This window comes from Salmo trutta, chromosome 12, assembly GCF_901001165.1.
Source record: "Salmo trutta chromosome 12, fSalTru1.1, whole genome shotgun sequence".
NCBI lineage: Eukaryota > Metazoa > Chordata > Actinopteri > Salmoniformes > Salmonidae > Salmo > Salmo trutta.
The window spans coordinates 60603879-60748057 of record NC_042968.1 but is presented as its reverse complement, the minus strand read 5'-3'; the positions used below and the strand labels follow the sequence as shown (position 1 = coordinate 60748057).

General features: G+C 43.3%; 3 protein-coding genes, 1 long non-coding RNA gene and 1 pseudogene across 6 annotated transcripts; 1 reads left to right on the top strand and 4 right to left on the bottom strand.

Moving 5' to 3' along the window:
• Positions 1-16161: 16161 nt before the first annotated feature.
• On the bottom strand, positions 16162-16699 carry LOC115202738 (uncharacterized). The gene is made up of 3 exons (XR_003880038.1): positions 16584-16699; positions 16368-16475; positions 16162-16257 (listed from the first exon to the last, which is right to left on the bottom strand). It is a non-coding gene; the product is annotated as an uncharacterized LOC115202738 (long non-coding RNA).
• A 54384-nt stretch (positions 16700-71083) lies between these two features.
• Positions 71084-89121, bottom strand: atp6v1b2 (ATPase H+ transporting V1 subunit B2). The gene is made up of 14 exons (XM_029769010.1): positions 88941-89121; positions 88566-88621; positions 88345-88443; positions 88136-88229; positions 82235-82312; positions 81990-82129; positions 81513-81614; positions 78705-78802; positions 75899-76022; positions 75599-75749; positions 72796-72878; positions 72531-72635; positions 72309-72438; positions 71084-72177 (listed from the first exon to the last, which is right to left on the bottom strand). The coding sequence occupies exons 1-14, from the start codon at positions 89077-89079 to the stop codon at positions 72047-72049; spliced, it is 1530 nt and encodes a 509-aa protein (XP_029624870.1). The 5' UTR covers positions 89080-89121; the 3' UTR covers positions 71084-72046.
• Positions 89122-92872: 3751 nt separating this feature from the next.
• dusp11 (dual specificity phosphatase 11 (RNA/RNP complex 1-interacting)) lies at positions 92873-102923 on the bottom strand. Of its 2 annotated transcripts, none has more exons than XM_029769008.1 (10): positions 102558-102923; positions 102251-102301; positions 102053-102128; positions 101271-101402; positions 100883-101006; positions 100683-100743; positions 100530-100576; positions 100377-100452; positions 100165-100293; positions 92873-93981 (listed from the first exon to the last, which is right to left on the bottom strand). In XM_029769008.1, the coding sequence occupies exons 1-10, from the start codon at positions 102683-102685 to the stop codon at positions 93588-93590; spliced, it is 1218 nt and encodes a 405-aa protein (XP_029624868.1). In that variant the 5' UTR covers positions 102686-102923; the 3' UTR covers positions 92873-93587. The 2 variants fall into 2 exon arrangements, with proteins under 2 accessions (XP_029624868.1, XP_029624869.1); XM_029769009.1 differs by having other exon boundaries at positions 102251-102343; positions 102558-102921.
• A 4168-nt stretch (positions 102924-107091) lies between these two features.
• LOC115203918 (caspase-7-like) lies at positions 107092-118284 on the top strand (annotated as a pseudogene).
• Positions 118285-119700: 1416 nt separating this feature from the next.
• On the bottom strand, positions 119701-143005 carry tcf7l1a (transcription factor 7 like 1a). 2 transcript variants are annotated; one of them, XM_029769006.1, is made up of 12 exons: positions 142035-143005; positions 141819-141900; positions 141306-141469; positions 130342-130425; positions 127499-127616; positions 124484-124577; positions 124261-124347; positions 121897-122013; positions 121651-121816; positions 121405-121512; positions 121207-121294; positions 119701-121086 (listed from the first exon to the last, which is right to left on the bottom strand). In XM_029769006.1, exons 1-12 carry the CDS (start codon positions 142218-142220, stop codon positions 120500-120502), a joined length of 1881 nt encoding a protein of 626 aa, XP_029624866.1. In that variant the 5' UTR covers positions 142221-143005; the 3' UTR covers positions 119701-120499. The 2 variants fall into 2 exon arrangements, with proteins under 2 accessions (XP_029624866.1, XP_029624867.1); XM_029769007.1 differs by having other exon boundaries at positions 141819-141897.
• Positions 143006-144179: the final 1174 nt, after the last annotated feature.

The window sequence follows — 144179 nt, the reverse complement described above, 5'->3', positions numbered from 1 at the left end:
ATACCTCTGTTTGTGGTTAGAAGGGTCCAGTTTATGCGCTATGGTTTCCAGCAGTGGTGGAAAAAGTATCCAATTGTCATACTGGAGTAAAAGTAAAGATACTGTACCTTAATAGCAGCACAGAAAGAAAAAAAATGTATGAAATGAATGAAATTGTATGAAATGTATGCATTCACTACTGTAAGTCGCTCTGGATAAGAGCGTCTGCTAAATGACTAAAATGTAAATGTAAAATGTAATAGAAAATTACTCAAGTAAAAGGAAAAGTCACCCACTAAAATACTACTTGAGTAAAAGTCTAAAAGTATTTGCTTTTAAATATACTTAAGTATCAAAGTAAATGTAATTGCTAAAATATACTTAGGTATCAAAAGTAAAAGTATAAATCATTTTTAATTCCTTATATAAAGAAAACCAGACGGCACCGTTTTCTTATAAAAAATAAATAAATTACGGATAGCCAGGGTCACGCTCCAACACTCAGGCATCACATACAAACAAAACATGTCTTTAGTGAGTCTGCTAGATCAGAGGCAGTAGAGATGACCAGGGCTGTTCTCTTGATAAATGTGTGAATTAGGCAATTGTCCTGTTCTGCTCAGCATTATTTTGGGTGTTAGGGAAAATGTATGGAGAAAAAAGTACATAATTTTCTTTAGGAATGTAGTGAAGTAAACTATTAAAAAAAAAATATAAACAAAAAAAATATGAACAATAAAATAAATTACAGATACCAAAAAAACTACTTAAGTAATACTTTCAAGTGTTTTTATTTATGTACTTTACACCACTGGTTTCCAGCTCAAACAGAAAACCAACAACCAGTGGTGTAAAGTACTTAAGTAAAAATACTTTATTGTACTACTTAAGTAGTTTTTTGGGGCATATGAACTTTACTTTCCTATTTATATTGTTGACCACTTTTAATTTGACTTCACTACATTCCTAAAGAAAAGAATGTGCTATGATCTACCAAATGTGGGGTCCTGGTTCCGAAATGTCTCTCACACACACACAGCAGCACTAGCATTTCCCCTCGCTTTCACACACATACACACACACACCCGCTGGGAGAAGAAGCCCTTTGTCATCTCAATACCATAATAAGACAGCAGAAAGGGTTTATCTATCAGGCTGATACGGTTGTTAACTCACATACACACACAAACGCACGCACGCACGCACACACACACACACACACACACAGACACGAACACGCACACAAACACCCACACCACACACACACACACACACACACACACACACACACACACACACACACACACACACACACACACACACACACACACACACACTGGAAGAGAGGGCTTATACGGATTTGAACAGTCAGAATAATAGCTGCAGGGAGGAGGCTGGAATAGCTGTGTGTGTGTGTGTGTGTGTGTGTGTGTGTGTGTGTGTGTGTGTGTGTGTGTGTGTGTGTGTGTGTGTGTGTGTGTGTGTGTGTGTGTGTGTGTGCGCGTGTGTGCGTGCGCGCGTGTGTGTGCGCGCGTGTGTGTGCGCGCGCGTCCGTCCATGTGTTATAAAACAAGGTATCTGAGACCCCCTTGTGTGACAATTTGAATCCCAATCAATTACACTCACAATCCCCAAAAGTAAACAAAACATAAACAATCAAGCAATATTCTCAGGTGCATTCAGTGATACTTTCCCATAATTCTTGAATTCTAAGACATGCCTGCGGTGCTCTAGAAATTACATTACAAAAGAGCAGAACGTCCTGACTAACAGCGTTTACAAAACCGATCCAGAAACTTGAGAAAAATTGATGGTCATCCCAGCTCTATAACGCTGGTTATTGCTGTGAGCGATATGTTTCTAAATACACGGCTTCCTCTACTCTGTTGGAACGACAAGCAAGAGTAAACAAGACCGAAACAAATAAGGAAACCAGAAAGGATTTACCCTCCACTACACATCCACTCCCACACATCTCTCTGCACTGTGTGATAACCTAGTACCTAACAATACACCCAATGTCATTCCACAGATCCATCATTACAGAGAGAGCAATTTGATCATTTTGTTGATATGGGTTTGAACACGCATTGTCTGGGCACAAAAATACATTGTTAGCCAGCTGAGCTAAAGCCTAGGTATCAGGTCTCAGGGAATCTTACTCACCATCGTACAGTCCACCAATCCACCTGCACTACACATACGGTAGCATTGCTAATGTGGTGACAAAGTAATATTAAAACGTGTGTGATCATATCAAATTCAACCTATAATGTCTTGTTTCTTTGTGATGCGTGTGTTTGGAGTTAGGGGGTGAGGTGCGGACTACTAAAACCTCTGTTAGCTACCTGGGATGCATCCTTGATGGAAGCTTGGGAGGTGTGAGCATGGCCACTAAAGTGCTAGGGAAGGTTAATGCCAGGACTAAGTTTTTGGCTAGAAAGTCCAAGCTGCTTGATAAGGACTCCATGAAAGTGCTAGCCACTGCCCTCATTCAATGCTATTTTGACTATGCTAGTGCTTCCTGGTTTGGGGGCTTATCTAAGCTTATGAAGGGGAAGCTCCAGATAGCCCAGAATAAGCTGATCAGGGTAGTATTGAAGGTGAGTCCACACACTCACATAGGCAGGAGCTGCTTTCAGGAACTCAACTGGCTGCCTGTTGAGGCTAGGGTGTCCCAGATTAGACTGGATTTGGTTTACATGGTTTTATGGTCCTGCGCCTACATATCTAACTGATTACTTTCCCCATGTTAGGGATGCACACAATCACAGCACCAGATCAGGTGTTGCTGATGTGTGCTCATACAGGTTCAGGAGTAATGCTGGGAAAGGTACTTTCTTGTATACTGGAGCTCTCAGAGTGGAATGAGTTGCCTCTGCCCATAAAAACAACGTCCTCTCTGGGCAGCTTTCAAAATAAAGTTAAAAAATGTTTGATGTCGTCTGTGCCCGTATGAATGACCCCTATGATGTAACTGCAATGATGAGATAGATGTTCTTCTTCTATGTTTTTTTGTTTTGTTATCTCGCTGTCATACCATGTTCAACGTGTTGGATCTTGCCTAGCCATTTTGTTTCAAGAGGACCACAATGAAAATAAGTCCCAGACTTTATTGTGTGTTATCCTCCATGATTTAACAACGGAAATAAGTCCCAGACTTTATTGTGTGTTATCCTCCATGATGTAACAATGGAAATAAGTCCCAGACTTTATTGTGTGTTATCCTCCATGATTCTACTCATGTGCATGTATGGCTTTTTCAAGTTTTATGTGTGCTTGTTTTTTTTTTTTTTTTAATGGTCGAATTAATAAACTAAATTAACTAAACTTGTCTGGTAGTAAAATGTGCTGTTTTATTTATGAATTTGTCCTTTTAAGAGTTAATCACATCAACCAACGCTTCTCCACAAATATTCATGACCCAGTTCGTAACACACTATGACACACACACACTTTGCAAGAGTTAACGGCTCCTTGGTTTAGTCTCAGGAGCAGTATCCCACCCCCTGTGTCTACACACAAAAAAATGACGGTTTCTCAAGGGTTCTTTGGGAAGGGTGATGGTTCTATGTGGAACCGTAATGACTCAAAGAACCCTTTCAGCTCTTCCATGCTTCTTTACAGTTCACAAAACGGTTCTTTGCTCTTTTAGTGATAATTAAAATGTGGCATGATTTTGTTGGTTTGGGCACAGCTCTATTGTTCAACCGTGGGTGAGTGTGGCCAGTGACGGTGTGTTGTGAAAGACTCATGTATTGCCTTGATTCAATTGAGAACAGTTGACTAAATCAATCAGTGGTTCTCAATACTTCCCAGATGTTCCAGATTCAACTTGTCAATGAACACAATAATAACACTGATGGAATTTTTTACAATATTATATAGCTGATCACAACTAAAAAATGTGGTTCTTTAAAAGGATCTAAAAAGAACATTTTAGATTGAGAAAGGTTCTTTATACAACAATTCTACATAAAGGTTCTATAAAGAGCCATAAGAAAGTGTTCTTGGGGATGTAACCATAGCGGAACCCTTTTTTGGTGCTATATGGAGTCTTTTTTATGGTTCTTTATATAACCATACAGGTTCCATTTACAAACTTATGAGCATGGTTCTTTATTGAACCTTCAGCTCAGTCTGATGTCGATTACGCCTATAGCTCCTATATCCCATATCTGTCCTCTCAGGATTTCCCCTATGCTGCTTCTGTCTCAGGCAGGCTGCTGGGTAGGACGTGGAGGCAGGAAGGTCCAGGGGGAGAAGCAGAGAGGAGAACCAGGGCTGACTACTCTTTGGAGTGTTGTATAAACCTGGTGACCGAGGAGAGAGAGACACACACACACACACCTTATGAATTATTCCCCTGCTTGAGACTTCTTAAGAGCACATTATTGCTTTTTCCCACTGCATCTGACATTAGCAGCATACACACACACACTTTCTGGGCTAAGAGGGAAATGTGATGAAGCTGAAAGACTTCCCAGCAAGCCAAAATTGGTTCTGTGAAAGTTCCCAGAACAATTGTTAGGTTACGGCAAATGTTCTCATAACACAAAAACTGTCCAGTCATGCTGATGATTTGTGTAAAACATTTGCCTGATGTTGCAAGAACATTCCCAGAACACATTTTGTTTGTTCTTTAAAGGTTTTCAGAGTGTTTCAATAGGTTGTGGGAACAATCTAGTGGGAACATTGTAGGGACATCCCAAAATATAAACTGTCCAGTTGTACGGATGATTATACAATGTCTCTTTAAGGGTGCAATAACATTTCCAAGAATGTTCCCAGAACACATTTTTATGTTCTTTATAAGTTCATAAAACATTTATTGATCATTGTGGGGATATGACAACATATAGGTTCCCAAAATAGTAAAACTGTCCAGTTATGCTGACTTTCAGATAATGTTTGTATCAGGTTGCACAAAACATTCCATTGATGTTGCAGGAATGTAGACAAAAAAAGCCTTTCTGGGTTCTTTAAAGTTTCCAAGAAAATGTCATTAGGTTGTGGGAACAGTGTGGGTAGATTACAAGTGATAGGCTCCCAAAGCACAACATATGCTCAGTTGTGATGACATCCATACAATGTTTAAATTAGGTTGCACAGGACATTCCCTTAAAGGTCCATTGCATCCATTTTTATCTCAATGTCAAATCATTTCTGTGTAACATTTAAGTACCTTACCATGATTGTGTTCAAATAAAATGGTAAAAAAAAGACAAAAATAACTTCTTAGCAATATCTCACCAGGCAGGCCAAAACCTCATCCCGCCAAAACAGTCTGGACTTCACAGGGGTCTTTTCAAACAGCTCTTTCTTTTTTTATATTACCCCCAATTTCACAGTGGGGTAATATAAAACACATGAAAATCACTGGGCCTTTTAATGTTGTAAAAACGTTGACATAACACCTGTTCTAAGTTCTTTGAAGGTTCCCAGAACATTTCATATGGTCATTGTCTGGAAAGAGTATTCTTGCAACATCCCAGACAACACCCATAACTTAAGTAAATGTTCTGGGAACCTTTAAAGAAGGTTAAAGTGTTCTGTCAACATTCTTACAACATTAAGGGAATTTGCTGTGCAACCTAACTTAAACATTGTATGAATATCATTACAACTGACAATATTTTTTTGCATAGGGAACCTATCTCTTGCAATGTACCCACACTGTTCCCACAACCTAATTAAATGTTCTGGAAACCTTTAAAGAACTTGGAAAGGCTGTTCTGTCAACAGATGGGAGTGTTCTTGCAAATTCAAGTGAATGTTTTATACATTTGTAACGGCTGTCGTAACATGTTGAGGGCTCATGATGAAATTTATTTTAACTCAAAAACACTAAAGACAAAATAACAAAGAGAAAAACGAAAGCGCACAGTTCTGTCAGGTACATAGACTAAACAGAATACAACTACCCACAAACACAGGTGGAAAAAAACCCTACTTAAGTATGATCTCCAATTAGAGACAACGAGGACCAGCTGCCTCTAATTGGAGATCATCCCAAAAAACAACAACATAGAAATAGAAAACTAGAACTAAACATAGATATAGAAAACATAGAAAAACACAAAACACCCCCTGTCACGCCCTGACCTACTCTACCATAGAAAGACATCGTACTAAGACATCGTACATTTGCTGCAACCTAATGAATGTTCTGGGAACTTTCACAGAACCAATTTTGTTTTTCTGGGAACATTTTTGTGAATATTAGAGAACATTCCAAGGATAATACATTAAAAAAAAATATATATATATATATTTACGTTTTTGGGACATTAGATAAAACCATAACTAGAACTTAATTAGAATCTCAGCAAATGTTCTGGGAATATTCCCGGTTTCCTGTGTGGCTCAGTTGGAGGTCATGGAGCTTGCAATGCCAGGGTTGTGGGTTTAATTCCCACAGGGAACCAGTAGAAAAAAACGATGAGAATGCATGCACTCACTACTGTAAGTAGCTCTGGATGAGAGTGTCTGCTAAATGACTCAAATGCATTTTTTAAATGTATGTCTCTTTTCTCTTTTCGACCTTTTACATGTTACAAAGTGTAACAGAATCTACATAAACATTATGCTCTATTCTGTCCCATGTGTGCTCTATCATATATGCACATAAATGGACACACACAACCTCCCTGGTGCTGTTTAAAATGAAAACAAGTATTCTAGTATATCACCCCTGTGAATCCTATGTTATTAAACCATATTCCATTCAGGTATGCCATGCACAGACTAATTCACACATACAAACACACACTCATACACACACCACTCATATACACACACACACAACCTCCTGTCAATTCTATCTTATTAAACCATATTACCTGAACAATTCCTCTCTCCCTAAACTAATTCAAATCAGCTCTGCATAGAATTCCTGTTCTGCTGAACCTGATACATTTACACAAGCACACACACGCACATACACCTCCCTCTCCTCTTTCTCCCTCCCTGCCTCCGTACTTCTCCCCCTCCCTCAGGTGGATAGAGTAATAGCTGTAGTTTTACTGGTGCTGTGTTTGATCTCTCTCTTATCCTCACCAGTCTCTCGCTCATCAAAGAGATGTCAGGGAATCACTCGGTGCTCTTTCCCTCTGTGTGTGTGTGTGTCTGTGTGTGTGTGTGTGTGTGTGTGTGTGAGAGAGAGAGAGAGAGAGAGAGAGAGACAGAGAGAGAGAGAGAGAGAGAGAGAGAGCGAGAGAGAGAGAGACTGCTTGGCCTGGTTTATGTAATTGAATCCCAGCAGTAGCAGTGTTACTGGAGGCTAAAACACAAAAATCACCTCCATCTGAAGCCAAGTCCTCCTGTTTAACCAGAATATATTACACTTACAAAGGAATATTACATTATATTACATAGAAGCTACAGTTTTACATTATACACACACACCATTTCCTGCCCCACCTCTTGTGGAATAGGAGCGGAATATTCATGGGAGTGGTATAGTGGTATAGACATACAGACAAATATGTATACAAGTTTAGATGTATAGACAAATGGAGGTGCTTATACAACAGGTGGGTCTAATCTTAAATGCTGATTGGTTAAAACCGCATTCCAGACGGTGTCTATTCCACAACTTACCACCGGCTAAATGTATGAAGTTAAAATGGCGATTTACCCTGTTTCATCTGACTGCGCAATCCACTGTCTCATCAGCCCAGCCAGAGAATTTATAAACTTGATCTCCACTTTAAAAAGCATCTACTGTAGACATTAGGTCACATTTCTTTTAGACTAACATTTTGTTTTCAACAGCGGAGATTTGTATAAACCTTGCTGTCAGTCTCTCTGACATTTGCAACATTGTTTCAATATTCAAATTCAATCTCCAGCTGTCCCATACTATAGTAATGAACGTGTCAGGAGTCTGGACGAGACAGACAGGCAGGCAGTGTTTCTCAGCCAGTCAAAATCATGAATCAGCTGGCATCATTTTTATGGATATATACAAAGAAATGTCAATTGAAAAAAGGTAAAACGAAACGAAGTGCAGCTAGTTTACAGTCTTTCCAGCTTCAGTTTGAAGTGATTGTGTTAGCTGTGTTGTTGGCTAGCTCCTCTGAACAACAGTGTCCTAACGAGAAAGCACATTTTCCATGCCATGAGAAATTGAGCCTCATTTACCTCATTGTTATGGATGTATCCAAATAAATGTCACTAGAGAACAGCTTAAACAAATGCAAATGCAGCTGCTGTTGTTATTCTTTTGAAGTTTGATGTGACTGTAAGTTAGTCGTAGTTGGCTAGCTAGCAAGCAAGGGATAAGAATGTTGCCAGCCAGTATAGCAATGGAACATTCAGAACAAACGTCTGGGTCACGTCCATAGATACCAAACAAAAAGACTGAATGACTGGGTCGCGCCTCTGGCAACCGAACTGATAGAACGAACGACCAGCCAGCTTGGGTAGAAACCCTAAATTAATTAGAATGACGTTTTTAATAAAAATATGTCAATTACGATTTACTTCGTCTCAGGCCTAACAACACCCGTGCCAATATATCCTCCAAACACCGGCTACGAGGGCATTATCACTTAAAAAGACACTGAGTGTACAAAGCATTAAGGACACCTTCTCTTTCCATGACATAGACTGACCAGGTGAATTCAGGTGAAACCTATGATCCCTTATTGATGACACTTGTTAAATCCACTTCAATCAGTGTAGATGAAGGGGAGGAGACCGGTTAAAGAAGGATTTTTAAGCCTTGAGACAATTGAGGGTGAATGGGCAAGACACAAGATTTAAGTGCCTTTGAACGGGGTATAGTAGTAGGTGACAGGAGCACTGGTTTGTGTCAAGAACTGCAAGAACATGCTCAACAGTTCCCCGTGTGTGTCAAGAATGGTCCACCACCCAAGGGACATCCAGCCAACTTGACACAACTGTGGGAAGCATTGGAGTCAACATGGACCTGCATCTCTTTGCAACGCTTTTGACACCTTGTAGAGTCCATGCCCCATGCAACTCAATAGTGGGAAGGTGTACTTAATGTTTTGTACACTCAGTTTATATATAGACATGGATAATAGAGTGCTTTCACATGGATTCAGTTGGAACTGAAGTAGACATTATCTGTCCAATAAACAGAAATGTAACAATAACATTGCACATTGACAAGAGGATACTTAGTACAAAACCATTTTGTGAAGAAGTGAGCTGAGTACTCACTGTAACCCACACACATTCTCTCTCTCTCTCTCTCTCTCTCTCTCTCTCTCTCTCTCTCTCTCTCTCTCTCTCTCTCTCTCTCTCTCTCTCTCTCTCAGACTGCACTGAGAGAGAGAGTAGCTTCAGTAGAAAGGGGATAATCCATAGCAGATCTGTGTCAGACTGAAGAGAACAACAGAAAGAGAGTAAGATGAGGCTTCCTGTATTTCTTCTTAACAGAGAGTAGAGACAGACGTGACAGAGTAGAGAGAGACGTGACAGAAGGTAGAGTGAGACGTGACAGAGGGTAGAGTGAGTAGAGAGACGTGGCAGAGAGTAGAGAGATGTGAGAGAGAGTAGACAGAGATGTGAGAGAGAGTAGAGAGAGACGTGACAGAGAGGTATTATAGTGCAGATGACGCGGAGACTGGTTTGATCAGGTGATGAGGGTGAGAGATTAGTCTGGGTGAATCCTCTCTGAATCTAATGGAAAGAAAGGAGAAGAGGGGAAGAGAGGAAGAGAGGAGAGGAGAGCTGATATCCTGCTGAGGAGCTTTAAAGCTAAAGATAAGAGAGGCAGGTATACGAGGGAGAGGGAGAGAAAGAGAGAGGGAGAAAGTCTGTTGTTGAATCCTAGGTAGAGGTTTTCCCCTGATTTAAAAATTCTACTAGATCATACACACTCTCGCACACACACAACAGACGACTTTGTTATCACGCTCTCCGTAGCCGATGTGAGTAAGCCCTCTAAACAGGCCAACATTCACAAGGCCGCAGGGCTGACATTCACTGACATTTTCAACCTCTCCCTGACAGAGTCTGTAATACCTACATGTTTTAAGCAGACCACCATAGTCCCTGTGCCCAAGAACGCCAAGGTAACCTGCCACGTCTTTAGCCATGAAGTGCTTTGAAAGGCTGGTCATGGCTCACATCAACACCATCATCCCAGAAACCCAACACCCACTACAATTCGTATACCGCCCCAACTGATCCACAGATGACGCAATCTCTATTGCAGTCCACACTGCCCTTTCCCACCTGGACAAAAGGAAGACCTACATGAGAATGCTATTCGTTGACTACAGCTCAGCGATCATAGTGCCCTCAAAGCTTATCACTAAGCTAAGGACCATGGGACCAAACTCATCCTTCTGCAAATGGATCCTTCCACACTGATCCTCAACACAGGGGCCCCTCAGGGGTGCGTGCTTAGTCCCCTTCTGTACTCCCTGTTCACCCACGACTGCGTGGTCACCCACGACTCCAACACCATCATTAAGTTTGCTGACCACACAATGGTAGTAGGTCTGATCACCGACAACAATAAGACAGCCTAAAGGGAGGAGGTCAGAGACCTTGGCATGGGTCTGTCATGGCAAATAATGTCCCCCGGCAAAATAGTGTCCCCCACCGCGTCACAATGGGATTCGATAAACTATTAGCATCTGTTACTATATCAACGGTGAGATTACCTAATGATTTGAATTTTGGAGATCATTACAGCCTAAATTACGTTCTTGTCATCATCTCTATGCAAACAAGACTGATTTCCGCAACAATTTCACTATTTAAACAAGTTCTGTTTAGCTAATAAAATGAAAACATTAATTCGAACTACTTTTGGGTACCTTGTTAACCTGTCTGGGCTAGGGGGCAGTATTTTCATGACCGGAAAAAAAAGTACCCGATTTAAACTGGTTACTACTCTTTCCCAGAAACGAGAATATGCATATTATTAGTAGATTTGGATAGAAAACACTCTGAAGTTTCTAAAACTGTTTGAATGGTGTCTATGAGTATAACAGAACTCATATGGCAGGCAAAAACCTGAGAAAATTCCAAGCAGGAAGTGGCCTGTCTGAGAATTTGTAGTTCTTCTTTCTATTCCCTTTCGAAACTACAGTATCTCTGGGGATACGTTGCGCTTTCTAAGGCTTCCATTGGCTCTCTAAGGCCTTCAGAAAGTGGATTGAGGGTTCTCCTGTCTCTGGACCGAGTATACTAGCCCAGTTTGTCAGTGGTCTGCCTAGTGACAAAGAGATTGGAGATGCGCGGTCCCGGTACCATGCTGTTTTTTCTTTTTCTCTTTGAATGAATACACTATTGTCCGGTTGGAATATTATCGCTATTTTACGAGAAAAATACCATAAAAATTAATTAAGTACGATAAAGGAACATTTAGAATTTTTTTATCTCGAAATGCACTCGCGCGTTACCCTTTGGATAATGACCTGAACGCACGAACAAAACGGAGGTATTTGGACATAACTATGGATTATTTGGAACAAAAACAACATTTCTTGTGGAAGTAGCAGTCCTGGGAGTGCATTCTGATGAAGATCAGCAAAGGTAATACAATTTTTCTAATAGTAATTCTGAGTTTAGTGAGCCCCGAAGTTGGCGGGTGTCAAAATAGCTAGCCATGATGGCTGAGCTATGTACTCAGAATATTGCAAAATGTGCTTTCGCCGAAAAGCTATTTTAAAATCTGACATAGCGATTGCATAAAGGAGTTCTGTATCTATAATTCTTAAAATAATTGTTATGCATTTTGTCAACGTTTATGGTGAGTAATTTAGTAAATTCACCGGAAGTTTTGGGTGGGAATGCATGTTCTGAACATCACATGCCAATGTAAAAAGCTGTTTTTGGATATAAATATGAACTTGATTGAACAAAGCATGCATGTATTGTATAACATAATTTCCTAGGAGTGTCATCTGATGAAGATCATCAAAGGTTAGTGCTTCATTTAGCTGTGTTTTGGGTTTATGTGACATATATGCTTGCTTGGAAAATGGCTGTATGATTATTTGTGGCTATGTACTCTCCTAACATAATCTAATGTTTTGCTTTCGCTGTAAAGCCTTTTTGAAATCGGAATAATAGTAGAGAGAATGATTTATTTCAGCTTTTATTTCTTTCATCACATTCCCAGTGGGTCAGAAGTTTACACACACTCAATTAGTATTTGGTAGCATTGCCTTCAAATTGTTTAACTTGGGTCAAACGTTTTGGGTAGCCTTCCACAAGCTTCCCACCATAAGTTGGGTGAATTTTGGCCCATTCTTCCTGACAGAGCTGGTGTAACTGAGTCAGGTTTGTAGGCCTCCATGCTCGCACACGCTTTTTCAGTTCTGGCAACACATTTTCTATGGGATTTCAGTTCTGCCAACACATTTTCTATGGGATTGAGGTCAGGGCTTTGTGATGGCCACTCCAATACCTTGACTTTGTTTTGCCACAACTTTGGAAGTATGCTTGGGGTCATTGTCTGTTTGGAAGACCCATTTGCGACCAAGCTTTAACTTCCTGACTGATGTCTTGAGATGTTGCTTCAATATATCCACATACTTTTCCTCCCTCATGATGCCATCTATTTTGTGAAGTGCACCAGTCCCTCCTGCAGCAAAGCACCCCACAACATGATGCTGCCACCCCCGTGCTTCACGGTTGGGATGGTGTTCTTCGGCTTGCAAGTCTCCCCCCTTTTCCTCAAAACATAACAATGGTCATTATGGCCAAACAGTTCTATTTGTGTTTCATCAGACCAGAGGACATTTCTCCAAAAAGTACAATCTTTGTCCCCATGTGGAGTTGCAAACCGTAGTCTGGCATTTTTATGGCGGTTTTTGAGCAGTGGCTTCTTCCTTGCTGAGCGGCCTTTCAGGTTATGTCGATATAGGACTCGTTTTACTGTGGATAAAGATACTTTTGTACCTGTTTCCTCCAGCATATTCACAAGGCCCTTTGCTTTTGTTCTGGGATTGATTTGCACTTTTCGCACCAAAGGACGTTCATCTCTAGGAGACAGAACACGTTTCTGAGCGGTATGTCGGCTGCGTGGTCCCATGGTGTTCATACTTGCGTACTATTGTTTTTTCAGGCGTTTGGAAATTGCTCCCAAGGATGAACACGACTTGTGGAGGTCTACAATTTTCTTCTGAGGTCTTGGCTGATTTCTTTTCATTTTCCCATGATGTCAAGCAAAGAGGCACTGAGTTTGAAGGTAGGCCTTGAAATACATCCACAGGTACACCTCCATTTGACTCAAATGATGTCAATTAGCCTACCAGAAGCTTCTAAAGCCATGACATAATTTTCTGGAATTTTCCAAGCTGTTTAAAGGCACAGTCAACTTAGTGTAAACTTCTGACCCACTGGAATTGTGATACAGTGATTTATAAGTGAAACAATCTGCCTGTAAACAGTTGTTGGAAAAATTACTTGTGTCATACAGAAAGTAGATGTCCTAACCGACTTGCCAAAACTACATTTTGTTATCAAGAAATTTGCAGACTGGTTGAAAAACCAGTTTTAATGACTCCAACCTAAGTGTATGTAAACTTCTGACTTCAACTGTATGTGTCTATTGTAGGTCCTAGGATACAACAATGAATAATGTGGAACAAATAAATACCCTCAAAGGATACCTTGTAATTTACAATAATTAACACCTTGTGAAACAGCTGTGAAAACCAGTCTGGCAATATTTAAGATTTTAATACATAAACTTTAATCGTTTTTGGTACAGTTGTGTCATTAATTTATTTTCACCGATTTTTTTGTACACTCACACGGCAATCATAGACTAAAATACTGAGTTCTGGTTTGTGGAATATAGAGGTCGTGGTTGCTGTGTGGGTGGGTGGTTCTGCCTGTGACTTGTTCTCAATAGCCAGCCTGTGTCAGAACAGGGACATGAAGAGGAAGACTCCAAATTCCAGGCACTGCTGCTCTCTTTGTTCTGTGTTTGCAGTGCTAGTGCTTTTAGTTAATCTGTGTATTTCACATATTATGTGCCCAGTATGATAGAGCAAATCACTTTCTTAGCAGATATTGACAACATGACAACAACAGTAGCTGTAGATCAGGGGCTGAGTCACTGGCTTACTGGTGTTCTTCCATGCCATCCCTAGGAGGGGTGCGTCACTTGAGTGGGTTGAGTCACTGACGTGGTCTTCCTGTCTGGGTTGCCCCACCCCCCCCCCCTTGGGTTGTGCCGTGGCGGAGATCTTTGTGGGCTATACTCGGCCTTGTCTCAGGATGGTAAGTTGGTGGTTGAAGTTATCCCTATAGTGGTGTGGGGGCTGTGCTTTGGCAAAGTGGGTGGGGTTATATCCTGCCTGTTTGACCCTGTCCAGGGGTATCATCGGACGGGGCCACAGTGTCTCCTGACCCCTCATGTCTCAGCCTTCAGTATTTATGCTGCAGTAGTTTATGTGTCGGGGGGCTAGGGTCAGTCTGTTATATCTGGAGTATTTCCCCTGTCTTATCCGGTGTCCTGTGTGAATTTAAGTGTGCTCTCTCTAATTCTCTAATTCTCTCTTTCTTTCTTTCTTTCTCTCTCTCTCTCGGAGGACCTGAGCCCGAGGACCATGCCTCAGGACTACCTGGCATGATGACTCCTTGCTGTCCCCAGTCCACCTGGCCGTGCTGCTGCTCCAGTTTCAACTGTTCTGCCTGCGGCTATGGAACCCTGACCTGTTCACCGGACGTGTTACCTGTCCCAGACCTGCTGTTTTCAACTCTCTAGAGACAGCAGGAGCGGAATAGATACTCTCAATGATCGGCTATGAAAAGCCAATTGACATTTAATCTTGAGGTGCTAACTTGTTGCACCCTCGACATCTGCTGTGATTATTATTATTTGATCATGCTGGTCATTTATTAACATTTGAACATCTTGGCCATGTTCTGTTATAATCTTCACCCGGCACGGCCAGAAGAGGACTGGCCACCCCTCATAGCCTGGTTCCTCTCTAGGTTTCTTCCTAGGTTTTGGCCTTTCTAGGGAGTTTTTCCTAGCCACCGTGCTTCTACACCTGCATTGCTTGCTGTTTGGGGTTTTAGGCTGGGTTTCTGTACAGCACTTTGAGATATCAGCTGATGTAAGAAGGGCTATATAAATACATTTGATTTGATTTGATTTAGATTATGTAACATCTGGGTGTTGGGCAGAACCCCTAGGTCCTGGAGAACAGGAGCAGAGTTAAAGGGAACAGGGTAGGAGACAGAGACGTAAACAAGCAAACACACAGGTTACACTTTATTGTGAGAAAATGTTATGGATTAGTGCAGTGTTAGAAATGGTAGATATTGTTAGAAGTGCGTACTGGCGGCAGAGAAGTCAGACAGAGGAGCGCAAAAACTGTGTTTCCCAAACAGCGCAGTTTAATAAGAAAAAACCCACCGGGAAACAGAACAATCAAATAATGGGTACATAACCTAACGCACGCCAAGACTGACGTGCACAAGCACTTACAATAAACAATCACCGACAAGGACATGAGGGGGAACAGAGGGTTAAATACACAACATGTAATTTATGGGATTGGAACCAGGTGTGATGGAAGACAAGACAAAACCAATGGAAAATGAAAAGAGGACCAGCGATGGCTAGAAGGTCAGTGACTTTGACCGCCGAACGCCGCCCGAACAAGGAGAGGGACCAACTTCTGCGGAAGTCATGACAGATATGTACTTTTCAAGACTTTTGGAAGGTATAGCCTACCTCAAGCTGGTCCCCCTCCAACTCAGAGCATAGATAATCAGACTGATCCAAACTCACTTGTTCTGGTGGATGGGATACCTCCTGGGGGGCTCGGACAGTCGATGGTCCTAAAGTCATTTGGAGAGAGAAATTGAAGAGGTACGTTTTTAGAAGCATAACTACAATTTCTTGCTTTCTCAAATGTCAACCAAAGCTAAACATACTTTGTCTATTGGGCTTCACTGAAGTGTAGGGCGTCAGGGCTTTCAGTGGTTGACTGTCCAACTGTAGAAGATTGTTGGCTTCCACCGAGGTAACCTCAGGAAGACAAAGAGAAAAGTATCAATATTCAGGAAACTAAAACTTGCTTCAGGTTATTATGTGCGCAAACAAAAATAGTTATAATGAGATCTTTTTAATATTCACTTTAACAGATGGTGACCAGGGCTAGGAGCAAAAGAGCAGCAAGGTTTCCCAGGTCTCGCCTTCCTTTCGTCCTTCTTCCAAACCAAATAATTCTCCCGGATGTCAAAGCACTTGGTCCCCTTCTTTATTCTGCTCCGGTAGTGCTCCTTCTGTTTCTCCTGCACCTTGTCCATGTTCAGTCTCACCTTGATTGATAACAGGAATAAATTAAATTATATTTCATATTTCAAATACATTTCTTACATATGTCTTGGGAGGGCCAGAAAATAAATTAACAGCGGACAATCATTTTTACCTGGTCAAAAACCTCCACATCCTTCTCAGTCCGTGCCTGAAGGTGGTCCTCGAAGGCGTTCTGATCTGGTTCCACAACTTCCACCACATCAGGTGGGGTTTCAGTGATCTGAAAGTACGTTATGGAAAAATAGCAATAGACAAACAACAACACTAAGTCAATCACACATTTGACTACAGTATATGTAATAATTGTATCTACAATTGCATTGTTTACCTAAGTCAATAGCTGCGGCTCCCGTTCGTACTCGGCCTGGATGCTGCTGTTGTGTGAAAAGAGAATTACCATCAGGTAGTTCTCCCAACCTTCCTGGTATAATCAAGGGACTTGCCCATGGCAGTCTTGAGGGTCTGGTCGGTCCATTCACCAGACCTGGAGGAGGGGGTAGGAAATCTATATCTATTGAAAATGTAAGATATTGAAATATGTCTGATTATGTACCATGCAAAAACAAAAACAAATTGTAAAAAATAAATTAATCAAACCATTGGTGACAGAATATAACCTATAAAATCTGTAACTTGTTCCAGCGTTCATGACCTCAGTCACTCAAGATGAGCTCAGGAGAACTGTGGGTGTTGAAGATGTCTACCATCGCCCTGGAGATAGCCTCGCCCGTCTCATCCTTGATGGGTATCATACAAAAAGAAAATCTATTTTTGGTTCCAAGCACCCTTTATAATGGGTTACACAAGGGAATTTAGAGTTAAGAATGTACTCTTCCTTTACTGACCTTAATGGGTATTCCCTCCACCCACTTGGTAAAGAGATCGGTTGCCGTCAGACACCAGCTGTTGCATTCCTGGATTTCGTGAAGGGTCTGATGAGGTCCACCCCTAACATTTAAAGAGTTGGAGAGAAGATTTCTTTATTCTTACCCGTATCTGTGTCATACAGTATACAGATTTTCATATTTGTAAGGATATTGACACACACACACACACACATTCTATAATATTGAACTCCGCTGTGGTCACTTACTGATCATGTGTCATGGTGAAACAACTTTGATGGGCTTCAACTCCGGCGCCACAGTCTTCACTATCTCAAACTTCTGGTAGGCTAGACCGGGTACGGACCTTAAAGCAAAAATTGGCAAATTGAAACATTGTGCGCTCTCTGATGTGACAAACATTGAAATCATAATCATAAAATTGATAAACAAAAGGTTATTTCACTTTCCCAGCTGTCCATCTCCTTGACAATTCCCTGTCAGAAGAAGCGTAGGTTGATTTTGGCAATCATGCATTTCACTCTGAAATGGCCAGCATGCATCTCGGTCAGCACGGCCTCCTTTTCCTCCTTAGTAAAAATCACCCTCCTGTCTGGCTGGCCATCCTTCCCCCGTAGGTACATGTGATTGCCTAACAAGTTGGAAGAGAAGAGTTGTTGAAATACTCAAGTCTAAGTACATTGCACTGCTGTCTTTCTGTCTCTGTTTCTCTCTCTCCATCTCTCTCTGTATGTCTTCCACTCTCTTCCCACCTCTCTCTCCCTTTCATTCTTTCTTTCTCACGTTCTTCCTCCCTGCTCTCTGTGTCTATCTAGCGAAGACACCTAGTTTAGATCATTTGTAATTACCACAATTGCTTCCACCTATCCATTTGATTGATCAGGTTTAACTTATACTGTATGTAGCTAGACACCTCAATATGACAGACATATGACTATATCAGTGGAGGCTGCTGAGAGGAGGACAGCTCATAATAATGGCTGGAATGGAGTAAATTGATTGGTATCAACCACATGGTTTCCACGTGTTTGATACCATTCCATTTACTCCATTTCAGATATTATTATGAGCCATCCTCCCCTCAGCAGCCGCCACTGAACTATATGTATAGATAGGAACTAGCTAGATGGAAAATGGTTGATGAAAAAATGGTTGTACATAGCTAAATCCTTCCAGTTATCTAATAGAAGTTAACTGCTTAACGTTACCCTGAATTGTGAATTTCTCTGAATGTTTCGCCTCTTGTCGAGATCAGGGGTGTCTTCATAGTACTTCGCCTGGTTGGAAAGATAAAAGAAAATCTCCTCGAGAGATGCCACTGAAGTGCAAGCCACATACAAACAGAAAGCTGCAATAACAGTTACAGTAGCTAGCTAGCTAACGTTAGCTAAATAAAACTGTCTGGCTATTTAACTGATTAGCTTTGTAGCTGGCTAGCTGACTAGGCAGGCTGAGTTAAATAAGTACAGTAGCTAGCAATGTAAATCTAAAAATAGCTTAAATGATTTATTCCTATTTAACAATATTTACTTATATAAAGACAAAATATATCGTAAAGAAAGAGTGTTCCTCAGAAAGTTCTACAGCTTCGAGAGCATCCTGGCTGGTTGCATCACCACTTGGTATGGCAACTGCTCGGTATCAGACCACAAGACGCTACAGAGGGTAGTGCGTACGGCCCAATACATCACCGGGGCCAAGCTTCCTGCCATCCAGGACCCCTATACCAGGAGGTGTAAAAGAAAGGCCTTAAAAATGATCAAAGACTCCAGCCACCAAAGTCATAGACTTTTTCTCTCTGCTAGCACATGGCAAGCAGTACCAGAGCACCAAGTCCAGGTCCAAAAGGCTCCTTAGCAGCTTCTACCCCCAGGCCATAAGACTGCTAAACAGTTAATAAAATGGCCACCCAGACTATTTGCATTGACTCCCTTTAATACGCTGCTGCTACTTGCTGTTTATTATCTATGCATAGTCACTTTACCCCTACCTACGTGTACATCTAACCTCAATTACCTCGACTAACCTGTATCCCTGCACATTGACTAACTACCGATACCCCTTGTATATAGCCGAATTATTGTTATTTTATTGTGCAACTTTTTTTTATACATATATTTTCTTACTTACTTTAAAAAAAACTGCATTGTTGGCTAAGGGCTTGTAAGTAAGCATTTTGTGGTAAGGTTGTTTTCAGCGCACATGACAAACAACACACAGCACTTCAAATACAAACACACCACAAACCACATGAGGTTAGATGAGAAGAGGGTTTTGGTTGTTCATTTTGTATGTTTATTTTTTGAATGTCTGCAGAGAGATTTGAGATTGTCAGATTCCCTTTCAGCTCTGACATCTAAGAACAATATTAGTCACCTACAGTTCTACACACATAACCACATAACCACATAACCACTCACACACACACACAGGCACACACTCAGGGACACTATTGTTATCAAAATCAAATCAAATCAAATTTATTTATATAGCCCTTCGTACATCAGCTGAAATCTCAAAGTGCTGTACAGAAACCCAGCCTAAAACCCCAAACAGCAAGCAATGCATGTGAAAGAAGCACGGTGGCTGGGAAAAACTCCCTAGGAAAAACTCCTGAGAAAGGCCAAAAACCTAGGAAGAAACCTAGAGAGGAACCAGGCTATGAGGGGTGGCCAGTCCTCTTCTGGCTGTGCCGGGTGGATATTATAACAGAACATGGTCAAGATGTTAAAATGTTCGTAAATGACCAGCATGGTCAAATAATAATAATCATAGTAATTGTCGAGGGTGCAACAAGCACGTCCGGTGAACAGGTCAGGGTTCCGTAGCCGCAGGCAGAACAGTTGAAACTGGAGCAGCAGCATGGCCAGGTGGACTGGGGACAGCAAGGAGTCATCATGCCAGGTAGTCCTGAGGCATGGTCCTAGGGCTCAGGTCCTCCGAGAGAAAGAAAGAAAGAGAGAAAGAGAGAATTAGAGAGAGCATATTTACATTCACACAGGACACCGGATAAGACAAGAGAATACTCCAGATGTAACAGACTGACCCTAGCCCCCCGACACATAAACTACTGCAGCATAAATACTGGAGGCTGAGACAGGAGGGATCAGAAGACACTGTGGCCCCATCCGATGATACCCCCGGACAGGGCCAAACAGGCAGGATATAACCCCACCCACTTTGCCAAAGCACAGCCCCCACACCACTAGAGGGATATCTACAACCACCAACTTACCGTCCGAAGACAAGACCGAGTATAGCCCACAAAGATCTCCGCCACGGCACAACCCAAGGGGGGGGCGCCAACCCAGACAGGAAGACCACGTCAGTGGCTCAACCTACTCAAGTGACGCACCCCTCCCATGGACGGCATGGAAGAACACCAGTAAGTCAGTGACTCAGCCCCTGTAAAAGGGTTAGAGGCAGAGAATCCCAGTGGGAAGAGGGGAACCGACAAGGCAGAGACAGCAAGGGCGGTTCGTTGCTCCAGCCTTTCCGTTCACCTTCACACTCCTGGGCCAGACTATACTTAATCATAGGACCTACTGAAGAGATAAGTCTTCAGTAAAGACTTAAAGGTTGAGACTGAGTCTGCGTCTCTCACATGGGTAGGCAGACCATTCCATAAAAATGGAGCTCTATAGGAGAAAGCCCTACCTCCAGCCGTTTGCTTAGAAATTCTAGGGACAATTAGGAGGCCTGCGTCTTGTGACCGTAGCGTACGTGTAGGTATGTACGGCAGGACCAAATCGGAAAGATAGGTAGGAGCAAGCCCATGTAATGCTTTGTAGGTTAGCAGTAAAACCTTGAAATCAGCCCTTGCCTTAACAGGAAGCCAGGGTAGGGAGGCTAGCACTGGAGTAATATGATCAAATTTTTTGGTTCTAGTCAGGATTCTAGCAGCCGTATTTAGCACTAACTGAAGTTTGTTTAGTGCTTTATCCGGGTAGCCGGAAAGTAGAGCATTGCAGTAGTCGAGCCTAGAAGTAACAAAAGCATGGATTAATTTTTCTGCGTCATTTTTGGACAGAAAGTTTCTGATTTTTGCAATGTTACGTAGATGGAAAAAAGCTGTCCTTGAAGCAGTCTTGATATGTTCTTCAAAAGAGAGATCAGGGTCCAGAGTAACGCCGAGGTCCTTCACAGTTTTATTTGAGACGACTGTACAACCATCCAGATTAATTGTCAGATTCAACAGAAGATCTCTTTGTTTCTTGGGACCTAGGACAAGCATCTCTGTTTTGTCCGAGTTTAAAAGTAGAAAATTTGCAGCCATCCACTTCCTTATGTCTGAAACACAGGCTTCTAGCGAGGGCAATTTTGGGGCTTCACCATGTTTCATTGAAATGTACAGCTGTGTGTCGTCCGCATAGCAGTGAAATTTAACATTATGTTTTCGAATGACATCCCCAAGAGGTAAAATATATAGTGTAAACAATAGTGGTCCTAGAACGGAACCTTGAGGAACACCGAAATTTACAATTGATTTGTCAGAGGACGAACCATTCACAGAGACAAACTGATATCTTTCCGACAGATAAGATCTAAACCAGGCCAGAACTTGTCCATGTAGACCAATTTGGGTTTCCAATCTCTCCAAAAGAATGTGGTGATCGATGGTATCAAAAGCGGCACTAAGATCTAGGAGCATGAGGACAGATGCAGAGCCTCGGTCTGACGTCATTAAAAGGTCATTTACCACCTTCACAAGTGCAGTCTTAGTGCTATGATGGGGTCTAAAACCAGACTGAAGCGTTTCGTATACATTGTTTGTCTTCAGGAAGGCAGTGAGTTGCTGCGCAACAACTTTTTCTAACATTTTTGAGAGGAATGGAAGATTCGATATAGGCCGATAGTTTTTTATAATTTCTGGGTCAAGATTCGGCTTTTTCAAGAGAGGCTTTATTACTGCCACTTTTAGTGAGCTTGGTACACATCCGGTGGATAGAGAGCCGTTTATTATGTTCAACATAGGAGGGCCAAGCACAGGAAGCAGCTCTTTCAGTAGTTTAGTTGGAATAGGGTCCAGTATGCAGCTTGAGGGTTTGGAGGCCATGATTATTTTCATCATTATGTCAAGAGATATAGTACTAAAACACTTTAGTATCTCCCTTGATCCTAGGTCCTGGCAGAGTTGTGCAGACTCAGGACAATGGAGCCCTGGAGGAATACCCAGATTTAAAGAGGAGTCCGTAATTTGCTTTCTAATGATCATGATCTTTTCCTCAAAGAAGTTCATAAATTTATTACTGCTGAAGTGAAAGCCATCCTCCATTTGCGAATGCTGCTTTTTAGTTAGCTTTGCGACAATGTCAAAAAGAAATTTCGGATTGTTCTTATTTTCCTCAATTAAGTTGGAAAAATAGGATGATCGTGCAGCAGTGAGGGCTCTTCGATACTGCACGGTACTGTCTTTCCAAGCTAGTCGGAAGACTTCCAGTTTAGTGTGGCGCCATTTCCGTTCCAATTTTCTGGAAGCTTGCTTCAGAGCTTGTGTATTTTCTGTATACCAGGGAGCTAGTTTCTTATGACAGATGTTTTTAATTTTTAGGGGTGCAACTGCATCTAGGGTATTGCGCAAGGTTAAATTGAGTTCCTCGGTTAGGTGGTTAACTGATTCTTGTCCTCTGACGTCCTTGGGTAGGCAGAGGGAGTCTGGAAGGGCATCAAGGAATCTTTGGGTTGTCTGAGAATTTATAGCACGACTTTTAATCTTCCTTGGTTGGGGTCTGAGCAGATTATTTGTTGCAATTGTAAACGCAATAAAATGGTGGTCCGATAATCCAGGATTATGAGGAAAAACATTAAGATCCACAACATTTATTCCATGGGACAAAACTAGGTCCAGAGTATGACTGTGGCAGTGAGTAGGTCCAGAGACATGTTGGACAAAACCCACTGAGTCGATGATGGCTCCGAAAGCCTTTTGGAGTGGGTCTGTGGACTTTTCCATGTGAATGTTAAAGTCACCAAAAATTAGAATATTATCTGCTATGACTACAAGATCCGATAGGAATTCAGGGAACTCAGTAAGGAACACTGCATATGGCCCAGGAGGCCTGTAAACAGTAGCTATAAAAAGTGATTGAGTAGGCTGCATAGATTTCATGACTAGAAGCTCAAAAGACGAAAACGTCATTGTTTTTTTTTTTGGTAAATTGAAATTTGCTATCGTAAATGTTAGCAACACCTCCGCCTTTGCCGGATGCACGGGGGGTATGGTCACTAGTGTAACCAGGGGGTGAGGCCTCATTTAACACAGTAAATTCATCAGGCTTAAGCCATGTTTCAGTCAGGCCAATCACATCAAGATTATGATCAGTGATTAGTTCATTGACTATAACTGCCTTGGAAGTGAGGGATCTAACATTAAGTAACCCAATTTTGAGATGTGAAGTATCACAATCTCTTTCAATAATGGCAGGAATGGAGGAGGTCTTTATACTAGTAAGATTACTGAAGCGAACACCGCCATTTTTAATTTTGCCCAACCTAGATCGAGGCACAGACACGGTCTCAATGGGGAAAGCTGAGCTGACTACGCTAACTGTGCTAGTGGCAGACTCCACTAAGCTGGCAGGCTGGCTAACAGCCTGTTGCCTGGCCTGCACCCTATTTCATTGTGGAGCTAGAGGAGTTAGAGCCCTGTCTATGTTCGTAGATAAGATGAGAGCACCCCTCCAGCTAGGATGGAGTCCGTCACTCCTCAGCAGGCCAGGCTTGGTCCTGTTTGTGGGTGAATCCCAGAAAGAGGGCCAGTTATCTACAAATTCTATCTTTTGGGAGGGGCAGAAAACAGTTTTCATCCAGCGATTGAGTTGTGAGACTCTGCTGTAGAGCTCATCACTCCCCCTAACTGGGAGGGGGCCAGAGACAATTAATCGATGCCGACACATCTTTCTAGCTGATTTACATGCTGAAGCTATGTTGCGCTTGGTGACCTCTGACTGTTTCATCCTAACATCGTTGGTGCCGACGTGGATAACAATATCTCTATACTCTCTACACTCACCAGTTTTAGCTTTAGCCAGCACCGTCTTTAGATTAGCCTTAACGTCGGTAGCCCTGCCCCCTGGTAAACAGTGTATGATCGCTGGATGATTAGTTTTAAGTCTAATACTGCGGGTAATGGAGTCGCCAATGACTAGGGTTTTCAATTTGTCAGAGCTAATGGTGGGAGCCGTCGGCGTCTCAGACCCCACAACGGGAGGAGCAGAGACCAGAGAAGTCTCGGCCTCCGACTCCGACTCGCTTAACGGGGAGAACCGGTTGAAAGTTTCTGTCGGCTGAATAAGCGACACCGGTTGAGCATTCCTACAGCGTTTCCCTCCAGACGCCATGAGAAAGATGTCCGGCTGCGGGGACCGTGCGAGGGGGTTTATACTAACGTTACTATCTGTACTTGCTGGTGGCACAGACGCTGTTTCATCCTTTCCTACACTGAAATGACCCTTGCCTAACGATTGCGTCTGAAGCTGGGCTTGCAGCACAGCTATCCTTGCCGTAAGGCGATCGTTCTCCTGTATATTATGAGTACAACGACTGCAATTAGAAGGCATCATGTTAATGTTACTTTGCTTCGGCTGTTTGAATTCCTGACGAACCATGTCCAGATAAAACCTCCGGGGTAGGAAAGTTGAATGAAAAAAAAAAAAAGTTGAGTGAGGGAAAAAGTAAAAATATACGGTAATGAAAAAGTAAAAACCGTCAGGTAGCAAAGTAAAAACGGCAACAAAAACGCACAGCAGCGTCAACAAGTCTGCAAGTTGTGACCGGAAACAGGAAACTCAGAAGAGCTGTTTTTCGCAAGAGTGCAAACAGGATCACTGTTATGTATGTTATGTGAGGTTAATGGCCCCCCGAGCCAGCCTGACCCATTATACACTACTGCAGAGAGAGAGTGAGTGAGAGAGCATGAGAGAGAGCATGCGAGTGAGACACAAAGAGAGAGAGAGAGAGAGAGAGAGAGCATGTGAGAGCATGTGAGAGGGTGAGAGAGCATGAGAGAGAGAGAGAGCATGTGAGAGCATGTGAGAGGGTGAGAGAGCATGAGAGAGAGAGAGCATGAGAGAGAGAGCATGAGAGAGGGCGAGAGAGCATGAGAGAGAGAGAGAGAGCATGAGAGAGAGAGCATGAGAGAGGGCAAGAGAGCATGAGAGAGAGAGAGAGCATGAGAGAGAGAGAGAGAGAGAGAGAGAGCATGAGAGAGAGAGCATGAGAGAGAGAGCATGAGAGAGGGCAAAAGAGCATGAGAGAGAGAGAGAGAGCATGAGAGAGGGCGAGAGAGCATGAGAGAGAGAGAGAGAGAGAGAGAGAGAGAGAGTAAGAGAGGGAGAGAGAGTAAGAGAGAGAGAGCGCATGAGAAAGAGAGAGCATGAAAAAGAGGAGGAGCATGAGGGAGAGAGAGAAGAATAAATGGAGTACATGGTGAATGTTGAGACTAGCAGACAGAAGGTCAATTCAAAACAAGTAACTCCAAGTCAGACTGGAACTCACTCACTAGTGTCATTGGTGCAGATGTGCGTGAGTGTGTGTGCACGTGCATGTGTGCGGTTGTGTCCTCAGACAGGAGTAGAAATGACAAGGCAAACACAAAGTACAGCTGAGCCCTGGAGCACTTCATGTGTTTGGAGTCCAAATGAAAAGGCATGGCATCAGAGCACAAATAGGTGCAGGCCAGGCAGGATGACAAAGGCTGCAGGGGGCTCAGGTCAGTCCCTATAAAGAGGTTTGTTAGACATAACACCTGGGCAGTTGTATTCTGTTTGGCTTTGCCGGCTCCCTAACCTCTGTTCCTAGTGTGGCTAAGGCAGTCTTATATCCTTGCAAGGATGCCTGAAACTGCTTAAATGCTTGGTCTCAGGTGGGATTAGTAGGATATTGCTTATCCTAGGATGGAGGGAGGGGGCCGGAGGGTGATGGTGCCATGTCATGGGATTGCTGTCCATAGTGCTGAATATGTTGGGAGTGATGCTGCAAAAAAAATACTTTTCAGTGGCTGCTGTCCTTGGTTCTTAAAAAAATATTTGCAGTGCTGCAGAGGTCGCATGAGTTCAGGGTGGCAGTACTGAAGGGATTCTGTGTTTGTGTGTGTTGTACTAGGAACTCAGACATTTCCTTATTTTCATCAAAACGTCCTCTTTCCTGAGTGCAAGTATTTTCAGATAGTAGAGAACTATACTTATTTCCGAAATTAATAGAATGATCTATTCAGAAACTAAAATTGAACTCAATTACGGTGTCTCTCCTGGTCGGTCATGCCGTTCTAGCGGTAATTGTGGCTTGGCTTCTCAGACTCAGATCCTTTGAACAGTAAATTACAGCGGAACTCAAACCTTTAGCAGAACGGTGGGGACCATTCTAATTCTGACGACAGTGCCTGGAGTGAATCATGCGCAGACACCCACACACTTCTACACACGTACACACATACAGACATGGGGGGGGGGGGCAACCAAGAACAGGTAGGTACGAGTGTTTGAGAGTACTTGGAGCTTGGAATGACACATTACACACAACCACACACACACACCAACTCAAACAAAAACCCACACCAAAAAAAAAAACACATTTGTCCATATCAGCATGCTCGAACGGCCACAAGCATGCTAACACAGACAGGGAAACAAGGACTATGCAAAGCTTTGAGCTAAAAAATGTGTAAATTCCAGCCATGTGTCACGATTCCCACCGACGGTGGCGCCCCCTCCTGCTCGGGTGGCGCTCGGCGGTCGTCGTCACCGGCCTATTAGCTGCCACCGATTCCCTTTTGCTTTTCCCTTTTTTTATTTTGTGACACCTGTGGTCAATTAGCCATTAGAGGGTCTATTTAGTTTAGCTGGCCCGCTCCTGTTCGTGCGGGATTAATGATTGTTTCTTTGACAGACGGCTTATGTTCGTGTCGACGTTGTTTTGACGCCGTATGTACTTTCTCCCCTGTGTGTGGGAACATTTGTTTTTTGTGTGAGTGTATATTAAAAACACCACTACCCTGTGTTCGCTGCTTCCTGCGCCTCATTCCTCCTCCACGACTACCAAGCCGTAACAGAATCCCGCACCAAGATAAAAGGCATGGAATCAGCGGGAGCAGCGGCCACTCCTCTGCCCTCGATGGAGGAACGCGTACTCCACCACACGACAGTCCTCCATCGCATCGGATCGGCAATGGACCAGATGATGGAGAGGATGGACCGATGGGAGAGAAGTGGTATCCTCTCTCCACCTCCACTTCCCCCGATACAGCCATCTTCGCCCCCCATGACGTCTGGCTCTGGCGCGCTTCGTTTGGCGCTCCCGAGGGAGTACGATGGGGCGGCGGCTGGGTGCCAGGGATTTTTGCTCCAGCTTGAGCTGTACCTGGCCACCGTCAGACCTGCTCCCACGGGGGAGGAGAGCGTGAGTGCCCTCATTTCCTGCCTGACGGGCCGAGCTCTGGAGTGGGCTAATGCGGTCTGGAACGGTCCAGACTCGGCGAGGGACCACTACCCAGAGTTCACCCGCCGCTTTCGGGCCGTGTTCGACCACCCTCCGGAAGGAAGAGCGGCGGGTGAACGGCTGTTCCACCTCAGGCAGGAGACGAGGAGTGCCCAGGACTTCGCGCTGGAGTTCAGGACCTTGGCTGCTGGGGCGGGGTGGAACGACAGGGCCCTCATAGACCACTACCGCTGCAGTCTCCGGGCGGACGTCCGCAGGGAGCTGGCCTGTCGGGACACAGCTCTGTCCCTGGACGAGCTCATAGATATGTCCATACGACTGGACAATTTGCTGGCTGCCCGCGGGCGTTCGGAGAGGGTCCTGCCCGTTCCACCCCCGTGCACCCCCGCCCCTACCCCTATGGAGGTAGGGGGGGCCGTGCAAAGGGGCACCGGAGGAGGTGGCTCCTCCTGCACCAGCTGTGGTCGGAGAGGACACACGGCCGACCGGTGCAGGAGGAGCCAGTCTGGGAGTCGAGATGGCAGGCAGAACACTTCTCGGTCACCTCAGGTGAGTCAGCACCAGATTCACCCAGAACCCCCTGTTGGTCACGTGTTTTTACCTGTTTTGTTTACTACATTTTTTCCCTCTTCCCAGCATAGGGCGCTAGTCGATTCAGGCGCAGCTGGGAATTTTATGGACCGTGGACTTGCCATTAAGCTGGGCATTCCGCGGGTGCCGATAGATTCCCCTTTCCCTGTGCACTCCCTAGATAGCCGGCCATTAGGGTCAGGGTTAGTCAGGGAGTCTACGGTGCCACTGGACATGGTAACGCAGGGGAATCATAAGGAACGCATTAGTTTTTTCCTTATTGATTCGCCTGCGTTTCCGGTGGTGCTGGGGGTCCCCTGGCTGGCTGGTCACAATCCCCGTATTTCGTGGAAACAGGGGGTTCTCCAGGGGTGGTCAGAGGAGTGTTCAGGTAGGTGTCTAGGAGTTTCCATAGATGCCACGTCAGTGGAGAGTCCAGACCAGGTGTCCACCGTGCACATTCCCCCTGAATACGCCGATTTGGCGATCGCTTTTTGTAAAAAGAGGGCGACTAAATTACCACCTCATCGACAGGGGGATTGTGCAATAGATCTCCAGGTTGACGCTGCGCTTCCGAGGAGTCACGTGTACCCCTTGTCACAGGAGGAGACTGCGGCTATGGAGACATATGTCACGGAATCCCTGGGACAGGGGTACATTTGGCCCTCCATCTCACCCGCTTCCTCGAGTTTCTTTTTTGTGAAGAAAAAGGAGGGAGGTCTGCGTCCGTGCATTGATTACCGAGGTCTAAACGCTATTACGGTGGGGTTTAGTTACCCACTACCTCTCATCGCTACGGCGGTGGAATCATTTCACAGAGCACAGTTCTTCACAAAACTGGATCTCAGGAGCGCGTATAATCTGGTGCGTATCAAGAAGGGAGACGAGTGGAAAACCGCCTTTAGTACCACATCAGGCCATTATGAGTACCTCGTCATGCCGTATGGGTTGAAAAATGCTCCAGCCGTCTTTCAATCCTTTGTTGACGAGATTCTCAGGGACCTGCACGGGCAGGGCGTGATAGTCTATATCGATGACATCCTGATATATTCCGCCACCCGCTCCGCGCATGTGTCCCTGGTGCGCAAGGTGCTTGGTAGACTGCTGGAGCATGACTTATACGTTAAGGCTGAGAAGTGTGAGTTTTCCAAACGAGCCGTCTCCTTTCTGGGTTATCGCATTTCCACCACGGGGGTGGTGATGGAGTGTGACCGCGTTAAGGCCGTGCGTAATTGGCCGACTCCAACCACGGTGAAGGAGGTGCAGCGGTTTTTAGGCTTTGCCAATTACTACCGGAGGTTTATCCGGGGTTTTGGCCAGGTAGCGGCTCCCATTACCTCACTGCTGAAGGGGGGGCCGGTGCGTTTGCGATGGTCGACGGAGGCGGACGGAGCCTTCAAGAAGTTGAAGACGCTGTTCACCGACGCACCCGTGTTGGCGCACCCGGACCCGTCTTTAGCGTTCGTAGTGGAGGTGGACGCGTCCGAGGCTGGGGTGGGTGCCGTGCTATCACAGTGCTCGGGTGTGCCATTGAAACTCCGCCCCTGCGCTTTCTTTTCGAAGAAGCTCAGTTCGGCGGAGCGTAACTACGATGTGGGGGACAGGGAGTTGCTAGCAGTGGTTAAAGCTCTGAGGGTGTGGCGGCACTGGCTTGAGGGGGCTAAACACCCCTTTCTCATCTGGACCGACCACCGAAACCTGGAGTACATCCGGGCAGCGAGGAGACTGAATCCACGTCAGGCGAGGTGGGCCATGTTCTTCGCCCGGTTTAGGTTTACCATCTCCTATAGACCGGGTTCCCTGAATACTAGGGCCGACGCGCTGTCCCGTCTCTATGACACGGAGGACCGGCCCATCGATCCAACTCCCATCATTCCAGCGTCTAGGCTGGTGGCCCCTGTGGTATGGGAGGTGGACGCGGACATCGAGCGGGCATTGGTGTTAGAACCTGCGCCTGCGCAGGTGCCCTTGGGGCGCATGTATGTGCCGCTCGGTGTTCGTGATCGTTTGATTCGGTGGGCGCACACGCTACCCACTGCGGGTCATCCTGGTGAGGCGAGGACAGTGCGGAGTCTAAGGGGGAAGTACTGGTGGCCCACCTTAGCTAAGGACGTGAGGTCCTATGTCTCTTCCTGTTCGGTGTGTGCCCAGAGTAAGGCTCCTAGGCATCTACCAAGAGGGAAGTTACAGCCCCTCCCCGTTCCACAACGACCATGGTCGCACCTGTCCATCGACTTCCTGACAGATCTTCCCCCCTCTCAGGGGAACACGGCGATTCTGGTGGTTGTGGATCGGTTCTCTAAGTCCTGCCTTCTCCTCCCATTGCCCGGTCTCCCTACGGCCCTGCAGACTGCGGAGGCCCTATTTACCCACGTCTTCCGGCACTACGGGGTGCCGGAGGACATTGTCTCTGATCGAGGTTCCCAGTTCACATCCAGGGTCTGGAAAGCGTTTATGGAGCGGCTGGGGTCTCGGTCAGTTTGACCTCCGGTTATCACCCCGAGAGCAATGGGCAGGCGGAGAGGGTGAACCAGGAGGTGGGCAGGTTCCTGAGGTCGTATTGCCAGGACCGGCCAGGGGAGTGGGCGAGGTATATTCCCTGGGCTGAGTTAGCCCAGAACTCACTTCGCCACTCCTCTACTAACATATCACCCTTTCAGTGTGTGTTAGGTTACCAGCCGGTCCTGGCACCATGGCACCGGAGTCAGACCGAGGCTCCTGCGGTGGAGGACTGGGTCCAGTGCGCGGCAGAAGAGGAGTGCTGACCGCCACCGCAGTGAGGCGCCCGTGTTCGCACCGGGAGACAGGGTCTGGCTCTCGACCCGAAACCTGCCCCTCCGCGTGCCCTGCCGGAAGCTGGGGCCGCAGTGTGTGGGGCCCTTCAAAGTCCTGAGGAGGATAAACGAGGTGTGTTATCGGTTGCAACTCCCTTCCTATTACCGTATTAACCCCTCGTTTCATGTGTCTCTCCTCAGGCCGGTGGTAGCTGGTCCCCTTCACGAAGATGAGGTGCCGGAGGTCCCTCCGCCCCCTCTGGACATCGGGGGGTCCCCGGCGTACAGCATACGGGCCATACTGGACTCGAGACGCCGGGCGAGGGGCCTACAGTACCTCGTTGACTGGGAGGGGTACGGCCCGGAGGAGAGGTGCTGGGTGCCGGCGGCGGACGTCCTGGACCCATCTATGTTGAGGGAGTTCCACCACCTCCGTCCGGATCGCCCTGCGCCTCGCCCTCCGGGTCGACCTCAAGGCCGGTGTCGGCGCGCTGCGGGAGCCGCGCGTCAGGAGGGGGGTACTGTCACGATTCCCACCGACGGTGGCGCCCCCTCCTGCTCGGGTGGCGCTCGGCGGTCGTCGTCACCGGCCTATTAGCTGCCCCCGATTCCCTTTTGCTTTTCCCTTTTTTTATTTTGTGACACCTGTGGTCAATTAGCCATTAGAGGGGCTATTTAGTTTAGCTGGCCTGCTCCTGTTCGTGCGGGATTAATGATTGTTTCTTTGACAGACGGCTTATGTTCGTGTCGACGTTGTTTTGACGCCGTATGTACTTTCTCCCCTGTGTGTGGGAACATTTGTTTTTTGTGTGAGTGTATATTAAAAACACCACTACCCTGTGTTCGCTGCTTCCTGCGCCTCATTCCTCCTCCACGACTACCAAGCCGTAACACCATGGCACATGATGATAATGACCTGAGATCACAGAGCATACACACACACACACAAGCAAACACTCACACATACACACACATGCACACACAGGGTCGTGCACAAAGAAAATGACTTGTTGAACAATTATTACAAGATGAGGGGAAAGCAGCACAATATGATGAGTAAAGTATTTTGCTAAACTATTTGGAAAAGGAATGCACGCTGCACTTATTGGCAAAGACCAACCCAATTCGAGTCAAAATAGGAGATCGTAAGAAATACTGTGTCATACTATTACTATATCCAACCCAACTAAAAAATGTTGTCACTATCATATATTCCAATGGTTTTCAAAATGTTTGACCAGCTAACCCCAAAAGAGAGCGGTACAAAACGTGCGACCCCCGCACTCGCACCTGCATGTGTGCACACGCGAACATGCGCACACAATCGCTGCTGAAATGTATAGCCTGTCATTACAGCCATAAACGGTGATGCATTTTCAAAACGCAAGACAGGCTACAGAAATAAACTGTGTTTTACACCTGCATTTGGAGCTGAAAGTCATTTTATGTTAGCTGCCAATATCAACTAGGGATATATCATGTCACTTCTATGGAGACCAGAGCAAGGAAAATCATACGGCTTACTTGTAGCAGAGGTTGCGTGATTGGCTGGAAAGCATGTTTTGTCTGCACTGCGCCATCACTTTGGAGGGCAGCCTGCCTGCAGTAGGTGCTTATTCAAGTTGCCAGCCGGATAGCCCTGTTCTTTCTCACAAATATCATAATAAATTCCCCAGAAATATGTTACATCTTCATCCCATAATATTGAAGGCGGTGCTTATCTTTAGACATAGCCAGTAGCCACCCAAACTATGCCTATCTGAAATATGGAAGTAATCAGAAGGCGTATTGTTCTGGCAATGACTCTAACCTTCTAAACTGTTTTTTTTAATATTGATTATAAACGTAGGCCTAAACTGTTTTTGCAAAACTGGAGGAGATGAAACAAGTTCTTTCTGGTCACAAATCTGGACATGAGCAACTGCCTTTGCACACCAATGGTGATGACTGGTAATTTGGTCAACAATCAAGACACACTTTTTGGTTCTGATGCATAGATGACAATTTAACAACGACTTGCTTGCAGTTAGTTCAGAACGATGACAAAAAAATGTATATATATGTAAAAAAAATACATTTTGGGGGAAATTTGCCACCACCGAAAAGGGCACTTTGGAGACTGGAAGGGTAAAGAAGCATTTGCTCTGCACAGGTAGAGCCCTATCTCTCCATGTGCCTGTGCACACACACAGCTATCTGTAAGCGTATCATGGGTAAATAGCTAACAGCCGGACAACCGATGCAATATTAATTACAGAACATACTGGGACTGTTTGCATGGGGCCATGAGAGAGAGAGAGAGATAACGAGAGAGAAAGAGTACAAGAGAGAGAAAGAGAAACCAACCAGGGGATAAGCTAACATCTGTTTTTTCCCCCAGGGGATGGAAGAGCAACAACAAAGCTATAACATGAAACTGTCTTTGTCTCCTACCAGATGTAGCAGTGATAATGTAATCTGCGTTTTGATGTTTTGCAGAATGAGGTGCCTGTATCTGAGATTCGATTCACGCAGTATAATCTATTATTATTATTTCACAGATCGCTCTCCTCTGATGATAAAGGCAACGATCTGATAAACAGACAGATTAGACTTGTTAGAGAGTTTAGGCACTGGGGCAGGGTAGCATTTACTTCTCAACAGCTTATGAAGAGAATGTCACAAAATAGTATTGAGAGCATGTACTGTACCTGATAAGAATGATAGAATGTGATGTCATGTATGAGCGCAGCCAGGTCACCCATGATACAAGTCGGTATACAACGTCTATTAATATCTGAGGACATAGGGAGATGACGTGGAAACTGGCCATTAGGGGAAACAGTGACCGCTGTTACCTTCAAGTAGGTTTCATTTTTGCTAGGGCATTGCAGACGGGGATAGTGGCTGCGTGTAACCATCTACTTCTGGTGCCAAAGGTTCCATGTTTGAATCCAGCGATGGAAAGTTGTTTTCTAAGATTTTAAGTATTAAGCTTATCTCGAACCTTAACCCTTACCTTAACCATTCAGAGTTAATGCTTAACCTTAAGATTTCAGAGTTAAGGCTTAAACTTAACCCTAACCTTTAAAAAATGTGGAGTTAACGCCTAAACTTAACCTTAAATGCTTAAAAATGTGATGTTTGGAACATCTTCGAAATTTAACATTTGCGAAAGATGGATGAACGTCTAATTCTGTCGTGAGACCGTGAGAGGGATGACCCTGACAATCTTCTACATAAAATACCATACAGAGCTTGAGCTAGCTGCTAGCACAATCTTAACACTTATGTCTTATTCAGTCTTTTCACCTTTATTCAACCTTTCTTTTCTGAAGGAAAAAGCACCTGATGCAATGCTTAGTAACCATTGACCTGGTCCTGAACCTAAAACTACACAACCAACATGTGTTGCATGTAATTCGTGAGCATTGAGTGTTCTGTTCTGTTTTGACTGCACTGGGAGGGGGAAATCCTGTTATTTTTACGGTAATTTACTGGCAGCCAGTTACCTGTAAGTTACTGTAAAAATGAATGCACTGTTAACCAAAGTTTTTGGGGAATTTACAGTAACATACTGTACCTTTTTTACAGTAATTACAGGTAACTGGCTGTCAGTAAGTTACCGTAAAAACACAGGATTTTTTTTACATTGTGCCAATGTTGTTTACACTTCACAGACTCATAGAACCCTTGAAAAAAAAGGCTTAAAAAGACGGCTACTTCACTGAAGTGCTTATTCACTGAAGTGTTGTTTCTGAGGCTGGTGTGGCATGTCTCATTGATTATAGGTGATGCGTTTCCACGGTGGCTGACCAACGTTCAAAACACAGATACGCTACGGTTGCAGTGTGGTCTCTTTGGGAACCGTGTCTGTCTGTTTGTAGCTGTCAGAACACAGGACAGTGTCGGCTAGAGAAACAGAGCTAAAACACACAAGCCAGGTCACTCGAGATCCAAGGCAATATTTAACATTTGTCCAGGTCCCCAGGATGTCCAGAGATGCCTTCAAAACCATCCGGTAAATGCGATTACCATCAAGTAGGCTTGCGGCTTGCTAGGGCATTGTGAAAGCTGCGAGCGCCGGCACCGAGGCTGTGTTCAATCTTAATGCTAGGCACTTTTTGTATTTTTTGGGTTTAACCGTATGCCAAACCTTAACCCTTACCTTAACCATTCGGAATTAATGACTAAACTTAACTGTAAAAATGTGATGTTTATCCCCCTGGACAAACGTTGAATAGTGAAGTCAATCCGGAGATCATCTTAATGAATTACTAATTCAGAACTAGGATGCTCTCACGCTTGAGAAGTAGGTCCACAAGCATGCATGCAAGCACGTATGCACAAACGCATGTATGGACACACACAAGCATGCACATATACACATTCCCACACACTTATGGCTGTTCCAGTGACCGTATTACCGCCACACCGCTTAGTCATGGTTATTAGGCTTCTCCAAGCTTTGATGCTGCTGATGGTCATTAGTAGTCTACCAAACTTGCTAACTGCCTGGTACTCAGCACTCTATTGTCCCTCTAATCACTCTGACATCAATGCAAATGTAATCAAAAATCTAATCAAACACTTCATGAGAGCCCATGAGCTCATGTTGCACAACATTTCTATAGGCTATGCAATTTCGTGAGAAAATAGAGTGATGGCCTCTATTAAAAAGAGGAGGATCCCATCAGCTTTCTATAGGCTAGGCCTACTATATTTATTTCTCAACTTTCCTAATATTAAGCAAAAATTGAGCACATTCTTTATCTTTACAACAGGAGTCTAGCCTTCCTGGCTGGTATGAAAATAGACCACAGGAAAAGCATCCTCCATTCAGTATTTAAGTGCAGAGAAGATGTATTTTTTCCCTTTCCCCTGTTTTCGAGAGAGGGGCAAGATAATGGTCCATTCTAAATCAAAACAAATTTCACACATGCAGTCAAAAGTTTGGACACACCTACTCATTCCAGGGTTTTTCTTTATTATTACTATTTTCTACATTGTAGAATAATAGTGAAGACATCAAAACTATGAAATAATACATATGGAATCATGTAGTAAGCAATAAAGTGTTAAATATATTTTATATATTTGAGATTCTTCAAAGTAGCCACCCTTTTCCTTGATGACAGCTTTACACACTCTTGGCATTCTCTCAACCAGCTTCACCTGGAATACATTTCAATTAACAGGTGTGCCTTGTCAAAAGTTAATTTGTGGAATTTCTTTCCTTCTTAATACGTTTGAGCCAATCAGTTGTATTGTGACAAGGTAAGGGTGGTATGCAGAAGACAACCCTATCTGGTAAAAAAACAAATCCATATTATGTCAAGAACAGCTCAAATAAGTAAAGAGAAATGACAGTCCATCATTACTTTAAGACATGAAGGTAAGTCAATCCGGAAAATGTCAAGAACTTTGAAAGTTTCTTCAAGTGCAGTTGCAAAAACCATCCAGCGCTATGATGAAATTGGCTCTCATGAGGACCGCCACAGGGAAGGAAGAAACCGAGATACCTCTGCTGCAGAGGATACATTGATTAGAGTTACCAGCCTCAGAAATTGCATATAAATGTTTCACAGAGGTCAAGACAGACACATCTCAACATCAACTGTTCAGAGGAGTGTCACACCCTGATCTGTTTCACCTGTCTATGTGCTTGTCTCCACCCCCCTCCAGGTGTCGCCCATCTTCCCATTATCCCCTGTGTATTTATACCTGTGTTCTCTGTTTGTCTGTTGCCAGTTCATCTTGTCTTGTCAGGTCTTACCAGCATTCTTTCCCACTTTCCTGTTTCTCTAGTTCTGTTTCCTAGTTTTTCCCGGTTCTGACCATTCGCCTGCCCGTCCTGTACCTGCCTGACTCTGACCTGATCATGAACCCCTGTCTGCCCTCGATCTGCCATTTGCCCCGTGTTTCGAATAAATAATCTGAGAACTGTACTATCAGCCTCCCGTGTCTGCATCTGGGTCATTTCCTGAGTTGTGATAGTACGAACTGGCCATAACTGACCCGGCAGACATGGACCAGCTCCACAACACCGTCTCCTCCAAGGGAGCCACCATTGGAAGACATGAGGAGTTACTTCAAGTTCTTACGGAACGATTCCAGACCTTGGCGGAACGCCAGGACCGTGCCTTCAACACATTGCTGGAGCAATTCCTCGGATTGTCTGTGAGGCAGCCCGCCACTACTGTAACCCCCCAGACTGTCAATTATGCCGCTACCAGCGGCGTTTCTCCACAATCTAACCTGGCTTCCCAAGAACCCCGCTTAGCTCTTCCGGAGCGCTACGCTGGAGATCCCGGATCCTGCCGGGCATTTCTCACCCAGTGTTCTCTCATCTTTGAGCTGCAGCCCTCTTCATTTCCATCTCAAAGATAGTGTACGTGATAACGCTGATGTCCAGTAGGGCTCTTGCCTGGGCTATGGTGGTGTGGAAGCAACAGTCCACCATTTGCCTCAGAATGGAGGAGTTCGTGGCGGAGGTACGAAAGTGCTCGAATTTCCATTTTCCGGAAGAGAGGCGGCTTGTAAGCTGCTCTAACGATGTCAAGATTCCCGTAGTGTGGCAGGCTATGCCGTGGACTTTCGCATGTTGGCGGCTGAGAGTGCCTGGAACCCGGAAGCCCTGTTCGACGCATTCATTCACGGGTTGTCGGAGGTGATTACAGATGAGCTCGCAGCCCCTGGACCTCAACTCCCTCATAGTCTTGACCATCCAGATCGATGGGCGGCTACGAGAACATAGGAGGGAGAGGGAGTCTGTTCCCTGTCACCGACGCTCGTCCTCGAATTTCCACCTCACCTCTGAGGAATCCCGGAAATCCCCGAAGCCCACATTTCTGAGTGGATCTGACATCGGCCGAAGTCTGTCGGAGATCACCGAGGGCTGTCAAGTCGTTTCCTCCAGAGCCCATGCAATTGGGCAGGGCTAGATTGTCTCCTGCTGAGAGCTTACGCAGACTTAACTTCTTAGGGATTGGGAGCAGTAGTCAGGAAGTTTTGGATTATTGAGGTGCCCAAAGTAAACTGCCTGTTACTCAGGCCCAGAAGCTAGGATATGCATATGCATTGGTACTATTGGATAGAAAACACTCTGAAGTTTCTAAAACTGTTAAAATAATGTCTGAGTATAACAGAACTGATATGACAGGCGAAAACCCGAGGAGAATCCATCCGGAAGTTTTTGTTGTTGTTGAGGTGACCACTCATTGAAATGGCTGTCTATGGGAAAATCAAAGGAAATCTTCCCAGATTGCAGTTCCTATGGCTTCCACTAGATGTCACCAGTCTTTAGAAAGGGTTTCAGGCTTGTTTTTTGAAAAATGAGCTAGAATTTGTAGTTTTTTAGGTGGCTATCATTTTGACTCTAGTATTGTGGCGCTCGTGGATGAGGGTGCACACTTCGTTATTTATCTCCGGTAATGAGCATACTATTCTCCGTCTTAAACAATGTTTCAAATCAATCCTCACGTACCCTAATATGTAAATAAATGAGCAAATTTAACCTCTTATGGCTAGGGGGCAGTATTTTCACGGCTGGATAAAAAACGTACCCGATTTAATCTGATTATTAGTCCTGCCCAGAAACTAGAATATGCATATAATTATTAGCTTTGGAGAGAAAACACTCCACAGTTTCTGAAACTGTTTGAATGGTGTCTGTGAGTATAACAGAACTCCTATGGCAGGCAAAAACCTGAGATGCTTCTGTTCAGGAAGTACCCTGTCAGACCTTTTATTTTCTTTGTTTGACATCTCTTCCAAAAACTCAGGATCTCTGCTGTTACGTGACACTTCCCACGTCTCCAATGGAGTCTCAGAGCCCGGGAAAAACAGGAATGACGTAATTCAAAGCCCTGGCTGAAACAAAGGAGAGCAAAAGCTAAGTGGTCACTCAGTGGACTAAGCCTTACGCTCGCGACCCGCCCCGCCCCCGGCTTTCGGTTTTTCCCTCAGTATACAGACAGGCAGATTCCCGGTCGGAATATTATCGCTTTTCTATGAGATAAATTGCATAAAAATTGGTTTTAAACAGCGGTTGACATGCTTCGAAGTACGGTAATGGAATATTTAGAAATTTTTTGTCACATTCTGCGTCATGCTCGTGGCCGAGATTTAGCGTTGGGATAGTGTCTAGAACGCACGAACAAAACGTCTTGATGGAACATAACGATGGATTATTTGGGACCAAACCTACATTTGTTATTGAAGTAGAAGTCCTGGCAGTGTATTCTGACGAAGAACAAGCAAGGTAAGAACATTTTTCTTATAGGAAATGTGATTTTGGTGAAGGCTAAACTGGTTGGGTGTCTAAATAGCTAGCCCGTGATGGCTGGGCTATGTACTTAGATTATTGCAAAATGTGCTTCATCCGAAAAGCTATTTTAAAATCGGACATATCGAGTGCATAGAGGAGTTCTGTATCTATAATTCTTAAAATAATTGTTATGCTTTTTGTGAACGTTTATCGTGAGTAATTTAGTAAAATCACCGGAAGTGTTCTGTGGGAATGCTAGTTCTGAACGTCACATGCTAATGTAAAAAGCTGGTTTTTGATATAAATATGAACTTGATTGAACAGACATGCATGTATTGTATAACATAATGTCCTAGGTGTGTCATCTGATGAAGATCATAAAAGGTTAGTGCTGCATTTAGCTATGGTTTGGGTTTATGTGACATGATATGCTAGCTTGAAAAATGGGTGTCTGATTATTTCTGGCTGGGTACTCTGCTGACATAATCTAATGTTTTGCTTTCGCTGTAAAGCCTTTTTGAAATCGGACAGTGTGGTTAGATAAAGGAGAGTCTTGTCTTTAAATAGCTGTAAAATAGTCATATGTTTGAAAAATGGAAGTTTTCGGATTTTAGAGGAGTTTGTATTTCGCGCCCCGCCCATCATTGGATATTGGAGCAGACGTTCCGCTAGCGGAACGTGTAGATGTAAGAGCCTCTTATGGCTAGGGGGCAGTATTTTCACGGCTGGATAAAAAACGTACCCGATTTAATCTGATTATTAGTCCTGCCCAGAAACTAGAATATGCATATAATTATTAGCTTTGGATAGAAAACACTCCAAAGTTTCTAAAACTGTTTGAATGGTGTCTGTGAGTATAACAGAACTCATTTGGCAGGCCAAAACGTGAGAAGATTCTGTACAGGAAGTACCCTGTCTGACCATTTCTTGCCCTTCTTTGTCATCTCTTCCAAAAACTCAGGATCTCTGCTGTTACGTGACACTTCCCACGTCTCCAATGGGCTCTCAGAGCCCGGGAAAAACCTGAATGACGTAATTCAAAGCCCTGGCTGAAACATGCTAAATGCTAAATGTGTTTATGTTAATTAACGGTCAATTACCATGAGGCCAACAGTTATTTGCTTGACAATCACCGGCTGACAAAATTTTGTGACCGCCACAGCCTTACACACACCTCGATCTCTATATCTCTCCCTGCAGTGACAGGACTGATCTCCCTCTCAATGCGCTCAGAGCAGAATGGTCTAAGTGCCCATTTGAAGCCATTATCATCCAATATGAGCCATTATAAGCAGTCATAGGTGTTAGTGGTTCTCCAATCAGAGACAAGAACCCTGCCGCCTTCAAATCAAATAAAATTGTATTAGTCACATGTGCCGAATACAACAGGTGTAGACCTTACAGTGAAATGCTTACTTACGAGTCCCTAACCAACAATGCAGTTTTTTTTTTTTTAAATAGGAAAAAAATAAATACGAATAAGAAATAAAAGGAACAAGTAATTAAAGAGCAGCAATAAAATAACAATGGCGAGACTATATACAGGGGGGTACCGGTACAGAGTCAATGTGCGGGGCACCGGTGTAATGCGTCTCTGTGTAGCTGGTGTAGATGAGTCAGGCGCAGGACAGCAGATATGAGTAATGTACAAAATGTTACTCAACAATAATCACAATACACGTCAAATAAATCCATGGCCACAATATTTTATTTTATTTATTTCACCTTTATTTAACCAGGTAGGCAAGTTGAGAACAAGTTCTCATTTACAATTGCGACCTGGCCAAGATAAAGCAAAGCAATTTGACACATACAACAACACAGAGTTACACATGGAGTAAAACAAACATACAGTCAATAATACAGTAGAAAAATAAGTCTATATACAAAGTGAGCAAATGAGGTGAGATAAGGGAGGTAAAGGCAAAAAAGGCCATGGTGGCAAAGTAAATACAATGAAGCAAGTAAAACACTGGAATGGTAGATTTGTAGTGAAAGGAAGTGCAAAGTAGAAATAGAAATAATGGGGTGCAAAGGAGCAAAATAAATAAATAAATAAAGTAGGGGAAGAGGTAGTTGTTTGGGCTAAATTATAGATGGGCTATGTACAGGTGCATTGATCTGTGAGCTGCTCTGACAGTTGGTGCTTAAAGCTAGTGAGGGAGATAAGGGTTTCCAGTTTCAGAGATTTTTGTAGTTCGTTCCAGTCATTGGCAGCAGAGAACTGGAAGGAGAGACGGCTAAAGGAGGAATTGGCTTTGGGGGTGACCAGAGAGATATACCTGCTGGAGCGCGTGCTGCAAGTGGGTGCTGCTATGGTGACCAGTGAGCTGAGATAAGGGGGGACTTTACCTAGCAGGGTCTTGTAGATGACCTGGAGCCAGTGGGTTTGGCAACGAGTATGAAGCGAGGGCCAGCCAACGAGAGCGTACAGGTTGCAGTGGTGGGTAGAATATTGGGCTTTGGTGACAAAACGGATGGCACTGTGATAGACTGCATCCAGTTTATTGAGTAGGGTATTGGAGGCTATTTTGTAAATTACATCGCCGAAGTCGAGGATCGGTAAGATGGTCAGTTTTACGAGGGTATGTTTGGCAGCATGAGTGAAGGATGCTTTGTTGCGAAATAGGAAGCCAATTCTAGATTTAACTTTGGATTGGAGATGTTTGATGTGAGTCTGGAAGGAGAGCTTACAGTCTAACCAGACACTTAGGTATTTGTAGTTGTCCACATATTCTAAGTAAGAACCGTCCAGAGTAGTGATGCTGGACGGGCGGGCAGGTGCGGGCAGCGATCGGTTGAAGAGCATGCATTTAGTTTTACTTGTATTTAAGAGCAGTTGGATATAACGGACCGCAACGGACCGCAATACAATAAACAATCACTCAGAAACAAACATGGGAGAACAGAGGATTAAATAATGAACAAGTTATTGAGGGATTGAAACCAGGTGTGTAAGACAAAGACAAAACAAATGGAAAATGAAAATTGGATCGGCGATGGCTAGAAGGCCGGTGACGTCGACCGCCGAACGCCGCCCGAAAAAGGAGAGGGACCGACTTCGGTGGAAGTCGTGACAACCGGTTAGTCGAGGTAATATGTACATGTTGGTAGAGTTATTAAGTGACCATGCATAGATGAAAACAACAGAGCGTAGCAGCGGTGTAAAATAGAGAGGGGGGGGTTATGCAAATAGTCTGGTTAGCCATTTGATTAGCTGTTCAGGAGTCTTATGGCTTGGCGGTAGAAGCTGTTTAGAAGCCTCTTGGACCTAGACTTGGCGCTCCGGTACTGCTTGCCGTGCGGTAGCAGAGAGAACAGTCTATGACTAGGGTGGCTGGAATCTTTGACAATTTTTAGGGCCTTTCTCTGACAGCGCTTGGCATAGAGGTCTTGGATGGCAGGAAGCTTGGCCCCGGTAATGTACTGGGCCGTACACACTACCCTCTGTAGTGCCTTGAAGTCAGAGGCCGAGCAGTTGCCATACCAGGCAGTGATGCAACCAGTCAGGATGCTCTCGATGGTACTGCTGTAGAATCTTTTGAGGATTTGAGGACCCATGCCAAATCTTTTCAGACGCCTGAGGGAAGCTGTCCAACTTTGAGACCTGTCCAACTGTCAGATCTAACTAGATAGGAAGGAAGTGTTATGGATGAGCATCTATTTTTTATGCATTATTTCTGTGTGCTTGCAGGTTAATTTCATGTGGTTGTAGGGCTAACACTTTCCAGCCCATTTATTCAAAAATCAGAAACATGTTTCCAATGGCTGTCACGTCAATATCTTCGTGCTACAATCATATCTTTTTTTTATTATGATAGGTTACAGTGTCTGCTATAATTATAGATGATTGGTTTAGGAGTTAAGGGGCGGTAATTAGGCTTCTCTCTCAAAAGGACAAACTCAACATGAAAATGTCTGATTTGATGCTGTTGCCATAGGGAACCGCCACTCCCCCATTCAATCTAACAGGTTAAGACTAACTTTGGCAGAGCCTTCATTCAGATTTGGACAACAATATGAAGGTAAGAAGCTGTATATACTTTGTTTTTACGTTGGTAATGATTATATTTCCATTTTAGAGTATTTTTTCTAACTATGACGACAAATGAGTCTGTGTTGGTCAAGTCAGTCACCCAAGACAGAGAAAGTTAGACTGGTGGATGTAGCTCTTGTCTTGTCTTTTTAATGTAAATGTTTTCTTTGATAACTGTACAAAATAAAATGCATTTGTCATTAGGTATTGGAGCTGAACTGGCTAGTGATTATATTTTGTTCCTAGCCAGCCTATGGCTATCTCACATTAGGTGTCTGTTTATCTGTGATATGTTTCCTATAAAATATTAAGTCTTCTGGCTGTAATTGCAAGAATTAATGTAATGTTATACCCTTATGATAATAGCCTATGAATAATGATTTTGTGGTTGTCGACTCGGTAACTAAATGTTCCTGGTCTAGCTGGTTTGTGACTTTGCTACTTAGAGGCATGATCATATTATTTCAGTTATGGACTATGCAATTATATGACATGTTTTCTCAAATGTTGAAGTCAAATCCTTTCGAAAGGAAAATGTAACTTTGTCACCTTGCAATTGATACCTTTTGGATACACTATTTACTTTCACTGATGATTCTCTTTTTTGGTGTATTCTGAATATAAATTTTTGTCAGTCTCGGGCTATTCTTTGGAGGGGTTGTACCTGATTTATATTTGAAATGTTCATTTTCATTTTTTTGTCATTATGTTTGAGTTTTAGAAATGGACAGAGGAGACCAGTACCGGGAGATAATGCAGCCGCTGCCCATAAGGAGGAGGACACTGACGGAAGATGAGCTGCGGGTCAATGCTGCGGAAGGCCTACAGGATGAGGAGGACCATGAAGGCCTTCTTAGAGGAAGATGACCTTGATACTGATCTACTTGGAGAAGACGAGGATAAAGAGAATGAGATCAAGCAGACAGGGGAAGTTGAGGAGCCACCATCTGAGGCCTCTCAGCCAAGCTCTTCAATTGGAAGGTGACTATGAATGATGTGCTATTGTTATGTATTATCAGGCCTTGATGTACACTGCTCAAAAAAATAAAGGGAACACTAAAATAACACATCCTAGTGTCACGTCCTGGCCAGTATAAGGGTTAATTGGTATTGTAGTTTGGTCAGGACGTGGCAGAGGGTATTTGTTTTATGTGGTTCAGGGTGGTGTTTTGGTAAAAGGGTGTTTTGATTTAGTGTTTCCGGGTTTTTGGTTTATGGTCTATGTTTATGTATTTCTATGTGTAGTCTAGTAAGTGTGTTTCTATGGTTGGTTAATTGGGATTGGGATTCTCAATTGAAGGCAAGTGTTTTCCCTTTTGCCTTTGATTGAGAGTCCCATATATGTGGGTGTGTTTGTGTTTGTCACTTGTGGGAGATTGTTCTGAGTTTAGCCATGTGCCTTGCCAGACTGTCTGTAGTTCGTTTCGTTTTGTTGTTTTGGAGTGTTCCTTTTGATTTAATAAATGTTCAAAATGAACAACCGCATGCCTGCTGCGTTTTGGTCGTCCTTCACCGACGACAACCGTGACACCTAGATCTGAATGAATGAAATAATCTTATTAAATACTTTTATCTTTACATAGTTGAATGTGCTGACAACAAAATCACACAAAAATAATCAATGGAAATCCATTTTATCAACCCATGGAGGTCTGGATTTGGAGTCACACTCAAAATGAAAGTGGAAAACCACACTACAGGCTGATCCAACTTTGATGTAATGTCCTTAAAAAAAGTCAAAATGAGGCTCAGTAGTGTGTGTGGCCTCCACGTGCCTGTTTGACCTCCCTACAACGCCTGGGCATGCTCCTGATGAGGTGGCGGATGGTCTCCTGAGGGATCTCCTCCCAGACCTGGACTAAAGCATCCGCCAACTCCTGGACAGTCTGTGGTGCAACGTGGCGTTGGTGGATGGAGCGAGACATGATGTCCCAGATGTGCTCAATTGGATTCAGGTCTGGGGAACGGGCGGGCCAGTCCCTAGCATCAATGCCTTCCTCTTGCAGGAACTGCTGACACACTCCAGCCACATGAGGTCTAGCATTGTCTTGCATTAGGAGGAACCCAGGGCCAACCGCACCAGCATATGGTCTCACAAGGGGTCTTAGGATCTCATCTCGGTACCTAATGGCAGTCAGGCTACCTCTGGCGAGCACATGGAGGGCTGTGCGGCCCCCCAAAGAAATGCCACCCCACACCATGACTGACCCACCGCCAAACCGGTCATGCTGGAGGATGTTGCAGGCAGCAGAATTTGCCAATCTTGGTGTTCTCTGGCAAATGCCAAACGTCCTGCACGGTGTTGGGCTGTAAGCACAACCCCCACCTGTGGACGTCGGGCCCTCATACCACCCTCATGGAGTCTGTTTCTGACCGTTTGAGCAGACACATGCACATTTGTGGCCTGCTGGAGGTCATTTTGCAGGGCTCTGGCAGTGCTCCTCCTGCTCCTCCTTGCACAAAGGCGGAGGTAGCGGTCCTGCTGCTGGGTTGTTGCCCTCCTACGGCCTCCTCCACGTGATTGACTTGGAGTTACATTGTGTTGTTTAAGTGTTCCCTTTATTTTTTGAGCAGTGTATATACAGTACCGTTCAAAAGTTTGGAGTCACTTAGAAATGTCTTTGCACATTTCTTGTCCATTAAAATAACATCAAGTTGATCAGAAATACAGTGTAGACATTGTTAATGTTGTAAATGACAATTGTAGCTGGAAACGGCAGATTTTTTAAACAATTATCTATTTTCTCTTGTCTTGTCTCTAAGTCTTTCTGTTCGTGTTCCACGTCTTAACCGATAGCAGTCAGTCCTATGATGATGTTGATACACAGGCACTGGAATCCATCCCTTTCAGGCCAGAACGTCCAGTTGGTTTCCATTTTGGCAGTGTACGTCAGGCAGTTCGGTGGAACGCTCATGAAAGACTAAGAAAGAGAGACTTCTTCTTGTTGTTTTACACGCAGGCGTGGTGGCAGAGGTTTGTGGAGTGCCCGTCGTATGGTGACTAGCTCGGAGCGTGGCTTGATGTTACACCTGCAGAATTCTACCGGTTTCTTGGACTGCTCATTTCCATGGGATTTACCCAACTGACAGAACCTTCAATGATACTGGGGTACAAAGTATCTTCAAGGGTTCTTGGGCTAGAGCTTTCATGTTGCGTCAATCGCTTCAAGGCTCTGTTTTCTGCTTTACACATCGTTGATCCTACCACTGAGGATAATGCAGATTGGCTTAGAGAACTGCGATACACACTGGACCACCTGAAACAGACTTGTAAAAAAGCTGTATCAGCCAAACCAAAACGTAGCCATAGATGAGCGCAAGGTTAAATCAAACGAGCAATCAGGATTCAAGCAGTATATGAAAGGGAAGCCAATTAAGAGGGGATTCAAATGATGGATCATTTCTTCATCTGACACAGGGTACACTTTGGATTTCAATGTGTACACCGGCAGTCGGGATGGTTGTGTGGTTGGCCTAGCCAGGAAAGTTGTTGAGGAATTAGTTGTGCCATTACAGTTGTGCCATACCAGGGTTACAATGTTTGGTTCTACAACGTTCATACATCACTCGCACTCGTAAGTGGTCTGAGAGAACCTGGGGTTCAATGCAATCATCAAACCAAGCGTGGGGATATGTGTTGGTATAGGATAGGGGGCAATGTACTGGCCATACAGTGGAGAGACACAATCCAATTTTCACAATGTAAATGATTCCACTCAAGTAACGAGGCTAGTCTGACAGGATGGTGTTCGGAATAGGAAGGTGGTCCGCCAGCCTGCTTTACAACAGACAGATGGGTGGGGTTGACAAGTGTGATCACTCTAATGTTTTGCAGAAAACCCAGAAGTGGTGAGAAAAAAAAATCCCACCTGGTTGAAATTGCAGTTGCCTTTTGTTCCAGGAATGGCAGTGCAATCATGCAGCACCTGGCAAGGAAAATGGTCATTCTGGTTACTGCCAGATTACATTCAGAGAGAACCTTGCTCGTCAGTGAGGATACATTGATGTTAATGACAAATGACAAGCATCCATCTTTTGACAGACCTTTGTCAGTGAAAACTGTAAGCTCATCTTTTCACACAGGGCACGTTCCCAGTCTACAGGCCCCCTCTAGAAACTGTTGACTGTGTTACCAGAAAGATACATAGAAAGGAGAATGGGACCCGGTGCATTTGTGTGGCACCTGAATGCTAGGGCAAATGGTTTTGCATCGTAGAGGAGCGAAATTGTTTAAGGTTGTGGCACTCCAGTGAGTGTGACTCGTTTCGGAAATAGGAACTAGTAAAGTGACTCAGATGTAGCTCAGATGTTCACATGTTTCCCTTTCCTGCATGTACCTCTTCTCCTTTCATGTCCCTTCTCTAAGAAGAAGGGAGAATCAGTGAAGGAGAGGGAGGGCGATGGAAGAGAGTTGCTAGGGAAGGAGGAGAGGGGTTAGTGGTTGAGAAAGGAAAGGGTAGAGGAGAGAAGAAAAGGATAAGGATACAAAGACGAAAGAGAGAGGCAAGCAAAAGGAGGGAAGGAAAGAGTGGTAGATAGAGGGAAAGTTAAATGGTGTGATTGTCTTGAGTAGCAGACAAGCCCATTTTCTGACCCATCAATCTTAGATAGAAGCTCTACCAAGGACACACACACACCAGGGTAAGTGCTGCAGTCATTGTCAGGGACATTGTGTGAAACCATATTCTACAGATAATCGCCAAATAGCCTCACAGCATTTTGCCCTCTCTGACTGACTGCCAAGGCCTATGGGAGTAGGGAGGGATGGACATACAGTTATGCACACACACACACATTTACACACACAGACACTCACTTTCTCTCTCACACACATGACACTCACAAAGGTTTTACCCTCTCTGCCATAACTGACCATAGGACACAGTATATTCAATATTATTCTGTTAAGTTTCTATGAGGAAATACACTCATACTCACAGACATTACATGTCCTTAACACTCACACTGTTAATCTTTCACCAACACACATGTTTACTAGAGAGTCCATGTGTGTCTATTTATAACTATGCTAATAAAGTGTGTGTCTGGTATGACTGTGTTAAAGAGGAAACGAGGACAGGTTGAATGGAGATGGGATGTGACATACCAGCAGCACAGTGTTTCCCAAAGATTCTCTCTCACACACACACACACACACACACACACACACACACACACACACACACACACACACACACACACACACACACACACACACACACACACACACACACACACACACACACACACACACACACACACACACACACACACACACAGTCATGACCTGATTTTAACATCAATCTGAAGCCTGTTATTTATCTAATTACCTAACTCTGTTTAACTGTTACCCGATGAAATGAATCATGTTACAATTAACTCATTAGGATCTGGGGCACCACGAGGACAGTTCTATAAAGAGATACCATCTCTCGAATTAAACTCTATCACATCTAAAAACAGTAAACTTATTAATCATAACCTAGTAGCATATCATCATTATGAACAGTCGTAACCTCCTTGCATCTGCAAAAACCTGAGCCTTACTTATGATTCAATACTACACAAATTGGTTTAATTTTTTATTTACTAGCTAATTAAATGGTGATACAGGATAAACATTCACGCTAAATACGTTAAAAACAGGTCCCTAGCGGAATGACAACAACATGGCTGCTTGTTACAAAAGAGATGGAGAGGGCGAGAGAGAGGGTCAGAGACACTTAACATTGGTACATTTAGAAACTACTTTCACTTACAGTAATCATATATTTGCACACGAACTGCCGCCCTCTTTGAGTAAGAAATCATGAACGTATTTACGTGAAATGTCTTGGTTCGCCGGATCTCTCTCAGTGGACAGTTCTGCCTTGGAAAGGGAGTTTGGCCATTTTGCGGCACGCTTGTAAGGCTCTGACTGTCCAAAGATGTTCCAACAAGTGCCCTACTGTTGCTCTCCTGCGGCTGTCCGGTATCCGGTGACTTGTCGTGTAGTCCTGAACAGAACTGCAGAGTTTATTCTCCCTCCATTCGCTCTGGAAGATGCTTCCAGCCATCTTGATGGTTCCCAGTGGGGTGATGAGCGTGGCGTTATACGATGGTTTGAGCAGAGTAGTAGAATGGTTCCACTTAAATTCACTTTCGAAGATACTTCACTTAGGACAGCTAATCAGCCGTGCCAGATATTTCCCGGGAGGTGAGGATATTGTCTCTACTTCGTGTTTAAACGTGAAGCTTTAGCTGGACCCATTTCTGGTCTCGTATGTTAATTTCTTACTCATCATTTATACAGTTTGCAGGAAAGGGGCAGTTCCGGCAGGCTGACACGCTCTCTGACCTCACTCATGGGCGTGACTTGTCACTTGTACAAAGTTATGTAAAACAATTATCTCTTTTTGTTTCTCAAATCACATCCCTCTCTTAACAAAAACACTTTAATCCTTATTTATAACACAGGCACATCACATCACAAAATAACAACAAAATGACAGTAGTGTTCTATATATCGCCTCACCATTCCCCATGTTCTATGTTTGAAATATTGTTCCAGTATTTGCTGTTGAACGTGGTGAATATTGGAGGGAGAAATGAATATTCTCAATTTGATTTACAACAGGACGTGAGTTGTTAATACTCACCAGTCCCCCCCCCCACCAGTACACCCCCCCACCCCCCCAAGCCAGTTGGATCCTCACAGGACAGTCATGACAACACACACACACACACACACACACACACACACACACACACACACACACACACACACACACACACACACACACACACACACACACACACACACACAGCTAACTGTCTCTTTCTCTCTCTCTTTCTATCCCTCTCTCACACACACACACACACACACACACACACACACACACACACACACACACACACACACACACACACACACAGCTAACTGTCTCTTTCTCTCTCTTTCTATCCCTCCCTCTCTCTCTCACACACACACACACACACACACACACACACACACACACACACACACACACACACACACACACACACACACACACACACACACACACACACACACACAGCTAACTGTCTCTTTCTCTCTCTTTCTATCCCTCCCTCTCTCTCACACACACACACACACACACACACACACACACACACACACACACACACACACACACACACACACACACACACACACACACACACACACACACACACACACACACACACACACACACACTGCAGGTGTTCACCTGTCATGCGAGGTTATAAGCATGAATCCTTTGTTGCTCTTCAAAGCATGTTTGACAGCTCTGTCTCTCACACACACACACACACACACACACACACCCTGAGAGGCTGGGAGGATAAATAGAGTTCAGTGGTGATGAAACATTGATGATGTGTTTGACAGAAGTTGATGTTGCAGTATAACTACAGCCACCTCTGCAAGGTGAACAACACTGGCACTAAAGGAGTTCTGACTGCACTGGCACACACAGAGAGGGAGAAGAGAACAAAGAGAAAGGAATCTCTCTCTCATTCCATCTCTTTTTCTCACCCTATCTGAGTAGGATCTCCGAACAGCCTCAGCCCGTCATTATACAATGACAACCCTAGAGACACATCACATGCAGTTTGATAAAGATGTAGATAGAACACACACTCTCAGGTGTACAATGGTGTAGGTTTTCTGCTTGGTCAAACATACACACCCAGCAGCTATAAACAGCACTGTGTCAAGAGGTAAGACAATAACATGAGATTAGTCATTATTACCTGCTCTGTGTGTTTCTGAACCAGGTTCTGCACTCAGGTTAATTACCATCAGGTTTAAATCCAGCCACACACAAACACACAGAGAGAGAGAGAGAGAGAGAGAGAGAGAGAGAGAGAGAGAGAAAGAGAGAGCGAGCAAGATGGGAGAGAAAGCTATGTTAATAGCCAGGTAAGAGTTCAGACAAGTTAAACAGTTTCACTGATTAGAGTGTTTAAACTGCCTCTTTACCTTGTCGGGATGAGACCTGCTGAGATGTGTGTACGTGCATGACACAAGAGCAAGCGTGCACACAGAAAAAATGCTGGGTTGTTTGGATGATCGAACTGCTGGGTTGCAGGTATTGGGTTTCATAGTTGGGTTGGTTTCTTTAAAAAGAGCATGTTGGGTTGTTCATGCTGAGTTATTGATGCTGGGTTATTGAGATATGACCTATTGGGTCAGATGAGAAGACTGGGGGTGTGGCTTAGATAGTTATTTTTTCAGCCCCCCGTGAGTGTAAATGTCATTCCGGTTAATCTTTTCTGTTGTATTGATATTACTGATGGGCATTCTGTCTCTTTTCAGTGAGCCGGCTCGTTCGGCTCAGCTCACCAAAAAGAGCCAGCTCTTTTGGCTCCCAAATGGCTCTTTAAAAAATATATGTTTGTATTTTTTCAAGTCAAACAGTTTACGATAGTTTGACTATGATTGGTGTTAAAACAATTCTAATTAAATTATTAAATGAAATCATACTCTACCTTAACCACAATGTATTTAAAAATGCATTGGTTTGTTATGAAAAAGAATGCTATTAAAAATGTGCATTTAAAGTATAACTTTTTAATGTATATGAACAAAGTGCATATACATCTAACCATTCAAAATGAATACAATCTGAACAGCATAATAGAATATTGCATCATATCAAAGAAAAATAAATAACAATATGCGAAACTGCAGCATCCCACAAATTGAAATAAATGTAAAAAAGAAGGATGCTATTAAAAATATGCATTTAAAGTATAACTTTTTTAATGTATATAAACAAAGTGCATATACATCTAACCATTCAAAATGAATACAATCTGAACAGCAAAATACAATATGGCACCATATCAAAGAAAAATAAATAACAATGTGCAAAACTGCAGCATCCCACTTAAAACATTAAACTGGTCCCTCTTTTCTCTCTCTTATTTATTGACATGTTATAACCAGCAGCACACAGCAATGCTGACCATATTTTTCTTTTATGAGACATTTGCATTCAGAAATGCAAGCTGCTTCACTTTCGAGGGGCTGATGCAGTTTCTTCTCAAAGTAATTATTTGTCCCCTTTTCAAGAAGACCCTCTCAGAAGGAACAGATGTGGCCAATATGCAAAGTCTCCCTGTCATGACTTTAGTAAGCCGTGGGTAGACAGAGGCCTTGTTCTTCCACCAGCTCAGAAGATCTACAGATCCTCCAAATAGGATCGGACCTCCATTATGGCATCTGCTGAGGGATTCCTTCGTGCTGCATCCCCAGTTGCTCTCTCGTCAAACAGCATCCAAACAGCAGACGTTTGTGGCACTTCTGCTGGTGCTTCTGCTCCATCTGATCCCTCTTCTTCCTGTTGCCCTGATGCCTGAGGTAGCTGACTGCTGGGGCTGTCACTCCCTGCTGCTGAGGTTATTCTTTGAAGAGCCTCATCAATCGCTCTGGCATCACTGAAGGCTAACTTCTTAAACCTGGGGTCAAGTGCAGCGATTTCTGATAGCACGTGATTATATTCCATTCTGTGGAACTTTCTGTCCATTGATGAACATGTCCTGTGGTTACATTTGCTTCTCTCTGGTGGCTGGCTGTGATTCACTGCAGACCCTTACACAGGAGTATCATTTTTGAGGCTGTCACATAGCTGAAAAGAGAGAACAGTAACTTATTAGTTCAAGTTCATGTTTTGTCTACTGATACTACATTCTCATCAACTGCTCATATACATATATAATACTGGATTAAATAATGATGTAGTAATAACTGCTTACTGTACCTCTCTCCACCAGGGTAGAGATGATGGTATCCTTTGACTTAAGAAACCACTTCAACATATAAAATGGCAAACTACAGTAGCTTTTTGGACTCTTTCCCACACTGAAGCCTGTGTGCTCTCGTACAGTTGTGGAATAAGTTATTTTGAAGGGGTTTTCCTGCTTGGAATTGTGTACATTAGATTTAGACAGTTGCTATAATTTATAAAACCTCTGTCCTGGCTAGAAGTCGGTGGCAATCATTTTAGCCAACGCAATACCAATTTGGCATTGTTTTGCTACAGACATAGACTTTGGCATAAACTGGTCCATAGAAGACTGCGTTGCTGTGGGTCGCGGAGTAGGCCTACTTGACTGAGAGGATACATCTCCACGTGTGGAAGTGCTGGCTCCACCACTATCACTAGCAGACCAGCTAGCTTCACAGTTGGGTGCACAGTTCGCATATGTCGGTGTAGGTTGTGCGTAGAACCGGCTTTATATGAGATTTTGTTTTGGCAAATTCTACACTCTGATCTAACATTGTCTACATTATTAAAATGCATCCAAATGCTACTGTGCTTCCGACTCATTTTCCAGCTGTTGTTTTCACAGCTGTCCTTCCTCTCTCTCCTCGGCTGCTAAGTGTGTGACTGACTGTGAGTGAGTTGGCTCGGCTCTCCCTCACACATCTTTGGGTCATTGGTTGACACTGTGTCTCTGATTGACAGGAACAACAGGTGAGGCTGTTAGTCTGAGCAGACAGTCAGAACAAATGTGTGTGCGCTTGAGCATTTAGGCCCATTTATTTTATTTATTTTTTCGTTCTTTGAATTAGTTAATTCTATTCATTTAAAACTTTTGATTATTAATATCTTATTTTTTAAAAATATTTGTTTAACTAGATTCGGCTCTTCTGATATGCAAGCCTGCTCCCAACATTCACCTACAAGAGCCGACTCGTTCGCGAACGACCCATCACTAATTGATATCACACGATAAGGTTGAACACTGACATTTTTGTCTTTTTAATGAGGCTTACACAAGTGTATGACTTGCTCAAGAGCTTATTCATATCTTAATATTGATGTAGTTACTGCTTTGTTACAATTTGTAAATAATGATATTATTAACACAGCCCTAATAGGCCTACACCTGCATTAAAAAAAGACCCAGCATGAAACTGAATAAAAACCCAAATGATGGTTAATAAATTAACCCACGTTTGGGTAATCCTAACAACCCAACATGTTGGGTTATTCTCACAACTCAACTGTCTGTGTCAAAATAACTCAGCGTTTGTTCTGTCCAATATTTACCCAGTGCTGGGTTATCAAATAACCCAAATTTGGGTTGTATTTAAGCCAGCATTTTCGTGCACACACGCTCACGAGTTGTTCTCTGATGTCCTTGAAGGTCCTCATTCAGATATAGATAGTCAGCCTGAGGACGGACAGGAAGGAGGGTCGTCCAAACAGAATCCACTCTGGAAAAAATAACTGTCCAAACCACCTAAAATAACCAGACTCACTCAGACTATGCGACACATGATCTGGACTGTTCCACTGGTCATTTATGTTCCAGACAGTCATAAAAGGCCGAAATCTCTTTCCCTCACCAAACATTGTGTTTGTAAATGTGTGTTTGTGTGTGTTTGTTTGAACTAGGACCTGCAGACTCCAGACCAGACAACACCTAAGGGAAACCAGTATCAGGTTCAGTAGGACACACACTGTAGCACAGCAACACAGAATACAAATACCTCTGTTCTTATTAATCAAGTTCAGGTGTTACCACCCTGTTTTGAAAGATGTTTCATGCCTCCTGAACATGACTCTGGTGAGTAATATGGCCAATCAGTAACATTGGTTAACAGTACACTTGAATTGATTGGTAAATTGACGGAGGTCAACACCAACTTCAAATCAGTGCAGGCCCAGTGCAGGCAAATCAGTGCAGGGCCAGTGCAGTCAAAATGTGATTTCCTGTGTTTTATTTATAGTTCAGCAATATAAGGTTGGAATAATACTGTGAAATTTACGATAATGCCCTTTTAGTGTAAAAGCTGTTTAAAAAGACCGCCTGAAATTTCAGCCTTTTTTGGTGGGATGGAGTTTTGGCCTGCCTAGTGACACCACGTGGCAGTAAATTGGTTAAAAGACCAATAACAAAGAGTTCCAAACCTCTCTGCCAATAAGAGCTTGTTTTCAGCTCTCTGCTAAGAATCTATTTTTGTAATAAAAAATTAAAAAACATTTTTATTGAAAACAATCACAGTATGTTTGTTTATTCCATGTGTAACTCTGTGTTGTTGTATGTGTGGAACTGCTTTGCTTTATCTTGGCCAGGTCGCAGTTGTAAATGAGAACTTGTTCTCAACTAGCCTACCTGGTTAAATAAAGGTGAAATAAAAAAAATACAAAAAAACCAGTAAGGTACTTAATTATTACCCGGAAATGATTTAATATTGAGATAAAAATAGCTGCAAGTGTTTATATTTCTTAACCAGTTTGTCACGCCCTGACCTAGGAGAGCTGTGTTTTCTCTGTTTAGTTAGGTCGGGGTGTGATAGGGGGTGGGAATTCTATGTTTGTATTTCTATGTTTTGGCCGGGTATGGTTTCCAATCAGAGGCAGCTGTCTAACGTTGTCTCTGATTGGAAGCCATACTTAGGCAGCCTTTTTCCACCTGGTTTGTGTGGGTAGTTGCTTTCTGTTTAGTTTGTATAACCTGAGGGAACTGTTGGCTGTCATTTTGTTTATTTTGTCTAGTGTTCGTTTTTATTAAAATATAACGATGAGCACTTGGTCTCCTCTATATGACGCCCGTTACAGAACTACCCACCACGATTGGATCAAGCGGCGTGCCCGGGCAGAGATGGATACCTGGTCGATGTAGGAGTGGTTTGAAAGGAGAAACTGGACTTGGGGCCAGGTATTGGACAGGTATCGTAGCCTACAGGGGACGAACGAGAGGCAGCCCCCAAAAAAAATTGGGGGGGCACACGGGTAGTTTGGCTGGGCCAGGGGTGAAACCTGAGCCAACTCCCAGTGCTTATCGTGGGGAGCATGTGTCTGTTCCTCGCTCTCTCCCTCCAGTGTGCCTCCATAGCCCAGTACATCCTGTGCCTGCTCCTCGCACTCTCCGTCCAGTGCGCCTCCATAGCCCAGTACGTCCGTTGCCTGCTCTGCGCACCCGGTCCTCAGTGCGTCTCCCCAGTCCGGTGAGACCTGTTTCAGCTCCACGAGAAAGGCCTCCAGTGATAATCTATGGTCCGACGCCTGTAGAGATGATCCATGGCACGAAGCCTCCAGTGATGATCCATGGCCCAGAGCCTGTAGGGATGTTCAATGGCACGAAGCCTCCAGAGGTAATCCATGGCCCGGGGCCTGTAGGGATAATCCATGGCAAGAAGCCTGTAGGGATTATCCATGGTCCGGAGCCTGTAGGGATAATACATGGCAAAAAGCCTGTAGGGATGATCCATGGCCCGGAGCCTGTAGAGATGATCCATGGCACGAATCCTCCAGTGATGATCCATGGCGCGGAACCTGTATTGACAATCCATGGCATGGAGCCTGCAGCAACGGTCCCTAGTCCGGAACCTACAACGACGCTCTCCAGTCCGGAGCCTCCGGCGACGCTCCCCAGTACAGAGCCTCCGGCGACGCTCCTCAGTTCAGAGTCTCCGGCGACGCTCCTCAGTTCGGACCCTCCGGCGACGCTCCCCAGTACGGAGCCTCCGGCGACGCTCCCCAGTACGGAGCCTCCGGCGACGCTCCTCAGTTCGGAGCCTCCGGCGACGGTCCCCAGTACGGAGCCTCCGGCGACGCTCCTCAGTTCGGAGCCTCCGGCGACGCTCCTCAGTCCGGAGCCTCCGGCGACGCTCCCCAGTCCGGAGCCTCTGGCGGTGGCCCGCAGCCCGGAGCCTTCGGCGGCGGCCTTCAGCCCGGAGTCTTCGGCGGCGGTTGGCGTTCCAAAGCCTCCGGACACACAGAAGCGGGGGGATCAGCGGGTTCTGGGGGTGCGACGTCCCGAACCAGAGCCGCCGCCAAGTACAGATGCCCACCCGGACCCTCCCCTATAGGTTCAGGTTTGCGGCCGGGAGTCCGCACCGTTGGGGTGGGGAGGGGGGGGGCACTGTCACGCCCTGACCTAGGAGAGCTGTGTTTTCTCTGTTTAGTTAGGTCGGGGTGTGACAGGGGGTGGGCATTCTATGTTTGTATTTCTATGTTTCGGCCGGGTATGGTTTCCAATCAGAGGCAGCTGTCTATTGTTGTCTCTGATTGGAAGCCATACTTAGGCATCCTTTTTCCACCTGGTTTGTGTGGGTAGTTGCTTTCTGTTTAGTTTGTTTAACCTGACAGAACTGTTGGCTGTCATTTTGTTTATTTTGTCTAGTGTTCGTTTTCATTAAATTATAACGATGAGCACTCAACACGCTGCGCCTCGGTCTCCTCTATATGACGCCCGTTACACAGTTACTTCAAATCAATGCTTCTTTATATATAAAAAAAATTAACATTTTATTTGAATCTGCAATTCAAATGGGTTGCATTCAAAGAAAATATGTTGGGCTATTATAGAGTGTTTCCATTCAGTCGTGTGTGGAGAAGCACATAGCGCTCCTTCACTAACTACACATTTCACAAACATTTCCATTCTAATTAGCGGTAGCCGTGGTAATGGTCGGTTAGCGCCATGCGGCATTGTTTTGTTTGTTAAAAACACTGTAGCAGTAAATACACGGACCATGATAAATTCTAGATATTTATTACTGTTCAAAATACATTCATTCAGATAGAACAGTGTTATGTAGAACAAATATGCCTCTCTGACATGTAGAACAAGGAATCATAGCGGTTCTATTCAGGCCATTTCTATCTGCAACATTTGACAACGGTTGGCAAAATCAGAATCAGTTTGGTATTGGGGTACCGTGGCTGTGGATAGCCCACAGGCCAGGTTTAATGCTCACTCAAGTGAGGTAGCCTTTCTGGTCTTTTTGCACTGTGGTGTTTTGCAAGGATATTCGTGTTATTATTTACAGCATTTGTCTACTTGTCTACTTAGCTTTGCTTTTCTGGTTTATACATTTTTTTGAAATCTATTTTGTACAAGATTTGGTCTTTTGAAGCCTTACAAGAACATAGAAATCCCTAAACGTGGATTCCTGGAGCCATTAGTCCCACCGTCCACTCCACCAACTGCTGCTAATGCCGTCCGTTACAAGACTCAGACCGTAGGTCTCTTTCTTACAGTAAACACAAGCTTCAAATCATTACAAGTGTCGACATTTCTTCACCAGTCACTTTCAATCAATGTTTAGAATTTTTTATGTGCTATTCAAATGGGTTGCAATCAAAGAACATGTTGTATACAATATGCTAAATGTTCAAGTCGAGTGTGTCTGTGTTCAAGTGTGAGTGTGTGTGTATGTTTGGGTGCGTGCATGCGACATGTGCGTGTGTGTGTGCATTGACTCTTAATCATTGCACTAAATGGGTGTTGATTAGTCTACAGAAGTGCAGTGGTGTGTGTGTGTGTGTGTGTGTCTGTCAGCATTGCTTCTGGCAGTTATGGGATGCTGTCATCTTAGCTTGTATCACTGTCTCTCTCTTTATCACTCTCTCCTTCTCTCTCTCTCTCTCTCTCTCTCCCTCTCTCTCGCTGTCTCTCTCTCTCTCTCGCGCGCTGTCTCTCTCTCTCCCCTCCCCCTCTCTTCAGTGAACATAAGATAACCACTAATAGAGAGACACACAATAATTGCTACTGACTCATACACACATCTTCCATTTCCAGTAGACTAACTGAGCGATGCTCAATTCCGATGCCATTTTAAATGTCACCCAACTTCGCCTCAATCCTAGAGTCCTTGAGTGATAGGAGAGAAAAAATTGTCTGTCTGTTAGTGCTGAGCAATTAACCAAAATGTCAGTCATTTTTTGTTTTTAAACAACTAATCAGTTAAATTATTTGAGAATATGTGAGCTCAATGCGCAGTTTCTTTAGAGATAAATCAAATAAAGCCTGAACTGTGCGATGCAATAGGGAGTTGTAGTTTCCAACAGGCCAATATTCTACATAGTTTAGCGCAGAAAACATGGTAATAAACTACAGTGCCTAGGTTTCCATCCAATTGGAAAAAGATTTTCATGTATTCTAAATATTCTAAAATCTGCATGAAGAAAATATTCACATTTTCCCACCAGTGGTGTGTTTCCACCAAATGGAATTGTTGCTGATAAAAATCAGTGTGTTGTGAGGTAGTGCACACAAAATGTACTTTTTCGCTTAAGTTTTCAAATCAAATCAAATTCATGTACCGAATACGAATCTAAAGTTCATTGTGTTTCCATCACATTTTATACTCTACTGATTGTTTGGTCACAAACTGTTGCATCAAATAGTAAATGTGTCTAATCTGGTCTTGGCACCTGCCCTCTAGCCAACAGCTTGCAGATACCTGCAGGTAGCGGTGCGGGTTGTCTAGTCTACATGATGACATTATTATGGATGAGAGCGAGAATATTTGTGTTTGTCAAACGGTAGTCAAGCATTGATTATCATGTCACCAGAATAAGACCCTCAATATTTATTGGAAAGCAGCATCAAGCTCATCACTGTGCACATTCACCACCCTGTGAAGTTCATCATCATTTCTTTAATCTGTATCCTAATAAACTGTATGGTTTCCTGAGTCGTATACACCATATCATCGCGTGGTTCCACGTTTACTTCGATATGATGGTTATTATATCAATATTTGCGCATCAAGGCATTTCCACTGCCATTTCTCACATAGTTCATTTATCAGAAACTAAAAAGATCCCACCAGGTCGAACAAACAAATGATCTGTCTGCATTTATAAAATTGTACCGAAACGTCCTGTTTCCATCACAGCTGTCATGATGGAAACGTGGCTAGTGACCATAATCCATTGCATGCCTACTTGTCTTGTGTGTAAAGCAGACACGGAGACAGAGAGAAGAGACAGAAGAACTTGTGATCGATAGGGATGGAGAGCAGTTGCATCGTGAGGTATTTCTACCTGAAAATACATGATCTAAGTGATTGATAGTTGGTATTCCGCAATCATAAAAGTATGCATTATTTACCTTGAAGATCTCCTAAAATTGTGATTTTTGTCAGACAGCATAGGCAGCAGCTCTATAGAGATGATAAACTAACTGTTTAATGATGTGTTGTTGCAGCATTCAACCCACATAATACATACTGAATTTAATGTCAAATAAAAAATACAACAAATAAATACGTGATTCTTTTTGAAATAATCTAACAGAAACCGAACCTCAAGAAGCACTAATCGTTTAGCATTGCTGTCTGTGGAAGGATAGAGCGGGGGTGAGGCAGGAAAAAGGGTGTCAGGTATCGGTCTTCCTGTCGCTCAGTTCTCTGGTTACAGCCTCCCTCGTCACACACACACACATATGCTCAAACTCACACACACACACTCATAGACACACATGCACACGCTGATAAAGCCGAACTCTACCCTGCGAGACTGTGTGAGTTCACTAAATATTATTCGGTAGGAGTGAAACGTCATAGAAGCATTCAAAACATAAAACATGAGTCCGGCCAGATATAATTCAGCAACAAGCTCTCACAGTCTCACTGCTGAATTAGACGTTCATCCACGTTTCTCCAAAACGGCAATTTATTTTGTTTCTCCAAATGTCCAATTTCGACGTGTTTTTGACATCTTGGGTTGACTCTTCCTGTTCAGTATCATACCATCTCTCCAAATGTCCAATACAGAAGGTTAAGGTTTTGGATAGGGTTAAAACATCAAGTTTAGACACTCATTCCGAATGGTTAAGGTAAAGGTTAAGGTTTAGGATTGGGTTAAAAACAAAAACAAAAAAACGTGTGTTCACCACTAGGGTCAAACACCCAACCTTCTGATCCACAGTCATGGGATCCACAACACCCGAGCAAAACCCAAGCCTACCAATTTCGAAGTCTCTTTTGAGCGATCTGCCTGGAATCAGATACGAGTTCACTGCTAAAACTGCAGAATATGAGAGTCAAAGAAAGACATCAGCACACAGACAAAAACACACACACATGCACGCAGAGACTTATACTTCTCTCCTATCGCACTTCTCTGCTCTGTCCTCTCCTTTCCTTTAAAAGGGCAATCCGCAATTGAAACAATAACAAAGGACCCACCCAACCTCCGTTTTATTAAAAAGCTGAGGGATGGGCCTGGACAAATGTAATCACTCTTAAAGGTAGACTCAGCGAAATGACGTTGCCACGAGCAGCACTGCATATATTGAGATGAGCGAGATGCAAGACTTCGCTCAAACACACAGTATCTGCGTATGTGCACAGGTTTACTTCACTCTGTTACAGCGTGGTAGCCAGGGCACCAAAACAGCGGAGGAGATGAGCCTCGCGCTTCGCCGCTCTTAGTTGTTGCAGAAATTGACCCACTACGCCGTTTACTTTCTGCATCTACGTCATATCACTGTCTACCTTTACATTCATAAACAGATAAGTTGATGCAAGGACTGACCATACAAGATATTAAAATTATTATAAACATTGGACCAAAAAAATATATATATTTTGGGTTCTGATGGGGTATGACAGTTGAAATTTCAAATGTATTTTCTTCAAGAATCAATGAGTATATATCATTAATTTATAAGTCCAAAAATTGATATAACGACTGTGGATTTCACCTTTAACTCTCTTGTTCTCTTTAGTTTAATTTGATAAAGCAGCAGCAACAGAAGCTCTCTGTAGTGGCTATATGTCAGCGCAAACACAGAAGAACAAACACACACAGCGGGGGCGGAGATCAATACTAATATTTTTTCTGAAGCCACTTAAAGGCTCACCTCTGATTGGTAGATCCTGGAATAACCCAATTATCAGATGAGTTACCAGACGGAGAGTAAGAATGGAGAGAAATGAAAGAGAAGGAGTAGGAAAAATTGAAAAGAGCAGTTAGTGGAAAGGTAGGTCAGAAATGATTCACTAATCATACACTATGGGGGGGGGGGTCCTCAGGTAAAATTAAGCTCTGGTCAAGTCACAATGGGAATAAAACACATCGATAAAGAGAAAGAGAGAGAGAGAGAATGATTGTGATAGAGAGAAAATATATCCATATTGGGAATGTACAAACACAACTAAGGAGCATGTTGCCAAATCTACACATTCCATAGAGTATATTTCATCTACACTTTCCATAGAGTATATTCTATCTACACTTTTGCTGCTCTGTCCCTGCTCTACAGCTCCCTTTCTTGCTCTCTCTCTCTGTCTGTCCAGGGCCTAATTGTCATGCAGTGAGGGAGATGTGCGACCTTCCTCTCTCCTCTCCAATCTGTTTATTTCTTGTCGTTTACTCTCCTAACAAGGCCTTATTCACCAGTAACGCCCCCAAGGAGAAGACGACGTCTCCTAAATAAATAATTGAAAGAATCAGGATGGATAATACATTACTTTTACAGTGTGTGTGTGTGTAATCAAATGGATTACTCAGGGCCAGCTACAGGCATACGTGACCTAAGTGGTCGCTTAGGGCCCCAGGCCGCCAGGGAACCCCCAACCCCCCAAAAAATATTTTTTGCTATTGTTAGTAACTCTCACTCAGATATCATGGCATAAGTCATGGCAAAACAAGTAGAATTGCGGGGAATATGCTGTAAAATGGTCATTTCTTTCCCTCTGCCCCATGGCAAAATGAGTATAATTGCATGAAGTTTGTAATAAAATTGCTGATCCACATCATGACAGATGCTGCAAACGGATTTCACTTTCTGTTAAAACAAGGCTTTTCACTGTGACACACACACACACACACACAAACACAAGCATCCCTGAGGGTTACCAGTGACACTCCCTTTGGAGATCTGAACCCTGCTCATTCAGCACTCAGAGTTCATGTACAGGTCAGTTAGGATCCGATTCAGACTTAGGAAATGTATGGTATTCCTATGCACGCCTTTCCTACACACTACTCAGTAGTGAGTAATCAGGCTTACCTTAGGCAGGTGCCTAACAGGCTTTGCTGGCATGGTTCCCTTGCGCACGCTGAATAAATGTAATTCAACCGCTGAAAGCCCTCCCACTTCCTGGCCAACAGATTTTCTCCTGGAGTTTTCATTCAATAGAGTTTTCCGTGGGATACATTAATCTAAAGCCATGCCTTTAAATTTGGTGTACCATTTAATTAAAATTTTCTCGACAGACTCGCTAGAAATTATGGAGAGAACGGTTCAGATGATTATGACAAAAAGACATGTAAACACATGCATATTGATCTCCTTTTCAGCACCAATTGGTAGATTTAAAAACACTCTCATCCTGTATATTATATAAATTAAAAAATTGATTGCGCACAAAATATATTGGTGAATCAAAAATAGGGTTTTTGGATTCATTTGGAAAGTTGCCGTATCCAATTGTTCAATCTATGAAATATTGGAAGGTGAGAAAAGTGTACAATAGGGGTTGAAGAGTAGTACTATAAATCCACCCAAATAATCCTCACTACTCATGGAGCTGTGATGACAACATCCAGTCGTCTTGAACCGTGTAGCAGGCTTCAGGTTTATACTGCTACGTATGGTCTGCGTTCCATCATTTTACATTTACATTTTAGTCATTTAGCAGACGCTCTTATCCAGAGCGACTTACAGTAGTGAATGCATACATTTCATTTCATGCATTTTATTTATTTGTATTTTTTTTTGTACTGGCCCCCCGTGGGAATCGAGCCCACAACCCTGGCGTTGCACACACCATGCTGGCGTTGCAAACACCATGCTCTACCAACAGAGCCATAATGATTCAGGCTGCATATGATTGCACAACTTGCACAATGATCCACTATTGCTTGCAATCCTCAGGAACAACCACATGAATAGACAGAGGGAAGAAAGGTAAACTAACAACGGAATGGAATGATGCAAAATGTAAGGAAACTAACACTAAAGTCAGTGACAGTTATACATGTAGGTATAACTGACGGTGACTACCGATAGTGACTAATATAAGATACAAATTGTAAAAAAAATACAGTGAAAAGTCTAGACATATAATTAAAACATTCTAGAAATCATAAATCAACTCGGAAGGTTTGGCGGTACCCACTGGGCAAAAACTGGTTGAATCTATGTAGTTTCTACGTCATTTCAACAAAATAATTCAATGCGATGACGTTAAATCAACGTGGAAAACTGATTAGATTTGAAAAAAGTCATCAACATCAGGGAATTTTGTCTTTTTTTCACCCAACTTTTAACCTAAATCCAATGACAGGGTGTAATGTTTCGTTGAATTCATGTTAGTTGACAACTTAACCAACTATAAATCAAAACTAGACGTTGAACTGACGTCTGTGCCCAGTTGGTATACTGTTATTTGCGCACGGCTACAGAAACTTACACTAACAAATTTCTGTAGATTTACAGCAAAACTTTTACAGTTAGCTACTGTAACACTATGTTACAGTACTGTAAAGAGCAATGCATTATGGGGGCTCAATGGCATTCCACTACACTGCTGTAATTTTACAATACAATTCTTCAGTAAAGTACTGTATTACATGTTTTGCTTTATATTTACAGAAGCATACTGTGAATTATGGTGCATTGTGGGAAAATGTTGTGGGTGGGAAAGAATCTCTGGCTCATTAACATATTTTGAGGCGTACCTTGTAAAAGGCTATACTTGTTGCACCGATTAGTGAGAATGCTGTACCCCACAGAATACAGTACTATAGCATATTTTTTTTATAATTGTCCTGAAAATCCTCTCTCCACTCCTCTCCTCTCTCATGTTGTCCTCCCCATCCTCTCCTTTTGTGTCCTCTGCTATTTCATCTACTCTCCTCTTGTGTCCTCCCCTCTCTTCTTTCATCTACTCTGCTCTTGTCTCCTCTCATTTCCTCTCCTCCGCCCTCCTCTCCTCTATTCTGGGGCAGCAGAGAATACAGTATCATACTGTATTTTGGTAGATTTGTCCTGTAAATCTACAGTAACTTACTGGCTACTGTGCTGCCAGTAATTTACTGTAATTCACTACCACCCCACAGAATACAGTACCATACTGTAATTTTGGAGTGCTAAAAACCTTTTGTGGGTGCATGGTATTGTTGTGGCTCATTAACAAATTTTGAGGTGTGACTTGTAAGAGGCTATACTTGTTGCACCCATTAGTGAGAGTGCTGTACCAATTTAAGTTATATGTGGTAGTAATCCCCTAATAACTTAATGACTATAGGGGACAGATGACAGTGACAGCAAGTCTAAAACCTTTAATGATTGAGTGTTTAGCCATGTCCTTTTGATCGTTTTTGCCCTGCACTCACTGCCAGTTTAGAAGCCTTTCTTAAGGTCTCAACAAGTGCTAGCGATATAAAACACCAAATATTGAAAGGGTGTGCTGTATAATACAATGAAATATTCACTGATATCAATTACTATAGTTTTATTAAAATACAATATAACAATAGTATTTTTTGCTATATATTTAATGCAGCGTTCTGCAAATTATGGTGCATTGTGGAACATTTTTGTGGGAGGGGAAAGAATCACTGCCTCATTAACATATTTCAAAGCGTGCCTTGTAAGTGGCTATATTTGTTGCACCGTTAGTGAAAATGCTGTACCAATTGAACTGATATGTGGTACTGTAGTAACACCCTGACAATTTCATGTGCAGTACCAATCAAAAGTTTGACATACCTACTCAATCCAGGGTTTTTATTTATTTTGACTATTTCCTACACTGTAGAATAATAGTGAAGACATCAAAACTATGAAATAATACATATGGAATCATGTAGTAACCAAAGAAGTTTTAAAGAAATCAAAATATATTTTATATTTGAGATTCTTCAAAGTAGCCACCCTTTGTCTTGATGACAGCTTTGAACACTCTTGGTATTCTCTCAACCAGCTTCATGAGGTAGTCACCTGGAATGCATTTCAATTAACAGGTCTGCCTTGTTAAGAGTTCATTTGTGGAACTTCTTTCCTTCTTAATGCGTTTGAGCAAATCAGTTGTGTTGTGACAGGGTAGGGGTGGTATACAGAATATAGCCCTATTTGGTAAAAGACCAAGTCCATATTATGGCAATAACAGCTCAAATAAGCAAAGAGAAATGACAGTCCATCATTACTTTAAGACATAAAGGTCAGTCAATCCAGAACATTTCAAGAACTTTGAATCACGAGCAATGGATATTAGACTGGTGGAAGCAAGTTTGAGATTTTTAGTTCCAACCGCCGTGTCTTTGTGAGAGGCAGAGTAGGTGAACAGATGTTCTCCACATGTGTGATTCCCACTGTGAAACATGGAGGAGGTGGTGTGATTGTGTGGGGGTGCTTTGCTGGTGACACTGTCTGTGACTTATCTAGAACTCAAGGCACACTTAACCAGCATGGCTACAACAACATTCTGCAGCGATATGCAATCCCATCTGGTTTGCGCTTAGTGGGACTATTATTTGTTTTTCAACAGGACAATGATCCAACACACCTCCAGGCTGTGTAAGGGGTATTTGACCAAGAAAGAGAGTGATGGAGTGCTGCATCAGATGACCTGGCCTCCACAATCATCCGATCTCAACCCAATTGAGATGGTTTGGGATGAGTTGGATGAGTTTTAGCTCGCTGCGCCACTCGGGAGGCCATTCACTTACATTTTCAACCTCTACCTGAACAAGTCTGTAATACCTACATGTTTCAAGCAGGCCACCATAGTCCCTGTGCCCAAGAAAGCCAAGATAACCTGCCTAAATGACTACCGCGCTGTAGCACTCACGTCTGTAGCCATAAAGTGCTTTAAAAGGCTGGTCATGACTCACATCAACACCATCACCCCGGAAACCTTAGACCCACTCCAATTTGCATACCACCCCAACAGATCCACAGATGACGCAATCTCTATTGCACTCCACGCTGCCCTTTCCCACTTGGACAAAAATAAAACTTAAGTATGTGAGAATACTGTTCATTGACTACAGCTCAGAATTGAATACCATAGTACATTGACTCGGTACCAGTACCCCCTGTATATAGCCTTGATATTGATATTTTATTGTGTTACTTTTTTTACTTTAGTTTATTCAGTAAATATTTTCTGAACTCTTATTTTCTTACAACTGCATTGTTGGTTAAGGGCTTGTAAGTAAGCGTTTCACTGTAAGGTCTACACGTGTTGTATTCAGCGCATGTGACAAATACAATTTGATTTGATTTAATCACAGTCAGTTTGGAAGCTTTTGTTTAGGCCTCTAGAAGTGCAAGTGATTTATTAAAACACCAAATATTCAGAAACATGCTGTAATACACAAATACCTAGCAGCCAACCTGCTTGCACTAATCCCATGTGATTACTGTAACATGCCAACATGATTAGTAGCATTTCCTTTCTTACAGTATATTGGGCTAGTTTAACATTATTGTCATTGCTCTGCGTTTTCCAGTAACTTACAGGGAGCAAGTTCCTGTATATTTGACAGTAACACAATTTGCACTAACCAGAGATTGGCAAAGATACATTCAAAAGGTATTTTGTTACAAATACAGGGTATGTTGAAGGCGAATGTATCCTTAACTACAACAACATTCCCAGTAATGGATACAGAACCATTTTACTTGCTATGACTGTGAAATGTGTTTTTTTTTATCAACCTTAGATGAATGCACTGACAGTAAGTCGGTCTGGACAAGAATGTCTGCAAAATGACCAAAATGTAAATGTTAAAAATGTAAATTTGCAAAGCACACTGCTGGGTATTATGAGCTCCTCCCTAAAACTGTTTGTATTTTGATCCAATTCGGCCTTGTTTGGGGGCAGAGGTCATTAGAATAATACCCAGCAGTGTGCTTTGCAAGTGTGTATTTTTACATTAAGACTTTTCTGGGGTTGTTTAGCAGACGCTCTTAGCCAGAGTGACTTACAGTCAGTGTATTAAACTAAGGTAAACAAGAATATACCAGTCATAGCAAGTAAAAAGATGATGTTACCATTACAGAGAATGATATAGTTAAGCAGGCTACTTTGCAAGTATATATTTGTATAAAAAAAAAAAATACAAAATACATTTATTCTAATTAAACTGTTCCATGAATTGTAGTTTAGGCTAGTGAAATACAGAAGAGGTATTGAAATACATATATCAAATACATGTACCAGAAATACTGCCCGTCGATGGCACTAGCTACCTGCACTGTAAATCTGCAACAGTTTACTAACCCACTGTGCTTCCAGTAATGTGCTGTAAATAAATAAAAAATACAGCATGTTGCTGTAGTCAGGTGTTCCGGTAATATCCTGCAAAGTGTTACAGTAAAGGTCCTGTACATCTACAGTAATTTACTGGCTTCTGTGTTGCCAGTATATTACTGTATACTATATGTACAGTAACCTACTGGCTACAGGACATTTTTTACACTGTACAAGGTGGAAAAGGTGATATGTTGATATTCTTCAGTTTGCTGCCATATGACTGGTTTCTCCAGCGATCATAAGGTAAAATCGATCTAAAACAATTGGCATTGTTTTAGACTCTCACCTCTTCTCTTGTTTTCACTCCTCTCGTGCCTCCTCTCCTGTCCTCTCCTTTCGTGTCCTCTCCTCCCCTCTCCTCATATTTAATTTACTCTCCTGTCCTCTCCTTCCCTCTTTCATCTACTCTCCTCTGCTCTCATTTCCTCTCCTCCGCCCTCCTCTATTCTTGTGCAGCACATTGTGTGTCCCTTTCGATACAATAAAAAGCCCATAGAGACTGTGAAAAGGGTTAAGGTTGGCTCAATTAAATATCGATTAAATACATAATAATAGTCCTCTGACTATTACCATTCACACTCTACTGCTCTCTCACAGTTGCCTGGATACAGGCCATTTTAGTGGTGTTTGTGTGTGTGTGTGTGTGTGTGTGTGTGTGTGTGTGTGTGTGTGTGTGTGTGTGTGTGTGTGTGTGTGTGTGTGTGTGTGTGTGTGTGTGTGTGCGCAAGCGTGTGTGTGTGTGTCCTTCAGCACACGTCCTTATGCTATCGTCATTACTTCAATTATGTGTGTTATCTGACTGTGATCGCATACAGACAGCTCATGAATAATTCCAATGCGTGGGGAGAAGAGAAACCATATGTTTGTTTACCCAGCAAAACACGTATTGATACACACACACACACCACACACAAACACATACGTCTGATTAATAGAAAGATACAAGTGACAGAACGGAGGAGAAGCTCACAGCATGTGACACTCAGCATAATAAAACTGCTCACACACAGGTGTGTGATCTATGAGATGTGACAGTGTGTGTCATCATGGCAGACACACTGAGGCTTTGAGGAATGATAAACACACATGCCCTCTAAAAATGCCACCCCACGCAAAGACCTTCTCTTGTACCAAGCTGTGTGTGTGTGTGTGTGTGTGTGTGTGTGTGTGTGTGTGTGTGTGTGAGTGTGTGAGTGTGTGTGTGTGTGTGTGTGTGTGTGTGTGTGTGTGTGTGTGTGTGTGTGTGTGTGTGTGTGTGTGTGTTTCTTCTGCTCGGCTTGTATGGCTGATTCACATCCAGTGATTCAGCTCCCTGTAGGACTCGACTGACCCCCCATACACACGTGCATGTGTGTGTGCACACATGCACACACAAAGACACAAGAAAATTCACACCTGTCCTCACCAGGGAGAATACAGCCCATTTCCGCCCCACAGAGAGGTGTTTAGCGAAGGTGTGAGTCTGGCATAGGAGGGAGGAGAGAGAGAGCGAGGGAGAGATTAGGTTCATTATCTGTTTGAAGGCCAGAAGAGAGTCGAGAGAGAACAAACTGTCTGTGTGCATGAGGACACAGTAGAACACACAGCCCTCTGCCTACAGGGCATGTCATGCACACATATCTCCTCTCCTCTCTCGCTCCCCCTTCTCTCCTCGCTCCCTTCCTAAACACTAACCTTAAATCCTGTCTGTACTCAGTGGGACTGAAGAACAAATCAGCTTGTTTCTCAGCATGTGTTCAGTAGAGAGCAACTGTCATTACTTACAATCTACCTATTAGGTGTAGGCCTACGGTAGGTTCACTGATTGAAGAGAGGGGAGCAGTTTATTACGTTCATTAGTACACAGTTCAACAGCACCACCCTGTGGCCTTTTACTGTACTGCATCTGCTATCACACAGGACTGTCCGTCTCCGCAACTGTGTGTGTGTGTGTGTGTGTGTGCACTGCATGTGCAAGGCCACGGCCACAAAGAGACGCATGAAGACGTACCAAATTGCATGATGCATTCATCACTGTCTGTTTTTTTTGTCCGTCAAAATTTCAACTCTTTCCGGACGAGTTTCATAAATAAAAACGGACAATGTGTACGTTTTCTGACGGACAATCATCTCTGTTGTCCATCATCCATCAACGGATAACATCCATTGAAAAACCATTGGGTCAATCCGTAATTTCCGGATGCCAAAAGTCTGTGTGGAAGCGTCCTTAAAAAGCTAGGAACCACAGAAGAGAGTGGGAGCAGCGTGTATTCCTTTATTGCACAGACACACTCCAAAAAGCTGAGCAGTCATGCATGCATTTAGACCAAAACTACACTAACCATAAATCCCAAAACAGAACATTTACCAAAAGATATAGAGGCACACATACATAAATACAGTACATCCATCTGCTCTAGAAGTCTTCACTGTAAATAACAACATTGTCATCGCTAAACCAAAGTGTGAGTGTCGACGGAGCAGCTACAATAGAGAACTATAGAGAGAAATATATAGATACATATACACTGAGTGTACAAAACATTAGAAACACCTGCTCTTTCCATGACATAGACTGACCAGGTGAATCCAGGTGAAAGCTATGATCCCTTATTGATGTCACTTGTTAAATACACTTCAATCAGTGTAGATGAAGGGGAAGAGACAGGTTAAAGAAGGATTCTTAAGTCTTGAGACAATTGACGTTCAGAGGGTTAATGGGCAAGACACAAGATTTAAGTGACTTTGAACGGGGTATGGTAGTAAGTGCCAGGAGCACCGGTTTGAGTGTTTAACGAACTGCAACGCTGCTGGGTTTTTCATGCTCAACAGTTCCTCGTGTGTATCAAGAATGGTCAACCACCCAAAGGACATCCAGACAACTTGACACAACTGTGGAAAGCATTGGAGTCAACATGGGCCAGCATCCCTGTGGAACGCTTTTGACACCTTGTAGTCCATGCCCTGACGAATTGAGGCTGTTCTGATGGCAAAAGGGGGTGCAACTCAATATTAGGAAGACGCTCTTAATGTTTGTGCACTCAGTGAACAGGCAACAATAACAACAGGCAGTTTGTGTGTTGTATCTCTGGCTTTAGTTCAATGAATTAAGGGAGCTTTTGGGTTAACTCGGCGCAGAAACGGCACTGATCTATGTAAAAGATACTAGCAGCAACACACAGGCAACTTACTGGTCATAACAAAAGACCATTAGAAACGTAAACAATCAATTGTGAGTGAAATAGGCTGTTGGGTTTGATCCCATCTTTCATACACATGCATCATCACTGCATATTCACTAGTCTACACCTACAGTACACCTACAGTACACCTACAGTACACCTACAGTACACCTACAGTACACCTACAGTACACCTACACATCCTGTTAAAAATACCTTATACCATCCCTCTGACTTATAACAGACCATTCACCATTCATCCATCTATCCTTCCATCCATCCTATACATCTAACAGCCAAGGCCAGGAGATTTTCATGATCATGTGATCTGACCAGGGAAAATCCCGACCATATTACCAGGCTATTTGGCTCTGCTGGTCAGATAGAACCTCACTGTCTCCATCATGTGCATCTTCTACGTCTACAGGTTGATCTGTTAGGTTAAGGAGTTGTCTCTGTGTGTGACAGTATCAGTACTAGCCTATGATAATGCGTACCGTACAGAAGCTACTGGCAATGTTACAGCAACACCATTACAAAGAGACCGAGGCAAGAGGGAAGGGTGTGTGTGTGTGTGTGTGTGTGTGTGTGTGTGTGTGTGTGTGTGTGTGTGTGTGTGTGTGTGTGTGTGTGTGTGTGTGTGTGTGTGTGTGTGTGTGTGTGTGTGTCACTATGCATCCCTTTGTTATCATCATTACTTCAAGCGGGGGTAGAACTCTGCCAGGGTGCTCTGAGGGATTCTTTTCAGCATCTCTTTGGGGAAGATTCTCATCAGCTGCCAGCCGATATCCAGTGTCTCAAACACAGTCCTGTTCTCATAGGCTCCTGGAGCAGAGAGAGAGAGAGAGAGAGAGATTACACACTTGCGCACTCACTCAAACACGCACGCACGCAGGCAGGCAGGCAGGCACACACACACAGTCCTCCTGTCCGCTCCCCCCTATGCCCCAGTGTACCCTGGGCGATGAAGTTCTTCTCAAACTTCTGTAGGAACTCCAGGTAGAGAAGATCATCAGGCGTCAGAGCCTCCTCTCCTACCACAGCCTTCATCGCCTGCACGTCCTTACCTATAGCATAACACGCATACTACACACACACAATCACAGATGTTTTCTAGCAGAATTGTCTAATGTTGTTGAGCAGTGTGTGTGTGTGTATGTGTGTGTATGTATGTATACCAGCTGGTTGGAGACATCAGAGTGGTCTTTGCGTGTCATCCCCTCTCCGATGGCTGACTTCATCAGACGAGACAGTGATGGCAGAACATTGATGGGAGGATAGATCTAGAGAGAGAGAGAGAGCGAGGAGTAAAGAGGGAGAGAGTCGGAAACATCACAACATCACTTGAGAGAATCGATTTGCCAGACACTAGAATCCTGCCAATGCCCAGAGGCGCTTTTGAAGGTAACAGCCACATTGCTGTGTGTGTCTCTGTGGTGTCACCTGTCTGTTGTGCAGCTGTCTGTCCACGTAGATTTGTCCCTCAGTGATGTACCCTGTCAGATCAGGGATTGGGTGAGTGATGTCTGAGAGAGAGAGAGAGAGAGAGAGAGAGAGAGAGAGAGAGACAGGTAAAGAGGGAGAGAGTCAGAACATCACAACATCACTTGAGAGAGAGGAAGAAAGTAAAAGACCGTCCATATTTGAGCAGTCAGTTAAGCAATACATGTGCGTACAGTACCACCGTTGGGTATAGTTAGTATAGGGATCTGGGTGATAAACATACCATCGTTGGGCATAGTTAGTATGGGGATCTGGGTGATAAACATACCATCGTTGGGCATAGTTAGTATAGGGATCTGGGTGATAAACATACCATCGTTGGGCATAGTTAGTATGGGGATCTGGGTGATAAACATACCATCGTTGGGCATAGTTAGTATGGGGATCTGGGTGATAAACATACCATCGTTGGGCATAGTGAGTAAAGGGATCTGGGTGATAAACATACCATCGTTGGGCATAGTGAGTAAAGGGATCTGGGTGATAAACATACCATCGTTGGGCATAGTTAGTATAGGGATCTGGGTGATAAACATACCATCGTTGGGCATAGTTAGTAAAGGGATCTGGGTGATAAACATACCATCGTTGGGCATAGTTAGTATAGGGATCTGGGTAATAAACATACCATCGTTGGGCATAGTGAGTAAAGGGATCTGGGTGATAAACATACCATCGTTGGGCATAGTTAGTATAGGGATCTGGGTGATAAACATACCATCATTGGGCATAGTTAGTAAAGGGATCTGGGTGATAAACATACCATCGTTGGGCATAGTTAGTATAGGGATCTGGGTAATAAACATACCATCGTTGGGCATAGTTAGTATAGGGATCTGGGTGATAAACATACCATCGTTGGGCATAGTTAGTATGGGGATCTGGGTGATAAACATACCATCGTTGGGCATAGTTAGTATAGGGATCTGGGTGATAAACATACCATCATTGGGCATAGTTAGTAAAGGGATCTGGGTGATAAACATACCATCGTTGGGCATAGTTAGTATAGGGATCTGGGTAATAAACATACCATCGTTGGGCATAGTGAGTAAAGGGATCTGGGTGATAAACATACCATCGTTGGGCATAGTTAGTATAGGGATCTGGGTGATAAACATACCATCATTGGGCATAGTTAGTAAAGGGATCTGGGTGATAAACATACCATCGTTGGGCATAGTTAGTATAGGGATCTGGGTAATAAACATACCATCGTTGGGCATAGTGAGTAAAGGGATCTGGGTGATAAACATACCATCGTTGGGCATAGTTAGTATAGGGATCTGGGTGATAAACATACCATCATTGGGCATAGTTAGTATGGGGATCTGGGTGATAAACATACCATCGTTGGGCATAGTTAGTATAGGGATCTGGGTGATAAACATACCATCGTTGGGCATAGTTAGTATAGGGATCTGGGTGATAAACATACCATCGTTGGGCATAGTTAGTATAGGGATCTGGGTGATAAACATACCATCGTTGGGCATAGTTAGTATAGGGATCTGGGTGATAAACATACCATCATTGGGCATAGTTAGTATAGGGATCTGGGTGATAAACATACCATCGTTGGGCATAGTTAGTATAGGGATCTGGGTGATAAACATACCATCGTTGGGCATAGTTAGTATAGGGATCTGGGTGATAAACATACCATCGTTGGGCATAGTTAGTATAGGGATCTGGGTGATAAACATACCATCGTTGGGCATAGTGAGTAAAGGGATCTGGGTGATAAACATACCATCATTGGGCATAGTTAGTATAGGGATCTGGGTGATAAACATACCATCGTTGGGCATAGTTAGTATGGGGATCTGGGTGATAAACATACCATCGTTGGGCATAGTTAGTATGGGGATCTGGGTGATAAACATACCATCGTTGGGCATAGTTAGTATGGGGATCTGGGTGATAAACATACCATCGTTGGGCATAGTTAGTATAGGGATCTGGGTGATAAACATACCATCGTTGGGCATAGTTAGTATAGGGATCTGGGTGATAAACATACCATCGTTGGGCATAGTTAGTATGGGGATCTGGGTGATAAACATACCATCGTTGGGCATAGTTAGTATAGGGATCTGGGTGATAAACATACCATCGTTGGGCATAGTTAGTATAGGGATCTGGGTGATAAACATACCATCGTTGGGCATAGTTAGTATGGGGATCTGGGTGATAAACATACCATCATTGGGCATAGTTAGTATAGGGATCTGGGTGATAAACATAACATCGTTGGGCATAGTTAGTATAGGGATCTGGGTGATAAACATACCATCGTTGGGCATAGTTAGTATGGGGATCTGGGTGATAAACATACCATCGTTGGGCATAGTTAGTATAGGGATCTGGGTGATAAACATACCATCGTTGGGCATAGTTAGTATGGGGATCTGGGTGATAAACATACCATCGTTGGGCATAGTTAGTATAGGGATCTGGGTGATAAACATAACATCGTTGGGCATAGTGAGTAAAGGGATCTGGGTGATAAACATACCATCGTTGGGCATAGTTAGTATAGGGATCTGGGTGATAAACATAACATCGTTGGGCATAGTTAGTATAGGGATCTGGGTGATAAACATACCATCGTTGGGCATAGTTAGTATGGGGATCTGGGTGATAAACATACCATCGTTGGGCATAGTTAGTATAGGGATCTGGGTGATAAACATACCATCGTTGGGCATAGTTAGTATGGGGATCTGGGTGATAAACATACCATCGTTGGGCATAGTTAGTATAGGGATCTGGGTGATAGAGCCGTTGCGTCCCTCCACCCGACCAGCTCTCTCGTAGATGGTGGCAAGGTCAGTGTACATGTAGCCTGGGAAACCACGACGACCTGGGACCTCCTCTCTGGCCGCTGAGACCTGAGAGGTGGGGGGATGACATTTACTCATTATCATTGATTTAACGTGTAATAATGTTGTTTGCTGTGGCGATGTCTCACCTCTCATAGCACCTCAGCGTGTGTGTGTGTGTGTGTGTGTGTGTGTGTGTGTGTGCGCGCATGTTATACCTCTCGTAGCGCCTCTGCGTAGGAGCTCATGTCAGTCAGGATGACGAGGACGTGCTTCTCACACTGATAAGCCAGATACTCTGCTGATGTCAGAGCTAGGCGGGGCGTGATGATACGCTCTATACTGCAGAGAGACGGGGAGAGTGTAAGTTCTTCAAGGCAAGAGGTGAGAGGTCACCAATGAAGCGTGGTTTCCGTTAGGAAAATGTGGCACCGGACAACGTGACTGGGCAGATTTTAATTTACTGGCCATTTGAGAAATTTACCGGACCCATATGCATAGGGTGAGTAACCCATTAGGGCAGGGGTAGGCAACTAGATTCTGCAGCGGGCCGATTTTCTCCGGAAGAGATGGTTGGGGGCGAAACATAATTATGATCATTTGTACACTGCAAATTGACCTCAACTAGGCCCAAAAATAGATTGTATTTGAAAATAAAATACATTTCATACCTTGATTACATTATGACACAATGACATATGTATCTTTTTTATTCGTGGGAATACTTGGGAACAGATTTCCAAAATGAAACAAATTTTCAGATGAATTCCTGGTGATTATACAGTCAATTTTTGTATTTATTTTTGCCTGTTGCCAACCCATGAATTAGGGTGTCCACCCCCAGTGCTCAGAATGACAGGAATCACATTTACATTATGGTAGTTCATCTTAACATTGGACTCCTGAGTGGCGCAGCAGTCTAAGGCACTGCATATCAGCGCTAGAGGCTTCACTACAGACACCCTGGTTCGAATCCAGGCTGTATCACAACCGGCCGTGATTGGGAGTCCCATAGGGCCGCGCACAATTGGTCCAGTGTCGTCCGGGTTTGGCCGGCGTAGACCGTAATTTCTTAACTGACTTGCCTAGTTAAATAAAGGTTAACAGAACATGCAATGAAGCAGCCAATAAAACATTTTCCAAAATGCAATTAGCAGGAAAACACCATTCTAAACATTCAGCCGACGCTCATATCAAGGAGAAATGAGTGTTAAATACCTTGATTAAGGGCACACCAACAGATTTTTCACCTGGACAGCTTGGGGATTCGAACCAGCGACCTTTCAGTTACTGGCTCAATGCTCTTAACCACTAGGCTACCTGCACCTGATAATATAGCTTCCAGACGTGACGGAGATGAAAATCTCTGTTGGAAACTTGGAAAGACGGGGACTATAAAGATGCAACAACGAGGATGGGTTGCTAATATGACTAGGATTGTGCCTTTGGCTTCTGGACTACAAAATAAAGTTGATGTGAAAACCAATAGAACAGGAAAGAAATTCTGGTTTCAATGGCATATGAGGAAGTCTTTATAAAACAACTGCCTCCACGTTTCTAGGGTCAGATTTTGCCTAGGATAATTTGAAGCAAGGTAAGACATGCCTCATAATATGAAATAAAAAGTTCAGGTTTCAAACAATTAAGTATATGTTTTCAAAATACGTGGTGGTGTGTGAGACACCGATACCCCAGCCAGGTCACCAATGACACAAGTCAGTATTCGACGTTCATCTATGTCTGTTGACTTAGGGGCAACAGCGAGCACTGTTACCTTCAAGTAGGTTTCAGTTTGGCTCGGGCATTGTAGATGTGTGTAAACATCTGCACCTGATTCCAAATGTTGCAAGTTCAAATCCTGCGAAACAAAGCTATTTTTGTTTTTTTGTTTTAAGCTTAACCCAAACTTTAAACCCATACCTTAAAAATTCAGAGTTAATGCCTAAACAACCTTCAACACTTAAAAAAGTGCAGCAACTTCGAAATTTGTTAAACACGGATGAACTCCACTTCTGAAGTGACACTGTGAGAGCTAGTTGGATACCCTGCCTACTGTTGCCTATGCACTGTGAGAGCTATTGGATACCCTGGCTACTGTTGCCTATGCACTGTGAGAGCTAGTTGGATACCCTGGCTACTGTTGCCTATGCACTGTGAAAGCTAGTTGGATACCCTGGCTACTGTTGCCTATGCACTGTGAGAGCTAGTTGGATACCCTGCCTACTGTTGCCTATGCACTGTGAGAGCTAGTCGGATACCCTGCCTACTGTTGCCTATGCACTGTGAAAGCTAGTTGGATACTCTGCCTACTGTTGCCTATGCACTGTGAGAGCTAGTCGGATACCCTGGCTACTGTTGCCTATGCACTGTGAGAGCTAGTTGGATACCCTGCCTACTGTTGCCTATGCACTGTGAGAGCTAGTTGGATACCCTGCCTACTGTTGCCTATGCACTGAATGGCAAATGGGAGGCACGCTTCAATTACGAGTTGAGAAAAAAAGATTATAGCTCTTTTTAATCATGGACATCAAAACGCAATTACCTTTAGAATTGTTGCGCAATGACTGGGCTTATAATAGCACGTTTCAGTCCAGCAGCAACTAGCTGAGGAGCTGCAGCAGCAGCAGCTCTACCGCTGTCCGACTGGTGATATTCCCCTCAAAATTAGCTCTATATGCCGTGACGTGTGATAAATAAGATACATGACGACTAACGAAAATGCACACGCCCCAATTATTCCACTAGATGTAGCTAATTAACCTATAAGCCAATAAGCATGCTAGTCAACTGTATTTACATCAACTGATATTTCCATCAATTCATAAAAATAATACTTTTCAATGGGATTGTTTTTTCTCCCGGTCAATTTGGCTGGCAACAATTCTATTTATCAGCTACAACAAAAAATATATTGCCCCAAAACAGGCAATTACCAGCTAACAAAAACCCTGCAATGAAGGTTAATTGGACAGGTTGAGGAGCAGGTGAGATGAGGGTAGAGGTTAAAGGTTAGAAGTGACCTACGTGGGGTCGTTGGCCAGGTTGAGGAACAGACAGACGTTGTCCATGGAACCATTCTCCTCAAAGTCTGACTTGAAGAACCGAGCTGTCTCCATGTTGACCTGGGGTCAAGTGTTAGAGGTCAAAGGTTAAAGCTGGAATCCTTCATTGAAATAATAACAAAGCGGTCACCCTGTAGTGGGGTAATATTTGATATGTGTATATTATGTATACACTACATCAACAAAAGTCTGTGGACACCAGCTCGTCGAACATCTCATTCCAAAATCATGAGTATTAATATGCAGTTGGTCCCCCTTTGCTGCTATAACAGCCTCCACTCTTCTGGGAAGGCTTCCAACTAGATGTTGGAACATTGCTGCTGGGACTTGTTTCCATTCAGCCACAAGAGCATTACTGAGGTCGGACACTGATGTTGGACAATTAGGCCTGGCTCGCAGTCAGGGCTCTGTGCAGGTCAGTCAAGTTCTTCCACACCAATCTCGACAGACAGTTTCTGCATGGATCTCGGTTTGTGCACGGGGGCATTTTCTGGCTGAAACAGGAAAGGGCCTTCGCCAAACTGTTGCCACAAAGATGGAAGCACAGAATTGTCTAAAATGTCATTGCATGCTGTAGCGTTAAGATTTCCCTTCACTGGAACTAAGGGGCCGAGCCCGAACCATGAAAACCATTATTCCTCCTCCACCAAACTTTACAGTTGCACTATGAATTGGGGCAGGTAGCGTTCTCCTGGCATCCGCCAAACCCAGAAAAGTCTGTCCGACTGCCAGATGGGGAATCGTGATTCATCACTCCAGAGAATGCTTTTCCACTGCTCCAGAGTCCAATAGCAGTAAACTTTACACCACTCCAGCCGACGCTTGGCATTGCGCATGGTGATCTTAGGCTTGTGTGCGGCTACTCAGCCATGGATATCCATTTCATGAAGCTCCCGACGAACAATTATTGTACTGACGTTGCTTTCAGAGGCCGTTTGGAACTTAGTAGTGAATGTTGCAACCAAGGACAGAGATTTTTACGCACTACGTACTTCAGCACTTGGCGTCCCCATTCTGTGAGCTTGTGTGGCCTACCACTTTGCGGCTGAGCCATTTTTGCTCCTAGATGTTTCCACTTCACAATAACAGCACTTACAGTTCACCGGGGCAGCTCTAGCAGGGCAGAAATTTTACGAACTGACTTGTTGGAAAGGTGGCATCCTATGACCGTGCCACGTTGAAAGTCACTGAGCTCACATTCTACTGCCAATGTTTGTCTATGGAGATTGCATGGCTGTGTGGTCGATTTTATACACCTGTTAGCAACGGGTGTGGCTGAAATAGCCGAATCCATTCATTTGAAGGGGTGTCCACATACTTCTGTATATATAGTGTACCTCACATGCGACTCGTAATAAGACTATGCAATTAGCCTAATCAAATTGTTATCTTTATCTGACTCCCTTTAACATTATAATAAACATTATGAGAAGTGAATATCAAAGCAAGCATCATTTCATTACTTTGCAAAACAAATGGATTCACAAGGCATACAACTTAAGTTACAAGACAAAGCATGAACAAAGAGATGCCTACAAGGCCAGAGTCCTAGAAAATTTGAATTGATCATATAACCTTCAAATGGACAGGATACAGGATGAGAGAGAGAACAACTGACCATTTCATTTCTAACATCGAAGATGTAAAACCAACCACCATTGTCCAATCAAACAATACCAAGTTTACAGTAATAGTAACAGTAATCACTCAGGCCCAATCTCCACAGGGTGTCACAGCATCTAACTTTCATTCAGATTTTTAAGGTCAATCACATTACAATGATTTTGAGATAAAGACGATATATACAGTCCCAGTCAACAGTTTGGAAACACCTACTCATTCAAGGGTTTTTCTTTATTTTACTATTTTATACATTGACTTGCAACATTTTCTACATTGTAGAATGATAGTGAAGACATCAAAACTATGAAATAACACATATGGAATCACGTAGTAACAAAAAAAAGTGTTAAACAAATCAAAACATATTTTATGAGATTCTTCAAAGTAGCTACCCTTTGCCTTTATGACATCTTCACACACACTTGGCATTCTCTCAACCAGCTTCATGAGGTAGTCACCTGGAATGCATTTCAATTAACAGGTCTGCATTGTTAAAAGTTAATTTGTGGAATTTCTTTCCTTCTTAATGTGTTTGAGCCAATCAGTTGTGCTGTGACAAGGTAGGGGTGGTATACAGAAGATTACTACATGATTCCATGTGTGTTATTTCATAGTTTTGATGTCTTCACTATTAATAGTAAAAATAAAGAAAAACCCTTGAATGAGAAGGTGGTACTGTATATTAATAAAAACATTTTTGGGGCAGGGTTGGAAATTCTCCCGGGGTCGCAACCCCTACTTTGGGAACCGCTGCTTTAAAGGGTCAATCTGCAGTTGTTACATACTTTTTTTTTTTACTTAGAAATGTGCAATATGTATCCATTGTTTCTGGAAGAATATAACTTATAAATTCCTCATGAGCTTAGTTCAACTGTCACATCCTGTCAGAACAACAAATATAAGCTTGTTTGACTCTAATGTTGATACACATTGTAAATCTAAACAAACACTGAATAGCCTCAAAACATGCTTTAAACTATACATGTGATATCATGGATGGTCAGTCCTTGCATCCATTACTCTGTCTATGAATTTGAGAGTGGATACATTTCTCCAGGACTATCCCTCAGCTTTTGGCCCTTTACGGATTGGCCCTTTAAGTGGCCACGTGCGTGTAACCATGTGCGCATGCGTGTATGTGTCTCACCCCCATTGCGGCGAAGACGATAGCGAAGTTGTCATCACTGTAGTCCATCACATCTTTAGACTTCCTCACCAGGCCTGCCTGACGACAGATCTGAGCTGCTATCTACAAAGAGAGAGAGAGTGAGAGAGAGAGAGAGAGAGAGAGAGAGAGAGAGTGGGGGAGGGGAGAAAAAGACAGAGGAGAAGAGATGGGGCGAATGAAAGAAACACGCTGCAGGATATGAAAAAACAACTGTTTCCTTCCTTGGAGGAGAGCCTCAAAGCTCATTTCCCATTTAATCAAACTGAACTAATTAAAAGAAAATGATACAAATTAATGAATCAATTTAATTAGTGGGTTTAATCAGCACTAGACCCTATGGATGTGCTACTTCAATACCTTCACAGAAATTGCCAGGCCATTCACACGGCTCTTAATGCTGAGGATGGGGGTTAACGGAGGTAGTGAGTGTGTGTGTGTTTGTGTGTGCGTGCGTACCTCGTTGTGTGGCAGTCCTGCAGCAGAGAAGATGGGTATTTTCTGCCCCCTAGCGATGCTGTTCATGCCGTCTATAGCAGAGATCCCTGTCTGGATCATCTCCTCCGGGTAGATACGACACTGAGGGTTGATAGGCTGGCCTGGACACACGCGCACGTCCACACACACATTATCATCTCCTCAAAAAAGGAACAATACTCTCTATCTTTATATTCATCTCTCAATCTATAACTCTAGACGTGTACCCATGATGTCCAGGTAGTCTTCTGCCATCACTGTGGGGCCTTTGTCGATGGGCTTGCCTGATCCATTAAACACGCGACCTGCAAACAGAAATGCACATACACACGCACAGGCATGCACACCAACACACACAGATTCAGATTGACTGTTCATGTGTACACAACAACAACAAAACATTTACAGTGAGGGAGAGGACCAAATTACACAATTGTTACCCGGAGGAAAATGGGGGAGAGTCATGCTTTTTTTCAATTTCAGTCAGGGGGAGAGCTTAGTATTTTTTTATTTAGTTCAGGGGAGGGTCATGTCATTTGTAATCGATTAAATGTCGTATTGCTCAGTGTTTGAGAATTAGTTGCTTATTATAACTCGATGTGTGCCCGATGCTGCCCCTCATAGGTGATTCTCTGCAATATCAAGTGTGCCTAGTGTGGTCTCAATCAAATGATCCAGAGCCTATACCGTAGGCTAAGGCTATACGAAGAGCATGCTGGGAGAAGCACTGGGATGGTGTATATAACACTAGGCTACACTGCATTACACACCGCAATGGATAGGCTATGCCAATCATAAGCCCTGGCCTGCCCTGTTCTTGCTGATGCAAACCCCTTTTGTGCTGCCAAACCAATGGCAATTCAGGACGAGAGTCAAAGGCTTCTTCCAGGAAATAATGTTGTATTTGTCCAAAATGTTCAGTTTGAAAGCAAAGACGAGGAGGAGGACCGGAGGTAAGTTAGCTACTACTACAATAGATTTTAATAAAAAAACAATATGTTTCACTGCCCATAGTGAAACTATTTATTAGCGTTATTGATCTCACAATGAGCCATATTCGAGTAATTTACATAATTTATTGTACATTACTATGAAGTGGCAGCCGTGGAGATGGACAAGCAATGGATGCTGACAGTAGGATAATTCCAGAAGGCCAAATTCATTCATTTTAATTCGATTTTAGGCTACTAACAACAAGAGGGTTTCGTGTTGGAGCCCATTTCTTCCTATTCAAGAAATAAGAGGTAGGCCTACCTGTTTGACAGACAAAATTATAGTCTACTATCCATAGATTTTGGCAGCCAATTCCTGCTGTTTGATAAAATAAAATATTCTTACTCTCATCCATAATAATGTCATCATGTAGACTAGACAACCCGCACCGCTACCTGCAGGTATCTGCAAGCTGTTGGCTAGAGGGCAGGTGCCAAGACCAGATTAGACACATTTACTATTTGATGCAACAGTTTGTGACCAAACAATCAGTAGAGTATAAAATGTGATGGAAACACAATGAACTTTAGATTCTTTACAAAAAAGTAGATTTTATGTGAACTACAGTGCCTTTGGAAAGTATTCAGACCCCTTGACTTTTTGTTACGTTATAGCCTTGTTCTAAAATTGAGTAAATAAATAAAAATCCTCAGCGCTCTACACACAATACCCCATAATGACGCAGCGAAAACAGCTTATTAGACATTTTTGCAAATGTATAAATGTTTTTTAACAGAAATACCTTATTTACATAAGTATTCAGACCCTTTCCATGACACTCGAAATGGAGCTCAGGTGCATCCTGTTTCCATTGATCATCCTTGAGATGTTTCTACAACCTGATTGGAGTCCACCTGTGCTAAATTCAAATGATTGATTGAATGATTTGGAAATGCACACACCTGTAATAGGTCCCACAGAGCAAAAACCAAGTCATGAGGTTGAAGGAATTGTCCGTAGAGCACCGGGACAGGTTTGTGTCAAGGCACATATCTGTGGAAGGGTATCCAAAAAATTTCGGCAGCATTCAAAGTCCTCAAAAACACAGTGGCCTCAATCATCAAGAAGTTTGCAGCCACCAAGACTCTTCCTAGAGCTGGCTGCCCGGCCAAACTGAGCAATTGGGGGAGAAGGGCCATGGTCAGGGAGGTGACCAAGAACCCGATGGTCACTCTGACAGAGCGAGAGAGTTCCTCTGTGGAGATGGGAGAACCTTCCAGAATGACAACCATCTCTGCAGCACACCACCAATCAGGCCTTTACGGTAGAGTGGCCAGATGGAAGCCACTCCTCAGTAAAAGGCACATGACAGCCCTCTTGGAGTTTGCCAAAAGGCACCTACAGGACTCTCAGACCATGAGAAACAAGATTCTCTGCTCTAATGAAACCAAGATTGAACTCTTTGGCCTGAATGCCAAGCGTCATGTCTGGAGGAAACCTGGCACCATCCCTGAGGTGAAGCAGGGTGGTGGCAGAATCATGCTGTGGGGATGTTTTCAGTGGCATGGGCCTGGGAGACTAGTCAGGATCAAGGCAAAGATGAATGGAGCAAAGTACAGAGAGATCCTTGATGAAAACCTGCTCCAGAGCTCTCAGGACCTCAGACTGGGGCCTTCCAGTTCACCTTCCAACAGGACAACAATCCTAAGCACACTGCCAAGACAACCCAGGAGTGACTTCGGGACAAGTCTCTGAAAATAGCTGTGCAGCAACGCTCCCCATACAACCTGACAGAGCTTGAGAGGATCTGCAGTGAAGAATGGGAGAAACTCCCCAAATACAGGTGTGTCAAGCTTGTAGCGTCAAACCCAAGAAGACTTCAGGCTGTAATCGCTGCCAAAGGTGCTTCAACAAAGTACTGAGTAAAGGGTCTGAATACTTATGTAAATGTAATATTTCAGTTGTATTTATTTTTTATACATTTGCATATATAAATTAAAAAACTGTTTTTGCTTAGTCATTATGGGGCATTGTGTGTAGATTGATAAGAGGAAAACAACTATTCAATCAATTTTAGAATAAAGCTGTAATCTAACAAATTTTGAAAAAAGTCAGGGAGTCTGAATACTTTCTGAAGGCACTATACGTCATCAAGCATTGATATTTATCCGCAACAAGTCCATTGGTGGAAACATACCACTGGTGGGGAAATGCTAATATTTTCAATTAACAAAATTATAAACGCAACATGCAACATTTTCAAAGATTTTACAGATTTCTTTTGTTTGTTTGTATTTTACCCCCTTTTCCCCCCATTTTCGATCTTGTCTCATCGCTGCAACTCCCCAACGGGCTCAGGAGGTGAAGGTTGAGTCATGCGTCCTCCGAAACATGACCCACCTAAACACGCTTCTTAACACCCGCCCGCTTAACCCGGAAGCCAGCCGCACCAATGTGTCGGAGGAAACACTGTTCAACTGACGACCAAGGTCAGCCTGCAGGCACCAGGCCCGCCACAAGGAGTCGCTAGAGCACGATGAGCCAAGTAAAGCCCCCCCAGTCAAATCATCCCCTTACCCGGACGTGCGCCGCCCTATGGTAGGCCCGAGTTACAGTTCATATGAGGAAATCCGTCAATTGAAATAAATTCATTAGGCCCTAATCTATGGATTTCACATGACCGGGAATACAGATATGCGTCTGTTGGTCACAGATACCTTAAAAAAAGGTTGGGACGTGGATCAGAAAACCAGTCACTATCTGGTGGACACCATTTGACTCATGCAGCGCGACACATCTCCTTCACATAGAGTTGATCAGGCTGTTGACTGTGGCCTGTGGAATGTTGTCCCTCTCCTCTTAAAATAGCTGTGCGAAGTTGCTGGATATTGGTGAGAACTGGAACACACTGTCGTACACGTCGATCCAGAGCATCCCAAACATGCTCAATGGGTGACATGTCTGGTGAGTATGCAGCCCATGGAAGAACTGGGACATTTTCAGCTTCCAGGAATTGTGTGTAGATCCTTGTGACATGGGGCCATGCCTTATCATGCTGAAACATGAGGTGATGGCGGCAGATGAATGGCACAACAATGGACCTCAGGATCTCATCACGGTATCTCTTTGCATTCAAATTGCCATTGATAAAATGCAGTTGTCTTTCGTTGTCTGTAGCTTATGCCTGCCCATACCATAACCCCACCACCACCACAACGGGGCACTCTGTTCACAATGTTGACATCAGAAAACCGCTCGCCCACACAGCGCCATACACGCTGCCATCTGCACGGTACAGTTGAAACCGGGATTAATCTGTGAAGAGCACACTTCTCCAGCGAGCCAATGGCCATAGAGGGTGAGCCTTTTCCCACTGAAGTCGGTTTTGATACCGAACTGCAGTCAGGTCAAGAACCTGGTGAGGACCACGAGCACGCAGATGAGCTTCCCTGAGACGGTTTCTGACAGTTTGTGCAAACCCACAGCTTCATCAGCTGTCCGGGTGGCTGGTCTCAGACGACCCGCAGGTGAAGAAGCCGGATGTGGAGGTCATAGGCTTGCGTGGTTACACGTGGTCTGCGGTTGTGAGGCCAGTTGGACGTACTGCCAAATTCTCTAAAATGACATGTATGGTAGAAAATTAACATTACATTCTCTGGCAACAGCTCTGGTGGACATTCCTGCAGTCAGCATGTCAATTAAATTATCTCTCAAAACTTGAGACATCTGTGGCATTGTGTTGTGTGACAAAACTGCACATTTTAGAGTGGCACTTTTATTGTCCCCAGCACAAGGTGCACCTGTGTAATGATCATTCTGTTAATCAGCATCTTGATATGCCACACCTGTCAGGTGGATGGATTATATTGGCAAAGGAGAAATGCTCACTAACAAGGATGTAAACAAATTTGTGCACCAAATTTGAGAGAAAAAAGCTTTTTGTTCATATGGAACATTTCTGGGATCTTCTATTTCAGCTCATGAAACATGGGACCAACACTTTACATGAAAACCTAGCTAGTGTCAGTAAATGTTGAAACTTGAATGGCTTGGTGTGCTAAGTTAAAATCAGAGCTAGAATTGAGGGGGTATGTGAGGGTATTGGGGCCTTTGTTAAAGAAAATGGCTAAAAGCATAGACCTCTTATTTTTAATGGACCTGATTATATAAAGCGATCTATAACTAAGCTTTAGTACGCAATGCCATTTAAAAAAAAACTATTGTGAAGCATTTGTTACATACAACAGGCTGGCAGGAGCGCTCAGCATTTCAACAACACATCAACAACATGCCCATGAATTTAACATTTAGGCTGTATAACATTTTTACTAATTACTTAGAATTAGATAGTAATTAAACAAAAAATGTCTGATATGCTATACAGTCATTATCCAGTGACTTTTGGATTCACTTGAAGAAATATGAGTTTGGCCAGTCTGGTTTGAGGATCACAGTGAACACAAATCTATTTTGTAACAACAATATCATGGAATAAAATATAATAAATTAGAAAATTATAGTTTTCCAAATGAAAAAATGTTATAAGCGCATACCTGATGATATGCGGCTGCTGTTTTAATAAACAAATAGCTTTTTCTCTAATTCTTTGATGATGATCAGATACTTCAGTTGTCATTGGTTCTGTTGCGCTCAATTTTTTACAGTTGATAGACAACTGTACCACTGTTCCAAACTTAGACTATCCTCTTTTTTAACAATAGCCTATATAAAAAACCAAAACGTCTCTGTTGCTGCAGCATGCGCTTATTCGTTGTCATGCTCTGTTGTGCTATTAAAAACAGATTCTGTTTGTCTCCAGTCATGTACAACGACAGAATTGTATGAAATGCGTTTATAAAAGGATATTTTTTTCTCGGACCGCAAATAAGATGATAGGTTCATTCAGTGCTTTTATAATAACGGAGATCTTTTCACCCCTACCCTTGTTCGCAGTGGTCTGCCTTCTGGCTACGTTGCCATGTAATGCTTACAAAATGAAGAGCAGTTTCTAAAACTGCATATCAAAGGGTCTGGTCTGTCCTAGGAGTGAGGGTAAATGATAGGCATGTTCTCTGCTATCCACTTTGTTTTTATTTATATTTTGGGTAGAGGGGAAAATCTGATCTCACTTCAGAGGTCAGATTTTCTCCAGGTATCCCTCATTATAAATAACGTACAGTCCCTAAGTCCCATACCCAGCATATCTTCAGAGACAGGGGTGCGTAGGATGTCTCCTGTAAACTCACAGCTGGTCTTCTTAGCATCAATACCTGATGTCCCCTCAAACACCTACACACACCCACAAACATGCACACATATGCAAAAGGAGAGTTAACACAGGGCTCTGCATTGTAGGATTTTGAGACGTGATGGGCAAGTCACACACAAACACATACACACTGACCTGCACCACGGCTTTAGACCCTGTAACCTCCAACACCTGGCCACTTCTCTTGGTTCCATCTGGCAGGGTCAGGTGGACGATCTCTGCATACCTGGGGAACTGTCACACACGGTCATGAGGATGATTTCATCACACCTGGATAACATGCTCGCTGGTCAGAGACTGGCTGTGTTTTAATACAATATGTTGATTTGAAGATGTACTAATGTGTGATCTCTCACCTTCACCTGGTCCAGAATCACGAGAGGCCCGTTTACTCCAGACACTGTCTTATAGGCTACAAACAGAGAACAGAGTTACTCACACACTGCCCACACCCGTTATAGTAAGAAGCTGCAAGTCATGCAACTGCTGCAAAACATTTTGAGGGGGTGATGGTAAAATTCGATTTATTTTAATTCATTATGATATGAGAAACGTATGTTTCCCAGCAACATATGATACAAATGAGTTTCAATAGCAATCGATGCCCCTGAATACTAGTCATCATCACTTGCCGCAGAATGCGCAACATTATCTCCTATCGGGCTGTCTGGCTAGCCCCTCCGTTCCTGCGTTATTCTCCGGTTTACCGGGCACGATAGCTAATAACTCACTCAGGCGCGGCTGGGAGATGTAGTCGCGTTTAACGGCCAGGACTTGCTCCCGGGAGGCAGCCGTCTTGTTGCCTGTAACGGCTGATGAGAGCTCGTTAACAGCTCCGCTGACCATCCCCTTCAACACCTTCAACGCCATGTTTACCTCTGGATTGGAGTTGGAGCAGACAAGTCGTGACAGCAAAACTGCGCATGCGAGGTAGCTACGCGAAGGAGCTGACCAAGGTGCTGATGATTCCAAGTTTTGTTTTATTATAAGGGGTGTAAACTGACATTTTGGGCTAAAACAAGTATTATAAATGGGGTGGTTCGAGCCCTGAATGCTGCTTGACTGACAGCCGTGGTAAACCATACCTGTATACCACTGGTATGACAAAACAATGTACAGTATTTTAAAATGTTCACACATTTATAGTGAAATTTTATCAAATCACATAAAACAATCAAATGTTATTTGTGACATGCTTTGTGAACAACAGGTGTAGACTGACAGTGAAATGCTTACTGACGAGAAATAATAGAAACAATAAAAATAAAAGTGATAACTACACAACGAGTAATAATAACTTAGCTATATATTACATTAACTCACTTACATTAAGTAATGACTTAAGAATGATTACTTTCTACACTAAAAGATAACCGACCTACAGCACTAGACTAAACTTCACATGCGTCATCCTTGTGGTATTGAGAGATAAACATGGTAATGACTTCACTGATTGAACATAAAGGAAGATAGTTCCTATATGACAGAGTGCTTGCTTTGTTAATATGTAATCAGATTATGAAATCAAATCAAAATCAAATGTTATTTGTCACATGCGCCGAATACAACAGGAGTAGACCTTAACGAGAAATAGTTACTTACAAGCCCTTAACCAACAAGTAAAAAATTGATAAGAAATAGAAAAAAGTACCAAATAATTCAAGATCAGCAGAAAAATAACAAGCAAGGCTATATACAGGGGGTATCGGTACAGAGTCAATGTGCGGGGCACCGGTCAGTTAAGGTAATATGTACATGTAGGTAGAATTAAAGTGACTACGCAAATATTATAAACAGAGAGTAGCAGCAGCGTAAAAGAGGGGTGTGGGTAGCCCTTTGATTAGCTGTTCAGGAGTCTTATGGCTTGGGGGTAGAAGCTGTTAAGAAGCCTTTTGGACCTCGACTTCGGGTAGCAGAGAGAACAGTCTATTGTGGCTGGAGTTTGACAAATTTTTAGGGCCTTCCTCTGACACCACCTGATATAGAGGTCTTGGATGGCAGGAAGATTGGCCCCAGTGATGTACTAGACCATACACACTACCCTCTGTAGTGCCTTGCGGTCGGAGGCCGAGCAGTTGCCCTACCAGGCAGTGATGAAACCAGGCAGGATGCTCTCAATGGTGCAGCTGTAGAACCTTTTGAGGATCTGAGGACCCATGCCAAATCTTTTCAGACTCCTGAGGGGGAATAGGTTTTGTCGTGCCCTCTTCACAATTGTCTTAGTGTGATTGGACCATGATAGTTTGTTGGTGATGTGGACACCAAGGAACTTGAAGCTCTCAACCTGTTCCACTACAGCCCTGTTGATGAGAATGGGGGCGTGCTCGGTCCTCCTTTTCCTGTAGTCCACAATCATCTCCTTTGTCTTAATCACACTGAGGGAGAGATTGTTGTCCTGGCACCACACGACCAGGTCTCTGACCTCCTCCCTATAGGCTCTCTCATCGTTGTCGGTGATCAGGACTACCGCTGTTGTGTCATCGACAAATTTGGTGTTGGAGTCGTGCCTGGCCATGCAGTCATGAGTGAACAGGGAGTACAGGAGGGGACTGAGCGTGCACCCCTGAGGGGCCCCCGTGTTGAGGATCAGCGTGGCAGATGTGTTGTTACCTACTCTTACCACCTGGAGGCCGCCCATCAGGAAGTCCAGGATCCAGTTGCAGAGGGAGATGTTTAGTCCCAGGGTACTTAGCTTAGTGATGAGCTTTGTGGGCACTATGGTGTTGAATGCTAAGCTATAGTCAATGAATAGCATTCTCATGTAGGTGTTCCTTTTGTCCAGGTGGGAAAGGCAGTGTTGAGTGCAATAGAGATTGCATCATCTGTGGATCTGTTGGGGCGGTATGCAAATTGGAGTGGGTCTAGGGTTTCTGGGATAATGGTGGTGTTAGCCAGCCTTACAAAGCACTTCATGGCTACAGACGTGAGTGCTATGGGTCGGTAGTCATTTAGGCAGGTTACCTTACTGTTCTTGGGCACAGGGACTGTGGTGGTCTGCTTGAAACATGTTGGTATTACAGACTCAGTCAGGGACAGGTTGAAAATGTCAATGAAGACACTTGCCAGTTAGTCAGCACACGCTCATAGTACACGTCCTGGCAATCCGTATGGCCCTGCGGCCTTGTGAACGTTGACCTGTTTAAAGGACTTACATCGGCTACGGAGAGCGTGATCACACAGTCATCCGGAATGCTGTCATGCATGTTTCAGTGTTACTTGCCTCGTAGCGAGCATAGAACTAATTTAGCTCGTCTGGTAGGTTCGTGTCACTGGGCAGCTCATGGCTGTGCTTCCCTTTGTAGTCCAAGTTTGCAAGCCCTGCAACAGCCGACGAGTGTCGGAGCCTGTGTAGTACGATTCAATCTTAGTCCTGTATTGACACTTTGCCTGCTTGATGGTTCGTCGGAGGGCATAGCGGGATTTCTTATAAGCTTCCGGGTTAGAGTTCCGCTCCTTGAAAGCGGCAACTCCAGCCTTTAGCTCAGTGCGGATGTTGCCTGTAATCCATGGCTTCTGGTTGGGGTATGTACGTAGTCACTGTGTGGACAACGTCGTCTATACACTTATTGATGAAGCCAGTGACAGATGTGGTGTACTCAATGCCATCGGAAGAATCCCGGAACATATTCCAGTCTGTGCTAGTCTAACAGTCCTGTATCTTAGCATCCGCTTCATCTGACCACTTTCTTATTGACCGAGAAACTGGTGCTTCCTGCTTTAGTTTTTGCTTGTAAGCAGGAATCAGGAGAGAACTATGGTCAGATTTGCCAAATGGAGGGCGAGGGAGAGCTTTGTACGTGTCTCTGGATGAGCGTTTCCGGTTTGCTTATGGAGGTATACAGCTCCATAAGCATCGGTCTGTGGTGAAATAGACAGCTACAGAAAAAATAGATGTAAACTCTCTTGGTAAATCGCGTTGTCTACAGCTTATCGTGAGATACTCTACCTCAGGCGAGCAAAACCTCAAGACTTCCTTAGATTTCGTGCACCAGCTGTTGTTTACAAATATGCATAGGCCACCTCCCCTTGTCTTAGAGGTCGCTGTTCTATCCTGCCAAAAAAGCTTAAGACCCGCCAGCTGTATGTTAATCATGTCGTCATTCAGCCACGACTCGGTGAAACATAAGTTATTACAGTTTTTAATTTCTCGTTGGTGGGATACACGTGCTCGTAGTTCATCTATTTTATTGATTGAACATTGGCTAATAAGACTGATGGTAAATTACCCTCTCGGCGATGGATCCTTACAAGGCACCCAGACCGTCGTCTACAATACCATCGTCTTTTCCTCCATGCAAATGACGGGGATGAGGGCCTTGTCGGGTGTCTGGAGTAAATCCTCCCGTCCGACTCATTGAAGAATTCCTCCAGTACGGTGTGAGTAGTCGCTGCCCTGAGATCAAGCTCTTTTCGGTCATGAGACACGGTGGCCAAAACATTATGTACAACATAAGTTACAAATAACGCAAAAAAATTAAATTAACATACAATAGCGCAATTGGTTGCAGGATCATAAAACGGCGGCCATCGCTTTCGGCACCATTATCACCAGGAGTCTTTACAGCAATTCAAAAAGTATTGTTTCATTCTTGTAGTTTGAACAGTTGGAACAGACCACGTAGTTAGTTAAGACATAGTGACCATTCAACCATGAGACAGACCATGTTTTTCCTGCTCCCAATGTTCTTTATTACCTTTGATCAAAAACACTCAGACAAAAAAAGCACATAAATGACAGTCACATTTGAATATGATTTGCCTGTCATACATGATACATACATGGAACAGAGAGTGCATTGGCAACTCATGTCTAATGGAAACCAGTCAGTCAGTCAGTCAGTCAGTAAATCAATCGTCAAGTCATCTCATCCCCAAGCACTTCCACCCAAATTGCGAAGAGCCTGGTGGACCAACGTGTTAAACTTGGCCTCCGTTAGCCAATACAGAAAGACCTGGAGAAACTCCAGGTGCATAGGCATTAACTTACTCAGCTTAATCTACCACCCAATCATCTCCCATAACACCTCCCCCATACACTAACACACCACAAGCAGAGCCTCGCCTTTCACAAGTGTTATGCTCTCAAATAAAATGCCACTTTACCCAGTAAGGCCAACATTGAATCGTTGATATACCAGCCTTACATACACAATAGCCTGGGGACAAGGTTAGTCAGTCAGTAAACAGTCAGGCACTTTATGTAAGTGAACTAAGGCCTTTCTCTCTGTCTCAGCCGAACACATCCCTCAATTAAAACCTAAAATGTGTTTCTAAAAGCAAATTAAACTATTCCGCCCCCATGGAACTGCAGCAGTCAAAACCTGGAAGCTTCACTTTTCATTTTTAAAAAGCAAACTAAGTGCACTCCCCCCTCTCCTCTATTTAGTCCAGTCTTTGGTGCGTTTGTGTCGTGTGCGGACTTTCCTCTGTGGGCCACTTATCTCTTCAGAGGGGAGGAAGGAGGCAGACCCCTCAGGCTCATTAGTCCACCCTTTGGGGGAGTAAAGGGGGAGAACAGGGAAAGGGGGAGGGCAGCGAACTCTCCTCTCGCCCTCGTGGTGGGATAACCTCCAGTCCTCCCCTCCCCTCCTGTCTTCCTCTGGTGGGTAGGGCCTCCTCCAGTTGTTCTGTGGCTGGGGGGGTCTCCATTGGTAGTTGTTGAAGTGAGGAGGATGGGGGAGAAGGCTAGGGTGGGGAGGCCACATGCCATAAGGAGGCAGAGGAGGAGGGAAGCCGTGAGTCTGGTGGTTCATACCCCTCTGGTGGAGAGGCCTGTAGAGAGAGCAAGAGCAGAACCGTCAGACCAAAATTAAACTTATGGAGTGAATTCGGAAAGTATTCAGACCCCTTGACCATTTCCACATTTGGTTATGTTACAGCATTATTCTAAAATTTAGGGGGGGGGTCTCAATTCATCTACACACAAACCAAAAAGTTGTTATTTTTTTATTTTAGTTCATTTATTAACTTAAATATCATATTTACATAAGTATTCAGACAATTTACTCAGTACTTTGTTGAAGCACCTTTGGCAACAAATAAAGCCTAGAGTCTTCTGTGGTATGAAGCTACAAGGACATTGAGACTTGTCCCGAAGCCACTCCTGCGTTACCTTGGCTGTGTGCTTAGGGATGTTGTCCTGCTGGAAGGTGAACCGTCGCCCCAGTCTGGGGTCCTGAGCATTCTGGAGCAGGTTTTCATCAAGCATCTCTGTAGTTTGCTCCATTCATCTTTGCCTTGATCCTGACGAGACTCCAAGTCCCTGCCGCTGAAAAACATGCCACAGCATGATGCTGCCACCATGCTTCACCGTAGGGATGGTGCCAGGTTTCCTCCAGATGTGACACTTGGCATCAGGCCAATCTTGGTTTCATCAGACCAGAGAATCTTGTTTCTCATGGTCTGAGTCCTTCAGGTGTCTTTTGGCAAACTCCAAGCAGGCTGTCAGGTGCCTTTTACTGAGGAGTGGCTTCCGTCTGGCCATTACTATGGTGGAGTGCAGCAGAGATGGTTGTCCTTCTGGAAGGTTCTCCCATCTCCACAGAGGAACTCTAGAGCTCTGTCAGATTGACGATTGGATTCTTGGTCCCCTCCCTGACCACGGCCCTTCTCCCCCAATAGCTCAGTTAGGCCAGGCGGCCAGCTCTAGGAAGTCTTAGTCGTTCCAAGCTTCTTCCATTTAAGAATGATGGCCACTGTTTGTTGGGAGCTTCAATACTACACACACTTTTTTGTACCCTTCCCCAGATCTTTGCCTCGACACAATCCTGTCGAGGAGCTCTACGGACAACTCATTCGACCTCATGGCTTGGTTTTTGCTCTGACATGCACTGTCAACTGTGGGACCTTATATAGACAGGTGTGTGCCTTTCCAAATCATGTCCAATCAATTGAATTTACCACAGGTGGACTCCAATCAAGTTGTAGAAACATCAAGGATGGCCAATGGAAACAGGATGCACCTGAGCTCAATTGCAAGTCTCATTGCAAAGGGTCTGAACACTTACGGTTGAAGTCAGAAGTTTACATACACCTCAGCCAAATACATTTAAACTCAGTTTCACAATTCCTGACATTTAATCCTAGTAAAAAGTCCCGGTCTAAGGTCAGTTAGGATCACCACTTTATTTTAAGAACGTGAAATGTCAGAATAATAGTAGAGAATTATTTATTTCAGCTTTTATTTCTTTCATCACATTCCCAGTGGGTCAGAAGTTTACATACACTCAATTAGTATTTGGTAGCATTGTCTTTAAATTGTTTAACTTGGGTCAAACGTTTCAGCTAGCCTTCCACAAGCTTCCCACAATAAGTTGGGTGAATTTTGGCCCATTCCTCCTGACAGAACTGGTGTAACCGAGACAGGTTTGTAGGTTTGTAGGCCTCCTTGCTTGCACACAACTTTTCAGTTCTGCCCAAACATTTTCTATAGGATTGAAGTCAGGGCTTTGTGATGGCCACTCCAATACCTTGACTTTGTTGTCCTTAAGCCATTTTGCCACAACTTTGGAAGTATGCTTGGGGTCATTGACCATTTGGCTGACCCATTTGCGACCAAGCTTTAACTTCCTGACTGATGTCTTGAGATTTTGCTTCAATATATCCACATAATTTTCCTCCCTACATGATGCCATCTATTTTGTGAAATGCACCAGTCCCTCCTGCAGCAAAGCAACCCCACAACATGATGCTGCCACCCCCCCTGCTTCACATTTGGGATGGTGTTCTTCGGCTTGCAAGCCTCCCCCTTTTTCCTCCAAACATAACAATGGTCATTATGGTCAAACAGTTCTATTTTTGTTTCATCAGACCAGAGGACACTTCTCCAAAAAGGACATTGTCCCCATGTGCAGTTGCAAACCGTAGTCTGGCTTTTTTATGGCGGTTCTGGAGCAGTGGCTTTTTCCTTGCCAAGCCTCCTTCAGGTTATGTCGATATAGGATTTGTTTTACTGTGGATATAGATACTTTTGTACCCGTTTCCTCCAGCATCTTCACAAGGTCCTTTGCTGTTGCTCTGGGATTGATTTGCACTTCTCGCACCAAAGTACGTTCATCTCTTGGAGACAGAACGCGTCTCCTTCCTGAGCGGTATGACGGCTGCGTGGTCCCATGGTGTTTATACTTGCGTACTATTGTTTGTACAGATGAACATGGTACCTTCCGGCATTTGGAAATGGCTCCCAAGGATGAACAAGACTTGTGGAGGTCTACATTTCTTTTTCTGAGGTCTTGGCTGATTTCTTTTGATTTTCTCATGATGTCAAGCAGAGGCACTGAGTTTGAAGGTAGGCCTTGAAATACATCTACAGGTACACCTCCAATTGCCTCAAATGATGTAAATTAGCCTATCAGAAGCTTCTAAAGCCATGACATCATTTTCTGAAATTCTCCAAGCTGTTAAAAGACAGTTAACTTAGTTTATGTAAACTTCTGACCCACTGGAATTGTGATACAGTGAATTATAAGTTAAATAATCTGTCTGTAAACAATTGTTGGAAAAATTACTTGTGTCATGCACAAAGTAGATGTCCTAACCAACTTGCCAAAACTATAGTTTGTTAACAAGAAATTTGTGGAGTGGTTGAAAAATGAGTTTTAATGACTCCAACCTAAGTGTATGTAAACTTCCGACTTCAACTGTATGTAAATAAGGTATCTGGTTTCTTTTTTTTGCTAACATTTCTAAAAACCTGCTTTCGCTTTGAAATTATAGGATGTTGTGTGTAGATTGATATATTTCATCAATTTTAGAATAAGGCTGTAACTTTACATTTTTGGGGAAAAAGTCAAGGGACCTTGCGCAATACCCTAGATGCAGTTGCACCCCTAAAAATTAAAAACATCTGTCATAAGAAACTAGCTCCCTGGTATACAGAAAATACACGAGCTCTGAAGCAAGCTTCCAGAAAACTGGAACGGAAATGGCGCCACACCAAACTGGAAGTCTTCCGACTAGCTTGGAAAGACAGTACCATACAGTATCGAAGAGCCCTCACTGCTGCTCGATCATCCTATTTTTCCAACTTAATTGAGGAAAATAAGAACAATCCGACATTTATTTTTGATACAGTCGCAAAGCTAACTAAAAAGCAGCATTCGCAAATGGAGGATGGCTTTCACTTCAGCAGTAATACATTTATGAACTTCTTTGAGGAAAAGATCATGATCATTAGAAAGCAAATTACGGACTCCTCTTTAAATCTGGGTATTCCTCCAAAGCTCCATTGTCCTGAGTCTGCACAACTCTGCCAGGACCTTGGCTCAAGGGAGATACTAAAGTGTTTTAGTACTATATCTCTTGACACAATGATGAAAATAATCATGGCCTCCAAACCCTCAAGCTGCATACTGGACCCTATTCCAACTAAATTACTGAAAGAGCTGCTTCCTGTGCTTGGCCCTCCTATGTTGAACATAAACGGCTCTCTATCCACCGGATGTGTACCAAGCTCACTAAAAGTGGCAGTAATAAAGCCTCTCTTGAAAAAGACGAATCTTGACCCAGAAATTATTTTTAAAAAAAACTAAATCGGCCTATATCGAATCTTCCATTCCTCTCAAAAATTTTAGAAAAAGCTGTTGCACAGCAACTCACTGCCTTCCTGAAGACAAACAATGTATACGAAACGCTTCAGTCTGGTTTTAGACCCCATCATAGCACTGAGACTGCACTTGTGAAAGTGGTAAATGACCTTTTAATGATGTCAGACCGAGGCTCTGCATCTGTCCTCGTGCTCCTAGATCTTAGTGCCGCTTTTGATACCATCGATCACCACATTCTTTTGGAGAGATTGGAAACCCAAATTGGTCTACATGGACAAGTTCTGGCCTGGTTTAGATCTTCTGTCGGAAAGATATCAGTTTGTCTCTGTGAATGGTTTGTCCTCTGACAAATCAATTGTAAATTTCGGTGTTCCTCAAGGTTCCGTTTTAGGACCACTATTGTTTTCACTATATATTTTACCTCTTGGGGATGTCATTCGAAAACATAATGTTAAATTTCACTGCTATGCGGACGACACACAGCTGTACATTTCAATGAAACATGGTGAAGCTCCAAAATTGCCCTCGCTAGAAGCCTGTGTTTCAGACATAAGGAAGTGGATGGCTGCAAACTTTCTACTTTTAAACTCGGACAAAACAGAGATGCTTGTTCTAGGTCCCAAGAAACAAAGAGATCTTCTGTTCAATCTGACAATTAATCTGGATGGTTGTACAGTCGTCTCAAATAAAACTGAAGGACCTCGGTGTTACTCTGGACCCTGATCTCTCTTTTGAAGAACATATCAAGTCTGTTTCAAGGACAGCTTTTTTCCATCTACGTAACATTGCAAAAATCAGAAACTTTCTGTCCAAAAATGACGCAGAAAAATTAATCCATGCTTTTGTCACTTCTAGGCTGGACTACTGCAATGCTCTACTTTCCGGCTACCCGGATAAAGCACTAAACAAACTTCAGTTAGTGCTAAATACGGCTGCTAGAATCCTGACTAGAACCAAAACATTTGATCATATTACTCCAGTGCTAGCCTCCCTACACTGGCTTCCTGTTAAGGCAAGGGCTGATTTCAAGGTTTTACTGCTAACCTACAAAGCATTACATGGGCTTGCTCCTACCTATCTTTCTGATTTGGTCCTGCCGTACATACCAACACGTACGCTACGGTCACAAGACGCAGGCCTCCTAATTGTCCCTAGAATTTCTAAGCAAACGGCTGGAGGTAGGGCTTTCTCCTATAGAGCTCCATTTTTATGGAATGGTCTGCCTACCCATGTGAGAGACGCAGACTCAGTCTCAACCTTTAAGTCTTTACTGAAGACTTCTCTTCAGTAGGTCCTATGATTAACTGTAGTCTGGCCCAGGAGTGTGAAGGTGAACAGAAAGGCTGGAGCAACGAACCGCCCTTGCTGTCTCTGCCTTGCCGGTTCCCCTCTTTCCACTGGGATTCTCTGCCTCTAACCCTATTACAGGGGCTGAGTCACTGACTTACTGGTGTTCTTCCATGCCGTCCATGGGAGGGGTGCGTCACTTGAGTGGGTTGAGTCACTGACGTGGTCTTCCTGTCTGGGTTGGCGCCCCCCCTTGGGTTGTGCCATGGCGGAGATTTTGTGGGCTATACTCGGCCTTGTCTTCGGACGGTAAGTTGGTGGTTGTAGACATCCCTCTAGTGGTGTGGGGGCTGTGCTTTGGCAAAGTGGGTGGGGTTATATCCTGCCTGTTTGGCCCTGTCCGGGAGTATCATCGGATGGGGCCACAGTGTCTTCTGATCCCTCCTGTCTCAGCCTCCAGTATTTATGCTGCAGTAGTTTATGTGCCGGGGGGCTAGGGTCAGTCTGTTTCATCTGGAGTATTCTCTTGTCTTATCCGGTGTCCTGTGTGAATTTAAATATGCTCTCTCTAATTCTCTCTTTCTTTCTCTCGGAGGACCTGAGCCCTAGGACCATGCCTCGGGACTACCTGGCATGATGACTCCTTGCTGTCCCCAGTCCACCTGGCCATGCTGCTGCTCCAGTTTCAACTGTTCTGCCTGCGGCTACGGAACCCTGACCTGTTCACCGGACGTGCTTGTTGCACCCTCGACAACTACAATGATTATTATTATTTGACCATGCTGGTCATTTATGAACATTTTAACATCTTGACCATGTTCTGTTATAATATCCACCCGGCACAGCCAGAAGAGGACTGGCCACCCCTCATAGCCTGGTTCCTCTCTAGGTTTCTTCCTAGGTTTTTGGCCTTTCTAGGGAGTTTTTCCTAGCCACCATGCCTCTTTCACATGCATTGCTTGCTGTTTGGGGTTTTAGGCTGGGTTTCTGTACAGCACTTTGAGATTTCAGCTGATATACGAAGGGCTATATAAATAAATTTGATTTGATTTGAATACTTTACGATAGCACTGTATATAGACATAACTGTATGTCTATATGGGTTAGAGGTCAGGGTGCTTACACAAATTGGTTGTGGTCATGCCTGTCGTAATGTCTGTCGCGGTGTTGGGCAGGAGAGTCGAGAATGCTATGACGACTGCCAGAACGGCCTCTGATTGGCTCCTGCTCCGACTCCTCCATCCCATCGTTACTGCAGAGGGAGGAAGGAGGGATGATGAATAAAAGTATGGATGGACAGAGAACGATAGAGAGACCGACCAACACACAAATTACCTTCTCTTTGGCCCAGTCTGTAGGTCTTTCAGGTAGTTCTCTCTTTCTATGGGGTGACCCCGCGAAGAGTTAAACACTGGAATAACACATGGGAAAAAAACATTACACACATGCATGCGTGCACACAATTTTTGAATGAGGTTCAGTACTCACACTCCACAGCCTCTTTAGGATCGATCCCATCTACATCTATCAGATACCTGAAGAGGAGAGAATGAGAAGAGGAAAAGAGAAAGATGTAGGCTACGAACTAAGCACATGTAGAATCTACCAGATACTCCACAAAATCTGCTAAAAACTCCTTACCTACAGACCAGGTAGCCTGTCCTGTTGAGCCCATGAGTACAGTGTACTCCGATCAGCTTATCTTTTAAAGAGAAAGATAATAAATACGTTTACATTATCTTGTATTTCTGCTGATGTGTTGACTATTAACTAACCAAACACAGACAATCAGTTTCACTAACCACAAGTGAGGGTGTGTGTGTGTGTGGTGTGTGACTGACCGTTGTGTGCGTTGTCTCGTAGGAACCCGCGGACGGCACGTTTGAAGCTAAGGATTGTGGGGTCGCTGGGAACATGATGACCAGCTGTGAAAATCTTCAGGTATAACACGGAGTCTGGAAGGTCCTACACACACACAAACTACACTAGACTACACAGTAAGCGATTGTGTGTGTGTGTGTGTGTGTGTGTGTGTGTAAGTGAGTGTGTGTGTGTAAGTGAATGTGTGTGTGTGTGTAAGTGAATGTGTGTGTGCGTGTGTGTGTGAAAGTGAATGTGTGTAAGTGAATGTGTGTGTAAGTGAATGTGTGTGTGTGTGTGTAAGTGAATGTGTGTGTGTGTGTGTGTGTAAGTGAATGTGTGTGTGTGTGTGTAAGTGAATGTGTGTACCTCAGGTTTGTAGTAGCGCGTAGTAAAGGTGAGGTCTATAATCAGTCCCAGCTCCTGTCCATCTTGCTCCATAGTCTGCATCAGCTCCCATGGACCAAACGCCTGCGAACGTTCAACATGACAACACAGGGACTGGAACACACACACACACACACACACAGTTATTAGCCTAGTAACTACTAACACTCCTAGCTACCAGGGGTGTACCACTAGTCGGACTCCGTTGCAAAAAGTTTTGTCTGTTGCAAAATGTTTTGCAACAGAAATAATTTACTCAAACGGAAAACATTTTGCAACAAGATTTTCTATTTGACATATTCAGGTAGGTCCCTCACCGTTTTGTTTGCATCCTAGAGTAAAAGGTTTCTGTTGCAAAACGTTTTGCAACGGAATCTGAATAACGAATACATCCCAGTATACCTATACCAAACCCCAAGGCCACTAACACCAACTGCATAACCCAGTGCTTAATCTCTTTTGGACAGACTGCCATAATGGTAGGCCGTCATTGTAAAATAAGAATTTGGTCTTAACTGACTTGCCTAGACAACTAAAAACATAACATTGAGCATCTGACACAATTCCAATAGATTCTAGTTTTGGGTTTCATAGACTACCCAGAGCTTGACAACACACCAGGGGGACACACAGCGAAGTCACTGAAATCCACCATGCATTTCACATCAAGTACATCGTGGAGTTGAGTGACGTAAAACACACACACACACACACACACACACACACACACACACACACACACACACACAGCTCTTTACTGTTACCGGTTTCAGAGGGACTTTAAAAGCGATGAACCGCGTCCCAGATATAACCTTCCCTACGGCTTGGTAGTCTTCCCATCTGTAGGAGAGTGCAGGACATCAATATGACAGTCTATAATCCCGTCTACATTCCTAATTGAGGTCCAGCTGTGGGCTAACATTAGCATTAAATAGTTAACCGTTTAGACAGTGGATATTTACCTGTCCGGAATCCCGTTTTTCTTGTGAGGTGGCATATTTTTCTTGGGTTCACTTTTGGGTAACAGTTAACCTTACTTATACAATCAACATGATCTGCAATAAAATGTGTATTAGCCACTAGCAGCAAAACCAAAGTATTTCTACGTCAGCTAGTTAGCTATCAAATTATATCGACAAGACAGAGGTATTGAGAAAGGTATCAAAAATGTCTGGGCGGTCGACGGAGGATTAGCTAGCGCTAGCTAACTACGTTAGTTCTCAAGGCACATTTTTTTGCTGTAACGTCGTCAACAACTTCCTTACTTACCCGGTAAAATATGAATTCTTCTCAACAGTTAACATAAATCGTGTTTCATTTGACCTGAAAACAGAAGTCAATGTATTTAACCGAAAACAATTTAGCATGAATCGCATTCCACCTTTCAGCTGCCGCATTTGGATGACGTAAGGAGAGTCTAGTGTATCTTGCGGCCAGAATGTCTCTGTTCTCCCCTAGTGGTTTGGATGTGTTATCGCAGGAGAGGAACCCCAATTTATGCCCGAATACAAGCATAGCCGATATTGCTAGACCAATATAGACACCGTCTTTCTAAAGCACCATTGGGTGGTCAGTCAGTAGTGGTCTGTAGTGATTGTTTGATACCGGAGCTCCGAGGCAGGTGCCGAACTCGCTAGGCAGCTAACTTCGAAGCAGCGTGCCGGTGGCGGAGGGCATTTATCGCTTTATCAAACGTACGTCATCAATGACGTCCGACGCGTCATTTCATCACGTGGTTTTTCAGCCAGTGTTTTGCGAAATGGGAGATCCCACTGGTTTTTACCGTGGTTCCGGTGATTTCTTCGAGTCCGAGCAGCTTTCAAACACTGACTTCTACTAGACACCGTACTCACAAATATAATTAGGACGTTGTGCCAATAGGTTCACCTGACCGGTAGCTTAGCCGGTAGAGTCGGGAACTATAGAACAGTTAGAGACGTATTGGCAATTTTGAAAATGGTTTTATGTGAAACCATACTTTCTGCAGTGTTGTTCAAATAATGTGTTTTACTTAGTCTAGTATAAGATTCTGTCTTAAGCACCCTAATTAATGCAATAGATTCCGTTTTAGAAAAATAGTCAACTTAAAGGCAGGCATGACGTAGATCTGCTATTCCAACCTATTATAAGCTATTAAAGCTAACGATTTACCGCTGCGCCACGGGGTATTGATGAAAATAGTGGAGGAAAAAAAACTATTCCATTTAAAGGGCCTTTTCGGCATGGGAAACATATGTTTACATTGCCAAAGCAAGTGAAATAGATAATAAACAAAAGTGAAATAAACAATAGTAAACGTTACACTTACAAAAGTTCGAAAAGAATAAAGACATTTCACATGTCATATCTCTATATACAGTGTTGTAATGATGTGCAAATAATAAAAGTACAAAGGGGAAATAAATAAACATAAATATAGGTGTTTGTTTTTCACTGGTTGCCCTTTTCTTGTGGCATCAGGTCACACATCTTGCTGCTGTGATTGCACACTGGCATTTCACCCAATAGATATGGGAGTTTATCAAAATTGGAGGTCTGTGTAATCTGAGGGAAATATGTGTCTCTAATATGGTCATACATTTGGCAGGATGTTAGGAAGTGCAGTTCAGTTTCCACCTCATTTTGTGGGCAGTGTGCACATTTTTTATTTATTTAACTAGGCAAGTCAGTTAAGAACAAATTCTTATTTACAATGACGGCCTAGGAACATTGGGTTAACTGCTTTGTTCAGGGGCAGAACGACAGATTTTTACCATTCGATCTAGCAACTTTTATGGTTACTGGCCCAATGCTCTAACCACTAGGCTACCTGCCACTCTAATTTACAAACATACAAACCAAACAAAACAAAGGCACCTCATGCTTTCTTGATTTCAAAAATGCTTTTGACTCAATTTGGCATGAGGGCCTGTTATACAAATTGATGGAAAGTGGTGTTGGGGGAAAAATATTATAGACAATATTATAGCCTTCCCTGTAGCTAAGTTGGTAGAGCATGGTGTTTGCAACACCAGGGTTGTGGGTTCAATTCCCACGGGGGGCCAGCACAGGAAATAAAAAATAAAAAATGTATGAAATGAAATGTATGCATTCACTACTGTAAGTTGCTCTGGATAAGAGTGTCTGCTAAATGACGTAAATGTAAATAAAAGCCAAGTACACAAACAACAAGTGTGTGATTAAAATGGGTAAAAATCACACATTTCTTTCCACAGGGGTGAGACAGGGATGCAGCTTAAGCGCCATCCTCTTCAACATATATATCAACGAATTGGCGAGGGCACTAGAATGGTCTGCAGCACCCGGCCTCACCCTACTAGAATCTGAAGTCAAATATCTATTGTTTGCTGATTCTGGTGCTTCTCTCCCCAACCAAGGAGGGCCAACAGCAGCACCTAGATCTTCTGCACAGATTCTGTCAGACCTGGGCCCTGACAGTAAATCTCAGTAAGACAAAAATAATGGTGCTCCAAAAAAGGTCCAGTTGCCAGGACCACGAATACAAATTCCATCTAGACACTGTTGTGCTAGCCTAGAGCACACAAAACACTATACATACCTTGGCCTAAACATCAGCGCCACAGGTAACTTCCACAAAGCTGTGAACGATGTGAGAGACAAGGCAAGAAGGGCCTTCTATGCCATCAAAAGGAACATGAAATTCGACATACCTATCAGTTAAAGAACCCATTGCCCTTTATGGTTGTGTGGACTGGGGTCCGTTCACCAACCAAGAATTCACAAAATGGGACAAACACCAAATCAAGACTGCATGCAGAATTCTGCAAAAATATCCTCTGTGTAAAACACCAAATAATGCATGCAGAGCAGAATTAGGCTAATACCCGCTAATTATCAAAATCCAGAAAAGAGCTGCTAAATTCTACAACCACCTAAATGGAAGTGATTACCAAACCTTCCATAACAAAGCCATTACCTACAGAGAAATTAACCTGTTCACAAACAGACCCCACCAGAGGTCCAGGACAGCAACACAACTAGACCCAACCAAATCATGAGAAAACAAAAAGATAATTACTTGACGCACTGGAAAGAATTTATAAAAAAAAAACAGAGCAAAATAGAACGCTATTTGGCCCTAAACATACACAGTGTCAGAATACCTGACCACTGTGACTGACCCAAAATGAAGGAAACCTTTCTCTATGTACAGACTCAGTGAGCATAGACTTGCTATTGAGAAAGGCCACCGAATACAGACTTGGCTCTCAAGAGAAGACAGGCTATGTTGTCTTAGGTCTCCTTTATGTAGTGTTGTGTTGTCTCTCTTGTCATGATATGCGTTTTGTCCTATATTTATATATGTTATTTTTAATCCCAGCCCCTCTATATCCCGCAGTAAAAATCTGTCGTTCTGCCCCTGAACAAAGCAGTTAACTCTATGTTCCTAGGCCGTCATTTTAATAAGAATTTGTTCTTAACTGACTTGCCTAGTTAAATAAAGGTTAAAAAAAAGTGTCGTACGGTAATTTGGTAAAAAGCCAATTTGACATTTTCTCAGTTCATTGTTTTCGCTGATAATATCTGATAATCACACGCTGCTATTTATTGCTGACCAGCAGATGTCACTAACGTGCATTGTGAACAGATAATGAACCTCCCAGTAATGAACCGTTTTTCAGCAAGCGCCGAAGCCTTCAAAAAGCCTTGGGCTCCCATCACTGTTAGTATGTGTCAGTGAGTGTCTGCTCCAGGCAGGTGTGTGTGTGTCTGTCAGTCAGTCATCCGGGCTGTGTTAAGTTCACTTTACTAGAGATGTTCACTTTACATGTGGCGATTATTATGAGGCATTCATAACAGCTCCTAAATTCGTAAATAGCAGAATACGACTGGGAGAAATCCACTTAAACGCCACCGCAACTGGTAATTAGTAGTGGGAAACTTGTTTATCATCTCTGAGCTCCGACCTCTATTACATGCTGAACTCTGACATCACATACTAAGGGAATTACCTCGATAACAGCATTTTCAGAAGTTAAATGCAACAACAAAACATTATTTATGAAAAACAATATATCAATATGGTTTTTAACACTACAATTTGTTTGTGGCATTCTCAAGTTGAAAGCACGTGAATGCACACAACTCTTTGCTCCCAGTTTACAAGTAGTACTTTCTGAGTATCCCAACGCAGCATTAGTTATTGACTACTAACCTTGAATTGAGTACTCGGACCCATTCCTAACAATAAGTAAAAAATAAAATAATGACAGTAGTCTGGTCTTTGTGGTTCCTCCCCTGTTTGTAGGTGAAAACAGAAACTTTAAATGTTCAGGCAAGTGGTCATAATCTTCGGGCAACCCCCCAAAAATCCTGACCTGCCTGATGGGCATGTGCCTTTCAGACTTTGGTTTAATGTCAATCCCTGCAGTGATGTGATTTCTCAGAACCATTTACCCCTATTCATATAATGTGACCTAAGTCCCAAGTCATTGTGAAAGTGAAGCTACTGATCCAGCAAGCCCTGTAAAAATGATAGATGAGCTGGTAATCAATTGCTATAGAATGTAAAAGGTGGGTAAGTCCAGAGATGAGCCAGCACATGTTTTACTGAGCTGGCATTCCTAGTAGACAGGAAAAACCATAGTAGAGGAATGGAAGAGGGAAGGAGAAATGAATGTAGAAAATAACAGTTAGGTAATACCAGGAACTGTGATGCAACAGGATGCGATCGTGACATTTTGCCTACAGCCACCCAGGTATGTTAGTGTTGAGGGTGTGGCTGTAGCCAGTAGCCTTCCTGTCTGCCGGTTGGAACAGTGCTCAGCTGCAGTATAAAATACACACACATGAACAAGACACTCTCCGACTTTACACTGACTGACACACAGCTCAGGTGGATATTTGCCTGCTGGTGGTCTATTCAGGTGGGTTTTACCTGTTGGACCTTACCCCATAAGGGAAGAGAGCTCACTTCGTTCAGTGCTCTGATCCCCACTCTTTCTATTACATTGGACTTGTGTAGCACTTTGTGCACAATATAGCGGTACATTTGTCACAGACTCGGACATAAACCCCCAGAGAGAAAGCAGGGGAAGACAGGAGCACGGGCACACTCCCAAGGGATAGGTAGAAATCTTGAGAGGAACCAGACTGCAACAACTTGACTGGGTCGTTGGTCTCTATATATTTGGACATGCCGCTGTGGAGACGGACAAATGCTGGCGATGAGGAGTGCAACCGGGCCGTGCTGGTCTCCGAGTCAAACTTTGACCATGGGGTACCACTGGGCAGGAGGCCGGGGGCAGAGAAAGACACCAAGAGACTCCACAGTGCCTTGACCAGACTGGGCTACAGGGTGGACATACACATGGACCTTAACGCTCAGGACATTTACACACTCTTCAAAACAGGTAACACACATCTTATACACACACCCCTGCTACAAATCAGCTCCAAAACAATAATAAATACTTTATAACCTGGTTTTATCAATGTTATCAAACTTATCAGAGTTGCTACATAATGTTATCAATTAGGGGAAGGTCACAGAGTCCACAGCAGCCCAGCACACAAAGCAATGGAAAACGTATACACACACATACAAACACACATATCATGTTCTCTTACCCAAAGTCCTAAAAGACTACGAAGATTTCAGATTCGGAGAAATTGTTAACTGTTCGTCTTCTGAAAACAGCCCGGCGCCAACAGAGATGGCCTCCTCGCTTGGCGTTCCTAGGAAACTATGCAGTATTTCGTTTTTTTATGTATTATTTCTTACATTGTTACCCCAGGAAATATTAGTTTTTATTACATACAGTCAGGAGGAATTTTTGGATATAAGAGCAATGTCAACTCACCAACATTACGACCAGGAATACGACTTTCCTGAAGCGGATCCTCTGTTTGGCCTACCACCCAGGACAATGGATCGGATCCCAGCCGGCGACCCAAAACAACGCGCCGTAGAAGGGGCAGACGGAGCGGTCTTCTGGTCAGGCTCCGTAGACGGGCACATCGCGCACCGCTCCCGAGCATAGTACTCGCCAATGTCCAGTCTCTTGACAACAAGGTAGACAAAATCCGAGCAAGGGTAGCATTCCAGAGAGACATCCGAGACTGTAACATTCTTTGTTTCACGGAAACATGGCTCACTCGAGACACGCTATCTGAGTCGGTACAGCCACCTGGTTTCTTCACACATCGCGCCGACAGAAACAAGCATCTCTCTGGTAAGAAGAAGGGCAGGGGTGTATGTCTTATGATTAACAAGACGTGGTGTGATCATAACAACATACAGGAACTCAAGTCCTTTTGTTCACCTGACTTAGAATTCCTCACAATCAAATGCCAACCGCATTATCTACCAAGAGAATTCTCTTCGATTATAATCACAGTCGTGTATATTCCCCCCCCCCCCAAGCAGACACATCGACAGCCCTGAAAGAACTTCATTGGACTCTATGTAAACTGGAAACCACATATCCTGAGGCTGCATTTATTGTAGCCGGGGATTTTAACAAGGCTAATCTGAAAACAACGATATCGATTGTGCTGCCATGGCTGGCAAAACCCTGACCACTGTTATTCTGACTTCCGCGACGCATATAAGGCCCTCCCCCGCCCCCCTTCTGAAAAGCTGATCACGACTCCATTTTGTTGCTCCCAGCCTATAGACAGAAACTAAAACAGGAAGCACCCGCACTCAGGTCTGTTCAACGCTGGTCCGACCAATCAGATTCCACGCTTAAAGATTGCTCCGATCACGTGGACTGCGATATGTTCCGCATTGCGGCGAACAACAACATTGACGAATACGCTGATTCAGTGTGCGAGTTTATTAACAAGTGCATCGGTGATGTTGTACCCACAGCGTCTATTAAAACATTCCCCAACCAGAAACTGTGGATTGATGGCAGCATTCGCGCAAAACTGAATGCGTGAACCACTGCTTTTAATCAGGGCAAGGTGACTGGAAAACAGTGTAGCTATTCCCTCCGCAAGGCAATCAAACAAGCTAAGCGTCAGTGCAGAGACAAAGTGGAGTTGCATTTCAATGGCTCAGACACGAGAGGTATGTGGCAGGGTCTACAGTCAATCACGGACTACAAAAGAATAACCAGCCCCGTCGTGGATCACGATGCCTTGCGCCCAGACAGACTGAACAACTTTTTTGCTCGCTTTGAGGACAATAGAGTGCCACTGACACGGCCCGCTACCAAAACCTGCGGGCTCTCCTTCACTGTAGCCAACGTGAGTAAAACATTTAAACGTGTTAACCTTCGCAAGGCTGCAGGCCCAGACGGCATCCCCGGCCGCGTCCTCAGAGCATGTGCAGACCAGCTGGCTGGTGTGTTTACAGACATATTCAATCAATCCTTATCCCAGTCTGCTGTCCCCACATGCTTCTTGAGGGCTACCATTGTTCCTGTTCCCAAGAAAGCTAAGGTAACTGAGCTAAATGACTACCGCCCTGTAGCACTCACTTCCGTCATCATGAAGTGCTTTGAGAGACTAGTCAAGGACCATATCACCTCCACCCTACCTGACACCCTAGACCCACTCCAATTTGCTTACCGCCCCTATAGGTCCACAGACGATGCAATCGCCATCACACTGCACACTGCCCTAACCCATCTGGACAAGAGGAATACCTATGTAAGAATGCTGCTCATCGATTACAGCTCAGCATTTAACACTATAGTACCCTCCAAACTCGTCATTAAGCTCGAGACCCTGGGCCTCGACCTCGCCCTGTGCAACTGGGTCCTGGACTTCCTAACGGGCCGACTCCAGGTGGTGAGGGTAGGTAACAACACCTCCACCCCGCTGATCCTCAACACTGGGTCCCCACAAGGGTGCCTTCTCAGCCCTCTCCTGTACTCCCTGTTCACCCATGACTGCGTGGCCATGCACGCCTCCAACTCAATCATCAAGTTTGCAGACGACACTACAGTGGTAGGCTTGATTACCAACAACGACGAGACGTCCTACAGGGAGGAGGTGTGGGCCCTCGAAGTGTGGTGTCAGGAAAATAACCTCACACTCAATGTCAACAAAACAAAGGAGATGATCGTGGACTTCAGGAAACAGCAGAGGGAGCAGCCCACCATCTACATTGACAGGACAGTAGTGGAGAGGGTAGAGAGTTTTAAGTTCCTCGGCGTACACATCACGGACAAATTGAAATGGTCCACCCACACAGACAGCGTGGTGAAGAAGGCGCAGCAGCTCCTCTTCAACCTCAGGAGGCTGAAGAAATTCGGCTTGTCATCAAAAACACTCACAAACTTTTACAGATGCACAATCAAGAGCATCCTGTCAGGCTGTATTACCACCTGGTACGGCAGCTGCTCCGCCCATAACCGGAAGGGTCTCCAGAGGGTAGTGAGGTCTGCACAACGCATCACCGGGTGCAAACTACCTGCCCTCCAGGACACCTACACCACCCGATGTCACAGGAAGGCCAACAAGATCATCAAGGACAACAACCACACGAGCCACTGCCTGTTCACCCCGCTATCATCCAAAAGGCGAGGTCAGTACAGGTGCATCAAAGCGGGGACCGAGAGACTGAGAAACAGCTTCTATCTCAAGGCCATCAGACTGTTAAACAGCCATCACTAACATTGAGTGGCTGCTGCCAACATACTGACTCAACTCCAGCCACTTTAATAATGGAAAAATGTATGTAATCAATTTATCACTAGCCACTTTATATAATGTTTATATACCCTACATTACTCATCCCATATGTATATACTGTACGCTATACCATCTACTGCATCTTGCCATCTTGATGTAATGTATCACTAGCCACTTTAAACAATGCCGCTTTATATGTTTCATACCCTACATTACTCATCTCATATGTATATACTGTACCCTTACCATCTACTGCATCTTGCCTATGCCGTTCGACCATCACTCATTTATATATTTTTATGTACATATTCGTATTCATTCCTTTACACTTGTGTGTATAAGGTAGTAGTTGTGGAATTGTTAGGTTATCTTCTCTAGGGTTTTGACGTCCGAATTGAAGGCATGCCCATAGTAAACTGCCTGCTACTCAGGCTCACAAGGTAGGATATGCATATTATTAGTAGATCTGGATAGAAAACACTCTGAAGTTTTTAAAACTGTTTGAATGATGTCTGTGAGTATAACAGAACTCATATGGCAGGGATAAACCTGAGAAAAATTGTGTGGAATTCCACACAAAAAGATTTCCACACAAAAATTGTGGAAATCTGAGGTTTGTAATTTTTCAAGTGATTGCCTATACAGCATACAGTGACTTAGGGTTCATTTTGCACTTCCTAAGGCTTCCACTAGATGTCAACAGTCTTTAGAATGTTGTTTCATGCTTCTACTGTAAATAGGGAGAGAATAAGAGCTCCTGGAAGTAGATGACAGAGAAAATGACATGAGCTCAGTGGCGCTCGCTCGCATGAGAGTTAGCTGTGTTCCTTTTCTTTTTTGAAGACAAAGGAATCGTCTGGTTGGAATATTATGGAAGATTTATGATAAAAACATCCTAAAGATTGATTCTATACATCGTTTGACATGTTTCTACAAACTGTAGTATAACTTTTTTGACTTTTCGTCTGGACTTAGTAAGCGCGTGCCTTACATTTGGAATAGTGAACCTAACGCGCGAACAAAATGGAAGTATTTGGACATAAAGATGAACTTTATCGAACAAAACGAACATTTATTCTGGAACTGGGATTCCTGGAAGTGCATTCAGATGAAGATCATCAAAGGTAAGTGAATATTTATAATGTAATTTATGTAATTTCTGTTGACTCCAAAATGGCGGGTATCTGTATGGCTTGTTTTTATATCTGAGCGCTGTACTCAGATTATTGCAAAATTTGCTTTCGCCATAAAGCTTTTTTGAAATCTGACACAGCGGTTGCATTAAGGAGAAGTGTATCTATAATTATTTAATGTTATGGTTGCATTAAGGAGAAGTGTATCTGTAATTCTTTGAAATACTGTTGAATATGTTATCAATGTTTATGATGAGTATTTATGTAAATTGATGTGCTCATTCACCAGAAGTTTTGGGAGGCAAAACATTTCTGAACATTACACGCCAATGTAAAATGGGGTTTTTGGATATAAATATGAACTTTATCGAGCAAAACATACATGTATTGTGTAACATGAAGTCCTATGAGTGCCATCTGATGAAGATGATCAAAGGTTACTGATTAATTTTAGCTTTATTTCTGTTTTTTTGTGACGCCTCTCCTTGCTTGGAAAATGGCTGTGTGGTTTTTCTTGTCTCGGCGCTGTCCTAACATAATCTAATGTTATGCTTTCGCCGTAAAGCCTTTTTGAAATCGGACAATGTGGTTGGATTAACGAGAAGTGCATATTTAAAATGGGGTATAATAGTTTTATGTTTGAGAAATTTGAATTATGAGATGTTTGTTGTTTTGAATTTGCCGCCCTGATATTTCACTGGCTGTTGAATAGTGTGTCCCGCGGGTGGGACGCTAGCGTCCCACATACCCCAGAGAGGTTAAATTACTTGTTAGATATTACTGCATGGTCGGAACTAGAAGCACAAGCATTTCGCTACCCTTGCATTAACATCTGCTAACTATGTGTATGTGACAAATAAATTGGATTTGTTTTGACCCTAAAGATCCTTTGAAGTCAACACTGATTGATCTTGTTTTAACACATACACCAGATAAATATGTTAAATATTGTTATTTTACTGCTGCTCTTTAATTATTTGTTACTTTATCTCTTACTTTTTTTTAAATGCATTTTTCTTAAAAGTGCATTGTTGGTTAAGGGCTTGTAAGTAAGCGTTTCACTGTAAGGTTGTATTCGGCGCATGTGACAAATAACATTTGATTTGATTTGATTTCTACTGTTGTCTTTGCCCAGTTGTTTGTGTTAGAGATGTGAGAATATAAAAATCGAAGCCTTGTGTCATGACAAATAGGAACTTTAAAAACTTCAGTGAATAGGCTTTTTTACAGGATCTTTATTTTAGTGAGCTTGATTGTATTTCAGCTTTCCCTGAACCTGATTTAGATTTACCTTTTTGCAGATGTCTTCAATACTATTGTGGATAATCATGACCCCTTTAAAAAATGAAGGGTTAAAGGTAGATTGAATTCCTGGTGCACTCCAGAATTATCAGAAGTCATTCATAAAAGAGATGATGCTTGGGTCAAGGCCAGGAACACAGGCTTAGGCCCAGACTGGCAAGCTTTTAAGCAACTGAGGAATCATTGTGTAAAAAAAAATCAGAAAGACAAAATCTGATTATTATGTAACTGCTCTTTTAGATTGTAATGGGAACCCAGCTAAATTCTGGAAAACTGTAAAATCCCTGAATAGTTCTACTTCCACCTCTCTGCCACAACAAATTAATTCAGACTCTGGCTTCATTACAACAACAAAAAATGGCATCATTTAATCACCATTTTATTTGGGCTATCTCTTAGAAAATAACTTCTAAGCCTATTCACAATGATATTGGGCTGGATGCTGATAGCCAGTGCTTTTATTTTTGTTTATTTACAGAAAAATAACTCCTGGATGCTTTGCTAGAAAATAGACAACAAGAAATCTATAGGAGCTGGAGCTGACCAATTTGGATCCTGGTCTGCTTAAGTGTGCAGCGCCCATCATTGTTGGTTCAATAACCCACCGTTTTTATTTAACATTGTTCTCAGGAAATATTCCAAAAGTATGGAAATCAGCTCTTGTGCTGCCACTCCATAAGGGCTGGGATAGTAGAGATCTTAAACATTATCGCCCCATTTCAAAGCTTCCTTGTCTAGCTAAGATTCTCGAATCCTTGGTAAATGTACAACTTTGCTATTTTTTTATCGGAGAAATGTATTTTTAACGGAACCCAATCAGGGTTTAGGCCTGGCGTACCATTATGACAGCAACCACTTTAATTGTTAATGATCTTGTCAACAGCTTTTGATACTGTTGGTCATGCTATTTTATTGACTAAGTTGTCCTCGATAGGCCTGAGCTCTGACGCCTGTTCATGGTTTCATAATTATCAGTGACAGAACTCAGGCCATCGAGATTGATGCGGTTTAGTCTGAATTTCTTGAAGTGCATGAAGGTGTACTACAGGGGTCGGTTTTGGGGCCTGTTCTCTATTTATATAAACATCACACGTCAATCTGTTAAAAATGGTACATTTCGTCTATATGCGGATGATAGCATTATGTATGTTATTGCCCTGACTGTTGGTCTGGCTGTGTCTAAACTACAGTCTGGTTTTATAGCTATGCAGGAATCCCTTGCTGATTTAAATCTTGTGCTTAATAGGGGCAAGACTATGTTCATGTTGTTTTTAAATTCTCGTAAGAACGTTTCAAATTACTTACATGTTCACTCTTTAGATGGTTCTCCGATTGAACATTTTCCCGCGTATAAATACTTAGGCACTTGTATTTATATGGGTTAGATGTTTAACAAACATAGATGAGCTGGTTAAGAAGCTAAAATTTAAAGTTGGCTTTTTCTACAGAAACAGATTGTGCCTTTCTCTAAGAGGTAGGAAGCAGATTATTCAGTCAACCTTTTAATCTGTTCTTGACTATGGTGATATTATTTATCAAAGTGCAGCTGAACTACTGCTACTAAACCTTTGGATGCCATGTACCATAGTGCCCTTTGTTTTGTTACAGGTGACAGTTTTGATACCCATCACTGTATCCTGTATCAAAACGTTGGCTTAACTTCGCTAAAGACCTGTAGATCTCTACATTACTCCCAGGTGAAGCTGGTTGAGAGAATGCCAAGAGTGTGCAAAGCTGTCATCAAGGCAAAGGGCAGCTACTTTGAAGAATCTCAAATGTTTTGTTTAACACTTTTTTGCTTACTACATGATTCCATATGTGTTATTTCCTTGTTTTGATGTCTTAACTATTATTCTGCAATGTAGAAAACAGTAAAAACATAGAAAAACCCTTGAATGAGTCGGTGTATCCAAACTTTTGACTGGTACTGTATACTGAACAAAAATATAAATGTAACATAAAATCATTTCAAAGATTTTACTGAATAGCCATTTGATTAACTGTTTAGCAGTCTAATAGCTTGGGGGTAGAAGCTGTTAAGGATCCTTTTGGACCTAGACCTGGAACTCTGATAACGCTTGCTAAGTGTAGGCAGACAGAACAGTCTATGACTAGGGTGCCTGGAGTCTTTGAAAATGTTTAGGGCCTTCCTCTGACACCACCTGGTATAGAGGTCCTGGATGGCAGGAAGCTTGGTCCCAGTGATGTTCTGTGCCGTACGCACTACCCTCTGTAGCGCCTTGTGGTTGGATGCCGAGCAGTTGCCATACCAAGCAGTGATGCAACCAGTCAGGATGCTCAAGATGGTGTAGTTGTAGAACTTTTTGAAGATCTGAGGACCCATGCCAAATCTTTTCAGTCTCCTGAGGGGGAATAGGCATTGTCGTGCCCTCTTCATGACTGTCTTAGTGTGTTTGGACCATGATAGTTTGTTATTGATGTGGACACCAAGGAACTTGGAGCTCTCGATCCGCTCCACTACAGCCTCGTCGATGTGAATGGGCTACAGACGTGAGTGCTACTGGGCGGTAGTCATTTAGGCAGGTTGCCTTGGCATTTTTAGGCACAGGGACTATGGTGGTCTGCTTGAAACATGTAGGTATTACAGACTCGGTCAGTGAGAGGTTGAAAATGTCAGTGAAGACACTTGCCAGTTGGTCAGCGCAGGCACTGAGTACGTATCCTGGTAACCCTTTGTAATCCGTAATTGTTTGCATCCCTGCCACATGACCTGTTCACCTGTTCACCGGACGTGCTTGTTGCACCCTCGACAACTACTATGATTATTATTATTTGACCATGCTGGTCATTTATGAACATTTTAACATCTTGACCATGTTCTATTATAATATCCACCCGGCACAGCCAGAAGAGGACTGGCCACCCCTCATAGCCTGGTTCCTCTCTAGGTTTCTTCCTAGGTTTTTGGCCTTTCTAGGGAGTTTTTCCTAGGGAGTTTTTCCTAGCCACCGTGCTTCTTTCACATGCATTGCTTGCTGTTTGGGGTTTTAGGCTGGGTTTCTGTACAGCACTTTGAGATTTCAGCTGATGTACGAAGGGCTATATAAATACATTTGATTTGATTTGATTTTGACATCCGAAGAGCGTCAGATCCGGTGTAGTAGGATTCAATCTTAGTCCTTTATTGACCCTTTGTCTGTTTGATGGTTCGTCGGAGGACATAGCGGGATTTCTTATAAGCATCCGGATTAGTGTCCCGCTCCTTGAGTGGCAGCTCTAGCTCAGTGTGGATGTTGCCTGTAATCCATGGCTTCTGGTTGGGATATGTACTGTACGTATGGTCACTGTGGTGACTACGTCGTCGATGCACTTATTGATGAAGCCGGTGACTAATGTCGTATACTCCTCAAAGCATTTGGATGAATCCCAAAACATATTCTAGCAAAACAGTCCTATATTGTGTATAATTAGTATTTTTAGATTGCATTATACAGAGCACATTTGTAAAAGAGACTTAGGTCTCAATATGTCTTCCCTGTCAAAATAAAGGTTAAATAAATATTAGGGAGGGGGGAGGCAGAGGAAAGATACTGTCATTCATTGTTATTTACAGTAAAAACCACAGGAGATGTGAAATATGTAAAGTGTGCAGACAGGATGAAACTATGACACACACACATACACACACAGAGAGAGAGACATAATGTCCTAGTGATCCATGGCACAGTCCCGTACACACCTATTTAATAACTACTCTGCAAACATGCGCACACTGTGTTGTGGCCAGCAGACAGAAGGATGACTGATGGGTGAGCTAATTATTAGTTGAAAGAGACTGTTTTGAGGAATCAAGTGCCACCATCATCACATGCCCCAGCAGGAGATAGAATTTTCTAGTAGTCTTTTTTCTGCTAACCGGCACAGCCAGAGAGCTAGTCTAGTCCTCTCAAGGTTTTTTCCTTTTAGGGAGTTTTTACTTGCCACTGTGCTGCTGCTTGCTCTTAGTGGGTCTAGGCCAATAAAGCATTTTCTGACCCAAAAATGTATAAATGAATACAATTTGATTAATTGATGTATTGATTGATTGCAGAGAGCGAGCAGCCGGTGAAAGAGTGCTTCCTGGCGGTGCTATCATCTCACGGGGAGGAGGGCTGTGTGTTCGGGGCGGACGGAATGCCGGTTAGACTGTCCCACATCTTCTCCTGCTTCAACAACACACACGGAGGGAAAGATCAAACTGTTTTTCATCCAGGTCAGTACCATCATCACCACATCCACAACAATGAGGTCAGTCATTCAATCAGTCAGTGATAATAATCAATAGTAATCATCTTTCTCTCTCTCTCTAGGCGTGTCGTGGGGGTGAGCTGGATGATGGGGTGACAGTGGAGACGAATTCAGCAGGAAGTGACATCATTGAGGACACCTTGTCTCAATACCTGTCCATCCCCATGGATACGGCAGTTATGTACGCCACCGCACCAGGTTACGGGGCGTTCATGCACCCTCTGGGGGCCGTCTTCCTCCAGACATTCTGCATCCTATTGGAGGAGGAAGGGGGGGGTGCCCTGGAACTGACACGCCTTCTGACACGCCTTTCCCATCGTGTGGCCTTCTGCTTCGAGGCCAAAGGTCGTCTGCTGGGGGGGAAAAAAGAAATGCCTTGCTTCGTATCACGACTGACCAGAGAGGTGTTCCCATTTGCCGTGCCCGGAAGGAGGGTGTGGCCAATGGATTTTCTGCCGCAACATTCGTCAACCCAGAGTACAACAGACCTTACAAACATTATATAAGCTAAACCCAAAGCCTTTGTTAGATCTGAAGAGAACGGTCTCTCCCGGATTGTTAGGCTTGACTCTTGCTCTGTCAGCTAGTACAGTTGACTTTGAGTGTTGTTGGTCAGAGGGTTGTGAGTTCGTGCCTAAGTTGGGATGGAATTTCCACTCTGTTACGTTTGTGTGCATGAAATAAAAATAACATTGTGAAGATCAGACGTGTGGATGCAGGAACATATCGGGAGGTGTTGATGGTTTCATCATAAAGTAGATTATCATGGCCCCTGTCCTCTACAAACTAATGCGTCTTAAAATATCCTAGAAAATGAAAGGTATACTACACATCGAGTCGTTTCTTTCATTACCTATCGCTTAGCTTCTACTGCTATGCTCTTATTTGAAACAATTTAATGTAAGTTGAGTGTGCTAAAAACTACCTTGAGGAAAGTGTCTGATATATTTTTTCATTGACTGATATGTTCAAGGTATTTTTTTGTATTGTAACTAAGACAAATTAGTTTATTTCTGAGTTATGGCTCTGACTGGGCTGATGCAGGGTGTAAGTTGAAGATACAGCCACATTTGAGTACCTCTGCTGAAGAGGAATGAGGAGCACCAGCCCAGGTACACCAACATATTAAACCCACTTATGTGTAGGTGGGCAGGTGAGGAAGACATACTGAGCTGTTGGAAGGACATTTCCCCTGACAGGTAAGGTGACAGAGGAACACATGAGTGCCTGCCACGCTATACACAACCTGATACACTGTACTTACCACCAAATCACAACACACTGATAAACCACATGAAAACCTACCACATACCAGGGTTGGTGTAAATTCCATTTCAATTCAGAAAGTACATTGTGATGGAAGGCAGCCTAGTGGTTAAGAGCATTGGGCCATAACCGAAAGGTCGGCGATTAAAAATCTGTCTGTGCCTTGAGCAAGTAACTTATCCCTAATTGCTCCTGTAGGTCGATCTGGATAAGTGTCTGCTAAAATGCCAACGCTTTTCAATTAGGAACATTTAGTTTGATTTCGGAGTTGACAAATTTAAATGGAATCGACCCCAACCCTGCCACACATTATTGATTCATTGCTTATAAAATTGTGCTTCTGCACTATCACTTTTCACTCTAAAGATTAATTTACAGTAAGCGGCGTTCCTTCAGGAAGCAGATCAGACACCGAACTGAAACAGTTTAATAGAGCAAACATGTCACAACACATAACCAGTTTACCCAGGGATGGTACAGGGACACCCAAACTGGTCCGGGCGCACACATACAATCTAAGCAGGGCTTTGCATAATTTGGGTAAGACGATCATAGAGGATTAAATTAATCCGATAGTTTCTGCAACATATTGGGTGTTTCTGGAGCACACCCAGTTACTGCACTTTGTAGTTTGTTTATCGTAGCAATAAAGAGTTAAGGAAACATGTTCTTGGACAAAGACCATATCTAAAACGTGTTACTTCTGCTGGTCAAACATTTTATTTGTTTGTTAAGAAACGACTAGCTTCAATGATGAGATCCATTGAAGTTGCCTTGAGTTCATATCAAAGACCATCCTACCAAAGGCAAAGACCACACAGGAACAGAAACACACAGATACGGACAAAGACACGTTTCAGAAATAAGTAGGTGTTTATTATCAACAAAGACTCAGTCATACAGGAGAGGGGGGATTTATAAAAGAATAGGGGAGGGAGGGAGAACAGATCTGCACTCATTACCAAAGACAGAAATTATTACTTTGATCCATTTTTCTTTAAAAAATGTGCCTTTACATTTTTGTATTTCATACAAGTAACAAATTGGACAAATTCATCAAAAAAAGGTAATATTCTACAATGACTAAAAATATGCTTGGTTTCATGAAGACAAGTTAAAAAAAAGAGGTGGTCAAATATTGACCAATAATTGTTTTCTTTTCATACTAATATAAAACCAGTTCTACTATCTAGAAAAGGTTAAAAAAAAGTTTATTTACAAACAACAAAGAAGCAAAAAAAAAAAAAAAAAAAGAGCAGGAAAGAGTAGATCCTAATCCGAAGGCAACAGGGGCTATTGGTTATTGCAGGCTTTTTTCCCAGCACATGATTCAGCTAACCAACTAATCATGATCTTCATTTAAACCACTTCAAATTGGGTGTATTGCTGCTCTGGAGCTAAAACCCGCAAGGAGTTGTTCACCCCTGCCCAGAGTAGAGTAGAGTACTCTCCTATCCACTGATACAGGGTCAGATAGTTTTTCATCCCACCCATGAATATGGATAGACTACGTAAAGGATCTGGGGGTAGTGTAATGCTTACGGTTAGGGAAAATCTGATCCTAGATCAGTGGTTAGGGGTAGTGTAATGCTTAAGGTTAGGACTGGGCATAGCAAAATTGCATCCTAGATCTGAGGTTAGCGTCTTTGGGTTTCAATGATTATTTCTGGTGACAAGGGAGAGAGGCTGGGACTGGAGCATGGCATGATGGGAGCTCATCGTCGATTGGTGGATGGAGGTGGTAGGGGCTAAGCCAGAGGCGAAGGGGATTGGTCCAGTAAGGAGCGGCGGAGTCTGGTTACTGGATGAGCTCATGTGGGGAGAAAATGGGGGATGAGAGGAAGAGGGGGAGGAAGAGGATTGAGATGAAGTAGTCTTAGTGGTGAAGGGCAGGTGTGTGTGAGTGAACAAGTGTGGGTGTGTATGCGACTGGATGTGGGTGTAAGTCTGACCATGTGTCTCCCTGTGCGAGTGTGGGCGAGGGGGTTTGGTGGTGAGGGAGAGGGGCTGGACCTGCTCGGGATGTGTGTGCTCAGAGTGAGAGTGTGTGTGTTCAGTGTGTGTGGGTGCAGGAGCGGCAGGGGAGGCCAGAGCAGTGGTGGGCGTGGCTGGAGAGTCCAGGGAGGAGGCGGGACTAGCCTGGGACAGGTGTGTGTGTGTCAGGTGTGTGTGTGAAACACTGGGCCTCTCCTGAGTTCCATACGACACACATGACTTCTTGGGCTGTGGAGAGAAGTGCTCTGGAGAGACAAAATAAAACACTGATCAGTCTTTGCTGTTAGTTTCCAGTAATGTAAAAAAATATATAGTTTGGTCACTTCTCATGTTCTCATAATTCTCTGGTCTTGGAGGTCGCTTACCCTCTGGAGCAGCAGACTGGGTGTGTGTTATTTGTCCATCTGGAGCAGTCTCTGGCCTGCCATCTCTCTTCCTCTTCTTTCTCTTCCCCTGCACACAAACAACCAATCACATCACACCCTCCATCTCACAGCAACCAATCACACTTACTCTCAAAGCAACCAATCAAATCACTACAAAATGTTTACTATAGTACTTACGTAGTTGTCTCTAGCTGACCATCCAGGGTAGAGTTGGGAATGTAGCTGTCTCTCTTTGCGGGCCATATCGTAGTATTTTGACTGCTCCTCACGAGATAGAGAGTGCCACTGTAGACACACACACACACAGGGTTAACACATACTCCCTTCTGGAGCATAGGCCATCGACAAGAGTTTTCAGTATGAACACACCCATTGTATAATCCTCCAAAGAAAGACAGTGTGCAAGCACACGCTGCCACTTACCCTGCGTCCCAGTATCTGGTTGATGGCAGCGCTCTCCTTCAGCGTGCACTCTGCCACCACCTTGGGTCTCTGCTCCTTCATGTACAGCATAAAGGCGTTCAGAGGCTTCTTCACATGGGGCTTCTTCTCCTCCTCTTTCTCTCTGTCCCCCATGGATACGCCACACCTACACACACCAGAGACAGTCAGTGAGTCAGCAAGAGGTGTTAACATGTGTGTGATAGAAAGATGTGCGTGTTTGCTTACCCGTGACGGTTGCCGTCTCTTGGTTCCTGTTTGATCGCCGTGGAAACGATGGCAGGGTGAGGGACAGACGTCTGCAGGGACGGGACCATGTGGGGCGAGAAACGACTGGCCACCAAGCTGTCAATCACACACACAGATCCATAAAGCATAAATACCATTTGAAATGACATGATTGTATTTATTACAGCAGAGGTTCTCAAAGTGGGTCCACGCAGGAACTGCAAAGTGGGTCTGGGGCAAGAGCTCAAAATATAATGATCAATAAATATATATATTTTTAATGAATATTACTAATAACCGACGTAACACATTTTGACCAAGGGATTCGTATAATAAGTCGAGGGAGCAATACATTTGTATTAATCTTCAGTTGATGTTGTTAACTTCTTTGGGATAGGGGGCAGTATTTTCACGACTGGATAAAAAACGTACCCGATTTAATCTGGTTACTACTCCTGCCCAGAAACTAGAATATGCATATAATTAGTAGATTTGGATAGAAAACACTAAAGCTTCTAAAACTGTTTGAATGGTGTCTGAGTATAACAGAACTCATATGGCAGGCCAAAACCTGAGAAGATTCCATACAGGAAGTGCCCTGTCTGACAATTTGTTGTCCTTCTGTTGCATCTCTATCGAAAATACAGCATCTGTGCTGTAACATGACATTTTCTAAGGCTTCCATTGGCTCTCTAAAGCCACCAGAAAGTGGAATGGGGTGTCTGCTGTCTCTGGGCGAAGAACAGCAGGCAAATTTGTGAGTGGTCAGCCTGGGGACAGTGAGACTGAGAGGCGCGTTCACGAGACTAGTCCATTTTCTTCTTTCAGCCTTTGAATGAATACAACGTTGCCCAGTTGGAATATTATCGCTATTTTACGAGAAGAAAATCTAAAAAATTTATTTTAAACAGCGTTTGACATGCTTCTAAGTACGGTAATGGAATATTTTGATTTTTTTTGTCATGAAATGCGCTCGTGCGTCACCCTTCGGATAGTGACCTGAACGCACAAAAAAAAACAGAGCTATTTGAATACAACTATGGATTATTTGGAACCAAAACATTTGTTGTTGAAGTAGAAGTCCTGGGAGTGCATTCTGACGAAGAACAACAAAGATAATCCAATTTTTCTTATAGTAATTCTGAGTTTAGGTTGTCCCAGGTTGTCTGAGTTTAGGCTAACTTTGATGGCCGAGCTATGTACTCAGAATATCGCAAAATGTGCTTTCGCCGAAAAGCTATTTTAAAATCGGACATAGCGATTGCATAAAGGAGTTCTGTATCTATAATTCTTAAAATAATTGTTATGTATTTTGTGAACGTTTATCGTGAGTAATTTAGTAAATTCACCGGAAGTTTTCGGTGGGTATGCTAGTTCTGAACATCACATGCTAATGTAAAAAGCTGTTTTTTGATATAAATATGAACTTGATTGAACAAAACATGCATGTATTGTATAACATAATGTCCTAGGAGTGTCATCTGATGAAGATCATCAAAGGTTAGTGCTGCATTTAGCTGTGTTTTGGGTATTTGTGATGCATGCTAGTTGCTTGGAAATGGCTGTGTGGTTTTTTGTGTCTATGTACTCTCCTAACATAATCTAATGTTTTGCTTTCGCTGTAAAGCCTTTTGGAAATCGGACAATGTGGTTCGATTCAGGAGAAGTGTATCTATAAAATGGTGTAAAATAGTCCTGTTTGAGAACTTTGAATTATGTTTGAGAACTTTGACATTTTGTGGTTTTAAATATGGCACTCTGATTTGTCACTGGCTGTTGAATAGTGTGGGACCATTTCGGCCCACCTCCCCTAGAGAGGTTAACCCTGGGCAACATGGACCAGGGAGTCTCACAGGGGGATATTGGTATCCACAGCACTCCACCAATTACCCATTATCCAACTCAATAATTCTTGTATTTAATTTAAGCTTAAAAAAAAATGCTACGTTTTCTCTCTGCGTTATGGCAAATTGTGTAGAATTCTAGGATATTAGCTTTAATGCGGCAACAACATAAATCTCTGCCCCATGACAAATTGTGTAGAAAATTAGCTTGAACACTGCAACATTTTCTCACAGATGCCAAAAGGCAGGCCTTTAAAAATGTTCTTTCCCAGGGACCGACACTTGGTTCGTCCGGCCATGCACTGCCGAAGTCATAGTAAAAATCCTTCTATGCTATTTTTATCTCACTCAAGTTGTTCTAAATTATGATTGGGTCCCTGATGAATTTTCTATTTCAAAAGGGTCCAGGCCACAAACAGTTTGAGAGCCCTTGCTTTACAGATATAAGTCCAGTCTCTATAGTACTAAGTCTCCAAAGCAGTAATACATGGATGTGTGTGAGTGATTAGGTGAGCTGTACCTGGACATAGAAGAGTTCATGGCGAGAGCTGCAGGGTAGGATGGTCTAAACCCCCCCGCTGGAATACCGTACATAGACTGGCCCGGCCTGGAAACAAAGAGAGAGAGGGGAAACAGTGTCACTTGTGTGGCAAGAGCATTCGTTCGGCTAGAAATTGTTAGCAAAATAAACTAAACCATCATTGTGTCCATCACAAGATGGTGAATGCGAGTGTGTGACTCACAGCCAGCCCAAAGGATGTGTCATGTGTCCCATGCCTCCAGGAGAGAGAGGGTAGTAGGGGGAGAGCTCTGCTGGGTGGGGAGTGCGGGGAAGACCTGGAGAGGGTGGAGAAGGACAGCGGAGAAAGAGTAACACACATATACATACACACACAGTTAAAGTCAGAAGTTTACATACACCTTAGCGAAATACATTTAAACTCAGTTTTTCACAATTCCTGACATTTAATTCTAGTAAAAATGCCATCTTAGGTTAGTTAGGATCACCACTTTATTTTAAGAATGTGAAATGTCAGAATAATAGTCGAGAGTATGATTCATTTATTTCATCACATTCCCAGTGGGTCAGAAGTTTAAATACACTCAATTAGTATTTGGTATCATTGCCTTTAAATTGTTTAACCTGTTTTGGAGAGTGGTTTTTGTTCGGAATTTCAGATGACTGACGTGGCTAAAGTAAACTGCCTGTTACTCAGGCCCAGTAGCAAGGATATGCATATACTTGGTAGCATTAGATAGAAAACCCTCTGATGTTTCTAAAACTGTTACAATGTCTGTGAGTATAAAGAACTGATATGGCATGCAAAAACCCGAGGAAAATCCATCCGGATATTAAATTGAGGTCAGAGTCCATTTCAGTGCTTGCCTATGGGAAATAGGACCCATATTGAAGTTCCTATGGCTTCCACTAGATGTCAGTCTTTAGAAAGGGTTTCAGGCTTGTTTTTTGAAAAATGAACAAGTAGTTGGAAGAACTACAAGGTGTCTCATTAGAAAAGTGGTCTTGTTGAACATACTATTCTCCATTGTACATATTATCGTTTATTTAGATATTAGAGTACCTGAGGATTAATTAGAAACATCGTTTGACTTGTTTGGACGAACTTCACTGGTAACTCTTTGGATTCGTTTGTATGCATGTTGAACAAGTGGATTACTGAGATCAATAAAGGACTTTATCGAACACAACGACCATTCATTGTGTCGTTGGGACCCTTGGGATTGCAAACAGAGGAAGATCTTCAAAGGTAAGTGATTTATTTAACCACCATTTGTGATGGTTCAAAAAGTATGTGTGGGGCGCTGTCCTCAGATAATCGCATGGTGTGCTTTCGCCGTAAAGCCTTCTTGAAATCTGACAACGCGGTTGTATTAACAAGAAGTTAAGCTTTAAATTATGTATGACACCTTGTATTAAGATTTTTGTATTTTGAATTTTGCGCTCTGCAATTTCACCGGATGTTGTCGTAGGTGTCCCCGCTAGTGGTTCATGCGCCAAAAAAGGTTAACTTGTAAGTGAGTAAGATTTGTAGGACTCCTTGCTCGCACACGCTTTTTCAGTTCTGCCGACAAATATTCTATAGTATTGAGGTCAGGGCTTTGTGATGGCCACTCCAATACCTTGACTTTGGAAGTATGCTTGGAGTCATTGTCCATTTGGAAGACCCATTTGTGACCAAGCTTTAACTTCCTGACTGATGTCTTGAGATGTTGCTTCAAAATATCCACACCATTTCCCTACCTCATGCCATTTATTTTGTAAAGTGCACCAGTCCCTCCTGCAGCAAAGCACCCTCACAACATGATGCTGCCTCCCCCCTACTTCATGGTTGGGGTGGTGTTCTTCGGCTGGCAAGCTTCTCCCTTTTCCTCCAAACATAACGATGGTCATTATGACCAAACAGTTCTATTTTTGTTTAATCCGACCAGAGGACATTTCTCCAAAAAGTACAATCTTAGTCCCCATGTGCAGTTGCAAACCGTAGTCTGGCTTTTTATGTCGGTTTTGGAGCAGTGGCTTCTTCCTTGCTGAGCGGTATGTCGATATAGGACTCGTTTTACTGTGGATATAGATACTTTTGTACCCGTTTCCTCCAGCATCTTCACAAGATCCTTTGCTGTTGTTCTGGGATTGATTTGCACTTTTCGCACCAAAGTACTTTCATCTTTAGGAGACAGAATGCGTCTCCTTCCTGAGCGGTATGATGGCTGCGTGGTGCCATGGTGTTTATACTTGCGTACTATTGTTTGTACAGATGAACATGGTACCTTCAGGCATTTGGAAATTGCTCCCAAGGATGAACTAGACTTGTGGATGTCTACAACTTTTTCCTGAGATCTTGGCTGATTTCTTTTGATTTTCCCATGATGTCAAGCAAAGAGGCACTGAGTTTGAAGGTAGGCCGTGAAACGCATCCACAGGTAGACCTCCAAATGACTCAAATGATGTCAATTAGCCTATCAGAAGCTTCTAAAGCCATGACATCATTTTCTGAAATTTTCCAAGCTGTTAAAAGGCACAGTCAACTTAGTGTATGTAAACTTCTGACCCACTGGAATTGTGATAGTGAATTATAAGTGAAATAATCTGTCTGTAAACAATTGTTGGAAAGATAAACTTGTGTCATGCACAAAGTAGATGTTCTAACCGACTTGCCAAAACTATAGTTTTTTAACAAGAAATTTGTGGAGTGGTTGAAAAACAAGTTAATGAATCCAACCTAAGTGTATGTAAACTTTCGACTTCAACTGTATGCATGTATGTATGTATGTATACACACATATATACACACACACATACATATACATATATATATATATATATATACATACATATATATATATATATATATGTGTGTATATATATATATATATGTGTGTGTATATATATATATATATGTGTGTATATATATATATATATATGTGTGTATATATATATATATATATGTGTGTGTATATATATATATATATATGTGTGTATATATATATATATATGTGTGTATATATATATATATACACATATATATATATATATATACACACATATATATATATATATACACACACATATATATATATATACACACATATATATATATATACACACACATATATATATATATATACACACACATATATATATATACACACACATATATATATATATATATACACACACACACACACACATCCATTGTTACAGAGAGACTAGCGAGAAGGATGAGGAGGTTCCATACCTGTGTCAGGTGAGAGGTGAGGAGGGGGTGTCCGCGGGGGGAAGGGGTCTGGACTGTAGGACAGGAGGGGAGAGAAGGGGGGCAGATGACCGTGCTGCACCACTGGTACCTTATTGGACTAGAGAGGAGAGAGAGAGAGGGATGAGAGCAAGAGATTAGGAACAGAGGAAAGTTCATACTGTTTCTGGTCACATGGAGTAACAGTTTCTCCCCAAGGTGGAATTTTCACTACATTGCGCATGCATATCGGGATATTATTTTTGACAATACATCATATAGTTTTGACAATATCATTTGCCTGTTCTCCATCTTTTTAAATAGGAATCCACTTTTTTTTTTGCACCACTTATTTACATGACTGACCAGAACTTGTTATCTCATGACTCTCGTCCCTCTGCAGCAGACATACAGTAAGCAATATGTTTGGAACATTGAATCACACTAAATCAGTATCGTGAGAATCGCAATACATTTTGTATTGACACCTAAGTATCGTGATAATATCGTAGCGTCCGGTCCCTGGCAATTCCCAGCCCTACTGTACAATGCCTTAAAATCTACACATGAGCCTAAGGGCTAGGGTTGTTTCTGGGTAGGGCCTCTCAGTCTGACTATCAATGACAGGGGATCAGTCCTCCATGGCAGAGCAGGTCTTTCCTCAGATACACACACACAGGAATACAATCCCGCTCATCTCATACACACTCACTCCACCGGTCTTATAGACACACACACACCGAGGTGTGAAAGTCCTGTGTCTCCGGGCGGATTAACACTATTCAGCTTCAACATTCCAGTGTCTGTCTGCAGCAAGTTTGAGGGAGGTCAGGAGGGTGTGTGTAAGCCTGGAGAGGGTGAAGGTCGTCAGGAGTCAGGTCACCTGAGTGCTTTGTGCGTGTGTGTGTGAGCACTTTAGGAGACAATCTAAATGGCTTATACTAGCAGTGCAGGGTTACATACTCAGGTGAGTTTTGTAAGACCAGATACTTAGCAAGAAGCTAGCTTGAGCAACAGTTGGCCTTTTAGATGTCAGTCAGGATGTTTTAATTTTATTTAAACTTAGCTAGGTAAGTCCATTAAGAACAAATGATTTACAATGAGGGCCTACCCGGGACAAACCCTCCCCTGGGCCAATTGCGCTGGGCCAATTGTGCTCCGACCATTGTCACTGCATGGTGGCTAGATTGTGAGGCACGCACACACAACGGCTGGGCAATATGGCAATATTTTTTCAGTGTGGTGGTATTTTATGTTTTTGAACAATATTAAAAAGGCACTCGCACATCTGAGCAATCTTTTTGCAGGTGCCTGGCAACAGTTGAAACAGGATGAAGGAAAAAGGAAACCGCACACCGCTCTTGATAGTATCACTGATATTTAATAAGCTTACGTATCGGCCTCACAGCCTTCGTCAGAGCTTTTGTGAATTTTTTTTTTAAATCAGGAAGGAAAAATAAATAAGTGCTACCAAACATAATATGCATTTCACCATCACTACAAAAGTGTATAAATAAGATGTTTGTGAAATGCATATTGTTATGTTTGGTAGCACTTATTTATTTTTCCTTTGCCTCCAACCCCTTTCCATGCATGGAACGGATGTGGGTGGGGCCATACTTAAGCTTATTAAATATCAGTGATACTATCAAGAGCAGTGTGCGGTTTCGTTTTTCCTTCATGTTTTTGAACAATAAAACGCTCCACATTTGCTTTATGGGTAAGGAGTGCATGACGATAAGGTGGAAACAGATTATTCTAAGTGATTTCAATGGCTCTCTCTCTTCTGAATGTTTTATACTTTTCAAATCTCAGTATTGTCATCCATTTCCTACACTCATTTGAGACAATTTCCACACTGCCACATAGGGCTGCACGATATGGGCAAAGATCTAGGCCGTATTTTTTTTACCAAATATTGCAATTGCGATTTAGATCAAAACACTTGGGGGAAATGTTCAAATCATGGAAATAGGAAGGTAAGTAAGTATTTCACTGTTTATCCACACCAGTTGATTACAAAGCATGTGACAAATACATTTTCATTTGGTTATTCTAATTCTATAGTTAGAATATAATAGTGGGCACTTCGAATACATGTGTTTGACATGACAAATAAAAAAAAGACGGAGTAGTTGTGACAGGGTAGGAACCAAAGTGTTGGTCAGTGTTTCCTAGGGGACCGTATAACCTTTGGTTACATTAAAATGTTATCTTAGCTACGTCATTTAGCTAACATTCATGCTTTGCCTATTGCCCTTTGATTTTGAAGAAACATGCTGATTTAGGCCTACACCAACCATCACTAGTACAAGGCTATATTAGCAATCTACATTTGCTCTGACTCAGTAGATTTATTAGCTAGCTAGTTAGCCAGACATCTAACTATGATTAGCGTTAGTCTCAAAAACAATACATTTTTTGCCACAACATGCTAAGACAAACTAGCTGTTTGCAGACAGTAAGATACACAAACAAAGTGTAATTATAGAACGCTTGTAGATTTATATTTAGTAAACTGGAAATCAGCATCTTGTTGCATGTGCTGCATTGGCCATGCAAACTGAACACAACAACGGCACGCTCCTTGAGTGACAGGGGTGGGGGCTTGGTCTGTGTAGAAACTGGCATGGAGAGAGAGAAAGGGAGAGGAGCGAGACGTCTCAAGTTGCGGAGTAAACTATATTAAATGGACGCTACACACAGCGGAGTAGCGTATCACATTTAACAAACCAAACATTGAAAAAAATGTTATAGAAGGTTAAGTAAAAACTTAAACTGGTCCATGCATCAATACCGGTATAGTAAAATACGGTATACCGCCCAGCCCTAAGACACACACCCACCATGTGAGCGGAGGAGGTGGAGCGAGGGTCTTTTAAAGCAGAGGTTCCAGGAACATCCAGCATGGGCCACTTCATCTGTAAATACTGGAGAGAGAAAGACAAAGGAATGGGGAGAGAGAGAATTAAAAGATTTAAGGACTGCGTGCGAACAATTAAGCACCACACAAAAAATGTAATTTTATGGACAAAACAACATATCATGCAATGGGTACAGCTGGTAGGATGTGAGTGCATTACAGTGTGAGAGGTGAGAGCGAGAAGTGAATTCCGATGACTCTCCACATGGGTCCTGGTCGGATTACTTTCTGCAGACATCTGGTGAGTGTATCAGTCAGACTCCAGATGTACGTCTCTCTGCATGAAGGTTTATGTGTGGGAGCGCATTCGTTTAGAAAAGCAGCGGGTGCACACACACACACACACACGTGCTTTTAACGTAGGGCACAACCGCTCAGCGGTCAGTCACCACTCCAAGGTGGTGAGACAGGAAGGAAGAAGGGATAAGATATAGGGCTAAAAATGGACATGGCAATATAGAGGAGTAGAAAAGGGGAGAGCGTCGGGGAATGTGTGTCAGGGTTGTGGTATACTGTTCACAGCAGACCAACATGCTACGTCGAGTCGCTGACTTTCAGTTGAGGAAAGAAACAAGAGCACACGCACGTCATGAATAAGGGTCCCATTGTGTGGCAGGTCAAATAAAACTCAAATAATGAGGACCACAAGTACATAATAAGTGTTTGCCTGTGCAGGGAGTGTGTTCACTGCACACGGAGAAAGTGTAGGCCCTGTGTGTGTGTGTGTGTGTGTGAGAGAGAGAGGGAGAGTGGGGCTGAGCGCACACACACACCAGCCTCCAGTACACACACACATATACCCCCATTCCAAGGCCCCAGGAAGTTCTGGCTGTGAGTTCTAAATGAAACCAGCTGTTAGAAATACCATACTGATGAAGCCTACACAACTCTGCCTCTCTCACTCCCTTTATCCCTGAACAATCGGTAGTTTGCTGTACAATCATGATGTTGCTGCATGGCTGGAGGCTAAACTTACTGCTTCTTACAAAACACCAAGATAGAAACCACACATACCAACACCCCCCTCCCTCCACTTCAACTAGGAGTGATAGGTTTGTGAATGCTATTCACCATAAATGAAAAGGTGAGTAAACAGCACACGGCTCAACATACAGGACTGCCCGCTGGCCCAGGGAGGTTTTGGAAACCTTTCGGGCCAGTCAATCATCCATGTCCGCAGGGCTCTAGACAAACTTTTTCCCACTGGTGCAACAAATGTTTTCAGTTGATGGCACCAGCAAATGATTTGGTCGCAACAATTTGACCGCTCTCATAATGTACTGCATTCCATACAGAACCAGACTAATAATGACGAGCTATCTTTTAAATTAGCATGCCATTGTGTGCTTACACTAAACCAAAATATGAAACGCAACATGTAAAGTGTTGGTCCCATGTTTCATGAGCTGAAATAAAAGATTGCAGAAATTGTTCATATACACAAAGCGCTTACTTCTCTCAAAAACTGTGCACAAATTTGTTTACATCCCTGTTAGTGAGTTTCTCCTTTGCCATGGTAATCCATCCACCTGACAGGTGTGGCATATTAAGAAGCTGATTTACCACCATGATCATTACACAGGTGCACCATGTGCTGGGGACAATAAAAGGCCACTCTAAAATGTGCAGTTGTGTCCCACAGCCCAATGCCAAAGATGCCTCAAGTTGAGGGAGTGTGCAATGGGCATTCTGACTGCAGCAATGTCCACCAGAGCTGTGGCCAGAGAATTGAATGTTCATTTATCTACCATAAGCCGCCTCCAACATAATTTAAGAGAATTTGGCAAAACGGAAATTATGGGATTACACAACAGAAGAATTTCTGCACAAACTGTCAGAAACCATCTCAGTGAAGCTCATCTGTGTGCTTGTCATCCTCACCAGGGTCTTGACCTGACTGCAGTTTGGCATCATGTCCAACCTCAGTGGGAAAATGCTCACCTTCGACGGCCACCAGAACGCGGGAGAAGTGTGAATCCCGGTTTCAAGTGTACGGGGCAGATGGCACGCAGCATGTGCGGCACCGTGTGTGCGAGCAGTTGCTGATGTAAACGTTGTGAACAGAGTGCCCCATGGTGCGCTGAGGTTATGGGTAGGCATAAACTACAGAAAACAAACAAATTGCATTTTATCTATGGCAATTGGAATGCAGAGATACCGTGACAATATCCTGAGGACCATTGTCGTGCCATTCATCCACAGCCATCACCTCATGTTTCAGCATGATAATGCACGGCCCCACGTCACAAGGATCCGTACACAATTCCTGGAAGCTGAAAATGTCCCAGTTCTTCCATGGCCACACTCACCAGACATGTCACCCATTGAGCATGTTTGGGATACTCTGTGTCGACATGTACGACAGCACGTTCCAGTCGATATCTAGCGAATTCGCACAGGCATTGAAGAGGAGTGGGACTACATTCAACAGCCTGATCAACTCCATGCAAAGGAGATGTCGCACTACGAGACAAATGGTGGTCACAGCAGATACCGACTGGTTTTCTGATACACGCCCCTAGTTAAGGTATCTGTGACCAACAGATGCATATCTGTATTCCCAGTCATGGAAAATCCATAGATTAGGGCGTAACAAATGTATTTAAATTGACTGATTTCCTTATATAAACTGTAAATCAGTAAAATCGTAGAAATTGTTCCATGTTGCATTTATATTTTTGTTCGGTGTACATAGAGCAGCAGCCTCTAAGGTGCATGGTAGAATAACCGGGCGGTAGCCGGCTAGCGAGAGTGACCAAAGTTCAGGGCAGGTTACCGGCTAGTGGTGACTAGACTATTTAACAGTCTACTTGACAGTTCTTCAGTCTCTTTCCCAGCTTTGATGCACCTGTACTGACCTCGCCTTCTGGATGGTAGTGGGGTGAACAGGCCATAGCTCGGTTGGCTGATGTCCTTGATTTTCTTGGCCCTCCTCTGGCACCGGATGTTATTTATGTCCTGGAGGGCAGGCAGTGTGCCCCCAGTGATGCGTTGGGCAGATCGCACCACCTTCTGGAGAGCTCTGCGGTCATGTTAGGTGTAGTTTCCGTACCAGGCAGTGACACAGCCCGACAGGATGTGAAGGTAGTGAGGGTCTTTTAGGTTGAAGAGGAGCTGTTGCGCCGCCTTCACCACACTATCTGTGTGGGTGGACCATTTCAGATTGTAGCTTTTGAACCTTCTCCACTGCGGCCTAGTCGATGTGGAAAGATTCCCTCTGCTGTCTCCTGAAGTCTACAATCAGCTCCTTCATTTTGTTGATGTTGAAGCATTCAGACCCTTTTCCCAGCACTTTGATGAAGCACCTTTGGCAGCGATTACAGCCTCTGGTCTTCTTGGGTACGACGCCTCTTGGGTATGACTAGGGTTGCACATTTTGGGGATATTCAGAGGTGGAAACTTTCCATGGGAATAAATGGGAATTAATTTTAATACCATTTAAATGTAGATGTTTTTTGCATTGGATATATTTACCATCTCATATGGAGACAGAAACAAACCTTTTACCTTATCATAAGTAGACAATTGCAAATGATTAAATCCTTCCAAAAGAAATACAACTACTTAGTTATGAATTGAACTTTAATTCAATTAGTTGACTCTTCACATGGGATGATTTCACTGAAAAACAAAAGGGAATATTGAATGATCCCCAATGATCCATCGCATCTCAAATTGTTCTTCAACATACATCTGTAAAATGATAGTCTAGAAACTAAAGCTTTGGTTGTCTTCCTCTCAGGCTTCCATGTCTTCTCCCTGGACCTCCTCAATGTCCACCTCTTGAACATCAGACTCTGAGACCTCTTCACTGTCACTTTCCAACCTTGTTGAGGAAGGCTCGTTGTCAGACTCAAAAAGCCTCAAATATGCCCGGATGGCCACCAATTTCTCAACCCTTGTATTGGTCAGCCTGTTGCGTGCTTTGGTGTGTGTGTGTTCCCATACAAGGACCAGTTGCGCTCTGAGGCGGCTGATGTTGGTGAGACTTGGAGGATGGAGGCAACAGGGGAAAGAACCTCAGATCCACAAAGTCCCTCCCACCAGGTGGCTGATGAGATATGTTGGCAGGACTGCCATATTGCATCTCCATCCAAAAGCCCTTGCTTGGAAGTGTACTTCGTCAGACCGCCAAGAACCTTGCCAAGGTGGCGAGACAAGGTAGTGATGACACCATAGGCCTTGTTGATCTCTGCACCAGACAGGATGCTCTTGCCAGCATACTTGGAGTCCAACATGTTCTCTGCAGTGTGTATGTGCTTCAGGCAGAAGTCTTCACGCTTTTTGATGCATTTCAGAACTGCAGTTTCCTCTGCTTGGAGCAACAGTGAAGTGGGCAGGGCAGTATGGATTTCTTCCCTTACATCTGCAAGCAGAATGAACATCAGACAGGATGGCATTGTCTCCCTCAATCCGTGCAATGGCTACTACTATAGGTTTCAGGAGTTTCAGGCTGCTTACCACTCAACCAAAATACATCATCCAGAAGGATTCACTTGATGGGGCTGTCCATTTCAGCAGACGGTGATATGGCCATTTCTTGGAGAGACTCCTTCCCTTCCAGGAGACTGTCAAACATGATGACACCACCCCCCCCAATGAGTGTTGCTGGGCAGCTTCAATGCGGTGCTCTTATTCTTCTCACTTTGCTTGGTGAGGTAGATTGCTGCTATGACTTGATGACCCTTCAAGTACCTAACCATTTCTTTGGCTCTCTTGCAGAGTGTATCCATTGTTTTCAGTGCCATGATGTCCTTGAGGAGCAGATTCAATGCATGAGCAGCACAGCCAATGGGTGTGATGTGAGGGTAGGACTCCTCCACTTTATACCAAGCAGCCTTCATGTTTGCAGCATTGTCTGTCACCAGTGCAAATACCCTCTGTGGTCCAAGGTCATTGATAACTGCCTTCAGCTCATCTGCAATGTAGAGACCGGTGTGTCTGTGCTCTTGTAGAATACTGGTTGAGGGATGGAGATGTAGTTCATTATTCCTTGCCAACGAACATTTGACCACCCATCAGATAACTGCAATAAAGTCTGCTTTCTCGATTATTTGCTTGACCTTCACTTGAACTCTGTATCCAGCAAATGAGTAGATAAAGCATGTCTGGTTGGAGGGGTGTATGCTGGACGAAGAACATTCAGAAATCTCTTCCAATACACATTGCCTGTGAGCAGAGTTGAACCAGTTGCATACACAGCTCACGCAAGACATTCATCAGCATTTCTCTGACTACGTTCCTCCATTGAGTCAAAAAACGTCTGACTCCAGGAGAACCATGAGCTGCTATCGATAAGGTGTCTAATTCATCATTTTCACTGCGAATAGAAGTAAAGGGACTTTTGTCATAGGTTGCTTGTTGTGAGCACTGAGGGAACTTTATGCACTTGGCCAGATGATTCTGCATCTTTGTTGCATTCTTCACAAATGATTTGCAAATGTACACAGCTTTTCCTTCTACATTAGCTGCAGTGAAATGTTTCCACACATCAGAGTGCCCGCAGCATTTTCCTGTAAAGATTAGGGAAAAAAATGAGTAAAAAATAATACAATTTCATGTACAGATAAATAGTTAAGCAGTTAGATTAAACAACTCCTTTGTAAGATAAATGTTTTAAGATGAAACATGTACGGAAACAGGTGAATTAACACTCAGAGCAGGCTCAAGCAAGATAAACCCACATGGTAGCAAAAACTAAAGAGCAAAAACTGTTAACAAGTTATAAATTATTTAAACACTGCCATATAAAATATATTCACCCTACCCAGTATTGTAATCAAAACTTACCAGAAAGCATGTAGTCCTTGGCTCAGACAGTGTAGTAGTGTGGGCATCTCATTAGTGTGCAAGATCTTGAGAATCAGCTATACATTTGATGGAAGTGCACACAGCACATGTAATGGAAGAATGCACTGTGCATGCAGAGGGTTGCAATTCCATTGCACAGCTATTTTCAAGTCTCTCCAAAGATTTTCAAACGGGTTCAAGTCCGGGCTCTGGCTGGGCCACACAAGGATATTTTGGGCGAGAGGTAGCCTAGTGGTTAGAGCGTTGGGCCAGTAACCGAAAGGTTGCTAGATCGAATCACAGAGCTGACAAGGTAAGAAAATCTGTCATTCTGCCCCTGAACAAGGCAGTTAAGCCACTGTTCCTAGGCCGTCATTGTAAATAAGAATTTGTTCTTAACTGACTTGCCTAGTTAATTGAAGGTTAACTTCTTTGGGATAGGTGGCAGTATTTTCACGACCGGATAAAAAAACGTACCCGATTTAATCTGGTTACTACTCCTGCCCAAACTGTTTGAATGGTGTCTGTGAGTATAACAGAACTCATATGGCAGGACAAAACCTGAGAAGATTCCATACAGGAAGTGCCCTGTCTGACAATTTGTCAGCCTTCTAGGGCATCTCTATCAAAAATACAGCATCTGTGCTGTAACGTGACATTTTCTAAGGCTTCCATTGGCTCTCTAAAGCCGCCAGAAAGTGGAATGGGGTGTCTGCTGTCTCTGGGAAAAGTACAGCAGCTCTGTTTGTGAGTGGTCAGCCTGGGGACAGTGAGACAGAGGCGCGTTCACGAGACTAAAAATAGCATAAAAATTGGTTTTAAACAGCGTTTGACATGCTTCTAAGTACGGTAATGGAATATTTCGATTTTTTTGTCACGAAATGCGCTCACGCGTCACCCTTCGGCTAGTGACCTGAACGCACGAACAAAACGGAGCTATTTGAATATAACTATGGATTATCTGGAACCAAAACAACATTTGTTGTTGAAGTAGAAGTCCTGGGAGTGCATTCTGACGAAGAACAGCAAGGGTAATCCAATTTTTCTAATAGTAATTCTGAGTTTAGTGAGCCCCAAACTTGGTGGGTGTCAAAATAGCTAGCCGTGATGGCCGGGCTATGTACTCAGAATATTGCAAAATGAGCTTTCGCCGAAAAGCTATTTTAAAATCTGACACCGCGATTGAATAAAGGAGTTCTGTATCTATAATTCTTAAAATAATTGTTATGTATTTTGGGAACGTTTATCATGAGTAATTTAGTAAATTCACCGGAAGTTTTTGGTGGGTATGCTAGTTCTGAACATCACATGCTAATGTAAAAGCTGTTTTTTGATATAAATATGAACTTGATTGAACAAAACATGCATGTACTGTATAACAATGTCCTAGGAGTGTCATCTGATGAAGATCAAAGGTTAGTGCTGCATTTAGCTGTGGTTTGGGTTTATGTGAGAGATGCTTGCTTGGAAAATGGCTGTGTGATTATTTGAGTTTATGTACTCTATCATAATCTGTTTTTTCCCCGCTGTAAAGCCTTTTTGAAATCGAACAATGTGGTTAGATTAACAAGAGTCTTATCTTTAAAATGGTGTAAAATTGTTGATTGTGAGAAAATTGAATTGTGGTATTTTAGTTGGTTTTGTATTTCGCGCCGTGCAATGCCATTGGCTGTTGGCTAGGGGTTCCGCAGGCAGCACGGGGTTACGTCTGTCCTCAACAGGTTAAATAAATTACATTTAAAAATAAATCTAAAATTGGGATAGTTAAAACAAAATATGCCACAAGACCTTGTGTATCTTGATGCTACAAGCTTGGCACACCTATATTTGGAGAGTTTCTCCCATTCTTCTCTTCATATCCTCTCAAGCTCTGTCAGGTTGGATGGGGAGCAATGCTGCACAGCTATTTTCAGGTCTCTCTAGAGATGTTCGAACGGGTTCAAGTCCGGGCTCTGGCTGGACCAGACAAGGACATTAAAAGACTTGTCCCGACGCCACTCCTGCATTATCTTGGCTGTGTGCTTAGGGCCGTTGTCCCGTTGGAAGGTGAACCTTTTCCCCAGACTAAGGCCCTGAGCTGGTTTTCATCAAGGATCTCTGTACTTTGCTCCGTTCAGCTTTCTCTCGATCCTGACTAAAAATATCCCCACAGCATGATGCTGCCACCACCACGCTTCACCATAGGGATGGTATTGGCCAGGTGATGAGCAGTGGCTGGTTTCCTCCAGACATGAAGCTTGGCATTCAGGCCAAACAGTCCAATCTTGGTTTCATCAGACCAGAGAATCTTGTTTCTCATGGACAGAGTCCTTTAGGTGCCCTTTGGCAAACTCCAAGCAGGATGTCATGTGCCTTTTACTGAAGAGTGGCTTCCATCTGGCCACTCTTCAGCGGAGAGAAATACGTGACCTTCTGCAAGGTTCTTCCATCTCCACAGAGGAACTCTGGAGCTCTGTCAAAGTGATCTTTGGGTTCTTGGTCACCTCCCCGACCGAGGACCTTCTCCCCCGATTGCTCAGTTTGCCTGGACAGCCAGCTCTAGGAAGAGTCTTGGTGGCTGCAAACTTCTTCAATTTAAGAATGATGCAGGCCACTGTGTTCTTGGGGACCTTCAATGCTGCTGACATTTTTTGGTACCCTTCCCCATATCTTTGCCTCGGTGCAATCCTGTCTCGGAGCTCTAAGGACAATTCCTTTGACCTCATGGATTGGTTTTTACTCTGACATGCACTGTCAACTGTGGGACCTTACATACAGGCGTGTGCCTTTCCAAATCATGTCTAATCAATTGAATTTACCACAGGTGGACTCCAATCAAGTTGTAGACACACCAAGGATGAAACAGGATGCACCTGAGCTCAATTGAGTCTCATAGGAAAGGGGCTGAATTACTTAAGTAAATACAGTATTTTTATACATTTGCAAACATTTCTTAAAACCTGTTTTCGCTTTGTTATTATGGGGTATTGTTTGTAGATTGATAAGGGGGGAAATGATTTTATCAATTTTAGAATAAGGCGGTAATGTAACAAAATGCGGGGAAAGTGAAAGTATGAATAATTTCCGAGGGCACTGTGTATTGTAATGAAGATATTTCTGTGTTTCATTTAATAAATTAGCAAACATTTCAGAAAATATATGCATTTCATTATGGAATATTGTGTGTAGATGGGTGAGAATTTATTTTATTTTGAGCCTATAACAACAATTTTTAACAAGTCAAGGGGCATGAATACTTTGAAGGCACTATATAAAACAGGAAAATCTGTTTTTTTACTGCACTGGGCCTTTCATTGTAGGCTTTATTAAGAAGGATATCCAGGTTCCCTCCAAACCATGTGCTTATAATCATTTATTTAGACTAATAGAACTGTTGTAGTTTTTGGTTCTTTGACAAATATTTGCCAGCCATAAAAACATTTTTCAAATAACTTGCATATATTGTAATACCTTCAAATATTATTTGGTTTTCTGAGACCTGTATTTGAATATAAAATCAAATTGTAGCCTTTTAGTTGAAACACTATACAAATCATCTGACTACCTTGAGTGTTTGATAAGTTGGCATTTTCAAATAAACTACTATAATAAAAACTCAAACTATAAACAGCCTTGCAGACTTTGTGCAACTGACCTCATTGTCCCATGTGAGTTCACTCTTCAGATGGTCTGTCTCTCTCTCTGTGTGTGTGTGTGTGTAAAGGTTGCAGTGTGTTTATGTAAAGTGTGAGGCCCTCTGGCTTGTGTTTACTCCACATTGTCTCACTGGACTTAAAATACCAGGAGAGAAGGCTGTCGACAGCACACACACCATTCACAAAGAGAGAGTGAGGTAGCGAGACGTGTTAGAACAGTGTCAGTAATCTCTCCCCACATCCCCTCCACAAATTCACTAATGCTTAGGGGTGACTGACAACCAAGTGGGTGTGTGTGTGTGTGTGTTGAAAGCTCACCAAGTGAGTAAAATCAGCAACCTAAGGCTGAATCCATCCCCAACACTACTGTCTAACGCCAACTCAAAAGCGTGTGTTGAAAGAGGAAAGGGGCCAGAGCAACTCTCCCTGGGGTTACAGTATCTGTGGGGGGGTCCACCTATATCAAGCCCCGATCACGGAACGCTACACACGTAACTTCCGGTCCTAGTCTAGAGTGCACCTGATTTCACTCTTACTGTTTTGGATACCCCTAGAGTTTTTGTTCCATATTTTGGTGAGGGTAGATGCTGGACAGCACACATGGCTGTGTGCTAGGATTCAGCTAATGTACAGTTTACATTAGCATGTAGATCTTCACTCAGACAGAGAGGCGTGCATCTCTTACACACATGCCATCTAATGAGGAGGGAGCATTAACCACGGTGCTGACTAAAGTCAACAGAACCTCCACTGTGTGTGCGTGTGGTAATGATCTCCTGTGGAGAGCAACATTAGGTCAATTGAGCTTCTCCACCTCCTCCTCCTCATGACAACAATAGCTCATTAATACCTGGGGAGGGGAATGTAGAGGCAGGCAGGGTATGCGAGTGGGGGGGTAAACGTACATGGAAAAAGAGCAACTACTGCCAGTTATGTCGTAGGGAATATTATTCACATCTGAGTTAAAAAGCTAACATTATGATCTAAGATTTTATGTCTTATTAGACAAACAGAAAGGACTTAGTGGATAAACCCAAATAGGTCCTTGGCCCCAATATACAGAAAGCAAACAAAAAAACAATGTTAACTACAACTAACATAGGTACGCATGGATGGTGATGACAGAAATACTGCAGCATCTATACATGTGTCTCTCTCTCACACGTGCACACATTCCTGCATCAGCGTTTTAGCAGGGCAGTGTTGAGGCCTGCCTGCTGCCGTAACGCTAGTGTGTTATCATAACACCATTAATCGCTACGAGACACATTACACTGCTCAGAGTCAGAGCACACACAGAACTCATCGTTCACTGTCCCTTAACACACACCAGACATCACACACTAGATACATTTCTGTGCGGTGTGGTGGTGTATGTTAGTCTAGCAGCCTCACTTGCAAAAACTATTAACTCAAGAGCGAGAGTGTTTAATGCATGTTCATGCATGTGTGACCGACTCACCGTCCTGGCGCCGGGTGAGAGGGCTCCGGGAGAGAGGTAGGGGTTGCCAAGGTTCCCCAGGTGACTCAGGTTGGCTAGGTTACCCAGGTCAGGGATCATCAGTAAGGGATAGCCAGCATATGGAGATGCCTTGAACAACCCACTGTCGTGTTGCTGTCTCAGAGCTGGAAAAGACACACACACAGAGTTAACTTTAGCAATTGCTGACCCACTCCCTCCTCTGAGCTGGGGGATAGACTGGGGTCAACAGTGCTCATTGAATTGAGAGAGAGGAGGGGGGCGGGGGGATAGGATGAGGGAGAAAGGAGGGTTTTGGTTGTTTCTTGTAAGGGGTGTAAAATGACCTCATTTCAACAAAGCTTATTTAAATGAATAGGGAGATAGAGAGACTGGGAGGCAAAAAGAGATAGGAAAGAATGCATAGGAGAACAAGAGAAAATGGGGGAGCATTCATAAAGGATCAGTGAGAGCTACAGTTATAGTTTTACTATGAGTTTGTAAAGTTTTAGTTACCTTCTGCAAAGAACTCTCTCTGCCTGACATAGCTCTCCCAATCTGGTCTGTGCTGCTGGGGACGTCTGTGACTGCCTGCCTGCTGACAAACATTGTTTGTAAAACAACACATTAGATTGGTAGCTAGAAGACAACGGTTAGTACTGTACTGCAGTGGTTTATAGAGTGATTCAACCTTCAGTCACATTAACATTAGCTAAGTAGCAAACTAGTTACCTCGGAGTCAGACGAACTGCTGTTGTTCTCCGTCTCGTTGACCAGCGAGGACTTGACATCGTCCAGGTCCCGCTCAGAGGACACATTCTCGGCTGTTTTTTCCTCCTGCTCCCCCTCGTCTTTAAACGAAATTAACTCGTCGTTTGCACCCAAATCATCCCCTCCTCCTCCATCCAGCTGCGGCATCTTGGAATTCGAAACAGTGTCGTCTTGCTGTGAAAGTACTGTTTTAGCTAGCTAGCTAACAGTTAACTTACTCCGGTCGGAAAATATCCAGAGTTCCAAAAACCCTCTCTCAAAACACGTAGCTACCTAGCTAGCACACGGTATTATTTGTATTTCCACGCTTTCCAATTGTAGTAACGATATAACCCATGAACAAGAGAATAGTTATTGCAAACCCCGCAAAAGTAAGCATTCAATGACTGTTCATTTTTGTTAGCTACAGTAGCTAAGCTAACTACAGTAGCTATTTAGGTAGGTAGCTGATATCTTGACTTGTCCCCCGCGTTCCTTGTTGCGTCTTCTGGGATCGAAAAACAAGTTACAAAACACACCGACGAAACCAAAAAGTTAAATCCATGAATATTTGTATACGGGTGTAAAAAAAATATATAGCTAGGTATCTCCTCCAACTGAAAGGGAAAACGACAACAATGAAAAGTTGTGCGTCGAAGTTTGCTGAAACACGCACGCACATAAAACTTTATCCTGTTTCCCCCCCGAGTAAAATCCATCCGAAGCAAAGTCAGCTCACCAGCCCTACTTTCTTGTTTATTTCGTCGTCCATTATCGTTAAAACTGAGAAAATGTCATTATTGTGAGTTCGAGAAGAAGTTACTCGCTGGCTGTCTATGTTCTGTTTTTGTGTGTCTGTGTTGGCGTGGGAAAGAAGAAAAGTCGCTTGGTGTTTCTGAAGTGGAGTGGAAGGAAGAGCTAGGCCGCCGCCGGGAGACTGGGGGAGGGGGTGATGAGACAAGAGGGAGGGGGAAGGGAGGAGGAGGGAAAGAGGGGGAGGAAGGTAGACAGGGGGAGGAGGGAAGGAGGAGAAAGGGAGGAGGGAAGACGTTGGGCGGAGAAATGTCAGTCCAGCCATCAATCATGTGTAGAACCTGATCTTTCCCAGTTGATTTCTTTAAAATGAAAATAAATATTAGTCAGTGTGAAAGTTCTGGCAATACGTGTACATTTTTTTTGTATATCTTTGCCATGTCTGCATTAGTCTGGATTGCACACTGAATATCGCTGTTTTTTCACTAGACTGAATTAGATTGGATTTACATTGGCTATGTACATATTCATGGTGTGAAGTGACGAAGGTACTATGATGATCATGCGCATGCACCCATCCCGATCACCAATGAGTTAATGAGACAACCTAGATAGCAAAATGATATTGAAAGACCTCTAAAATGATCATTTTCCAGTCATTGAAGTTAGGTCCATTTTAGGTTCTGAATGAAAGGTGAAAATATGTTTTTTCCCGACGTCGAAAATACGTATTTTCTGGATATGGAAATATGTATTTTCTGAGCGTTGAAATCAGGTTCATTTTCGGTTCTGAATGAAAGTTGAAAATAATTATTTTTCGGAAGTTGAAAAGACCTCTTTTCCAGATGTAGAAATACGTATTTTCCAGACGTTGAAATCAGGTTCATTTTCGGTTCTGAATGAAAGTATTTTTGTCATGGCTAAATCTACTGCACAATGCAATCTCACTGAAGTAAGCATTATATCACAATAACGCTTTTTAAAATCCATTTCATATTGGAAAAAGGAACCAACTGAAGATTGCAACATAAAATATTTATTATTGATCCTATCTGTCACATGTACTTATGTTAGCTTTTTTCAAATCTTTAAAGTGATAACTCACCCTTCTAGATAACTTGTAACAGTCTAACAAGGTCTTGAAGTCGCCTAGGCTAGATAGGGCTAGTCAACTTCTTTCACCAATTAGCTTCAGCCAGCTGGTGTGCGAACAAAATTGACCGTGGGCAGTATGATTGCATGCAGCTGCGCTCCGAATTGACCGTTACTTGGGTGATACCAGCTATGGGCACGATTGAAATAAACTCAACCCAAAGAAAACTGTTAAAAGTACCCTTCATTCCGTGACGTAGAATTTTTTTCTACCAGCTTGCA

What these genes read in the sequence shown, in the direction of transcription:
- atp6v1b2 (XM_029769010.1), bottom strand. Translation starts at nt 89,079, where the DNA reads ATGGCGTTGAAGGTGTTGAAGGGGATGGTCAGCGGAGCTGTTAACGAG. An exon ending in TCGTCTTCGCCGCAATGGGG is followed by an intron (nt 78,803 to 81,512) that starts GTGAGACACATA and finishes ACTTGACCCCAG; the next exon opens with GTCAACATGGAGACAGCTCG. An exon ending in AACCTGGCCAACGACCCCAC is followed by an intron (nt 76,023 to 78,704) that starts GTAGGTCACTTC and finishes GTCTCTCTGCAG; the next exon opens with TATAGAGCGTATCATCACGC.
- tcf7l1a (XM_029769006.1), bottom strand. Translation starts at nt 142,220, where the DNA reads ATGCCGCAGCTGGATGGAGGAGGAGGGGATGATTTGGGTGCAAACGAC. An exon ending in GAGAGAGTTCTTTGCAGAAG is followed by an intron (nt 141,470 to 141,818) that starts GTAACTAAAACT and finishes TGTCTTTTCCAG; the next exon opens with CTCTGAGACAGCAACACGAC. An exon ending in TCACCTCTCACCTGACACAG is followed by an intron (nt 124,578 to 127,498) that starts GTATGGAACCTC and finishes CACCCTCTCCAG; the next exon opens with GTCTTCCCCGCACTCCCCAC.
- dusp11 (XM_029769008.1), bottom strand. Translation starts at nt 102,685, where the DNA reads ATGCGGCAGCTGAAAGGTGGAATGCGATTCATGCTAAATTGTTTTCGG. An exon ending in CGCGCTACTACAAACCTGAG is followed by an intron (nt 101,007 to 101,270) that starts GTACACACATTC and finishes GTGTGTGTGTAG; the next exon opens with GACCTTCCAGACTCCGTGTT. An exon ending in ACGAGACAACGCACACAACG is followed by an intron (nt 100,744 to 100,882) that starts GTCAGTCACACA and finishes TCTCTTTAAAAG; the next exon opens with ATAAGCTGATCGGAGTACAC.